At 44.7% G+C, this 142,273-nt stretch overlaps 3 protein-coding genes across 17 annotated transcripts; 1 reads left to right on the top strand and 2 right to left on the bottom strand.

Moving 5' to 3' along the window:
- Nucleotides 1-2,159: 2,159 nt before the first annotated feature.
- On the top strand, nt 2,160-60,209 carry ARHGEF6 (Rac/Cdc42 guanine nucleotide exchange factor 6). 14 transcript variants are annotated; one of them, XM_042851134.2, is made up of 22 exons: nt 2,160-2,464; nt 3,636-3,719; nt 15,372-15,456; nt 21,715-21,842; nt 22,553-22,754; nt 27,064-27,134; nt 28,384-28,478; nt 30,336-30,431; nt 31,974-32,096; nt 34,575-34,713; nt 38,895-38,954; nt 42,177-42,323; nt 43,104-43,190; nt 44,180-44,258; nt 45,391-45,524; nt 46,619-46,756; nt 51,086-51,106; nt 52,657-52,750; nt 54,045-54,134; nt 55,545-55,653; nt 56,465-56,519; nt 57,609-60,209. In XM_042851134.2, exons 1-22 carry the CDS (start codon nt 2,300-2,302, stop codon nt 57,747-57,749), a joined length of 2,343 nt encoding a protein of 780 aa, XP_042707068.2. In that variant the 5' UTR covers nt 2,160-2,299; the 3' UTR covers nt 57,750-60,209. The 14 variants fall into 14 exon arrangements, with proteins under 14 accessions (XP_042707068.2, XP_023955601.2, XP_042707070.2 ...); XM_024099833.3 differs by having other exon boundaries at nt 55,545-55,644; XM_042851136.2 differs by having other exon boundaries at nt 46,631-46,756.
- A 13,375-nt stretch (nt 60,210-73,584) lies between these two features.
- CD40LG (CD40 ligand) lies at nt 73,585-89,631 on the bottom strand. The gene is made up of 5 exons (XM_024099794.3): nt 89,371-89,631; nt 85,865-86,002; nt 81,989-82,034; nt 79,920-79,985; nt 73,585-75,962 (listed from the first exon to the last, which is right to left on the bottom strand). Exons 1-5 carry the CDS (start codon nt 89,524-89,526, stop codon nt 75,592-75,594), a joined length of 777 nt encoding a protein of 258 aa, XP_023955562.1. The 5' UTR covers nt 89,527-89,631; the 3' UTR covers nt 73,585-75,591.
- An 18,300-nt stretch (nt 89,632-107,931) lies between these two features.
- Nucleotides 107,932-125,008, bottom strand: LOC112058710 (pinopsin-like). Of its 2 annotated transcripts, none has more exons than XM_024099793.3 (4): nt 123,482-125,008; nt 120,062-120,393; nt 118,927-119,085; nt 107,932-115,726 (listed from the first exon to the last, which is right to left on the bottom strand). In XM_024099793.3, exons 1-4 carry the CDS (start codon nt 123,858-123,860, stop codon nt 115,511-115,513), a joined length of 1,086 nt encoding a protein of 361 aa, XP_023955561.2. In that variant the 5' UTR covers nt 123,861-125,008; the 3' UTR covers nt 107,932-115,510. The 2 variants fall into 2 exon arrangements, with proteins under 2 accessions (XP_023955561.2, XP_023955559.2); XM_024099791.3 differs by having other exon boundaries at nt 118,849-119,085; nt 123,482-125,007.
- Between the last annotated feature and the right edge of the window lie 17,265 nt (nt 125,009-142,273).

A 142,273-nucleotide genomic window follows, 5' to 3' on the forward strand; every position in this document is an offset into this window, starting at 1 on the left:
TGTGTGCATGTGTTCCCTCTGTGTGCTGCCCCAGCTCTGTGCAGATAGCTGACCCAGCAGACCCGAAGAGATCCCCCCCAATAACCACAGTCTAGTAAGGTACGAAGGCACCTCAGCCAGGTTTATTGCGACCCTGACGCAATTGCAGTTCCCTGCAGATTACTTAGTCTACGTGGCATACTACGAGAAAGTGCCGCTCGGCAATGGACTCAGCTCAGTCAGTGGCGGGACTCTCCACTGCCCCCTCGGCTGGAGAAAGACACCACCCCAGGGGATACATTCTTATACACAGGTACAAACAAGTTACACATCACTACTGACATATTGAGGTGCAACCCCTCTACATAGTAAGGTGCCGCCTCTCACCTTGTGCATGTTGGTTCGATCAAAACAACTCTATCCATCATTTTACCCTTTTGTCCCTGTCATTGGGATGGGTCGGCCTGTTCCATGTTATCTGTGGAATGTTCCGGTATAGTGTATGTTCTGATATCTGGTGTCCAGTACCTTTTAGGTATGTCTCTTTTTGCAGCATCAGCCCTTTCCTTGCCAACTTCTGTGAGCAGGGCCTGCCTCTGGCTCACAGCTTAACTTTGCTTTATGTTAACAAAGTCATGACCATTACTTTAGTTCAGGCCTCATACTGGACCTCTGATACCAAGGTTTATATCTCAGGGCCTCCTCTTACTACACTGGACTGTCTTGTAAATGATCCACACAGCCTATTGTGCCATCATTTCAGTGCCACTGTAGATCCATTTAACTGTTAGTGTTCCAATCTGAGACTAGACTCCCATATTTTCAGAGCTAAACAAGAAAGGAGGTACAAGTTCCACATGCAGAAATGATTGTGCAATTGTGTACCTGCAATTGCTTGGGTAACTGCATGCACATTTTTGCATGTGGACCTTAGTGGTTCAAATCAGATCACACTTTCCCTGAAAATGGCACCTGTAGTAGTAGGCCTCAAACTGCCAATTAGTAATTAAAACTTTATTTTCAAATAAAGCTTATTCCTGCTGAGTGTTTCTCCCCAGCTGAGCTGTCAATTACTGTTTTGAAGAAGATAGCTACAGGTATCCAGATGACCATTTGTAACTGACTTTTCCTTGATGAGCCAGATTCCCTCTGTCATTTTGAACCATGAACTTGTTACTAGATAGGATGTGGGTTCTGGCTCTGCTGGTGCAAGCTCTCAAGGAAACAACTATGAAGAGAACAGAAGAAAGGATAGCTGCCCTGTTCTAAATTACTACAAGGTCCCACGCTAATAGAATGAATGGACTTTACTTTCTCCTAGATCTGTCTCGTGAGTTCTTTATGCACACTGCAGCAGCCAGTTTTTCTTTCTACTTTCCAGAGTAGAGTGGAGTAGTTCATATGTGTTTTAGAATGGTGTGTTCTGAGGAGAACTTGTTGAAAATAGTTTAAACTTTTGTTTCCAGTGGAAAATGTGCTAGCTTCTATGTTGTTTTGTGAAACTTCATGTTCTTATCAATATTTTAATCTAAAATGTTCATTTATCATTTTTTCTGTGCTCAAAATAACTTCAACAGTGATATTTTTAACAAGGGGTGTGTGTGTGGGGGGGGTGGGGACAGAAGAAATCTCACCATGTGGCTAAACTGCCTGAAAAACTCATTTTTAAAAATATTTAAGATTTTGAAAATGGAAAAATTCAATGTGTTCTGTAAACACTATGTAAGATTTGTAAAAATTGACACAAATTAAACAAAATTATTTCAAAATGCTTTATTGATTTTTTCAATTAAATTTCCAAGCTCTTAATTGTTGACTGCAGTCCTGATTCTGTGCACACTTGCAAACACTTAAAACGTATGCATAACTTTACTCACATGTATTGCTATTGACTTCAGTGGGACTGTACACAAGGGTAATTACATCCTTAAGATCTTGCAGGATTGCTCCCCTATATTAGGATAAAGTACTCAGATAAGATACCGATGGGTCTGATATAAATATCTAAACACAGAGAGGATATTCATTTTTATTTACAAGCAACCGTTCAATACAAAAGTTCTACTTACTTTCACCATATTTAAACACAATAATAAAGGACCTGAAACCATTTATACAGCCACAGACTTGTTTCTTCATTTAGAATGAGCAGAGCTTCTGTTTTTTTTAAAAATCACACGTTCAGAGGCTTTCAATGCAGAATTAAAGGTTGTTTCAAACTTTCTGCAGTCACTAAAAGAGGCAGGAAGATGCAATCACGGATGTGGGTTAGAGCTCGTAGCTGCACTAAACTTCTGCAGTGAAGGCAGAATTCTTAACGATGAATCCAGAAGAGCGAATTGTGACATGGCTTATTTCATTAGGAGTTTTAAATTCCCCCAAAAAGATGATAGGTGATCCAGAGCAGTTCCTGAAAGCTTCTCTGAAAGATGGAGTAGTACTTTGCAAATTGGTTAATCGGCTTCTTCCAGGACATGTGGAAAAGGTAATTTCTTAAGTGTATTTTGGTAGTCACTATGGCAGGAGCATCTTGCCACGCTGTGCTGCACGTCTCTCATACTCTGAGAAACCAGAGCACGATATTTTACCAGCAGGCACTGTTTCTAATGACTTTTTTAGAGGAGGGAAGAAAGGAAAGATGTCATCTGTGGTTCAGAGAGACTTCAGTATTTTATCTTGTGTCAGATACTGTATTGTTAGTTGGATATAATAAAATATAAATTTGGATTGTAGCTTTTTAAAAATTCGTAATCTCTTAGAGAAATTTTGTCAGCAACAAGAAACAATCAATCAAAAGCATATTGTTTGCATTTACAATTGGAATTGGCTGAAGTATGCATGCCTGGTGTAAGTCCTGGCATGACTTTCATGCATGCTCTTCTACTTGAAGTAGAAATATTTATTTACTCAACCAGAGGTCATATCTTCAAGTTTTAGATAATGTATCTATGACTTGTAAATATAATGCTTGAATTTTAAAGACAATTCCATAAAGAATGTACTAATATCTTGCTAATCAGGAAAAATAATAAGATAGAGAAGGGACTCATCTAGGAATAAAAGTACCTTTCATCGGTGCCAGTTTGTATTTGGTCTGGCCAATGCAATTGCAATGTTTTGAAGCTGCTAAACCAAATCAGTACATCGTGTTATAGTTTTACTTGGTACGTAGGCAGACAGTTCAAATCAGCAATAAGTAATTGCAAACAGAAAAGCGGAAGGAGCTTGATGGGAGATAGGAAATGGCAACACAGAGGACAGGCTGTCAGTAAAATGATAGAAAAAACAGATTCCTCCCCATCCTATAAAACAGGAGCCTTTAAACAAATAACCTGAGCTAGCTGGATATAGATCTCCATTTATGTATGTAGTGGTGGTTTTGGGCAGTGTACTGGTAAAGGTCAAGCTTCTCAGTATCACTTAGGGCAGTGTCATATGCTGACATTCAAAACAATATGCCGACCATTTAGATTTATGCATCACTTCCTCCAGTGGCTCTTCCTGGTTCAACAGCTTGCCAACCACCCCCATGCCTCCCCCTAAAAAGCTTCCCTAATTCAGAATAAGATGCACATGTCAAATATCCATGCAAACCTGCTGAGCAGAGACTAGCCTGATGGTAATACAATAATCATGTCTGGGTTTTGTTTCTTTAGTATTGTCTGGAGCCCAAAAATGAAGCAGATTGCATCAGTAACATTCAGGAGTTCTTAAAAGGCTGTGCCGCACTTAAAGTGGAGGTAAGTTATTCCACTTATCTCCATTACACCTTTAAAAATTATTATTCTGCTAATCTGTTTCCCTTGTGAATGTTCCTAAATGAGACCATGTAGCAGGAAATTAAGTGGATCATTATTGATAATCTCTTGTTTTAGTAAAATACATGAGTCTGGATTCCTTAATATTCGGGACAGGGATTCAGAGAGATTTTGCAAATGTAAAACGGTGTCTCAGAATTGAACAGACTACCTTTCAAGTCTTTGAGATGAAACTAAATGTTGAAATAGGAACATATACTAAAAATAACATTCTTTCTAGAGAGAGCTGAGCAGTTTGAGCCTGTTGAAGATTTTTTGGTACTAAAGAAAAGTTCATGCAATCCTCAGCCCTGCTTGAATTGGCTTTATGTTGTAGTAATATTAAGGCTACTTTACATTTATCCAAGGTCTTTCCTCACAAAGGGTTGTTGTGTTAATTGTGATAGAATAAATGGTTCCAGGGAGTCAAAGGTATTAGCATGACCCTGTCTCTGCACAACATTAAACGGTTAAATAAGACTTCAGATTTTGAGTACAGAGACCTTGGCCGACTTAATCCCATGGCAAACATACTAGAAAATTCATGCCAAAGTCTAGACATTTATTGATCAGGATACACAGGAGAAAAAAGAATCAGAAGACGACGTTTTAGAATTCAAATTGACTGGTTAACAGAACAAACTTAATCAGAACCTATCTAAATCCCCTTTTCACATAGAGCACACGTTAGTCTTGTTTTGTCAGGCAATCCTTAGTGGGGAAGAAAGTGTTGGAACCTTTCATAAACTTTCACCTACTTTCCAACAGCTAAACTTACCATTGGGGTAGGCTTGATAGACCCCAGTTATTACAACAGGATCCTAAAATGCTTTACAAATATTGGGCCTGATTCTGCAAAACATACTTGTATAGATGTAGCCTTTACTCACACACACAAAGTCAATGAAATCAAAGGAATTACTTACAAAAATATCATCTGTTTAAATGAGTAGGGGTTGCAGAATGGGCCTTTTATATGGTCCCAGTGAGTGCAAGCTGATTCCTGTGCTCAAGCCTAACCCCGATGTGAGTGGAAGGGTGTGCCCACACACAACAGGTTGTGGGATCAGGGCCTAAATGACTGTGCTGATTCTTAAAAATAGAAGTTCAGCTAATTTTGCTGTGTTCTTTCAGATTGGTCATGTGGCATCCCTTGAGTAGATTTAAAACATCCTTTTTTTAAAAAAAGACCCCTCTTATTTCACACAGTTACAATGACATCTTACTATGGAAATTTATTTGAAAATTTGGCATTAACTTCTTTAGAGTGCTAATGATGAGTGTGAGGGAAAAAATACTGTTTTCAAGGGAAATAAGTAGAGCTGGTTGAGAATTTTTTGACACAACTTTGTTTGTCAGAAAATGCTGATTTGTGGAAACATGTCAGTTTAGACCAAACTTTCTTCTGGAAGGCTTTTCGGGTCCAGGATGGAATTTCTGGTCAAAATGAGGGAGAACGAGAGACCCACACCAGAATATCCAAGTGCACTCACCTGGGATGTGGAAGAATTACTCCAAATCAGGCAGAGTAGGCACTTGAACCAGGGTTGCCTACATCCCAGATGAGTGCCCAAATCACTGGACTGGTGGCTAGTCTGTATATTAATTGAAGCACATGGCATTAATAAAAAGCCATTATTTAAACAAACAATTTCTTGGTTTTCACATAATTATCAGAAATACCAGAAACAGTCATACTGTAAAAACAACTCTGAAAACAGGAATTTTGCTTTTCCTTAGCACAAAGCGGGTCAGATACTGCAAAGCCTTACTCACTCAGGTACCGCTGCTGAATTTTACTTATGGAAAGTATTGTCTCTGAGGCCAATAGGAGAATTGGCACTTACTTCAAAAATTGAAAAATGTAAACTAGCACTATAGTTAGTCAAAAAATGGTAATTTAGCAAAAAAAAATCATTTCCCCCATTTTTTCCCAATTTCAATATTATGTCTAAATTGGAAGAATTTCAGCCAGCTGTATTCAGTGGGGAGAGATGGGGAGGGAGATGGAATGAATGAACTTGGTGCGATGTAGGGAGGGTTTGCTCTCCCCAGGGAAAGCTCAGACTCCCTCAGGCATGAGGGAAACAGCAAGCCTAGGATACAAAATACAGAGAAGAGATGGAGAGAAGGAAGAAGAGAGAAATTCAGGTAAGACATTGGGAAAACCTGAGCTTACCTGACTGAAAGGTAGGCTGACTGAAGAGAATTAAAAAGAGGAAGGAAGGAAAGAAAAAAAAAAAAAAGACAGGGTGTTGTATGCCATCTGGTATTACATAATTCACAATAAACTCCCACCTCAACATACCCCAGGCTTGTTCTGAAAGGACCATTTCTAGGGAGCGAGAAGGTATTGGCACATTCCTTATTTTCTCTGTTGGGACTGCTTGGTGTGAATTACACTGGTAGTCTCTTGTGGAGTAACACCTGAACCTAACCTCCATGAACCGGACTCAGACCCAACTGTCCTTCACAGATCACTGGAGAGCCATCGGGTGGTCATGACTTACAGTCACTATTGACTTTATCTGAGTTCAAAAGTGTAAACTCTTTCCCCATCCACCATGATTCAGATGTGAGGCAGGGCTGTGTAACAACCACTTACAGTGGGACCAAAAGATGTGTGATGAGATTGGGTGCAATTTGAGGTGCAGTAGAAAGGACAATTTTTTTTGCATTTTTAGGATGCCATGGCATACAAACAAGGAGAAAGCTCCTGCACAGACTCACCAGATACTATATACTCACATGGTTAAGGACACACTGAAAAGTCCAAACTGGACCAAGTGATAAAAAGTGTCTCATCCCTTTTCCCATCTCCATTCCCTTAAGCAAACCCATCTCCTGAAATACTGTTCCTTTTGAGGTCATCAGCTTCTGCACTTTCTTTCTACCTCATGTCATAACATTTTGTTGGTGACTTCACATCAGTTTCCACAGCAATAGTGACACCACAAGCAAATCAAGGATAAGTTTATTCAGGTGGAGAATCAACAGCAACATCTATTTTTGGTATCTACTATTACCATATTCTTTGAGTTCCTCACAAGCTTTAATGTATTTATCCTCACACCAGCCCTGTGTGAGGGGCAATGCTATTATCCTCATTGTAGGGACAGGGAACTGAGGCCCAGAGACTGAGTGACTTGCCCATGGTCATGCAGGGCATCTGCCATGGAGCAAGGAATTGAATTTGTCTCTCCTGAATCCCAAATTCGCACCCTAGCCACTGGGCCATCCTTCCTCTCCAGTAGATTATTAAAGTTTACCTTCACATGCTTACATGCAACTCCTAGCATGCACACATATGTGAGGGCTGAATTTGACTGGATGTTTGTTTATTTTAACAAGAAGGAGAACTTTATTTAGCAAGGTAAAATGGTTATTGGTGTGAGAAAATAGTTCCTGCAAATGGCTGGATTTCTGAACCAAGCCAGGTACCTGCAAAATTAATCAGATGTTTGGATTAAATAATATAGTCAAGAGTCAATATTTGGATAGTAGAGTATGGAACTTCAATGTTGCAGTTCTGAGCAGTTGGAAATCTGGGCTGCAGGTTCTAAGACCCTGATCCTGTAAACACTTTTGCATGTGCTTAACTTTAAGCATATGAGTTACTCATTGACTTCAGTGGGACTACACATCGTCTTAAAGTAAAACATGTACAGAAGTGTGTAGCAGCATTGGGGCCAAAATTGTTTTTTTATATTAGATCTCATGGCTCATGGAAGTATTGGACTGAGGATGATTTAGTTGGTGTTGGTCCTGCTTTGAGCAGGGGATTGGACTAGATGACCTCCTGAGGTCTCTTCCAATCCTAAGATTCTATGATTTCCTTTCCAAAATGCAGCCAAATACTTTGCTGAAGTGTACTGGGAATTTCACACTTCATGGAAGCAGGGTTGTAATTGAACATATGGACACAAAGAGCCAGGAGGCTTTGAATTTGCTATCTTGTGGCAATGACATTTTATTTTTCAAAATGTCACTTCCTTGATTAAATTGTGACTTTCACAAAGCCCTGCATAGCAATTTGTCTCTATTTTTAAAAAGTTTAGATAAGCTGATGCTTTCATTTTAACTGTTTGTTGACTCTTTGCCTTTGTTCTCTTGATATGGGGCTTTTATTGGATTTTTTCTGCCTCTATCCCACCTGGATATCAGATCCATATTGGTTTCTATCACCTTCTCTTGATATTTTGACAGTTCTGTTGGAAATTACTACTAATTTTTCTTCTTAAGGTATTGTGATAGTGGGAGCCACCAGCCTGTGCTGTTGCATATAGTCTGACAAGTTCTTTTTCCTACCGCAGGAGCACTGTTGTCTGGCTATGGAAAAGCTGCAGTGTTAGTTTGGTGGGTTTCTATTTGAGGAAGCTGTAGCAAGCAGTAGGAGAGCTGGTTCTCTTGGGGTAGAGCTGCTCCCTGGAAACCGTGCGCTGGCGTTTGGGTGGAGAATCCCGAAAGAAAGGCTTCAGAGTTCTGGTTGATTTTGTGACTACCTTTGTTCCAGGACTGATGCATATCGTGTAAATAAAACAAGTTACACTAAGAAAATACTTTGTCTCTATGCCACAGACTTCTCCATCCCCAGAGAAACAACCTGCAAAGCCTTGACATAGGCTACTATTGGGCAGAGGGATGACAATATTTTAGAGGTAGTGATTAAAATAGATGGAAACAGGATGGGTGAGCTCCTACTGCACCCGCCAGAGCGCTTGCCCCGTTCCCCAGCCAGGGCGAAGCGAGGGAGCTCCTTTTACTTTGGCAGAGGGGAAACTGAGTTTCTCCCGTATTTAACCTGTCCCCAGAGCTGCCTTCAGCGCCGGGCTGGTATGAGACGCTGCTACCCGATGCACCGAGCGTTTGGTGAGGCTGCAAGCTGGATACACTCGCTTTGGCGAGAGATGCACTGGGCACTAGGCATCTCCGGGCGCTGAGTGTGCGCCAGCCCGGCTGGGGCTGCAGTGCGGGGGAGCAGCTCTGTGCGCTGGGAATCGCTGGTAGCGCGCCAGGGAAGGGGGCAGCCGCTGCTCGCCCTGGGCCGTGCGCTCCCCGGACCCGGGCGCAGCGTGCGCGCTGGGGGGAGGCGCTCCCTGTCACTTCCCCTTCCTAGCGCCGCGATCCGGCTCCGGGTCAGAGCTAGCAGCCGCCTTCCGCACCCAGCAGCGCCGCCTCCGCCGCGGACAGACCCCGGGGGACCGGGGGCCGCTGTCATGCCCCGGGGGTGGCCACCACGCCGCCCTGCGCCGCGTGGAGACTGAGTGCCCGCTCCTGCCGTGAGTGCCCGCTGCCCCCGCGCCGCTCCCTCCCCAGTCCTGCCCTGGGTGCCCCTAGGCAGCCCCTCCGTGCCCTGCGCTGTCTGCCCGGCCCCCTGTGCTGAGTGCCTGGTGCCCCCTGCCCTGGGCCCTGGTCCCCCCCGCGCCCTTCTGCTGAGCGCCGGCTGCCCCCTCTTCCTCTGCCCCGCAGCTGGTGTCTGGTGCCCGCACTGCTCGGGGCTAGGGCACGGGGGAAGTGTCCCGTCCCCCCATGGAGAGCCCCCTCCCCACAGCAGTCTCCTCTCTGCAGCCCGCAGCACGGCCGCACGTTAATTCAGTGTCCGCCTCCACCACCAAGTCCTCTGCTCGGCGCCTGGCATTGCAAACCCTTCTCTGACCGTCCGTGGCAGCCGGTAAAATAACTCACCACTGGTGCCCCGCTTCCCCCGATGTGCTTAGTGCACGCAGAACTAGGGCAGTCCGTGCCCCGTGCTGACTGAAGCTGCTGTCTACATATTTTAATGTTCGGTGCTATTTACGTTTGGAGAGAGGATGCAACCAAGGCTCAGGGCTCCGGTACAATTGTTTCTGCTCCCCACCAGCCTAAGGCTGGTGGGGAGCAGAAACAATTGTACCGGAGCCCTGAGCTCAGCTCTGGGTGATGGGTAATGGGTGAAATAGGAGGGGGTGGGGTCCGAGCAAACAAGAAATACCAGGGTCCCAAATGTCTCAGGACCGGCACAAGTTGCATGAGACACATTTATGGTGGTCGAGTTGGAAAAAGGGGGATTTGCTCTTTATGGGGAGAAGGTGCCATGCACAAGAGTGGTACAGTGCAGAAGGACTGGCTGGTACCTAGGGTGTTAGGAAAGGTGGAGGTGTGACCAAGGTAGTGCTGCTAAAATTGTGGGACCAGCTATTTTATGCTGTGCAGAATCTTCCTGGAGGAAATTCTCTTCATTAGAGCAAGGACTGGATAGTGCTGATAAAAACATTCCCCACTGTTCTGGCAAATCTCAATTTTGCTGGTTTTCACAGATATAATTTGGTATAATATGCGGATATAATATTTTCACAGATATAGACGTTTGGACCTGTTCCTGCTCTCACTGAAATCCATGGCAAAACTCTCATTCATTTCAGTGGAAGCAGGATTAGGGTCCTAATTGCCAAAAAGGACTGACTGCCTAGTAGTTAGAGCAGCAGGTGGGACTACAGCTGTCTTAGTTCACAAACCTTTGTTCTGTTTTGGTCACATGGGTCTATATCCTTGCTGTCTGTTTCACTTTGAGTTTTGGGCTTGTGCTAACGGTCTGAGTTTTGCTGGTTTCGTGTTAGAACCATGCAAATCTGCCTTCTTTCATCCAAAGCCCTACTTCATTTCCAGTTTGTTAAAAGGGTCTTAACCCTTGGTGAACCTCATTCACATACTGGGTTTATAATAAAACCAGATATTCCAAAACTTTCACACACATCCCTAGGTTTGTTCTCAGTTAGTGACTTGCTAAATATGTTAGGGCCTGATTTTCAGAGGTGCTGAGTACCTACAGCTCTCATAGAATATGAGTGGAATGTCTCTCCCTTCTGCAGACCTTAAGAAATTAAAAATGGCCATTCTGGGTCAGACAATGGCCCGTCTACCTCAGTATCCTGTCACCTGATAGTGCCCAGTGCCAGATGCTTCAGAGGGAATGAACAGAACAAGGCAATTTATCAAGGGATCCATCCCCTGTCATCCAGTCCCAGCTTCTGGCAGTCAGAGGTTTAGGGACACCCAGAGCATGGGATTGTGTCCCTGACCATGTTGGCTAATTGCCACTGATGAGCCTATCCTCCATGAATTTATCTAATTCTTTTTTGAATGCACTTATATATTGGCCTTCACAGCATCCCTTGGCAACATGTTCCACAGGTTGGCTGTGTGTTGTGTGAAGAAGTACTTCCTTCTGTTTGTTTTAAATCTGGTATCTATACATTTCAGTGGGTGACCCCTGGTTCTTGGGTATGTGAAGAGGTAAATAACACTTCATAATTCACTGTCACCACACCATTCATGATTTTGTAGACTCTATCATAACCCCCCCAGTCATCTCTTCTCTCACCTGAACAGTTCTAGTCTCTTTAATCTCTCCTCATATGGAAGCTATTCCATCCCTTAATTATTTTTGTTCCCCTTTTCTGTATATCCTTTCCAATTCTAACATATCTTTTTTAGGTGAAGCGACCAGACCTATACACAGTATTCAAGGTGTGGGTATACCATGGTTTTATATAGTGGCATTATGATATTTACTGTCTTATTACCTATTCCTTTCCTAATGGTTCCTAACAGTCTGTTAGGTTTTTTGACTGCTGCTGCACGTTGAGTGGATGTTTTCAGAGAACTATCCACAATGACTCCAAGATTTCTTTCTTGAATGGTAACAGCTAAGTTAGACTATATCATTTTGATTGCATAGTTGGAATTATGTTTTCCAGTGTACATTACTTTGCATTTATCATCTGAATTTCATCTGCCATTTTGTTGCCCAGTCACCTAGTTTTGTGAGACTCCTTTGTAACTCTTTGCAGTTTGCTTTGAAATAAACTATCTTGAGTAATTTTGTATCATCTGCAAACTTTGTCACCTCACTGTTCACCCCTTTCCCCAGATCATTTATGAGTATGTTGAACAGCACTGATCCCAGTATCGATCCTTGGGGGACTCTGCTATTTACCGCTTTCCATTCTGAGAACTGGCCATTTATTCCTACCTTTGTTTTCTGTATTTTAACCAGTTACTGATCCATTAAAGGACCTTTCCTCTTATCCCATGACTGTCTACTTTGCTTAATAGCCTCACCAGAGGCTATTAAGCATTCTCAAAATTCAAGTACACTATATCCACTGAATCACCCTTGTCCACATGTTTGTTGACCTCCTTAAAAATTAGTGAGGCATGAGTTCCCTTTACAAAAACCATGTTGCCTCTTCCCCAACATATCATGTTCATCTATATGTCTGATCATTCTGTTCTTTACTATAGTTTCAACCAATTTGCCTGGTACTGAAGTTAGACTTATTGGCCTGCAATTGTCAGGATAGCCCTTGGAGCCTTTTTACAAAAATCAGCATTTCATTAGCTCTCTGCCAGTGATGTGATAATAATAAATAATAAATAAATAAATTAATAAATAAATAATAATAAATTAAAGGAGATATCCCATCTCCTAGAACTGGAAGGGACCTTGAAAGGTCATTGAGTCCAGCCCCCTGCCTTCACTAGCAGGACCAAGTACTGATTTTGCCCCAGATCCCCAAGTGGCCCCCTCAAGGATTGAACTCACAACCCTGGGTTTAGCAGGCCAATGCTCAAACCACTGAGCTATCCCTCCCCCCCAGAGGCTGATTTAAATAATAGGTTACATACCACAGTTAGTAGTTCTACAATTTCATATTTGAGTTCCTTCAGAACTCTTGGGTGAATACCATCTGGTCTTGGTGACTTATTACTGTTTAATTTATTTATTTGTTCCAAAACCTCTTCCACTGACACCTCAATCTGAGATAGTTCCCCTCAGATTTGTCACCTAAGAAGAATGGCTCGTGGGAATCTCCCTCACAGTGAAGACTGATGCAAAGAATTCATTTAGCTTCTCTGCAACGGCCTTGTCTTCTTTGATTGCTCCTTTAGCACCTGGATCCACAGGAAAGGATTGCTACTCTTCTAATCTCCCTCCAAGCTCCCACCTCGATCCACTTCCTCTCTCCTCCTTACAGTTGAGGACTGGGAAAGCTGCAATTGATTTTATCCTAATATGATGTCACCAGTGCGGCCACATGTTTCCATAGGAGGAAGCCAGGATCTGTTATTTCTAATGTAGGAAAAACACCATGACTCAGTTTGGGTAAATTGGCGTCAGTCTGTTGACTTCAGTGAAGCTTCACTGATTTACACCAGCTGAGGAGCTGGCCTCTTGTCTTTTACTATCGTAAAGTATTGGTAGAAAGTGCCACACACACTTCTCCTTTTGGATTTGCAGCTCATCTTTAATTAAGAGAACAAAATTAGGGACAGGAGAAACAGAACGAGAAGAGTTTATATCTTACAAGTAAGGGCTTGTCTACACGGAAAATTATTCTGGAATAAGGTATGGAGTGAATTTAAAGTGCAGTAGTTATTTCAGAATAATTCCCTAGGTGGACACTGTTATTTCAGAGAGCTATTCTGGTCAATTTCCCCCATGTAGATAAACCTAAAAGTTGTTTTCTTTCCTTCCATCACCATCCCTTTTGCACATGTGTGCGCGCACACACAGAGGATAAGTCTAATGAAGATGAGCGCACCCATTCATTCTGGGTCTGGAGAGATCACTGCTTTCTTGAAGCATTTTTCTCAATCACTCCTTTAAAAAAAATACTGATGCCACCGTTGCAAGTCTGGGCTTGTTTTCCTTGACTGCTGAAGTGGAAAGAAAAGGACATGACCCAGAAAATGACACAGCAGAGAAAACATAGGCAAACATTGCAATCCCAGAGTTTACTTTCATCTTCAGCTTGGCAGAATGAAGCCGCGTTAATGTGATATCACATACTCTAGTCACTGCCAATGGGGTCACTGTACTCATGAGCTCTTTTAGCCTGGCTTTTGAGGGAGGAACTAATGTTGCTATTTAAAGCTGAAACCCTTGCTCAAGTAGCAACTACTGCAGAAAAACTACTTCAGACACCAGTGGGTTGTGTATGGCCCACTCCTGTGGGAGTCTTACAGAAACAAACCCAAGAATAGATTCAGCACACGCATTAGAAGATCTGCTTAGAGTATCCCCCATATATGTGGAAACTTCCTTCAATCTTACAGAGTTATAGAAGTATCAAAGGGATAAGTCTGGGTAGTTTGGAGTAGTGTCATTTGAAAAGGGAGCTACTAAGTTTAACACACTCTTTCATACAACTCTAAATGGGGAGGCTTCTGCTTCTGCGTATTAGAGTTTTAGCAGGGGTGGTTTTAATACCTCTTCTTGCAGATGATATTTTCCTAGAATGCCTGACTGCAAGGATCCAAGTGGTTATATAGATTTTTAAAACCGAGAACTGCATGTTATTGTCTTCCTCACCTACTGTGTAATGCCTACTGCTCAGATGCTCTGCGATGTGTGTGGCACATACTCCTAGAGAGAGAGAATATAGAAACTTGGATTCGGGGGAGGGCAAAGGCACTTTTTACTTCTGACTTTATTAGGAATTTGGTAAACGTGCATGAGGAACTATACGTAGGAAATGAAAAAGGGCCCCATTAAAGATTAACCCCTCTTTCTGTGAATTTTTTAAGTAATGAATGATCTTGTGCTTCTTTTCACTAAGTACTTTTTAGTGCACCGGGAGAATCTGTCAGTGGATAGTGTCTGACTGGACAGTGGTTAAGGCCTTCCGTGCTCATTGGTTTTGCAGAACTATAGCTCTAGCCCCAGTACAAAGTATACCTCTGAATGAGCAGGTGGTGTCCCCACACAAGGCTTCTTGTACCTCCTCAACACCACTCAAGTGGTTTGAAAGGATTTGCACAGACCCTCTGCACTAAGGTGAATTTCTCCCATATCAAAGAGTGCGACGGTGGCTAGAGTGCTTTGAAAACCCCCAAAGCATCTCATCTGTTATACTGGATCGATGTGTAACAGTGAATGCCACTTACAATGCAGAATTTTATCACCATGGTGATGATGGTTTCTAACAGGCCAGGTCCAGAAGATCACTGAACCCAACAGGTCACTGGCATGAAAATAAAACCCTTCCCATTGATGTATATTTTTGCCACCTGCTAACTGGAGCAATGAATCCTTTTGAATGGAATGTCTTATACACTGGATAGTGAGTGCCTGCTGCCTGGGATAACTGTGAATGTGTACTGCATGCCAGGTGGTAAGTGCAGAACATCCTGGTTTTGGCCCCTTTGCTGTTAAAGTATTTACACTCTCGGGCCCATTAGCTTAGATAACTAAAATGGCAGTGAAATCATTCCTTCCCTCCAAACAAGTGACAAAACTCTGAATGATTTCAAGGGGAGCAAGATCTGACCCTCATGCAACCATCACACAGTTCTTCCTTTCATGTCCATAGCGTCCTGCTCTGAATGGGTACATGAACCTTTTTCCAACATCTGTTGCCAGTTTAACCCCACTAAGCTAAAAGGAAGCTGAACAAATCAACTCCAAAACCTCTTCCTATATTTGAAATGCCACAAAGATGCTTAGGGGTTTTTGACCATTTAATAATCACTGTCGTTGCTTACCAGAGTGGGCCAGTAAGACTGGGATTCTAAAATGTTTCGTGTTAAACTGACACAGTTCCTTTTTTACAGCTCTTTGATGCACGCGATCTGTATGCCGGAGAAAATTTCTCCAAGGTGCTGAGTACCTTAGCAGCTGTAAACAAAGCTACTGAAGGTATGAAAACTTTTATCTTTTTTTTTTTAAATACTACCTCTAAGTATGGTCTGCTATTTTTAGTAACTCATGATTTCTAATTATTGTCAAAAGTCTGGCAGACAGAACTGCCCACCTGGAGCATGTGGTACAGTGGGATTAACATTTGCATTTCTAGTGATTTAGGACTGAAATGTGCTGCCTGAGATATGTATTTTGGGGATTAGAATCTTGTTTACATGGTTCTGGCTGTATAGATGGACCTTCAAGTGCATCAGCATAAATGGGCCTTAATATAAATGAGACTCTAACCCCAACAAATGCAAGCATCGAATTTTAAATGGTAGATTTTAAAGTTTGAACAAAAAAGCAGACCCATACGCATTGGACATTTGTCAAATGTCTAAACACACAGAATTGCCAGACAGTCAGTCCAATGTGTCAGTGACCTTTGCTGTCCCTAGTGTAGGTATGTGAAGTGTGTGTCCCTGATCAGGAATCAGATGCCCACTATGTGCACTGTGCCACTGACAGTACTGTCTGCTCTGGTCAGTGCAGGAGCAGGTCATCCAGGCAAAGCAAATCTGGTTTGTCCCTTCTCCATATTTAGCTGTTCTCTAAAATTTTCCTCATTCTTATTTTCTGTCAAATCAGATATAAAGTGAGAAGGTTCAAAAGCAAACCGCTAAATATCATGAGTGTGGAAACAGTCTTACTTTATCAGGTAGAATTCCCTGCACCCCGTACTGACCGTAGGAAAGAATTACATTCCTGGCACAAAGCAACAGAGGGTCCTGTGGCACCTTTAAGACTAACAGAAGTATTGGGAGCATAAGCTTTCGTGGGTAAGGCTTGCATCTGAAGAAGTGAGGTTTTTACCCACGAAAGCTTATGCTCCCAATACTTCTGTTAGTCTTAAAGGTGCCACAGGACCCGCTGTTGCTTTTTACAGATTCAGACTAACACGGCTACCCCTCTGATTCCTGGCACAGTCTATTCTGGAGGGTGTGAGGGGGTGAGAGGAGCAGGATGCCTTAATGGGTAGGTTTGGCGAGAGATCTGCATTTCACAGATCTGAAAAGAGGTTGGAGGCGGGAAGGTAGTTATGGCCCCAATCTTGCAACTGGATCTGCACAGGCAGACCTCTGTGCCCAGTGGCAGGATTGGGGCCCAGAGAATTCTGCAAGGTTACAAATGGCATACTTTAAAGCCTCTCATATTTCCTTATTATGTTGCAAATTGCATCTTAGGTTATTCACACAGAAAGAATTTTAAAATCCAATTTGCATTTCTCTCAGGGTGGGAAGGGACAATATGCCCACTCTTGCCTAATTAGTTGTGCTGTCAAGTCCTCTTGCACTATTGCAGTGCTGCAGGGGAACACTGACATACAAGGAAGAAACCTTCTCATTAAATTAAATTAAAATGCTATAGAAACATTTTTGCTGAGCTGAGGTTGTATAAAACCACATTTATACAAAACCTAATTTTGGGGCCTGAGTTGACCTGACAATGCCCCTTTAAAAGAGGTCTCCCTTTCCTGAATGATGCTCCTCTTAGAAAAGAAAATACAAGTTCTTACCTCCAGGTCTCCAGCTGATCCACTGCTTCAGCTGGTTAGTCAGCTGTCTGAAAACCCAGGAACAGCAATTCATCCTCAGTGCATCTTCTTAGTGGGCCTATTAAATGAGAAGACCTTATGGGGCCAATTCAGAAGATCCTTGTGGGCCAATGGGATGCTAGTACAAAATGCAGGTCAGTTGGAAGGTACGCAAGGCAAATTTGCATGAAAACAGGATCTTTTGTTTTCAGTTTTCATCTGCTCTGGTGCTTTTCCCCACCTGAACTCAGAATCCTCTCTGATATTGGCTGGTTGGCTTTTGAAATTATTATGACCATCACAAATGAAGATTTATTTCAGCCAAAGGGTGAACTGCAGGACCAGATAAACATTTAAGAAACAAAGATCCTGTTTTCAGCCAGTTGAAACCATCTCTTGTATCCATTAATTCCTTAGTGCCTTTGGATGTACACAACATACATCAAGCAAAATAGTTCCCATATGGCCTCAGCATATGTCCTACATCTCAGAATTGGAAAGGAAGAAAGTCTGATATGGTAGAAGAAATGTTACCAAACATAATGTAATTGGAAAAAGTTCTGTAGTGTCATCAAACTTCATAACAAGTGATGTAATTATAGGGCTAGTGCTATATGCTATGCTCTGGATTGTTGCATTAGCTATTATTATTATTTATTATGAAAATGTAAATAACAAGAGGACTATTTGCCAGCAAACTAGATGTTTTAGGAAAGAAGGTTTCTGCCTAATACATTTGGGAGATCATTCAAGACTATTATAATCTCTGTCTGCTGTATATGTCTCAGGTATTTCCAGAGCGCCAATCCTTACAGTGTTTATGGTCTAATAACAATAGTTTTACATTGATGTAGCACATTTCTGTCCGAAACTATTTACCAACTATTTACATATAGAACATCTGAAATGCATCCACCCCGGGGGGGGGGGGGGAGAGGGAGGGAGCAGAGGGCACCAACTATCTGGAATGCAGTAGGCTGCATAACAGTGAAAATCTATTTTGTCTTGTGAATTTTAGTGCTTTTGCTTTCATGAGCACTGCTTGCTGGGGATAAAGCTGTCTCACTTTCCCTACACATCTGTGCCCATGCAGCTGCAGGGCCAAAGCACTATTGCTGCATTCACCCACTTCGGAAGCTAGTCGCCCCACGAGCCTGCATGAACATGGTAACAGAAGACGTTGTTCATACAGTCGTTGTAAAAGTTGGAGCCTCGCTCTGCTGTGTAATAGTCACTGTCGTGACTTTACCAAAGGGGCCAGTGAAACTGGGATCAGAGGAAGTTTCATGATAAACATCAGTTGAACACGCGCTTTTTCTGTTAAAAGTTAGCGTAGCTTGATGCCTGTGACATTATTAATTGCTCAGAGGGAGAAAACCTTTGGGAAAAGGAAAGAGGTAAAAAGCTATAGTTCTAAAATGTCAAACCATTTGGTGGCTTGGCCCAGTTCCCAGGAAACAGGAGACCTTGTCCCAGAAACCACCGCCACAGATGGCACAGATTGGCTCCCAGGTGTGTGGTCTCACCACAGAGGCCCAGGACTGAGTGGAGCACTGGGATGAAACGCCTCCTCACCCTGGGGTCCCTCCAGTTTGGACTGAGTCATCTTAATGGGACAGCGCAGGGAAGCTTGCCCTGATGCTGCCTGGCTGTCCTGTGGATAACAGAGGTTCCCCTTAGTGGCTGCTCTGAGCACATACTTCCCCACATACTCCATTTCCTCATGCAGAGGACTTTGTGCTCGCTCTCAATGCATTTGCACACCCAGACCAGTGTATATTTGTGAAGCCCACATGCGTGGTGACTTCATGGATGCAGTCGTGCAAGGTAACTCTGATTTTTCATAATAGTGTGTAAAGGTAGAATGCAGGAGCTCTCTGCATTGCATATCAAGTGTTAGGCTTTCATTTTAGGGGAAAAAAGCAGGCTATAATAATATGATCTATCAGGCTGTGATGATATGCCTAAAATAGTATCATCCGGCTCTGAACAGAAAACTCAGCTAGTTTAACCATATTTTGACAACATATGGCGAGCTACACGCAGCACCATTCCATTTTGGAGCAGGCGTAAAGTAGGATGTCAATTTGATGTAACATAAATGATAGGTTTTGCTGCCAAACTGTCAGAGTCAGTTTTACATTTGTCCCTGGATATTTACATACATACAGAACTAGTAATACAAGGAGGTAAAACTTTAAAATCTACAGTAACCAAATAATTTTCTTGATACTGTTGTTCATGACTTGGATAGGTTGAGGAATAGAGACTTGTGGTTTATGTACTCTGTCTTTTCAAAACAAATCATGGGGAAAACCATCTAAAATTGGCCACATGCCAGTCCTGCCAGTTTGCCCACCCTCAGAACACTGAAAACAGCTGAAACAAGTCTGATCAAATGTCAATACGTTTTAGAGAAAAACACCCTGTCTTTGCAAAGTGGGTTTTCATCCTGTTATTGCTACCAACAGTACAATTCAAAGAGCTAAGAATTAGATTTCACTTTGTGTGCATCAGGCAATCCGATTACATGGGGGTGAGGAAAAGGAGTGGTAGAAGGAATTAGTCATGAACATTGCCACAGATAAGGTGGTACGCAATGTAACCACTGTTTGTCGCCATGAGAGAGAGCTCTCCCACCAACAAAAAACTTCCACCCCCAATGAGCAGCGGTAGCTTTGTTAGCAGGAGAGCGTTCCTGCCAACAAAGCGCTGTTCATACCAGTGCATTTTGTCGGCAAAACTTTTATCTTTCAAGGGTATTTTTTTTTAAACACCTCTGAACGACAAAAAGTTTTGTCATTCAGTTGTCAGTGTAGACAAAGCCTTAAATGATCTGGAAAAAGGGGTAAACAGTGAGGCGGCAATATTTGCAGATGATACAAAACTACTCAAGATAGTTCAGTCTCAGGCAGATTGCAAAGAGCTACAAAACTGTGTGACTGGGTAACAAAATGGCAGATGAAATTTAATGTTGATAAACACAAAGTAATGCACATTGGAAAACATAATCCCAACTATACATATACAATGATGGGGTCTAAATTAGCTGTTACCACTCAAGAAAGAGATCTTGGAGTCATGGATAGTTCTCTAAAAACATTCACTCAATGTGCAGCGGCAGTCAAAAAAGCGAACAGAATGTTGGGAATCATTAAGAAAGGGATAGATAATAAGACAGAAAATATCATATTGCCTCTATATAAATCCATGGTATGGCCACATCTTGAATACTGCATGCAGATGTGGTCGCCCCATCTCAAAAAAGATATATTGGAATTGGAAAAGGTTCAGAAAAGGGCAACGAAAATGATTAGGGGTATAGAACGGCTTCCGTCTGAGGAGAGATTAATAAGACTGGGACTTTTCAGCTTGGAAAAGAGATGACAAAGGGCACGGATATGATAGAGGTCTATACAATCATGACACATGTGGGGAAAGTAAATAAGGAAGTGTTATTTACTCCTTCTCATAACACAAGAACTAGAGGTCATCAAATGAAATTAATAGGCAGCAGGTTTAAAACAAAAGGAAGTATTTCTTCACACAACGCACAGTCAACCTGTGGAACTCTTTGCCAGAGATGTTGTGATGATCAAGACTATAACAGGGTTTAAAAAAAGAACTAGATACATTCATGGAGGATAGGTCCATCAATGGCTATTAGCCAGGATGGGCAGGGATGGTGTCCCTAGCCTCTGTTTGCTGGGAATGGCGAGAGGGGATGGATCACTTGATGATTGCCTGTTCTGTTCATTCCCTCTGGGGCCCCTGGCATTTGGCCACTGTTGGAAGACAGGATACTAGGCTAGATGGACCTTTGGTCTGACCCAATATGGCTGTTCTTATGTTATATTTAAACGGAATCAGAGTACCTACAGCAAGCCTTTAAATCCCCTATACTTTACAGCTTCTTGAAATGATAACATCTGCCTTTGCTTCATTTGCAAATGACAGCATGTGAAACTCACATGATTTGATTATTTTTCCGATAACATGGAAACGTGACACAGTAGCAGAGGGTTAATGAGAGCGATAATTTGTTTAAACATGATTTCTGTGCTTGGAAGCATACGAGTGAAAATTCTGTTGTGCAGGGACCGGATAGTTCATGGGATTGATAGTGGTATAAGCAGTTTCTAATACTTATGCCGCTGGTTTAAATGTAGCTCAGGTCTGTAGTGACCAACAGGTTTTTATCACCTGACAAATATTGTAAGTGGCTAGAGTAAAAACAAGTACTGTAAACGTATTGGTCATGAAATATAGCCATAAATACCAGCCACCCACTTATCTCCCACATCTTATGCAGGTGGCATTGAGAATAGAGACCAAGAACTTAATTCCAACACTGCAAGCTCTGTCTGTTGGAACAGAGGAAGAATCTCCACTAGCTGTCTGTAGGAATTTATTTTTCCTGTAGTTTTCTGTCAGTCATTAGAGAATGACATATCATAATCTCTTATCATGCTAAAATATAACACATTTTAAACTATTTACATGGTTAATGGCATTGGTCCAGTCAAAATAAGCACTGCAGCATTCAGCTGTCTGCTCTGAGCCCCTAAATATTTGGGGACTTTATAGTTCTGTGGATTTATTTGTTCTCTTAATTGTGAGGAAATAGACAATTTTGTAAAACACAGATTACATTTCAGTTTATGTTTTTCTTTCAACAGATCAGCCATCAGAAAGGCCATGTTCACGTTTATCATCTCATAGCTCGGCTGCCAGCAGCTCCCAGACTAATTTACACGGAACAACATCTATAACTTCAAGAGTGTTAAGGAGGCAGTCGAAACCTGTGGTACTCTTGATTTAAAATCTAATATCAAGCATAATGGTGACAACCATTCATTGATCTATCATAGAAAGAGGGAGCACATTCTAGTGACTAGAGCAGAGGACTGGGAATCAGAGTTTAAGGCCATGTCTACACTACCCGCCGGATTGGCGGGTAGTAATCGATCTATCGGGGATCGATTTATCGTGTCTCACCTAGACACGATAAATCGATCCCCGAATCGACACCCATACTCCACCTCGGCAGGAGGAGTAAACGGAGTCAACGGGGGAGCCGCGGCGGTCGACTTGCCGCCGTGAGGACGGCCAGGTAAATCGAACTAAGATATTTTGACTTCAGCTATGCAAATAACGTAGCTGAAGTTGCATATCTTAGATCGACACCCCCCCCCCCAGTGTAGACCACCCTGAGTTCTGTTCCCAGCCCTGCAACTGGATTGCTATATGATCCTGAGCAAGTCAAAGGACTTCTCTGAGCTTTAGCATATCTGTCTGCAAAATGAGTATACTATTACTTATCTGCCTCTCATGCCATTGTGAAGGTTAATTATTGCTTATGAGAGACATTAAGATCCTCTGATCGGAAGGTTTTATATAAGGGGGTGATATTATTGCTGTTCTAAAAATGCAAACAATAGTATCCTCATGACCTTAGTATAATTTTGGTTACCCCTTGAATTGGTTTCTAATACTCTTTAATGTTTGTTTCCTTAGGAGATGGTAGAAAATGGTAGTTATCAGTTGGTGGTAAAGGCCAGGTTCAATTTTAAGCAGACCAACGAAGATGAGCTCTCGGTGAATAAAGGAGACATTATTTATGTCACCAGAGTTGAAGAAGGGGGCTGGTGGGAAGGTACATTGAATGGAAAAACAGGCTGGTTCCCCAGTAACTACGTCAAAGAAATCAAGTCTGCCGGTAAGCAAATCTTCAGTGGCTCATTGAATAACAGGATAATGCAGTTTGTCCCCTGACGCCTTTCAGGAATTGCAGTTATTTGTTAAGCACTGTTAGCGTGCTCAGTGCTGTACCAGAAATAGTGACCGGAATAGGGATAGAAGGAGACAGCCCTGTCCTTTGCACGCCTTGCTCTGCAGCTTCTTCCCACCTCAACCCAGCACTCCCGTCTGAAACTGCACAGCCCCAACGGCACAGAGTGGGAGCAGAGTAGCTTCCCTGGCTTTAGAAACAGGAAGAGCATGCTGTGCTGACTCCATGGCATTTGCCTTCAATTTTAAGTGGGGGCCAGTTGGTCTCTCCAGTTTCTAAGCACAGAGCTCGCTTTCTGTTGAGGACCTTTCTATGTGTCTGGTGCATATTTTCCTTTTGATGTAGCCATTCCTGGGAGCAGTATCATGAACACTCACAATTTCAGCGTGGAAGCCAGCAATAACTACATGGCCATAGGGAACGATTCCTTTGTTTATATGTAGCTCTGGCTGATTTCACACAGTATGTTTTATCTAGATGCATCTTCAGCTGCAGGCACCATAAGGGAAGAGAACCGGTCTGATGAAATCTTAACTCCTTTCAGTTTTGCCTTGAATTTCCTGTACATTTTCAGAAATTTAACTTTTCAGAATTATGCAACAATCATGACATCAGAACTCATCGTGGTTAACTGCCCTCTTGTGGTTCCAATTCCATTTAAATAGAGCTCCCCATGTTAGATCTGTTACGCCTTTGGAGCCACTTTGTGATGACGAATGTTGTATTTTTGGAAATACAGTTTTACCTTTTAATTAGTATTGTTTATTACAGCAGGGTCTAGAACCCTAACCAAGATCGGTATATTATTGTACTAGGACGTAGGTATAGTTAGAGACAGTCCCTGCCCTGAAAAGCTTACAATGTAAATAGACAGTGTGTGTATGTGTGTGTGGGGGGGGGGGACGGGACTGAGGCACTGAGCGAGGAAGTGACTTGCCCAAAGTCACCCAGCAGGTCAGTGGCAGAGCTGGAAATAGGTCTCCTTATTCCCATTCCAGTGCCTGGTCCACTAGCCCACACTGCTTCAGTGTATCTATGAGTTTATTTCACTACTGGTGCAAGTAGTGATACATAGAACGCATCGCTTTGATACATGCGGAGTTACAGGCTGCCATATAAACATGGCCATAAGATCAGTCCTTCCGCTATTTCCCTTTATATAAGGAAAACATAACAGGTGCACCCAGACTTTACAGTGGAGCCGTAGGGTCTGTCTCCACTGCAACCCCGCTTTCCCCCAGCAGCAGCGGGTCTCAGAGCCTGGGTCAACTGAGTCGGGCTTGTACAATGGGGCTAACGCTAGAAGTGTAGATGTTCTTGCCTGGGCTCTGAGACCCACCCTCCTGGCTGGGTCTCAGAGCCAGGCTCCAGCTGAGCGGGAACGTCTGCACTGCTGGTTTTAGCTGGGTAGTGTGAGTCACATGAGCCCAAGTCAGTTGACCAAGACTCTGAGACTTGCTGCTGCAGGTTTTTCAAAGAATGAGTCTATAAGGGAAAGCCGGGGGGCGGAGGGCACCCGGGGGAGGGAGGGGCGGGACGATGAAACAAATGTCAGTCACAGAAAAATGAAGGTTTCTTAAAGAAAGAGGAAGGGGCCACGTTGGAGCTTATCTCCCAGTTAGCCCAAGAGTAGCACAACAGCGTTTTGATCTGTAAATCTGTTCGCCTCCAATCCTCCCTCTAGTACCCAGCTGAAGGAGCTCCACAGGGTGCTAGGGATTCACTGACAAAGGCTGCAGGGCAAGAGTAGCAGTAATAAGTAGCCTGTATGCCAGCTCTAGGCCCTGCCCCTCCCCCCCATATCTGGAGGTGGAGATGGACTAGAGACTCCACATAGCTGCTGAACCTGTAACCTCACCCTGCCTCCTGACCCTCCCCCCCATTCCCGCACCCTGGTTCATGTGCTCATGCCAGGAGCCCGTCCAGAGCTGGGCATGCAGAAGGGATTGGTTGTGTTTGTCAAGGGCCTCCAGGGGTATGGAGGAGGGGGCAGGTTTGGGCTGTCAAGCAGGAAGCAGTTACCTGTTCGCCCGGTAACTGCAGACTGGCTTGTGACGTTTGAGTGGAGGTGGGGGGTGGTTTCAGGGAGCTGTTTTCCCCCCCCCCCCCCCTTGTGCGCTGAGTTTTGGAATCTGGTTTCAGCAGATTTTTAAAGAGTGGGGAAAGTTTTCAAAGGTGAGAGTTTAAAGTTAGGCCTTTAGATCCATATTTAGGCACCTGCCTGATCCAACTCTCATTAAGTCAACTGGAGTCTTTCCATTGACTTCAGTGGAGCTGAATCAGACCCTTTGTGGCCAGAATTTTGGAGGTGAGCACAGGCTGTTGCCATGGGTTTTTTCCTATTTTGGGGATAGATGGACCTTGTGCTGGCCCTCTGCACAGGCTTGACAATAGCCCAGTGTGGACAGGCCCAATTTGTATAGAGAGCCAATGAACCAAACTGCAAACCCTGTATAGGATGGAAACCACTTCAACCCAGGGGGGGCAACAGCAGCCCCTGCGCCCTTAGCTCCAGCACCTATGGGCAGGCCCTGTGCCCGCTGTTCTGCTAACATCTTGCAAGGTTGACCCTGTCATGCAGGCACTGCTCGTTGTGCCAGGCTTCATGGAGGGTTTGCAGTCTGCACAGAAGGGGACGGCACTAAAATGGCCTGGGTTCTTCACCTGTGACGTCTGCCAAGCCATGGACTCTGGTATCCCGAGGGGAAAAAGCCAGTACATACATGCACCCCTATCCCCTAAAGCAAGTTAAAGCTCAGAAAGGGCCTGAACCAAAGCCCCCTAGGCCAAGTTAATAGAGGCTGCAGATAAATTTGTTGCAGGTTTATAATTAAAGTCTCTATATAACACGACAGCAGATGTTAGAACACAGACATTAACTCTTTGATTCAGTTACCTTTGCAGCTTGATTGCATCTGCAGAAGAGTGTCACTCTGCCTTTTTTCAGTGCTGCAGTCACATGATGCTATTTGCGCTCGCTCTGTATCCTCAGTATATTTTTGGGGCCATAATGTCTACCGGTGTGGAGTAAAGCATCATCGAGTGCTTTGAGTGATGCACAGGGACCCTCCGTGGAGGAGACAGGAAATGCTGCAAGGGCAATAAATAGAAAATACAACAAGCTGCAGTCTGAAATATGCTCAGTTTATCAATTTCAGCTTCTCCCCTATTTGTGTGACTGTGAGTGTGCTTTGGAGATTGCAAGAAGAGCACACACAGGACAAAATACCACTGTCTATTCTGCCTGGCAACTCTCAAGCTCTTCCTACATGTTCAGAGCTCCCACTAACACCAAAGGGAGCTTGGTACACCAAAGGAATGCAGGAATGAGCCCGTGGGCAGCCCATGTATGGGCGGATTACCTGTACAGATGGAGGAGCAGGGCATACCATCAAACCCGTTCTTCTAGACCGAGGAAACAACGCCCGAAATGGAAACGCCTCCTGGCAATTACCATGAATTGCACAGTCATAATGTGATTTCTTAGGCCCTTAAAGTTAAGAGCAACTAAAGGCAGAGGTATTGTTCTCTTCCTTGTGAACCCACAGCAATTTGTCACTGCATGTTGTTGGCATGGTTAGCTTTTTCTAGGGAAAAGAGCAGTGCAACAGTGACTATGAATGCTTGGGGAGGGGACAGACCAAATAGATAAAAGGGGCTACTGTGAGTCATCTTAGCAAATGGATGTAAGGGAAAGATGTTCTGTAGGTTGAACTTTGAGCCTTTCAGCTTTGGTCTGTTCCTCCCTTAATTTCAGTGAGGATTTTGCCTTTCAAAGGACTGCAGGGTTGGACCTCAACTTGCAACTTCTATTAAGGTGTGTTTAAATAAATCATGAATTAGAGATGGCCCACAGCAAAGCCCAGAAACCCAGAAGTCCCCAGAGTTAGAGTGTATGAAATCTGAATTCTGCGGATTGGCTGAATCAAAATGCCTGCTGCAAAACCCCCCAGCTGTTGCAGGGTTGCCAGTTATTTCAGAAAAAACTTGTAAATACAGTATCATAGACTGGCTGTGTTGCAGTTCTGTCCAGACTTACACAGCTGTCAGTTTCGTGCATGCATTCACTTTGCTTCAGGTTTCATTTAAAAACCCCTGCAATTGGGCTTCTCTTTTTTTTTCTGTGACCTTGTGACTTTTTGCAGTCTGCTGGACAAGATACAGATGTGGATTTTCCTGATAGGATGATGGCAGTTCTGCTTTATAATTTACAGGGTTTTTTGTTGTTTTTGTTCAGATAAACCACTCTCTCCCAAAGCATTAAAAGGACAGGAAAGCCCTCAACTTACAAAGAATTATTATACGGTGGTAAGTTTTAAAGCATTGATCATATGTTTTAATAAGCAGAGCATTATTTTTATCCTCTGGACCAGATCCTCAGCTAATATAAATTGTCACAGCTTCACTGAAGTCCTTGGAGCTAATTTAATTTATGCCAACCGAGGATCTGGCAGTTTGTGTTTAAATTTAACTATTGAGACTTCACCAGTTCAAGATGTCTGCTTGGCTATCGAGAACGACACATATAAGATGCTATAGTATGTGAGAGAGAGAAACTCAAAATAGAGAGCCCAGATAGAAGAGCAAAGATGGAAGTTTAGTAAGTTGCGAGATTGGTATTTAAAAAAAATTTTTTTTGTTCCATTTTATTATTTCTGATGTAAATTATGTATCTTCATATAAGTCAGAAGATAATCGGGTTTGTGATGGAGCAAGGCAAAATTAAACTGAGAGGTAAAATAAGCATTGCCCCATGGCATAAGAGAGAGTTAAAATATCTGCATTTGGACATACAGACTGGATGGCAGAGGTTAAATGCATTTGTCAGTATAGCAAAATATATTTTGTACAAACCAGCTGAAACAGCACATGCCCAGTGCTGAAAACCTGGACTAGGAACAGCCTCATCTGTCTCTAGAGCTTGATCTACAGTAAGAAAGCTGCTGTTCGCTGACAAAGGGTAACTGCAGTGGGTCTTGCTGCACCAGTGCTGAAAAAAGATTAACTGCCAAGGTAGGCAGGCGAGGCGTGAACCAACCATCAAGTGATGACTGAGCCATGGTCTGGGCTGAAACAGTGTTGAACTTAGTCCTGTCTACTCTTGCAGTTAAACTGTTTTGATCTAGCACTAGTCCAGTTGCATGTGATTTGTGTGTAGTTACTGTGCCTGCATGCTTCCCCAGTCAGTATTGGCATAGCCAAATAGCCACTTATGCATGCAAATGGCCTTTTGTGGGGGCAAATACCTAATCTGCCTGTGCATTTACATTATGTTCCAATAGCATAAAAGAGAAGTCAAGAAGGAGCAGCTTCTAAGGTTTATTTTTACTGCTTTCCTGGGACACTCTGCACCTTGTGAGATCAAATCTGTAATTTGAAACCTCATGCCAGTTTTGCACAGTTTGTCTTGCATTAGCATGTTCTTCAGGCATTAATAAGTCAGAGGTGGATTTAAAATATGTTTCCAGGTTGCTCTGTTGTTGGAAGCTGATGTTGTAGTCACGCACTTAGTCATTAGTGCTGAGATCTGTTCTTTGTTCTCTCTCTCTCACTGTAGGTACTGCAAAGTATTCTGGAAACAGAACGTGACTATGCTAAGGAACTACAGGCACTTCTGGGAACTTACTTGAGACCCCTCCAATCCTATGACAAGTAAGACCCAAGTCAGTCTGTGATGACACAACACTTCAAAGCCTTTTCACTTTTGAATATTTAGGGACCGTTTCTGCTCTTTAAAGGTTCTCATGCAAAACCTCAGAATGTCTGTGATCAGGAAAAGAAAGCTTGTGATAGCTTCTGACTCTTCCTTTTCCTGCATTTTTGTGTAGACATCTGATTGTGTGATGGATGGTTAAATATGCAATTTTGATAGATATGATCACTACAGGCTCATACATGGAATTGTTCTCTCACGTGTATTCCCCTCCAATGGGCCTTATTTTGGCTGCTCAACTACAAATGGGACCTCCTAGTCATTTCTTCAGTGGGCATTATTTAGACCAGGCTATGATCTAGGAATTACATTGATTCTGGTTAGTCTGGCTCTTGTTTATTCTGAACTTGCTAACTAGTAAGCATTGCCCCGCTCTCTGTACATTGATCTGCTTGAAGTGTTTTCTTGTTCTCTACACATCATCCTGCAGTTATTGATAGCCAAAGTGATGTACGGACAACTGAGGGTCATTGTCAGGGTCTAGGTGCAGAAATAAGACATAGTCCAAAATGTTTTCCATCACTATCATGAGAAAAGCTGATGTGAATTTCAGATTCTATCTACATCCAATCACAAACTTAGGATTTTATCAAACCTTTGTCTTTCATTTGTCCAAACAATGACATGTAGATATCTCTCGTTGCCTACACATCAAATGGCTCACTGTGCATAAATTATTCCAGTCTCAGTAACCTGTCTCTTAGGCTTACTGCATTGGCTTTATAATCATCTGTCCTAGGTAGCAGCATAAATAGGCACAACATGCATGCTTGGATAATTCCATCTAGTAGAGCCAGCCACCCTCTCTTTAGAAGTTGTGCAGTTGTAACCGCGGCGTAGCGGTATCTCTGGATTCTGATGGTGCATACTGTGAGGAGAACGTAGAACTCCAGTAGGTTACAAACCCAGAGGTCAAACACATAGCCTTTTTCCAGTTTGGAGAGTTCTGAGGGCAGAATCTCAAGCCCTTCATATTTATTAGGGGAACAACGTTTCTGGTTTTTAAGTCACATAGTGTCCAGATTCCCTCAAACCTTTGGAACTATTTGTGTGGATAAATTCAGCAATGGAAAAGTCTCAAGACCCCAGCCTTTCTTCCCCACAGGATGCATGTTGGCCTTCTTAGTCACAGTTCTTATCCTGGGATCCAGGGCACAACACTAGGTGATGTGACTTTCTTGTATTGCTGTAACAATCGTATCTAGAAGTCTGATTTATCACAGAATTGTAGAGAGCACAAAGGGGAGTAAGGCTGAAATGACCGAGGGTGCTGAGATGATGATGGGAAGACTAGCAGGAAGTGCAGGGAGCACAGAGATTGTCATTGTAATTTGTATGCAATAGCTCCTAAATGCTAGGTGCTCTACAAAGTCCATCCCTGGAAGAGGTTACAATCTAAAGCTCCAATCTTGCAACATGAGTCAGGGTTGACCTGCCTATGAATACTATTCTGCGCGTATCTCTGTGTCTACATCCTCCTTCTCTGTCCCCAGAAGAAATCCTGTCTATATCAATGAGGACAATTAAACAGTGTGAGACGATTACGGGATTAAAATACAATTCAGTTAATCCTTGATAGCAAACATCTTCTATAAGGTATTATTTGTGTATCATGAATTTTGGTTTTGTATTTCATTACATTAATTCGTGTTTCTGTTGGAACAAATATTTTAAATCTCCCATATTTTGAACAGGTTATTTGGAGATGTTCTCAGATTTTTTTTTTTAATAAGAGATTTGTTTTGAATCACTCCAAAGTACCTGTCAAGTACTATTCAGTATTTTAATTCTTTCAGGCTAAGCGTGGTGGATATTGCATCTTTACTGGGAAATTTTGAGGAAATATGTTCGTTTCAGCTAACACTGAATCAAGCCTTGGAAGAATGTGCAAAGTAAGCATCTGCCATTGCAATTAAGGGTGATGAGTTACTAACCTGTGGTTAAAAATAATACAAAGGCCTATTTATTAACCTTGCTCCTAGCTACTGTCTGTACATTTGTTTTAATGTAGAAGAAAATAGGAGGGGCTAGAGAAGGCTGTCATCAGTGCTCAGAGGGTAAGAGAAGGTAATAGAAATAGTGACGTGTACCTCTGAGGTGTCTTCTGAACTGCCTTGCTTAGAAACAGAAAGTGAAGACTGGCATTTGCCTTTACGAGACTGATGCCAAGTCCCATTGGAAGTCAGGGGAAACTAGGTGTCTAACTCTCGTAAGCCTTTTTGAACAGTATCAATCTAAATCTTTTCCTTTCATCCCAAGCGAATGTACCATCCCCAGCTATCAATGTGACCAGGGCAGAGCCTGGGCTAGAACTGGGAGAAATGGATAGTTCTGTCTCATCCCTCTTACTGGGGATGGCTGAAAAGAGAAAAAGAAAGATGACTAACGGGATAGGGGTGGGGGGAAGCTGGTCAAAATAGCAGAATCATTTCAGACTCTGGGCTTCCTTTCTCTCTCTCATCTCCTATTCAAGCACTGCACAGAGCTTCTGAGGGAAGGAGCCATGCAGGACAGAGGCTCCTTTGCCCCAAAGCAACAGGCCAGAGATGTCAGAGAGAACACTCACACTTCATTAAGCAGCCACAGCAGAGACCTGAGAGGCACTTCCATGTGTGTCCTCAGCTATGGAGTGTTTGACCAGCTAAAGTTACAGCATCCCAGCTAGAACTCTGAGCTAGAGCGGTCACTGAAGGCTCGACGTGTGTTCTGTCTTAGGGTGGGCTAAGCACTCTACATCAACTAACAGATGTATTGGAGCATAAGCTTTTGTGGGTGTTAGTCTATAAGGTGCCACAGGACTCTTTGTTGCTTTTTACAGATCCAGACTAACACGGCTACCCCTCTGATAATTGACACTCTACATCAATGGCTCTCAACCTTTCCAGACTACTGTGCCCCTTTCAGGAGTCTGATTTGCCTTGCGTACCCCCAAGTTTCACCTCACTTAAAAAACAACTTGCTTACAAAATCAGACATAAAAATACAAAAGTGTCACAGCACACTGTTACTGAAAAATTGCTGACTTTCTCATTTTTACCATATAATTATAAAATAAATTAATTGGACTATAAAGATTGTATTTACATTTCAGTATATAGTATGTAGAGCAGTATAAACAAGCCATTGTCTGTATGAAATTTTAGTTTGTACTGACTTTGCTAGTGCTTTTTATGTAGCCTGTTGTAAAACTAGGGGAAATATCTAGATGAGTTGATGTACCCCCTGGAAGACCTCTGTGTATCCCCATGGGTACGTGTATCCTTGGTTGAGAACCACTGCTCTACATAGCTGAATTTCTACCACAGCTAGCACTGACAGCTGGTTATGAAATACAGTGTGTCCATTTCACTGATGCTTTGTCATGTCTGGGGACCTGGCTCATTAACTCTTGTTTCAATGACATGCTCTGAAGATGTTGCTGCTTCTATTTGCAGGCTTCCCGAGAACCAGCAGAGAGTGGGAGGCTGTTTTATGAACCTGATGCCACAGTTCCGATCTCTGTACCTCACGTATTGCGCTAACCACCCTTCTGCTGTTAACGTGCTAACCCAACACAGGTCAGCAACGGCTTGTGTCGAAAGCGCAAACCATCCGTTTTTTAACAATGCCAAGTCCAGCCAGGGCCTTTGTCTGGGATCTCAACAACAGGGATCCAAAGGCGACATGATTGCACGGAGCCTTTCCAAAGACCCTGTGTGTGCAGAGGAACCTGCCACCATGCAGAGCAACCTGTGCTCACCTGCCTCCCCGGCAAGGACACGCAAGCATCTCACATGATACTGACATGCTGATATCAGGGTCTGATCCTGTGAGGTTCAAACACCTTCAACTTGCATTCACTTACTTGAGGGTGCTCCATACCTCTCGGGATCAGGCCCCAAATAAGGCCTGAAGAGGCTTGAAATGGAGGTTTGCTCAGCAATCCACAAAGAGGCCACGCAGTTCTGTACGTGATTGCACTAATCACGGCAACATTCTCATTCAAGGTGTGACTCCTGGGCAGACACCTGCCTGTGCCTTAGCTTTATACTGTCAACTGAGAACTAAGAGAGTCCTCTGAGCGGACAGGCTACTGCTGTGTTCCCCGCAGTGCTGCTTAGCTCTCCTGCACACAGCTGTGAACGCAGTGACCTCAGCCCAGGGGCTGAGTTCTGGCATTTTTAAAATGGAGGCCTTGAAAATGTTTCTCTTGTAACACATGTGATTGTAATTTAGCCTAATTACAGTCCTGGCTATTGTAAGTGACTCCTTCATTCAGTTCATTAGCCAGAGAATGTTTAAAATGCGCGTCTAACTGATCTGTTTTGGTGAATATGCTGCTACACACAAAATGTGCTCTCCAAAGTGTGACGAGCCAAAGCTGAGCATGTTGTGCATGTTGAGTAGGTACCAAGGCCAAAACAGACCATTGTGATCATCCAGTCTGATCTGGAAAACACAGATCATAGAACTTCCCCAAAATAATTCCTAGAGCAGAGCTTTTAGAAAACCATCCAATCGTGATTTTAAAATGGCCAGTGATGGAGAATCCACCACGACCCTTGGAACAACTTCCAATGTTTAATTAGCCTCACTGGGTAAAATTTACGCTTTATTTTCAGTCTGAATTTTTCTAGCTTCAACTTCCAGCCATTGGATTGTATTAGATTGGATTGTGTCCACTGGGTTGTGTTAGCCCTTTCTCTGCTTGATTGAAGATCCCATTTTTAAGTATTTGTTTCCCATGGAGGTACTTATAGACTGTAATTAAGTCACTCCTCAACCTCTCTTTGTTCAGCTAAATAGACGGAGCTCTTTGAGTCTGTCACTGTAAGGTGCATTTTCTAATCCTTTAATTATTCTTTGGCTCTTCTCTGAACCGTCTCCAATTTAGCAACATTGTTCTTGAAGTGTGGACACAGTCTTCCAGCAGTGGGCACTGGTAACATAGGCCAGGTCTACACTACCCCCCTAATTCGAACTAAGGTACGCAACTTCAGCTACGTGAATAACGTAGCTGAAGTTCGAAGTACCTTAGTTCGAACTTACCTTGGTCCACACTCGGCAGGCAGGCTCCCCCGTCGACTCCGCGGTACTCCTCTCGCCGAGCTGGAGTACTGCAGTCGACGGCGAGCACTTCCGGGTTCGACTTATCGCGTCCAGACTAGACGCGATAAGTCGAACCCAGAAGTTCGATCGCTCGCCGCCAAACTACCGGGTAAGTGTAGCCAAGGCCTTAGTGATCTCTATCAAGTGTGTTCTCTAGAAAGGAAACCCTGCTTACTACTCCCAGCGGGTTGTTCAGGCACCCAGCAGCAAATGGATCCAGGGTGCCCATGCCTCATGCCACAGGAGAGAGGCCTAGCGGTGGTAGGCAGAGCCCTGGCAGTGCTTGGCATGCCAACGCTACAGCAGCTTGTAACAACAGCCCCTACTTGCCATCTAACATGAGCAACTGTCATTACAAATGTATTCTCCGGAACTGTACATTGGGCCTGCGTTGTGTCTGGGTCCTGGCACAGGTATGTGGGGGTGGGGAAAGGGTGCTAGGAGCCCTCTCTCACTCCGGACTCCATGCCAAGGCCAGCTGCAGTGGGTGGGAGCACAGGTACTGCTCCTTCCTAGTGTTCCTGGGGCGCAAGTCACCGTAGAGGAACTTGGTTTCCTACCCCTGCAGAGCTGGCCAGTGCACTAGTGTGGGGAGGTGGTTGCACCTACCCATGGTGGTTGCACCTACCCATGGTGGTTGCACCTACCCATGGTGGTTGCACAGCGTGCACACGCCTGCAGACACACCAGAGTTTTCCAGAGGCATGATTGCCTTCCCCCCCCCCCCCCCGAACTCTCCTTGGGGAGCAGTGGCCTTGATCTGCCAGAACCCCAGCCTGGCCCTTTCTGGCCCACTGTGTTTGCATCAGCTGGCAAATGTAGAAGAAGCTGGATTTCTTTTGCAATGGAGTGTTTCTCAGAACTGGGCCACTGTTATTTGGACAATGAAGGCATTAGTAAAACATGGCCCTTAGAGGCTGGTGAACTTTCCTTGTCTCTGTTTATAGTGATGAACTGGAGAAGTTTATGGAGAACCAGGGCGCGTCCAACCCAGGGATTTTGATCTTAACAACAAGCCTCAGCAAACCCTTCATGAGACTGGATAAGTACGTCACCCTTCTCCAAGAACTGGAGCGGCACATGGAGGTAAATGAAACATAGCGTCTGCCGGGCAGATCATGGGTGGGGTTTTGTGCTGCCAAAAAAACTGCATTGAGAATTGCTTGTACCCGGGGTCCTTCTGTCTACATATTGAGGGGGGCCCCCACTACTGTAGTAACTGAGCACCCCACATGCTTCAACATATTTCTCCTCACATGCCCTTATGAGGTAGGACAGTGCCATCATCCCCAATCTTCCGGCACAGAGGAATTAGAGGCTGGCCCAAGGTCACACAGGAAATTTGTGGCAGAACGAGGAACTAAACTTGGGTCTTCCAAGTCGGAGACTAGCACCCTAACTGCTGGGCCATTCTTACTCTCAGGCCTTATAGCTGTGTCTAATCATGATGCTTAATCAGGTTCAAAGTGCTCTACTGTAACATGGGTCAGCTGAGCAGTGAGGGCAGGGCCCAACTGGGTCACAGCCACTGTGCTGTCACCCACGTAGAGACTTAGAGCGTCAGCTCCCCCTCCTGAAAGCTATAAGCTCTCAGCCACTCATCCTCCAGCACCTTACCCGTGGTGGCCCTGAGCCCTGCCCTCTGGACACTGCAGCAGCAGGAGGGAGATATGAGAGGGCAGGGGGCTCTCGGACACCGTGGCAGTGAGGGCTATGAAAGTAGTGGGTGCCTAGGCTAATGAGACAGGAGGTGAAGAGGTGAGGGCAGCAGATTGGCCAGCACCCTCATTTTGAGCAGGACAGATTTTGACCTCTGTCCTGGGTCCCCATGTTGTGTCCTTGAGGAGCTGGACCAAAATAGATGTTTTATTTGCAATTCTGGTCGGCGGCCACAAGAGGCCACTGCTCCCAGTGTAGCAACCAAAGGCTGCTCTGCTGTTGCGCCGGGCTTCTCCCAGCACAGGTGCACTCATACCAGCGAGGCAGCTGCTCTGCTCAGGCACCAGGAGTATCCATGAACAGACCCTCCCCGTGGCAAGCGAGAACCCTGCAGGCAGCAGGAGCACACAGTGGGGAGAGGGCAATGAGGAAGGAGGGGATACAACCAGGGTGGGGCAGAGGAAGAGTGGAAACGGGGCTAGTGCAGGCAAGGAGGAGCTACCCCGGGAAAACTGCTGAGGTTCAAGCAGAGCTGGTGGCACCAGATGGGGAGCAGGCCCTAGAGGGTGGATGGGAGAGGTGCTCATCCGTTGTGGGGGTGGGGATTTCTGGAGAAGGGTCTGGTGAGGCTCCGGTGTTAGGCCTCTTCCGGACGGTTTGCCCAAGGCAGCTCCCACACAGCTGCTTGTGGAGTTGCTGCTGTCCTGTGTGCTTGCAGCACTGGGTGAATTGGCGAGGAGCTGGGACGCTCTGCGGCAGTCATAGTGGGCCACATGTGCTGAACGCAGGAGGCGGCAGAGAGTCCTGGCACCAGGGCAGGGCTCTGAGAAATGCCCAAAGTAAGCTCAGTTTTGAGGCTTGCTAAATAAGATATTTATATTTTTGGAAAGCTTCTACAGTTCTCCACAAGCTTCCATGTCGCTGGCTTATTCGGAAATTTGGCCCTAGCAAAATGTATCAAATGCTGACAGCAGCAGAGAGGTGAGAGAGGGGAGATCAGGTCGCCTGGTTACGGCACCGGGATAGGATTCAGTCCCAGAGGACACATTTTATCCAGACTTTTTATCCAAAACACAGCTCAGCTCTGGGTGGGCAACTAGAGGCTTGTTCACACCAGGGAAGTGTCCTAAAAATGTCCTACCCTTGTTAACCTAGGTTCAGGTGAGCCGCTGTGTTAAAAATCCTAGTACAGATAATCCATCTGGTTGCTGACGCTGTTTCTGCTCAGGCCAGCTATGTCTGTGTAACGCAGTGGGCTCCCACCTTTTTATTCCCAAGATCACTTTTTGAATTTAAGGGCAATCCAGGATTGCCTCAAGGCTCTGCCCCTTCCCCAAAGCCCCGCCCCATTCACTCCATCCCCCCTCTCTCTGTCACCCACTCTCCCCCACCCTCACTCACTTTCATCAGGCTGGGGAAGGGAGTTGGGGTTTGGGAGGGGGTGCAGGCTCTGAGCTGGGGCTAAGGGGTTCATAGTGTGGGAGGGGGCTCAGGGCTGGGGCAGGGGGTTGGGGTGTAGATGGGAATGCAGGGTGCGGGCTCTGTGAGGGAGTTTGGTTGCGGGGGGGGGCTCCGAGCTGGGGCAGAGTGTTAGGGTGCAGGAGGGGGTAAAGGGTGCTGGCTCTGGGAGGGGGGCTCAGGGCTGAGGTTCAGGGTGCAGGAGGGGGGTATGGGGTGCTGGCTCTGGGAGGGGGCTCAAGGCTGGAGGTTGGGGTGAAGCCTCCCGCTGGGCAGCACTTACCTCCAGCAGCTCCCAGTCTGCAGCTGCTGCTAATGCAGGCTCCCTGCCTACCCTGGCTCCACGCCACTCCCAGAAGGGGCCAACTTGCCCCTGGGGGAGGGGGGCACATGGCTCTGCACGCTGCCCCTCTCTGAAAGCACCGCCCCTGCAGCTCCCATTGACTACAGCTTCCTGCTGCCAGCCAATGGGTGCTGCGGGGGCGGTGCTTGCAGGCAGGAGCAGCGCGTGGAGGGAGACCCCTGTCCCCACAACCCTCGGGGCTGTGGGGCAGTGCTAGCCACTTCCGGGAGCAGGGTAGGGCCTGGACAGGCAGGGAGCCTGTCTTAGCAGCAGACCCACTGTGCCGCCGGAGATTGCGATCGACTGGGAGATCCTCTAGGATTGACCAGTTGGTGAGCACTGGTGTAACCCCTGCTTGCTCGGTGTGGCGCCCTGTCCCCCTCAAGTGACACCTCACCCCGCTAGAGATTGATGAGTCGGCCACAGCCTTAGCTAAGCGACATGTGGCTTTTAGCTTATGCAGTAGAGGTTCATATACTAAGCCTAGAGGTCCCAGGTTCGATCCTGCCTGCTGATGACTGGGGTCTCTCCATGTTACATCTGCTCCAGGGAAAGATCAGCCATGTTTTCTATAGCTGGGCTAAACAGGGCTTGGTCTGGTCTGCACTTTGCACTTCCATTCCTTCCAACACCATCCCAGCTGTGCATGTCAGCAACGGCTAATGTTTCTAGTGTAGGGCCCAGGCTAGAGAGGGAACGGGGAAAAGAGACACTCCCCTACCGCTCTCACTGACTACTGCCCATGCTTCTCTGACTGCATGCCCACAGCGGTTGTGGCCAACACTCTAACCAAGGTGAGAGAAGAGCTGGAGGGTTGGTCAGACACAGATCACCTCTTTGTGTTGGTTTCTAGATTGTGAACATGGTGAGTGGGTTTCTACGTGCCGCACCTTGTATGAGTGTATAAATCAAGGTGATAAGTAAATGTGATAGAAGTGGGAGTGGCTGTATGTTGTGAGCTTAATTTGTGCTGGGGCTTGCCAGGGCTTGCTGCATCAGTTATGAAAGTAAAAAAATTTTGCTTGAGCCCCCAGCACCTATTCGTTTGAGTCCCAGCACCTGTTTTGTTACAAATTAAGCACTGTCCTTGGCCCATCTTCCCATGACTGGCCCAGCTACAATGTCCAGCGACTGGGCTCTGGATTTTGGTTATAAAGAGTGTATAATGTATAGGTCAAATTCTGCCCACTGATCTGTGTGAACTACTCTCGTTGAAGTTGATGGGAATTGTGTGTGTCTGTTCAATATCAGAACGGCCATATGCATACAGTGATGGAGGCAGAGACTAAGGGCAGTGTCCTGCCCTGATCTCTGCCCCTCTAGCCTTCTGTTCTCTGTGTATTTGCAGAGCTCCCACTGACGTTAATGGGAGGCGATGCGGTGGAATATTTCATACGAGAATATGTTTTGTGGACAAGAGAGCAGAACTTTGCCCTATACAATCTGGCACTGGGTTGTAGTTTTCTTTAAAAGCAATGTTTGGTTGAGCTGAAAGGGTATCTATCCTTGATCCCTTTTCTTTTGTTGAACAGTTTTGCATCAGCACTTCACTGAGTTGCTTTATATCACATGAGGATGATGAAGGCAGTAGAAGAGTGAAGGATAGAACTTGGTGGGTCCTTCACCCCACTGGGATGTGCAGTTTCCCGGGCCATACTGCATACTCCCTGTGCTGAATGGCTGCAACCCAGCTCCATATGACCATATAGAATTTCCATGGCTTTTAAACCATGGCAGTAATGGGGGAAATCTGCCTTTCCAAATGCTGCTGCTATTCATAACTAACAAAGATTTCTTCCTTCGCTAGGAGGCACATCCGGATCATGAAGAGGTTTTGAAAGCATTCACATCTTTCAAGTCCCTTGTGGTAGGTGGCGATTCTCAAAATAGAGTGCTCCTTCTCTGTGCTGTGTTTCACAAAGAGTGAGTCAAGCCTGACATTTGCCTCCTCGTGAAAAGGTCTTTTAGAATGGAAAAGACGGGTTATGGAGACACCTTATTTGAAATTTTGCGTGACTTTGCCATCTGGTAGCATGTTCCAACAATTGCATTGTGATCTCTGTAGTGTGTAGTATCTAACTAGATAAAGAAACGTATTTTAAATGTGTGCCACATAAGGAAGCCACGTGTGGGTGGGGAGTTTCCTTTCATCTCTTTCCCCTTTACACCTTTGTCATTTTTGCTACATGTAATTGCACAATTCCTTACTCATTAAAATGAGCTATGAAGGATTAACACAAGTATCTGACTCAACTGCCACTTCTAATAAAGAGATGCATTCTGGGCCTGATCCAGAGCCCGTTGATTTAATTGGGATTCTTTCCACTGGTATCCATGGCCTTGGGATCAGGTCCTTGTATATGATAAACATTTATAATACCATGTGAAATGGCAATACGTAGAGACGCTATTAGTCTACTGTCTCTTTGTGTCTTTGCAAATAACAGTAAAGCAATCAGTAGCAATTCAGTAGTGAACATATTTCAATTAATCATTCCAAATCACTTTAGAACCTTTTTGCAAATGAAAGGAGAAAGAAAACCTTCCACATGGCTGACCGTTTTACTGGGGAAGGTTTCATGCTCAGTTATCAAGGAAGTTCTGTTCTGTGTCTCTTAAGCTACTGAATACCTTTCACTATAACCACTCCAGATGTGGTCCAGCTTCCTTCCTTCCTTAGCAGAGAAGATGCAAGTTTACAATGATTAGTGATGCAGATGAAGAAAGGAGGGAGGAGAAATTTCATAGAAAACAGGAAACAGGGTGTCACGTTCCATTTACTTAGAAGCTCAACAATTTGCATTCATTATAGCAGATAATAGGGGAGTAATTCAGTTATATTAACTTCAAAATGGCTTTAAGCTTTAGAGATGCTAGTAATTTAAGGAGATTTGTACTTGAGCTATTCATGTATTAGGTCCTATTGTTAAACTCTCTGTGGTGCATAAGGTAAGCTAAGCACTTAATTCTGCAAGGGACTCCAGCATCTGCAAATCTCGTGGGCTTCAGTGGGATTTGCTGATGCTCAGCCCATCTCAGGATTGGGCTCTTACTTATCACTGTAGTGTACTTACTATATGTCTGAGGTTAAATGGTCAAAGAGTTAAATTCTACCTTCAGATATGCGTGCATGACTCTCATGGAGTCAGGGATCAGTCAAGCGTATGCTTCCAAGCAGAGTGTGTTGGTTGCACAAAGCTAACGAAAATGCTATTTGTAGCCCCGTCGTAGCAGCAGGGTGATATAATACAGTGGTTTTAGGGATTGCAGAAAACTTTTGTAGGTTTTATGTGGGTTTGCATCTCCTGAACTGCAGGTTCAGCCAATCAGGGTCACAGAAGACCTGCCTTGTGACTTGTACCGCATGACTTTTGGCACAAAGTTTTGCAAACCAAAAGGAAACCACTAAACTCTGGTTCTAAAAATGAGTGCTTCAAGGGTACAGCCAACGGGGGCTCCTCCTTCAGCCACAGTGAAAGGGTCACAGCCCCTGAAGGATTTGTACAAAACTGGCTGAAATCCTGAGTTTGAAATGGAGTAAGAAATAAGAACTTGGCCAGTGTGAGGACTGAGTAAAAATTGAGACAAGGCTCAGCCTTGCAGGATTTTTCCTTCCATCAGAACTTCACCTTATATCAGGTTCCATAAGGAACTGCTTCCACAGCCCCACTGAGTAGTGCATGTGCTTTCGGACAAGATCCTGCAATCCTTGCTCAGTCAGCCCCTCCATTGACTTCACTGGGAATTTTGCCTGTGTACACACTGTATAAAGACTTCAGGAGTTAGGGCCTGATCCAAAGCCTATTGAAGTCAATGAGAGTTTTCCCATTGACTGCAGAGTGCTTCGGACCAAGCCCTTTGCCCTCAGAGAGTGAGATCATGTATGTATAATCACTACTCCTGAACCTAGATACAATTAATGAGACTAAATTTATAATGACTTTGTTAGGTTTTTTTAAATGTAAATTTTTCTGAGCAGCCCCTGCATTTTCTTTTTCATTTGTATCTTGTATAATTATTCCCATGTGGCAACTAAGGCAGCTGGAAAGAAGAGCAACACATTTTGCTCATTGGAGCTGTACAGATTTAGACAGGCTGAGTGTTTGGCCCATTCTGTTGAACTATAACTAGATATTCTGGTTTTAGGTCAACTTAAATGGATTCCTTTTAAGTTATTTTATTCCTCTGTCTACGTACTCAAGATGTGCAAAATTCACAGTTTTTGTTATGCAGTATTTAATAGGAAAATATTTGCTGATCTGGTTCATGCAGTTTTGCACCCCTTCCAATTTAATTTTATTTACAGTTTGGACAAAAATTGCTGTTTTCTCATTAAAAACCTACAAAAATAGAAAGTTCACAATTCCCACTCTGTGGCCATCTTGGCTTAGAAAATGGGTACATTTTTCACTTAGATACAGGGCTGTTTGACAAAAGAACATACACCTCAGTGCCCCTTTATTTTCTCTTTTTCTAATTTTCATTTTTAAAATAACCTCTGACTTCGTAATTCATCAAACTGTTGTGACTTTAATAAACTTAGTACAATACAGCAAATTTCAGATTTCCTGCTTGCCTGAATTCTATTGTATAAAGCTGAGTGATGCTGTTGATTTCTCATTGAGATAATTGGTGGTGGCCTGGTCTCTTCTGGTCTTCCTCTAAGGCCAGATTTTTGATACTTTTTATTAAGGGAAAGTTACAGTAAGCCAGAATCTTTAGAAAGGTTCATGGTGACCCTAAATAAGTAATTTATAATGTAGAATGTTAGGGCCAGATTTTTAAAGGTATTTAGGCACCTAGTTGGATTTTCAAAAGCACCTACACACCTAACACCCATTGAAATCAATGCATTTTAGATATCTAGATGCCTTTGAAAATCCTAAATACCTTTTAAAAATCTGGCCTGTAGAAAGACATTCTCCTTGAAGTGGTCACTCTAATGACTGCAGTTGGTGTTAGCCACTAGACTGATAGGAGCATTGCCAGAAAAACTCTTCTTGGTGGGCCAGAGCAGGTTTGATTCTGACGTTTTCCTGGTCTCATTTTAACAAAACTTTTTTTTTTGTCTGTGATGTCGGCTTTACAGTCACAGTGCCAGGAGCTGAGAAAGAGGAAACAACTTGAATTGCAGATCCTTTCAGAGTCCATTCCAGGATGGGAAGGGGAGGATATCAAAACCATGGGCAATGTAATCTATATGTCACAGGTCATGGTACAGTGTGGGGCAAGTGAGGTAAGGTGTTTAACATGGCAAAAGTCCTTCTCTTCCTCTTAATGCTAAAATGGTAACAAAATTCTCTTTATCATGGTCGTGTTTGTGAAAGATGCTAAGAGCTCTGGCCCCGGCCCAACAAAGCACTTAAGCATCTGTTTAACTTTAAGTTCAGGAGTCAATGGGACTGCTCATATACTTAAAGTTAAGCATGTGCTTAAATGCATCCCTGGATCAGATCCTGAGTGCTCAGCACCGTGGAGGCTCATGCCCTATCTGACTGGCATTTATCTCTCAAACAAAAAGCTATTTTCGTATTGTCAAGTGAACGTGTTCTGTCACCAATCTATATGCACTACTCCTGTTGCTGTTACCAGAAGTTCTGCGGGTAGAATCATGGTAGGTTTTGACCTTTAAGTTTTAAATAAACAAGTGAGACGTGGTACCCTCTAATGCTCTCTCTATATATGTATTAATATATGTGTTATATATTCTACTACATATATATGTGTACGTGGGTGTGTATTATATGAGAGTAATTTCTTACTACAGTAGCTCTTATTGGTTTTGATCAAGTATTTACCTAGTAAGAACATTGGTACTTCTCACTGCCAGCCAAATTAATGCTTGGGAGGATGCATGTATGAATGTCTGTAGTCTCTGAAGGGCTATTAAGTAAAGAAAATAAGTAAATTTTAAATTAATAGACTCAGTTCTGGTCCCATTATGGTCATTGGGAACTAATGTCTCTGAGGAAAATCTTTGTGATGCATTGTAAGATGAATGTATTTTTCACTTTAGGAGAAAGAAGAGAGGTATTTCATGTTGTTTTCCAATGTTCTGCTAATGTTGTCTGCAAGCCCTCGGATGACTGGGTTCATCTATCAGGTAGGCACATTTGATTTGAAGTTGCAAGTATTTGGGCGTAAAGAAGGAAACCAAATGTCTGTAATCAGATCAAATTCCTCTGCTTTCTGAAACTTCTCTGTTGTGGTGCTAACCCCCCCACCGCCAGGAAACTGAGAACTCTAGCTTACCATACATACCAGCATGGGGAGTCGTTAGACAGTTTCCACAAGCGTGAGTGCCCTTGCATTAAAATATCTCACTTTCTTATACTCAGAGAGTTCTGAGCAATTACTGTGGCTGCACAATAAATGCTGACATGGCTTTACCATTCTGAACCCAAATAGAAACTTCAAACTGGGTGTCGGTGGCGTGTACCACCCCCATCTCAATAATGCCTGGTTAAAAGCTTTCATTATGACCTTTTTTTTTAACCAGAGGCTGATAATTTCCATTTTACATAATGCAATGCTCCAGGCAATGCATTTTTTGGGGCTTACTACACTACTGAGTGGTGGAAATCATTCTGTTTTGGCTTTATTCCCCACGAGCTACTGGAGGCATGAAATAATTCCCAAGAAAGGAACAGCCTCATGCTGATTTATCACACTCAAGCACACATGGATACGAGCAATCATGGTAATAGTAAAGGAGTCATGATGGGTATTCTTTGGCTTTGATTTGAGACTGACAGCTCAGTTGTGCAACATGACTTTTCTATAAGAGAGGCTTATGGAAGTTAGTGAAAATGACCTCCTTTGTAAAGCTTTTGAGAGCTATGGGGGAAAAGCACTATGTAAGAGCTAGGTGCTATAATTTATTATAATTAAGTTAGCATGGGAGATTCTTGAATGGACTTGCCCTTGTGTTTGGCCTGCTAAGGACAGGGAAATCTAGATCCACAGACTGAAGGGGAATCTTCTCTGGTTTTCTGAAGCCTTCGATGATTTCTGGTGGTGACTCGTGAGGGAGGCAAATTGTCTAAAAATGATAGATGTAGAGTCTGAATCATTCTCATTTTTTTTTTTTAGGGAAAACTGCCGTTAACAGGAATGACGCTGACAAAATTAGAAGGAACAGAAGGGACCGAGCATGCTTTTGAAATCACAGGTCACTACACTTTGTGCATTTCCTGTCCAGTGGGAGCAGCATCTACTGGATAAGTAGTTCCCAGCTGCTACTACATGAGATGCTTTACACTTTCACTGCTATGAGATGCTATTCTTTTCTTGTCCTTATGCTACAGTGACATCTGAGTTGTGTGTGTCCAGCTCCCTTGATGAACAAGAAGGGGGTCTGCTTTTGATCCATCTGTGTGCAGTTTAATCTGCCATGACTGGGCGTGGGCTGCTTCAGACTCCATTATGGGTTAACAGTAGCTTGTATGCTGAGGAAAGAGGGGAGTGTAGGGTACAGCCAAGGGCTGTTTAAATTGGTACAGTCCTCTAAAAATGTTGGGAACCACTTCCATAATCTACTACCCGTTTATTCACAAGCCACTACTTCTGCGCATTGAGTCAGAGTATCATCAGAGGCGAGCTAGAAATGGAAAGAGATCTGGATCATCCAGTCCATTCCTGACCAATGCAGCATTGTTCCCTGATTGATATTTCCTACTTTCTTGACCATTCTAGTTATAAATGTCTTGTGCTTTGGGGTCCCCGACAGATCATTCTACAGCCCAAAACATTTCACTGCTAGGAAGCTTTTCCTAATAGTCAAACTAAATTTTCCCTTTCATAATTTCATTCCATGACTCCTAGTTAGACCAACCTTGTATCATGGTCAGTACTTTGGCTGCATCATTAGCATTTGAACCCTGTAAATATTTGTAGACTGTTATCACGGCCCCCCTTAGTTACTGCTTAGTGAAGCTACACTTATCTTTTAATAATTCCTCACAAGTTTATCCCTCCAGTACCCTGGTCATTTCTGCTGATCTTCTCTGAACTCCCTCCAGTTTGTCAATATCTCTCCAGCAATGAGGTGCCCTGAATTGAGCACACTATTCCAGATACAGTCATACCAGAGTCACAGAGTGCTTGATCCCCAAAGCCCACTGACCCTAGAAGAAAAACTCCCATTGACTTAGTTGGGCTTTGGAACAGGCGCATATAGAGGGCCTTGTAGCCATATCGCATTGCAAACACAGGAGGTGCTTGTTGTCAGAATGAGTTGGGCTGAATTTCTCCAGTGGATTGATGCCATTTTATAACGAATGTAATTTAACCCTCTAATGCAGGGAACATGATAGAACGAATCACAGTGTCCTGTAACAGCAGCCAGGATTTGCACCAATGGCTCGACCATTTGCAAAGGCTAACCAAAGGGACGTGCAGCACAATATCCAAAACACAGTCCTGGAGCGCTCATTCTGTAAGTATGTTGTACCATTCCAGTCCTTTCTGAATTTATTGGATCTCGATATTGACACTAGGCTTCTTACCTAATGTGACAAAAGCAGATAGTTTTGTGTCTAGCCAGTTTCACAGAATCATAGAAATGTGGGTCTGGAAGGGACCTCGAGAAGTCATTAAGTCCAGTCCCCTCTACTGTGGCAGGACCAAGTAAATCTAGATCATCCTTGACAGAGGTTTGTCCAACTTGTTTTTAAAGCTTCCACAACCTCCCTTGGAAACCTATTCCAGAGCTTAACTAGCCTTGTAGTTAGAAAGTTTTTCCTAATATCTAACCTAAACCTCCCTTGCTGCAGATGAAGCCCATTGCTTCTTGTCCTACCTTCAGTGGAGATGGAGAACCATTGATCACCATCCTCTTTTAACATCCCTTAACATATTGGAAGACTTATCAGGTCCCCCATCAGTCTTCTTTTTTCAAGATTCAATGGTTTTCTAAACCTTTCATCATTTTTGTTGCTCTCCTCTGAACTCTTCCCAGTTTGTCCACATTTTTCCTAAACTGTGGTGCTCAGAATTGGACCCAGTACTCCAGCTGGGGCCTCACCAGTACTGAGTAGAGTGGGACAATTACCTCCTGTGTCTTACATACAACACTCCTGTTAATATACCCCAGAATCATATTCGCCTTTTTTGCAGCTGCACCACATTGGCCACTCCTATTCAGTTTGTGGTCCACTATAACCCCCAGATCCTTTTCGGCAGCACTCCCACCTCGACAGTTACTCCACATTCTGTAGTTGTGCATTTGATTTTTCCTTCCTAAGTGAAGTACTTTGCACTTGTCATTATTGAATTTCATCTTGTTGATTTCAGACCAGTTTATAGAGCTACAGGATTTTTCACATTGAGGTCATGGTTCTGGAGCCTCATCATGCCTGTGACTGTAGAGTTCACACCTAACACTATAGCTAGCTATTCATGTCATTTTTCTAATGTCCCTTGCTATCTTTGTGGTAAGCCATGACCTTACAGTAGTTCGGATGGAGAAAGGTCCTTTTTTCCCTCTCACATATTGTATGTGAAGGCAAACCGCTTTCACAATCTCATCAGGTATTTTCTCAGACTTTTAGTTCTACTGGACAGCTTCGTGGACCACTGGAACCGCCCAAAATCCTTAAACCCTGGACCTTAAGTTGTCTCCGACCTGCTCCTCCGCTCAGACCATCAGCAGCTCTAGGTTACAAAGAGGTAATCTTGGATACATGCAGCGTATTGTGCCTTTCATAGAAATCTTTAATGTTTGTGCAGAGTTGTTTTGCATGATGAGAGTAGAAAGGAGTAGGTTTAATGACCTTTAACCAAGATAGGTGTTAAATTAAAGGGCTGAACAAAATAAAGCCCTGATCTTGCAAACACTTATGCAAATGCTTAACTTTAATCATGTAAGTCCCACCAAGTCAATGGAACTAGTTTTGTGCTTTAAGTTAAGTGCATACCTATTTGCAGGATTGAAGAGTTAATATTTTCCACTGATTCCAGTCCTGCAGTCTTTAGGCAAAACTTCCATTTGAGAGTTTTACGTACATGAGGACCTCAGAACTGGGCTCAACACAGAAAGTTGCGGGAAGGAAACCACCATTAATTTTGATTATATTTCTCCACCCTGTATTTTTGGTGCTAGATCACGGATCCCCTGTCAGTATTATTCCCCTGGGGAAACTCAGTTTCCGGGGCTTAGGTGACACACGGGAAGTCGGTGGGGAAGCCCATAATAGAACCCAGCTCTGATTCTTAGTCCCCTGTTTTAACCACAAGACCATCCTTCCCTCCCTTAGAATAAACTGAGTAATTGTGTAATGTTCCCGGTAGCAGTAGATGACTAAACAGCTGAATCACCAATCGTCCTGGTTACAATAAAAGTGTGAACATTACTGTCTGATGGTCCTAGATGCATCCTAGGCTTGTGTCAGCCACCCTTCTGTTATAACAGCCCCCTCTCAGGGCCTGCAATATTCTGAAACCTGGTGAGCAGGGGGTCTGCGGACTGCAGGAGTGAATTATTTAGGAGGAGGGTTGAGACATCACTGTGGCAGTTGAGATGATTTTTTTAATTAAGGAAATTCAGAAATTTTATTTTGAAAACTAAATTGGGTTTTAAGACCCCTTAATCTTTGCATGCTCTGAGTCCCTAATGTTGACTAAGCAGTTTCATACTTGCATGACAAACTGTTGCCCACTTACTACATTTTAATCTAAGGATGAATCCCTGCTTTGCAATAATAAATGGATTTTTTTTTTAAAAATAGGCCAAAAATGTATAGGTTGACCACTATAACTATTGACACCACAGCCCTTTGAATCTCATTCACAAGTTATTACTGGGTAATTGCAACACAGCACATGTTAGACTATATGTCTAGAAAACAGTTTAAGATTTCTCAAGAAGAGAATTTATTAATGGTGATTCCATAGCCACTCTTGTGTGATAAGAAAATGACCATGTGACTTAGAGTCAAATCCTGGTGTGTGAAGCCTACTGTACAGTGAAAAACTCTCTGCTGAGCATGGGGGCAAGCTGTTATGATCCCCCACACAAAGTGGATGTCAGCAATGCCCTCTTTGCTAAGCAGCGGCGTATTATCACCTAGGCCAACACATTTATAATAGCAGCATTTTTGTAATTGCGGCATCAGTAACATTGCGATTCTACCAATCATAGCGCGTATTGAAACCACCAGTGACGGCGCGACACCATTTAGTAAACATACTCGCGAGAATCCTAAACATTAACATGACCAGAAGGAAGAAATTAAGCGATTCTCAGTTAAAAAAAAAAAAAAAGTTATACAAAAGAAAGAAAGGGAAAATGAAATGATAGCCAAAATGCACAAAATAGATTCCTTTGTTGTATCATTAGTGCCGACAGTGAGACAGAAAAAATAGTTGAAATTAGTAGTGAAGTAAAAAGTGAAAATATTGGTGTTGATATTGAAAATATTGATATTTAATAAGTTCATATGGGGCCCGGGGCAGCAATTATTTCAGGGCCTAGGGGTGGGAAAATCATTAATCCGCCACTGGTGCTAAGGGGCAATGTTCTGGTGGCAGCCCCCAGGCCCCACCCACACAAACCTTAATTTAAAATGTGTAAGTGAAGCTAGTGTTCATGGAGAGATGCCAGGTTGACAATTAAAAGCCACTTATTTAATGTCTACGGACCAGGCCCAGCATGTGTAGTTGATTTGTCTCTCACTGCCCGTATCAGCATGCCTCCCGTGCATTTTGACAGGATTGGATCTAGGAATGAGCCATTCAGCTCAGACCCACTTTACTGAGGTTCCTGGCAGGGTGCTCTTTAGCGCCAGTTGTGAAGAGGAGTCTTGGGAAGTGGACCTCACCTGCTAGGATGTGTATGTGGACCATTCCCGACACCATTTTGTAGCTTAAAGATAAAACTCCTTTTCACAGCTGTTCGCATTTTGCAAATCAGAACCCCAATTCCAAGTAGAACCAAATCTGACATGACTCATCTGGAATGTGCACTAATTGATTGGCCCACTTTGAGCAGGAAGGAAAAATAGTTAATTTTAAACACATAAGGCAACATTCTGATCCTGGTGTTACACCTGTGTAAATTCAGATGAACTCCAACTGGAGCTATGTTCACGCACTAGAAGCCAGAATTAGACTCTGTTTTTAAAGGCATAACATTTCTGTTCACACTAAGTGGCTCAAATGGCTCCAACACAATACATTCTTAATTCACACCTCCCGCAATTACCTGGTGCACAGTAATGGCTTTGAATGAGACCTTTTAAAATTTAGGCTGCACCTCATGGATACAACCATGTAATGGGGATGAGAAATCAGACCAGGTCAGGTTCCTGTTATGAGACATATAAAAGTGATTTTAAAAATCCATTTCTGTAAAGAGAATTTAGAGCTTCAATTGAAAGAAATTCATTATTGTCTTGGGGTGTGTGTGCGGAGTTTGATGGAAAGAGGAGATTTTTAGACATCGACTAAGATTTCAATTGGTTTCTTGTTCGTAGGGCGGAATTTCACAGGTTTGTGTGCTCTTTCTCGTAGCTAGCTGCATTCAGGAAACCCCAGAACTCTGCTTACGCACTGTGTATCAGTGTTGCCATTTCCATGTAAACTGGGTCATTTTTCCTGTTCTGTTTCTAGTCATAATTTGAAATTAGAGAGCCGGTGCCCACCGGTAAATTCTCATGTCCGGATTTGGAGTAATGGGGTGTGACACACATTTCCTAGCTTGAAAAATTACCTGCCTTGCATGACTTGTAAGGTTTCTTTTTACAGAAGCACATTTCTGTGCAAACAGCAACTTCTGTTGGGTCAGAGGGAACCACGTGAGTGCACTTGGAGGAGGAATCTTGCCTCAAAACCCTTATCATATAGGTTCTCTGGATCTTTCCCAGAGACCCCACAAAACCATTTGTAGTAAGAGCTGCTTGTAGGAGCAAATCTGGCCCTCAGTACTTCGGCTATGAAACTTGTCTAACTGCTAGGGAACACCTGACAGCAGGTTATCAGGCCAGGGAGCTACTTTGCTAATCCATCCTAAGGACTAGAATGGTTTCTGTGGCCTTTGCAACCCACACCTAGGGAAGGGAAGAGTAGAGATTCAGTCAACCCCTGTCCACTCCACACTGTCCTCAGAGCAAATGGATACTACAGAAACCCATGGTGCGGGACCCTATTGGATGCAGCGTGTGTGGACACCTCCCTGCAAAATCTCCTGGCATCTTTCTGTCCTCTTCTGCAACAGATCCACAGTGGTTCCACCATGTTAGGAGCCCTGTGTGCCTGCTGAGGAGAGGGCAGGATTTGGGCCATATTGACGATGATTATAGGGGAAACTATTTCTAGTGAAGTAGGAGGAGAATTCTGGTGTATTTCAATGCCTCACACTGTAGCAGTCTCCCATTTAGGAGGACGTTGATCAGGAAAAAAAAAATTTCATTAGGAAAGGGTCCCATTCTTCTTTAGAAAACACAGTTCACAGCACACCAGCGGGCATTGCCACCCTGATACCAAATGTTCCCTCACCCCCATTGACTTGAAGAAAGAGTTACAAATCTGAGCCTCAAGCAACGCCTCTGAGCCTGACCCTACAGCTTCTCCACAAGTCTGGGTGGGTGGGAGTTGTAGATGCAGAGCAGCTGCAGAGGCAGTGTCTTAGCTTGCATATGGAGGTTGGATTTTTTGTGATTTATTGCATTTCTAAGATGTATGGTTATAAGTAGGCAGTATTTACTGACATCCTACTACTCATTGAAGCATGATCACTATTTTGCTGTATTAGGAGTATATGAATGCCTGCTTGCCATGTATTTCACATTTAATTTATTTTTCAACGTTCATAATCTTGCATGAAACCATGCTCTTTTTGGTTCTTTTGCATGTTGATATTGAGGGTGTGACAATCCTTGTAGCACATTAATTGCAACACTAACATTTAAATGTTTTTAGAATTATTGATTAAATGGACTTGGTCAATAAAATCATCGACCACTCACACTCATCTTCTCTTTCTTTACATATTCATTTTAGAGGATGTCTTATATCTTAAAGGTAAGGGTAGATACATCTCTTTGGCTTATTGTAACATAGAATGCTTGTGCTGTGACCTTTATTAAGCAGATCCTTCCTCTCCTGTTTACTTTTCCCTAATTGTGCCTGCTTTTAATAATTTAGAGTATGATTCAATTCTTATTGGTATATAAATTTTGAACAGGCTCACCAAAAATATTTAGGACTGTGACACAAAGGCTGAATTGCATGAAAAACATGACACCCCTGTTATTTGTATAGTTACTAGATCTTTTACCCTTTATATTTATATTACACATAACCTGTCATATACAAATGCTTTCAAAATCAATCAGAATGATTGTGGCTCAACAAAAGAACTAAAAACTTGTTTCTTATCTTTACAATCTTATCAGACACTCTGTGTGTATATGACTATATTTCATACAGATGTGTGTGGGAAGGTGTTTATAATTATACATGCACAGATATAGTGTGTATTGTGACAAAGTTCCTCCTCTATCTTGGTGGGTCCTGCGCTTATTGGCAGATTTTCTTGCCTCAGAGATTCACCATGTGGGTTGGGGAACAGCCCAGAGACCTTCCCCTCTGGAAGAGCCCACAGTCCAGGTCAATTGGGAGGTTTGGGGGGGGAACCCCGGCCCGCCCTCTACTCCAGGCTCCAGCCCAGGGCCCTGTGGACTGCAGCTGTCTATAGTGCCTCCTGTAACCGCTGCATGACAGCTACAACTCCCTGGGCTACTTCCCCATAGCCTCCTCCAAACACCTTCCTTGTTCTCACCACAGGACCTTCCTCCTGGTGTCTGATAACGCTTGTGCTCCTCAGTCCTCCGGCAGCATACCCTCTCACTCTCAGCTTCTTGCTCCTAGCTCCTCCTACTCGCACCACAAACTGAAGTGAGCTCCTTTTTAAAACCAGGTGCCCTGATTAGCCTGCCTTAATTGATTCCAGCAGCTTCTTCTTAATTGGTTCCAGGTGTCCTAATTAGCCTGCCTGCCTTAACTGGTTCTAGCAGGTTCCTGATTACTCCAGTGCAGCCCCTGCTCTGGTCACTCAGGGAACAGAAAACTACTCATCCAGTGACCAGTATATTTGCCCTCTACCAGACTCCTGTACCCCACTGGTCTGGGTCTGTCACAGTATATATATATAAACAAACACTATATTACTTATGATATGTTCTATATTATAAATAAAAATGTAGTCTAGGAATTAACATGTGTACAATTCCATAGAGAATTTTATAACTGACTACAGAAAAGTTGATCATACTGATATTTCTAGTGAATTTATGTGAGTCACTTACCAAAAGATTATATTTCATCTGATTGTGTTTTATTCCCCTGTCATTTCCCTGAGACACATGCACAGTTCCTGTTGCTTTTACTGGGATTTGTGCACACAGACCTAGTGCAGGGAACAGCCTTAACAGCTGTGAAGTTTCCTTAACTTCATAATTGCGTGCAAAGGAGTTTAGTGCATAATGCGATGAACCACATTCAGTCTGAATTGCTCTGCTATTTTAGCTACCTTTGGCTCTTATTTAGAAGGAAAGTCTGTTTCTCTCTAGGATTCCAGCAAGAGTCCAAAGACAATGAAGAAGTTCCTTCCTAAAAGGAAAACGGAGAGAAAAGCATCTGATGAGGAGTTTGTTATTAGAAAAAGTAAGTGTTTCCTTTTCTGTAGGGGAGTTCTGTTTGCAAAGTAATTTACATGAGATTTTAAATGAAAACAGAGCCATTTGTTCAATGCATCATATGTTGCACATAAATAACTAAAGGTACTTTGTTTTTGAGATTTTTTTGAAAGCCTTCCTCATACTCATAAGCTTCCCACTATGCCATGCACAGCTGCCATCTATCTTAGTTTTGTGAAACCCTTGTGGGAATGCTTAGCGTTTATATCACTCTTACCATTGATTTAAGCATCACAAAATCAAGATGAGGTAGGTAGGGATGTTATTATCCTCACCATATAGATAGGGAAACAGGGACCGAGATGATAATCTTCAAAGCAGTTAATGGGTTAAATTGAATTTCAATCTATGAACCGTCACAATAGCTGTGCTCTTCTAGGACAATGCAGATCACAAAGCCCAAGAAGGAAGCCTGTGAGAGCTGGGGACAAAACATTCTTTGTCAAGGGGATCTGGCTATGAAACTAACTCTCAGAGGAGATCAGGCCAGTTCAGTGTCTGCCCATTTTTAAGGAACACTGCAAAACCTACCTCTTCAAAAATGCTTTCCAACATAAGAATAATATTCCCAATGCAGGCTTCTTCTTGTACTGCTAACCCCGCCAACAAAAAATAAATTGATAAAATCTAACTCCCCTTCTTCCCCCCTGCCCCTCCCCCACAAACAAAAAAGTTTTTATCACGCTAATGGAGATCTATTGGAGACTCCATGAAGTCTACTTAGGACATAACTTTTGATTTTTACATTGAAGGGGATCAAATACTGTGATGAAGAGTGGCAGTACAAAACCCTAAAAGAGAGAAGTGACTTGTCCAAGGTCAAAGAGTGAGACAGTGACAGCCAGGATTAGCAATCAGGACCTGGGTCTTAGTTGTACCTCTCTCGAGGATCCTGGCAGTGGGGTTTTAAGCCTGCAGCTTCTTAACAAGTGCACTTATTTCCCCTGCAAGTCCTTCATACCATAGGTAGTAGCTACCTGACTCTTCACAGCACTTGCTATCTAGTATCCCCATCCTTCCTTTAGTCAGACCTCCGCCAAAGGGAGGCACCACTCCACTTAATTGGCCTTCATGTGAAATACAAAGCTCTCCGTCCCTTTGAATTGAGAGTATCACCTCTGCCCCACTCCCAGAGACAATACCATTTGTCATACAAGCACGGCTGTCTCGCCTCGTAAGTGAGTTTGTTGCAAGGATTTTGAAAGAGGAAAAAAAGAAGCCAAAAGATATTGCTTTTAGCCAATATTTGCAATGTTTTGCAGGTACTGCTGCACTAGAAGAGGATGCCCAGATTCTGAAAGTTATTGAGGCCTACTGCACTGGTGCAGGTTTTCAGCAAACTCTCAGTTCAGGTAGACACACAAATATATTACATAATTCACAAGATATCTGAAATGATGATCACCTCTTAGGAAAAAAACAGTGTTGCAACATATGGCAATCAAGCTTGTGCAAAGAAACCGTGGTGTCTGAATCATCAAGATAAGGACATTTCATACATCTAGTGGTTTATTTGCTATTGTTTTTCTTCTGTCACAGAGGATGAGCAAGTAGGAGGTAAGATGGCAGACGCTCTGGGTTGTAGTACACAGCTACTTCGCTAGCACTTGGTAGGAATGATACAAACCTAGTTTGTGCCTGTGGCTGTGAGTAAGAGAAACTGATGCTAATCTCAGGTTGGTAGGTAGCTTCTGAAAGGAAGTTTGAATATTATCTCTTGATCAGCCGCATGTTTAAGAACAAGCTGCTTCATGAGAACCCGAGTATCTAACATTTTCTGAAACTCTGGAACTACAGCTATTTATCAGTGCTGGTGAGAGATCAGAGTCAATTGGTGAACGATCAGATGAGGAAACATTTTTAAATTGGGACCCATGAAACATGTTCCTTCTAATGGTTCCTACCCTAAATAAATACTTTAATTTATAAGCAATCAAATAATTTTAGATTCAGCGAGTGCCTCCAACAACTTGCCATTTACTGCTTTAGCCCCAATTAACTTAAGCACATGCTTAAGTCCATCCTTCTTCAGCAAAGCACTTAAGCACTTGCTAAAGTCCCATTGAAGTCAATAGGATTTAAACACATGCTTGTATTTAAGCATGTGCTTTAGTGCTTTGCTGAATTAGGCCATTGCCCATAATGTACCTTCTTTCAGTATTCCCGATGCTTAGATTGAGAGTGGCCACCGCTGTCATGGGGCTCGCTCAAAAAACAAGTTTTTAAGGTTGCTGACTCCATGTGGGTATTTAACATACTGCAGTGTAGGCATTGTTGGGATCTAGCGGGGACACTTCTGCTCTCATTGTTAGCGGGCTTGGCCTGTCTGGCTCTGCACGTGCTGTTGTAAGTTTTACTCCTGGATGCACACTGCGCAGAAACTAGTGCGTTATCAAGGTTTAAATGGCAAGTTAGCTCAAAGGAGGAATGTTGATCTGGCATTTGAAGAAACCCTCTAAGGCAGGAGACATGTGTAGACAACAGGGATCCCATCCTGCCCGGAGCTTCTGGGTGCTACTGTCATATAAATACTAAATAATGAATGCTAGCAGGCAACACAAGGATTTGGACTTACTCTAAATGGGGGACCCAATTCTGCCTCCAGCAGTTTCTCAATGATCTATCCTCATTGGCTTCACTGGAGGTGTTCCTAATATAGACTAGGGTGAGCCAGTTCACAATTAGGCTTGTTATTTCTAAACGGTGTCAGCTGTTGTGGAAGGTTTCAGTTTTTCTTTTTGTTTGGCACCTCTTGTTTTTAGGTTCTCGCAAAGACTCCATACCCCAGGTCCTGCTGCCCGAGGAAGAGAAAATCATCATAGAGGAAACAAGAAGCAATGGTCAGACTGTCACGGAGGAAAAGTGCGTGAGGCTAGTCAGCTGCTTAGAGGCTTCCCTATTTGCGTGTTTATACTTTAAACTTTATGATAAATTCCAGTGGATTTGGGGTGATACCTTAAAAACCCAGGCCATGTCTTCTCTGGGTAGGTGTCATTGGAAGGCTATAGGTACTCAGGTCAGAACATATCCAGCCGCATCCTTACAGACTATGGCCCTTGACATTCAGTGTGAGTTTCAGGTGGCGAGGAATACAAGATTGATTCCAATTTGTATTTAGCTCCTTTTCTTTTTAAAATTGGAGGCCAGATCCTCAGCTGGCGTAAATCAGCATCATTCCATTGGAGGCGATTCCAGTGTACACCAGCTCAGGGTCTGCACCTGGATTTTTCACTGTGACAACTAAGGGAAATCCTTTTCACAGGTTATTTATTTGTAAAACCGTTACTGCTCCTGCCAAGCCCCGACAGAGTCATTCTTGTGGCCATCCATCCATCCATATTCCATGCATACCGTTCGATATAAATGCCTTGTATGTTTTGTTGTTGAGACCTAGATAAACAATATTTTCTAAATTTTGAAAAGAGACCTACATTTTGATGGCTGTGACGTTTAAATGCTCCTCTGCTAAGACTCCAGAACAAGGTCTTATGGATGGACCCTCGGCACTGAAGTGCTGGCACATACTTAGCTCAAGAAATGTTAATAGTCCTGCTGGAATAAGCAGCCTAAGATAAAATACAAACTGCCAGCACCTCCCCCAACTATTTGTATGCAAATCTCATTCTGATCTTGATTTACTGCACCTCAGCTCTCTTATCTTAATTTTCTGCTTATTTTCTAGAAGTCTGGTAGACACGGTTTATGCACTGAAAGATCAGGTCAAAGAATTGAAGCAGGTAATTAGAGCTTTTCTGCATGTGCTGTCAGTAAGGAGCAGTGATTAAACAGGTGGCCTTGCTCTACCAACATTCTATCAATTAGCTGATCTTTGAGGACTCAGATGCCTTCAAAATTATGGGTCTGATTCTGCAGCTGCCTGACAGGCACACTTCCCATTGACGTCAGCAGGACTTCTATGTGCCAAGTGGCTGCAGGATCCGTGGGGCTCTGTACTTTGTGTTAGTATATGAAGAGAACAGAACAGGTTTAGCCTGTGGCAGCCGTATATTGGCTTTTTAATTGTCCTGCCCTTTAATCTCTATGGTCCGTAGTGTTCCTTTTATAGGATTATGATAAACAGATGTAAAAATTAATCCCCGTAGGGGTAGGAGAGGGAAGCATCCCTCCTCCTCCTGCCCTGTACCCCAGTTTGTGGGGGGAGGGATAGCTCAGTGGTTTGAGCATTGACCTGCTAAACCCAGGGTTGTGAGTTCAATCCTTGAGGGGGCCACTTAGGGATCTGGGGCAAAATCAGTACTTGGTCCTGCTAGTGAAGGCAGGGGGCTGGATTCGATGACCCTTCAGGGTCCCTTCCAGTTCTAGGAGATGGGATATCTCCATATATATTAGTTCTGGATCTTCTTGACATCCCTCCACTACCAGAGGGCCTTGCAGTGCCGGTCCTGGAATGGGATTCCTGCAGGTGGATGCTTATGGCCATGTGAAGTCCCAGTAACTTGGATGTGGACCTGTACAGCAGCACAGCTCTGGCTGACCAGGATCAGGCCCTCACTTTATTCCAAACCACAAGTGACCCGGTCTGTGAATCTTTGGAAACCAGCACTACATTTTGTCAAATGTTCCTGTTTTGGGTGTGTTTGGGTTTGGGGGGCGCTTCCCCCCCACACCATTTTTCAGTGATGATTAAGGCCATGCTACAGCAAAACACTTAAGCACATGCTTAAGTCTGTCTATTACTATTCAGCAAAGCATTAGGCATGCACTTAACATCAACCGCATATTTAAATACTTCGCTCTTTTGAGCCTATAAGGTTTTTGAACTTTGATAAGAATAAATATAGCAGGTTTTTTCTTCCCCCCCACAGGAGAGTAAAAAAATGAAACAATGTTTGGAAGAAGAGCTGAAGTCAAGAAAAGATTTAGAGAAGTTAGTCAGAAGGCTATTGAAGCAAACTGATGAATGTGCCAGGGATGAGACTGGGCGCAAGTCCTCGGTTTTAGCTTGAATTCTGGACGAAGCTGCTGGCAGTTGCGTGTGACCTCAGGCGTTCTTGGGAAGCAGAACTGGATGCTTTGCCTCGTCTTGCTCCTTATTTTATTTTGTTGTGGGGTTTTTTTGTTTGGTTTTTTCGTTACAAAAAAGAAAGTGGTAATGAAAAATAGTTTGTTTCTGTTCCATAAGGATATAATACATACCACAAACAAGTAAATAGTCAACAGCTAAAATGGCCAGCAAGGGGTCTACGATTCACAATTCATCTGCAGCAACTAATACCTCATTGTACCTGCTACTGGAAGCAAATAAGAAGTCTGCAAATGACTGCCACTCAGAAGAGGGGTTTGGCAGTGGTTTCCTATAAAGGAAATGTAAGCACTTTTTATGCTTTCCTTTTTATTCTTTTTAACGTGCCCGGTACTTAATTTATTAAATGGAAATGTTTATTGAGCTGGAGTCAGGTAAAAACCAAAAAGCAACTAGCACTTGTTTTCTGAAAATCAAGGATGGAAGTTTTCCCCTCCAAATATTCCCCCCACCCCTTTTTAGTTGTCTGGAGCAAGCTGGTGCCCTGCAATAGTGTGGTTCTCATGTGGCCTTTATACAGATGAAAATGTGCAATTAACATTTTAAGACATTTTTAATTTAACTCCTTGGAGCAGTAGGATCTTCTTCTGTCATTAGCACATCGGGAAGTCACGTTGGATGAAACTGCCTCTTAGCAGCTAATGGTTAACACAACAGTTAACTTCTCTTTTGCCCAAAGGCCTGTTTCTAATGCATGACCTCTAATACTTAGGTCCTGTTACACTTTCACTTTCTAAACGTCCATGTAGTGAATACGTTTTATATTTTCCCAGTGCTTTTACCTTGCCATCTGTGCTCCCCTCTTATGGAATGCACACTTGGCTTGACAAGGGGTTGCTAGGGTTTTTTCCCCCTACTTAAAACATTTGCAGTTCCTTCACCTTGGTTATGAAAAAAGACAGTGACCACTAATTACTCCGTCCACCCCAAAGGGGCTTTATAATAGGAAAAAATGTTCTGTTGCAATAGGAAAAATATTTACATTTATGCTTTGACAAGAGCTGCAATGATCAATCTCCCTCCTGTATAAGAATTTATACAGTTTTTACAAATTGCTGGCAGAAATACCAGCTCAGTCACAGAACACATAGTGGGTATATATAGACTGTCTGCACATTGCTTTCCATCTGGCTCCGGGCTCCCCTTGTTTTGTTATGGTTGCTTTTTTCCCCTTGCTAGCAATACATCATTCATTTTAGCAGAAGGTCTGGAGTATCCTAACGGTTAAGAATGAATATCAAGGGGCAGCGTCCCAAAGAGATGTAGACACATATCATAGCTCATTACTCTTTAAGTTCTTCATGAAGGAAATATTACAGGGAATAATTATAACCCTCATACTGCAATTAAAGTTCAACCTGAGTGGTGCAAATTGCATTTGGGGATGAGAAGCAATTAGGCTGAAAAGCTGGATTCTAAAAATGGCGGAGCATTTTAAAATGGGTTTTCATTTTATTGTGAGTTTGTTTGGGGTGATTTTGTTTGTTTGATTTAATTTTTTTTTTTTTTTTAATCTTGGGCCTTGTTTGCTCTGGCCAACTTTCACCATCCCTGTCCTTACTTCTCGATGGTAGGTGGTCCCTGAAGCAACCAGCTCTCTGACTCTTCGCACATCAGCAGTAAGTGTGTGAAGCTGAGCTGTACTAAGACCGCTGGCCCCATTGCCTGGGAACTGGGCTTTAACATGCATTCACTTATGAAGGACAGAAGTGTGAAATGTTGGTGTGTGGCTGGGTGTCATGAAGCTGGTTCTCCGACTTCCCTAGTAACATCCCTGTGTTGCTCCTGTCAGAGTAACTTCTCCTCTGCTTTTAGGGGAGCCAGGGTAGGAGAGGCAGTAATCTACCCCATGCCCAGCAGCAGCCCAGCTGTGTCTGCTGTCTCGCTGGCATGCACTTATGCACCCAGGCAACAATTGGCTCATGAACTGTAATCAATAAGTGAACTAAACCAGACTGTGACTTATAGTCCTGGGCAAAAGGTATACTATATCCATCTAGTTAGAGTTTATTTGCACCTATGCTGTGTACATATGCATGTTTATAGGATTTTTGATGTGCTGGAGGATGTGCTAGTACGTTTTTGGAACAGACGCATGTACTGAGCGTAACAAGCCAAAAATAAAATAAAATTAAATAAAGGAAAGGAAGCCATGACAAACTGATAGCAGTGTTGCCATAGTTACTTTGTTTACAGTACTTTGTAAATAGGTTCTGGTTAGTCTGTCTTAAGATGGATGCTCTGTGTCAGCTGCCTTCCACTCGATCTTTCATCATGTAGATTTATTTACTGTTACTACTTATGCAAGGTCAATTTTTCTAATGTTTTTATTTTGAACTATTTTTAAGTGACATTTTCAACAAATAAAGAAGGATAAAAATGGCTTCTTTGCTACATCTGTTGATTTCTTTGTGTCCAGTTCCCCTCTTCCCCGGGATTGGAATCCGCAAAATACAGCACCTGGTCGGTTAGCCTTTCAGTGTCTGTGTCACAGGATAGCTGGTTTCTGTGGATAGACTGAGCCCAGGGCCACTGGACTGGAGCAGGGGAGCCCAATCCAGTTAATTGAAGAGGGCTGGGCTACACCTGGGCCTATAAAGTGCAGCTAGTAGGCAGCTGGTGGGGCAGGACTGAGACCGGCTGAGCCCCAGTCAGCAGAGGTCACGCTAGAGTCAAGCTGACTCCTGTGGTGGGTCTCTGGAGCAAAGGGACCGTTCCAAGATGGGAACGGAGCTGGAGGAGACAAGGTGCTGCCAGGAACTGGAGAGCTAGAGACCCCTGGGAGGGGTGACCTAGCAGCCTGGAGACCAGGTATTGGCTTAACTTTTGTTATAAAAGCATAAAACAAACTTAACAACCTCCTGGACTGGGCCTGGGCATGGAAGCGCACGCGTGGTGACAGGGCAGCAGTGCCCTCCCCCCCAACCGCCGCCCATTGACAGTCTGGCATTTGGCCCAAAGGCCATGCCAAGAACGAGTTGCTATGGCAATACAGAAGTCCATGTAAGGCTAGAGTTTGCAGGCTCAGGGTCCTAACCTATCTAGGATACAGGCTGTTGGCAGGCTCTGGCATCAGTGGATTTTACTGAACATCCTGCCGCGGTGAACTCTGGTGTTCAAAATACTGCCCACAGTCAACCAGATTTATATGGCGAAGGTGAGTTGTGTGGTGATTGCAAGCTGATTCCCTGCTACATCCTCTGCAGCACAGGGAGGGGTGGTGGGCTGGGCTGTTGGGGAGCTGGCCGCTCCCTGAGTCTCTGCCTGACAACAGCCTGCTCAAGCCTATGTCCGCTGGCAATGGTCCCACCCTCCTCCTGTCATGCCCCCTGTGCTGGGACTATAGGGATGTGGGTGGAAGTGCCTGCTCAGCCAGTTCTCTGTCCACCGGGCACTCCTCCAGGCTGGGGGAAATCCCAGCAAGCAGAGGAGTTGAGTCTCTGCTCCATTTGTGCCCCTCATGGATGAGGATATGCTCCTTCACATGCCAGCTTACAGTTCTCAGCTCTGGTCTTTCTCACTGGCTTCTGGCAGTGTAATGATGTCCTGCATGGCCATCTATCTACACTGATATGGCTCCATTACTGTAGTATCTGAGGGTCTCACTATCTTTTAATGTGTTTATCTTCACAACCCTCTGTGAGGCAGAGCAGTGCTATTATCCCCATTGAACAGAAGAGGAACAGAGAGGCTAAGTGACTTGCCCAAGGTGTCACACAAAGGCTGTGGCAAAGCAGGGACTTGTACCCAGGTTTCTCAAATCTCAAATTTCTCAGCCCTGGCATAGATCTGCTGTAATTTACTTGCACAAGCCCTTGCAACATCTACCACTAACCTGTCACTCTCTGAAAAATGAGAAAAGCCCTTCTAGCTAGGTCACGTGAAGACAGCAGTGAAGCTTTGGGTCTCAAAACCTTGCCTGTGCCCCATATTCATTCTTGTAAAGGTTTTCTAACTAGGGTATTTTACAGAGAAGTATCTGTTCTTTCTACTGCATGAGTCACTTGCCTGTTATACAGTATGTTACTTTCTGCCCAGGTGGAGTTTATTGCTTCTCTGGTGATTGAGAGTTGCAACAGGATTTCCGTTATTCTCCCACTTGGACGAAACCTCTAGTACATGCCCATGTTTCTATTACATTTGTAATAGTACATTGTGATTTTAATTAATTCAACCATCCTAAAGGAACTAGTGCTCCCCATACTGGTGTAAATTCAGGCCTAAAGTCAGTGGAGAGCGTGGCTGTGAGGGTAGTTGTGGAAGGGAACAAGTTCTTGCATAGTGTGACAATCAGCGTCCAAACACCCTACTGGTGATGCTTTCATGGGGTGTCCAGAATAGTAAGTCACCTTGTTATCCTTCTGCCTCAGCAGCAAATCTCTCTCTTGCTGGTAAATTGCATCAGCTCCATGTCACTCCAGATTGTTAGCTGGCCCAACAAACTCCTTGGGACTTTGGTAGTCCTTGCCTTGCCTGGCAGGTAACTGTTGGTGCCCCTAGTTCCTGAACCCCGCTGGAAGAGCATTCCTCTGCAGTATCCAGTCCCTCTTGCTGATACCAAGCCTGCTGTCTCCAAAGAGACCGAACGCACACCAGCCTGCTGGCTCAGCAGAGGATGCACACACACATCACTTTTATATAACCGCACTGAGATGAGTTCATAATAAAACTAGTTTATTAATAAAGAACAGAGATTTAAGTGATACCAAGTAGAGATAATAGAAACAGAAAATGATTATAAATAAAACAAAAGTATAACCTGCTTCTAGGGGACTCCTAGCAGGCTCCATGCTCTGTCTAAAGCAGTTTTCTCCCCTACAGTTTCTCTTCAGCGTCACCAATCCACGTAGCAGGGGGAACCCACCGTTCGGAGATGCAAAAAGAGCCGACCTCTGTTCCCTCAGTGATGGATGCCAAAATGTTTTTTTTTCCTTCTCCTTATGTTTCCCAAAACTCATTTTTGTAGCCAGAGACAGGATGACTCCCCCTCCCGCCCCCCCCCTCCCCCCGCAGTTCTTCTCTTCCTCTTGACTCCTATGTAAATGGGGCTTCCAATGTTTTGGTTCCACTCCACAATGCTTAATTCACAGCGCAAACAGGGAGATAGCTGCCTGCCCTCCTGCCTGGGAGAGAGCCTGTTTCTCCCTTTGTTTGGTCACAGACTTTAAAACATAATATCAGTAAGTAGCCAGAATTCCTCATATAGTGCTAAAACATACAGGTCACGCTGATATTAATCACCAGTAAAAGACTTTACTGGATACACTTTTATAGGACAATAATATTGTATGCAATCAGTTGATTCAATTGCTTATCCTTCAGGGTTCAGACCCCTGTTCTCCCCATGCGATGTCTGAACCCTGGTTGTCGCAACTCCCTTGTGAGTTTGAGGCTGGAGCTTTGGCCACCGGCCATGTTTAAAGCTTCACCTCTGCCCTCTCTTTTCTGGACGGGGCATTGATTACTTTGTTCTCCAATCTCACAATTGGTTTGATATCTGAAATGACCATCCTAAATAAGGTGACCATATTTCCCTATGCTAAATACGGGACACCTGGTAAAATTACTCATATTCAAGCGAGTTCAACGGCAATCATATGCAGTACAAATGTTCAAATTAACATCAAATTGACTAAACCTGCGTTAAAAAGAAATACCGCATAGTTGGTTTCTTTTTATTTACTTCCTTATCTTTAAGGCTTTAGGGATCACACAGGGAGGGGTGACACACACACACCTCTACCCCGCACACACACATAGGGAGAGATGACACACACACACTCCTGTACACCTCTCTCACACTGGGGGAGGGGGTGACCAACAGACTCGAACCTCCCTGGCCAGCGCTCTCTGCCCTCCATGCCTGGCTGGGCCCCTGGGACGGACACGCCTCTCCCGGTACCTGGTGCCATGTCTTCCTGAAACAACACGCAGGGTAACATGGCCCCCCGCCAAGATTCAGGAAGATGTGCTACCCGGATTGCAAGAGATTCCTTGCTTCTCATACTCTCTGTGGTTTTGGCCATGTCTAAGACAGCCATATGAACATGGTTCCAGGGCCACTTTGCTCGGACCATGGCAGCTTTGTGCATTTGGGATGGGGGACTCCAACTGGGTCTCTTCTCTCTTTGCACTGGATCTTTCCACCCCTTTCCCTACACTCTGCCTCTAGGACTCTTGGTGGTGCCAGTCTCCTGCCTTGGACTATGGACTCTTCAGTGCCTTGCTCTTTCTACTGGTTCTTTGTACCCTAGGGAACTGTGGCAGCTTGTATGCACATTATGCAATATCCATTCTCAGGAAAACACTGCGTCTGCAGCAGTACTAGGTATCCATCCGCTCCCTCAAGTAGCACATGTTCTGCTCGGTTCCAGCCTCTCCCAAGCCCACTTCTGGCACTGGTATTTCTGCAAGGTTATGGTTGCAGTGGGTTTGAGGGCACAGTTTCTTGATATTCACACGGTTTCCTGCCTGGGTTTGGTGCTTACTCTTCCTCTTTCCTCTGAAGGGACAATCTGCCTAATTCCTATCAAATTCCTACTAGGAAACCCTGCAACTAGACACAGGGGGCCTGAGTCTCCATTGCTGGTCACCCAAATCCTAAACCACAGAATAAGGAGCAGCTTTCCCCCTCTTCAACATCCAGACTTCCCCCAGCAGTTGTGTCACACCCATCTGGGTCATTCAGGCAAATAAAGGGTTCTGTCACCCTGAAGGCACGATACCAGCTCTCTTACCCACCTGAGTCTTCTTTGCTCCTGATGGAGTCCTTCACTCAGACCAGTAAAGGGTTCTGTCACCCCCTTAAAGTGTGAAACCAGATCTCTTACCACTTGGCAGATGGTTCCCAGTAAAGTCCAGAGCTTTACTAGCTGTACCAGTGACTCACTGACCCCAGCAGTCCATTGAGAGCAGGGAAGACCACTGGGAGTGGTGAGACTCTGGCACAGCTGGGAGCCTGCACGCCACTGAGAGAAGGGAAACCGAGGCACAGCTGGATGGGGCTGTGGGCCAAAACTGCTGCGTCAGCACCTCATTGCAGTTCTGAGCAGTAGGTCCCTGATGATGTGGCTTGGGGATGCTGGAAAAGTAAGTAGGTGAGAACATTGCTTTAGACAAAGCTTTGAAGCATGTCATACTTTTGATTTATTTGGAACCATTTTCTGTTTCCATCGTCTCTGCTTGGTAGCACGTAAATCTCTGTTCTTTATTACTAAACTTATTCTTGTTTTATTGTAAATTCACCTCAGTGCTGTGATATTCCACTGAGGTGCCCATCCTCAGCTGAGCCAGCAGACTGGTGTGCGTTCTGTATCTTTGGAGACTTGGTTTTTTCGGAGAGTGGCCAGTGAGACGGGCTGGAAGGAGGAATGCTCTTCCAGTGGGCTGGGAGCTGGGGGAACCCAGGGTTACCTCAAGGCAAAGTTTGGACTGGCAGAGTCCCGAGGAGTTTGTTTGGCTGGCCGGCTGGCTGGGAGCTATCACACAGCGTAGCAGTAGCAAATCACTCTCTTGCTGAGGCAGAAAGGTGACACTGTGACTTACACCTCAGGACTCCCTGAGAAAGTGTCTGAGGCAGAGACAAGCATCTAGTCTTTGATAATGCATGTGGCGCTTGATCTGACGTCAGTGGAAAGACTTCCATTGACTTCAACGGGCTTTGAGTCAGACTCCTGAAATGGAGCTATACTGAACCACGGTAGGGAGGCTGTAAACCGCTCTTTCCTTCAGTGACTCTCTAGTTATAGTAGTGTAACGCTGACAGACCCCGGTCAGCCGTGTGCGGGATCGAACCTGGGACCTGTGGAGCTTAGTGCATGAGCCTCTCCAGCATGAGCTAAAAGCCAACTGGCTGTTAGCTAAGGGTCTCGGTGCCACTAGATGGGACAGAGCAACACACCCAGGAGGTGTGTGGGTTACACTAGCACTAGCGTTTGTTTTAAGGTGAGGAGAAACACATCCGCCTCGCTGTGGAGGCAAATGTTTGAGGCTTGGCTCTGAGGCGCATTGGAAGGGATACTTGGTGCTTAGGCTGGACTGTGTTCAGAACTGCGCAGCGTGAACACAGCTGAGTGCGGGGCGACACTGGTGTTTCCCGGCAACTTTTGCGGTTTTGATATTTGTTTTCATTCTGCTTTGGAACAAACGAGCCCTTTCGAAAGGCTTTGTGAAAATGGGCCTGTGTCAAAATGGTCATTTTCAGCTGGAAACCTGAGCAGTTTGGGAGGCAAAGGGGCCCACCGCTCCCTCCATTCAAGTTCAAGTCTCTGCACTCCCTGATTCAAAGCTGAGTATTTTGTCCCCAAATCACTATGAGAGAGTCTGTCTGTTTCTCTTCCCATTCTTCCCTAAGCAGCTTGGATCATGAGGCCAGATGTCTGGGACCCAATTGTCCCCTCAGCTGCATATGCACAAATCTCAGGAAGTTACTAGCAGAATCTAACCCTTCTAAATGCCTGGTCTTTTGAGACCATCTCCTGTCTGATGCCTCACAATAGTTTAATGTGGTTGTCAAGTCTGACTGAAATGTTAACATCATCTTGTTCCCATGGCAGGGGAAGAAGAATGTGACCACAAAAAAACCAAATTGCAGCAGGATGGGAATTCCCCTCCCCTCCCCCAGGTCATACTCACTGAGCCTGGTTGCCTGTTGCCCTGAACCTTGTGTTGCCACTGACAACAGAGCAAAATGGGTATAAAGCTACCATTCTTTCCCTGTACTCAGCACGGACGAGGCCTCAGCTGGAAGACTATGTCCAGTTCTGGGCACTGCACTTCAGGGAAGATGTGGACAAATTGGGGGAAGTCCAGAAGAGATCAGCAAAAATGATTGAAGATTTAGAAAGCATGATCTATAAGGAGAGATGGAAAAACCTGGGTTCATTAGTTTGGAGAAGAGAAGACTGAGGGGAGACATAGTCTTCAAGTATGAAAAGGTTGTTATAAAGAGGAGGGAGATACATTATTCATTTTAACCACCGAGGACAGGAAGTAATGGGTTCAGGGAAGCAAGGAAGATTTAGATTAGACATTTAGGAAAAACTTCCTAACTGTCAGGGTGGTTAAGCACTGGAATAAATTGCCTAGGGAGGTTGTGGAATCTCCATCAGTGGAGATTTTTAAGAGCAGGTTAGACAAACACCTGTTAGGGATGGTCTAATACCTAGTCCTGCCTCCGTGCAGGGGACTGGACAAGATGACCTCTTGAGGTCCCTTCCAGTCCTGCATTATCTTGATTCTGCTTTGGTAGAGTTTTACACCCACAATGACTGCACAAGGTGTACAGGCATGGAGACTCAGGCCCCCTGTGTCTAGCTGAAGGGCTTCCTAGCAACAGGAATTTGACAGGAATTAGGCAGATTGTCCCTTCAGAAGAAAGAGGAAGAGTAAGCACCAAACCCAGGAGTGTAGGGATAGGGGTGGAAAGATCCAGTGCAAAGAGAGCAGAGACCCAGTTGGAGTCCCCCATCCCGAATGCACAAAGCTGCCATGGTCCGAGCAAAGTGGCCCTGGACCCATGTTCATATGGCTGTCTCAGACATGGCCAAAACCACAGCGAGTATGAGGAGCAAGGAATCTCTTGCAATCCATGTAGCCCAGGGTTTCTCAAACAGGGGTCGCCGCTTGTGTAGGAAAAGCCCCCGGCGGGCCGGTGTGAGCCCCGTCCGCAGGTCCGGCCGATCGCGGCTCCCACTGGCCGTGGATCACCGCTGCAGGCCAATGGGGGCTGCTGGAAGCGGCGCCCAGTAAGTCCCTCGGCCTGCGCTGCTTCCAGCAGCCCCCATTGGCCTGCAGCGGCGATCCGCGGCCAGTGGGAGCCACGATCGGCCGGACCTGCGGACGGGGCTCACACTGGCCCGCCAGGGGCTTTCCCTACACAAACGGCGACCTCTGTTTGAGAAACCCTCATGTAGCCCATCTTCCTGAAGTCGCTGCTGTCTGAGGCTGCATTAACTTCAGGGGCATTTGCCTGGTTAGTGGAGCTGGTTGAAAAAATGTTTGTCAAAACCTTTTTGCAACCAAAAACAGCTTTCTGATTAAATCAACATTTTCACAAGAAAATGTCTATTTTTATCTAAGTTTTAGGTAGTTTTGTTAAAAGATCAAGTTTTTCAACAAAATAAAATAAAAATAAAAAAATCAGTGAAAAATACATTTTCCAACCAGTGCTACTGTTTCCCTCCTTTCCCACGGTTCCCTGCATGCTGTCCACAGGTGTGGCTGTATGACTGTCTTCCACCTGTGCACACCGTTCCCTGTGGGGGGAGATACTGAGACTCAGTGGGGGACATGCATGAGTTCATGTGGAGGCGGAGCTTTCTAGTGGGGTCCTGCAAGCTCAACACTATTCAGCATTTCCCGGATGATCAGGAAGTAACTGCTGATAAAATTTGTGGATGACACAAAGATTGTTAGAGCGGTAAATAAGGATGAGGACAGAGCAGTCCTACAGAGTGATCTAGATTCAAACAAAATACATTTTAATACATTTAGGAACAAGGAACGCAGACCGTACCTACTGAATGGAGGACTGTGTCCTGGAAAACAATGACTCTGAAAAGGATTTAGGGGTCAGAGAATCATAGATATGTAGGACTGGAAGGGACCTCAATAGATCATCAAGTCCAGTCCCTTGCACTGAGGCAGAACCAAGTACACCTAGACCAGGGGTTCTCAAACTGGGGGTCGGGACCCCTCAGGGGGGGTTGTAAGCTGTCAGCCTCCACCCCAAACCCCGCTTTGCCTCCAGCATTTATAATGTTGTTAAATATATTAAAAAATGTTTTTAATTTATAAGGGGGGGTCACACTCAGAGGGTTGCTATGTGAGAGGGGTCACCAGTACAAAAGTTTGAGAACCACTGACCTAGACCATCCCTGACAGGTGTTTGTCCAACCTGTTCTTAAAAAGCTACAGTGATGGGAATTCCACAACCTCCCTAGGACGCCTATTCCAGAACTTAACTACCCTTTTACTTAGAAAGATTTTGCTCCTTTAGTGGGCATGGAGAACAATTGATCACCCTCCTCTTTATAACAGTCCTTAACATATTTGAAGACTATCAGGTTCTCCCTTGGTCGTCTTTTCTCAACACCAAACATGCCCAATTTTTTTAACCTTTCCTCATAGGTCAGGTTTTCTAAATCTTTTATCATGTTTGTTGCTCTCTTCTGGATGCTCTTCAACTTGTCCACATCTTTTCTGAAGCATGGCACCCAGAATTGGACACAGTACTCCAGCTGAGGCCTCTCCAGTGCCCAGTAGATTAGAGCGGTCCAATTATCTCCCATTTCTTACATGTGACACTTCATTTAATACATCCCAAAAAGATAATAGCCTTTTTCACAACTGCACTACATTGCTGACACACATTAAGTTTCAGAGTGGTAGCCGTGTTAGTTTGTATCAGCAAAAACAACGAGGAGTCCTTGTGGCACCTTAGAGACTAACAAATTTATTTGGGCATAAGCTTTTGTGGGCTAAAACCCACTTCATCAGATGCATGGAGGGGAAAATACAGGAGCAGGTATAAATACATGAAAAGATGGGAGTTGTCTTACCAAGTGTGAGGTCAGTCTAACGATGTCCTGCACACAGATCGCTGCCATTAGCCATAAGGGACGTGGCAGGCAGACCAACTTATAGGACAGATCTTTGCTGAGCATACAGAGAGGCCAGCGTTACATGCTGAGAGGCCTGTGCTAGCTAGCAGCCTGGCCCAGATCATGTTGCCAAGGCTCACAAAGGGAAAGAAAAGCGGCACTGCCTTTCAAAACAACTCCACCCCATTTCAGAGGAAGAGGAGTGTGTGTGTGTGTGGGGGGGAGGTATACAAATGCCATTTTTTAGTAGTTCTAGTTTTGCTGCATACAGCATTGTTACATATTAAAAATACTAAAATAATAAATTTGTGCGTACTTACATTATTAAAAAAGCTCATCCTTGCTCTCTCCATTCTCCATGGTCTCTGTTGCCTCAATGTGGTATATGCCTGTGCTGAACCGTTGAAGCATATCCCAGTTTGGAACAAAAAACCAGAACATAGGCTGTGTCAAGTGGACGGGCCAGAAAGTTCACAAACTTGGGTGTGTTTTCTTAAATGAATGGGAGTGGGGATAGGAGGATTCTAATGAAGTGCATATACCTTGATGCCAGTCAATCACCAAAACCACTCTTAGATCCGCTTTTAAACTATAACTTTGTGTTGAAGTCGCCTATTACAAAAAGCCCAAAATAAGGAGTGATTTGGTGTCACTTTGCACCAAATTCCTCCTGAAGCCAGACCCTCCCTCTCCAATTCCACTCCTCATACGACAGCTCTGTCACTACAGTCATGGTGCATTATGGGTAGGTATCCCAGAGTCCCTCACCTCCTTCCCAAACCCACCATCATCCCACTCTCTCTGGTGGAGTTACTGGGGGGAGCTTCACGGCTGACAGGAGTGCAGCAGCAGGACTGCCAGCATGGCGTCAGTGTGCACCTCCCCGACCCCGCCACCTTCTCAGCCACAGGGCCTTGGCCTGGGCATGAGCTATTCTGGCCACGAAGTGAGGCATTCTGACCTTTTGGGGTATTTGAGCCCACTGATTGGACGCCCAGCCTGCTTGCCCACCTCTTGGGGCAGAATAACCAGTCAGAGCTACTGCACGCTGAGCTCGCTGGTGTGCGTGCGCGCGCTCTCTCTCTCCTCAGCAACCTCAGGCTCTACCAGGAGGGGGAGGGGGTGCAAAGAGCCCAGCCACTTAGGGTGGCCCCACCCCCTCCTGTGGGCAACGGGGACAGGATGGTCCCTCTGCCCCTTGCAGCATCGCCTGGGAAGGGGCACTGGGGGGGTGAACAGCCCGTGGAGCAGGGCCCCCCCCAGCCTGGAACCGGGAGGGGACCCCGCTGCAGTCCCTAGGCCTGGAAAGGGGTGTGAAGAACCCAGGAGGAGCAGTGGTGAGGCTGGGGGGCTGAACGTGGGGACGGGGACAGAACTAAGGGTGGGGGGCTGAACTGAGGAGGCTGAACTAAGAGGGGGGCTGGAGGGCTGAACTGAGTGCGGGGCTGAACAGACAGGGCTGAGGAGTCTGAACTGGGGGGGGTTGAGGGGGATGAACTGAGGAGAGTTTAGGGGGGCTGAACTGAGCAGGGGCCTGAACTGAGGGGGGTTGAGGGGGCTGAACGGAGGTGCTGGGCACTGAGGGGGGCTGAACTGAGGGGAGCTGGAGGACTGAACTGAGGAGGGTCTGAACAGACAGGGCTGAGGGGACTGAACTGAGGGGAGTTGGGGGGGGGGCTGACCTGAGGGACGCAGGGGGCTGAACTGAGTGGGGATTGAATAGATGGGGCTGAGGGTGGCTGAACAGACGGGGGTTGAGGGGGCTGAACTGAGGGGGTCAGAGGGGGCTGAGCTGAGGGGTTTGGGGGCTGAACTCAGTGGGGATTGAATAGATGGGGCTGAGGGGGCTGAATTGAGGGGGGTTCAGAGGGGGCTGAGCTGAAGGGCACGGGGGGCTGAATTGAGGGGGGTTCAGAGGGGGCTGAGCTGAGGGGCACGGGGGGCTGAACTCAGTGGGGATTGAATAGATGGGCTGAGGGGGCTTAACGGAGGTGCTGGGCACTGAGGGCGGCTGAACTGATATGGGTAGGAGGACTGGAGGGCTGAACTGAAGGTTTGAGGGGTGGGGGCTGAACTGAGGGGGTGGGAGCTGGGGGGGCAGAATTAATTGCTGGGCAGGGAACAGGCAGATGTGAGGGTAAGAGCTTCTGCAGTAGGGACCAAAATCAGCTTACCCAATAAATTTGGGAGAGTGGACAATAGTGATTGTCACACACACACACACACACACACACACACACACACACGATGGGCCAGGGGAGATCAAAAATCAAAAGACAGACCAAAAAAGGCACAGTAAAATCTTAAAAGAAAAACGCATGATTTTTTTTAATCTGTGGAGGTTGGCAATACAGTACTGATGTCTGTGTGTCCAAATTGCCACTGTGCCGATATACCTCTGCCATTAGGGATTTGTGCCACTCTAAAAAGGGGAATAACTACACCGAAAAACCTGAAGGATATTTTGGTGGTAGATAGACATGAGTTTGCATGCGTGTGTGCCGCCACCGAAAATAGATGAATTCTACTGGTGCAAATCTTGTCTATTCTATTCTATTCTATTCTATTCTATATAGCTTCTTCTACCACACTCATCTCCATGGTATCTGAGTACCTTCAGTGGTGCATTAAACAAAGTGACTAACATCTGTCATGTGTTCTCTCATCCTCTCCCCTCAGAGGTGAATTGTGTGTGCAGTGGAATGGTTTGTTTTGGTAGAGGTTTTTTTTTTGGTTGGTTGCTTTTTAATACACATTACTCTGTCAAAGAAATGCATCTTGCATTTGGAGCAAAAGGTAGTGAGATTTGTAATGGTCCTTCGTTCCTGTGTGCTACAATAACTGGCTGCTCAATGGGGGCGTTACAGTATGATGAGTATGATTATGTATAGGGTAATGGCTAGGAATGTAGAGAACTCTACTTTCAGTAAGTGCTTGAGGAGAGAGTGCACTATATGTGGAGGAAGGATTAAAGCCTGAATGATGCTCTCTCTGTTTTTATGCTTGAACACAGAACACTGGGGGAATTTGTTCCATAGTCTCCCACCAGCCCCCAGGAAAGCTCTGTGTCCCACACAGATGATCCTTACTCTTATTGCCAAGAGTTCCATCGTGCCTGAGCAGAGCAAGTGTCGGCCACTGTCTTCATCCAGGTCTTTAGGCTCTTTTAGATGTCTGGGGCCCAGGCCACGGAGTTCCTTGATCATAGTGCTTTCCCCTGGATCCCTGCCATCTCTTGCAGGTGAGATGGCGGTATCTCATAGTCAACGGTGTTGACTGCTGCAGAGACCTGGTGAAAGCCCCTGCTTCAGGGACAGAAGCCTTGACAAGTTTACTGTTTCCCAGCTGTAGCTGATCTTTGGCCCTGAGATATCTGCTGTCCATTCCCATTGGCTCCTTTAGCGGGGTTTAATTTCTATGACAATGTGAAATGATTTTAAAAACTCCGCAAATTTCCGTTGTGCTAAATATCCCATATTGTTTCTTATTTTAATATTGGTTGTTGAATGCAACAGACACCTCTATGTATTACATGCTGCAGCTGCCTCTTCCCCCCATCACTGCTGCATTGAAGAAATGGGAGTGCAAAGAGTTGCATTCACAGAACAATCTGTGAGAAATAACTGTCCAGTGGTTCTACAGATCCTTGTTCTTTAACTGGCTAATAATGGCTGGCAACCAGCTAGGGTACATATATTTCCATACTACGTAGTTATTGCACAGAGTCAGTATGCAAATAAGATTCCCTAAATCAGTCAGTGTGAAGAGAATTGTATGTAACTGCACTCTGATTGGCTGAGATAATTTCACTTTTCCACTTCCGTCTGATGAAGAGTAACTTTTGCAGGAGGAAGAAGTTATGCAAAAAAAAAAAAGAGCTGAGAGGAAACTTATACGGAAAATACACAAGAAATACATGGATAAAACAAGCACTGGCATATTGTGTATGGCAACCGAGAAAGTCAAAATCCTTGTCTAACTGCAAGAGTACATATAACGTTGAGTGTCATGACTTCAGTTAGGAAAACATATATAGTATCCTGTAGTATAAGTGCTCAGCTGATACAGTGATGGGCAACAGTACAGAACTCTACACTAGACCCCAAATCAGAGTGACAAACTCTGGCATCGTTTTTTAAAAATGCAACCGTGTTAAAAACTGTATAAAATGAAATTTTATTTGTTAATTTATAAATGGTATGTTATTTGTAACACTACAGTATGGAGAATTCTACACCAATTGTTGTAGCGAGATTGCAAATTAGCTCAGTGCTGTGATGTGTAAGCAACACAGCACTTCCTGTTTAGCACTTCAGAACTCAACATTCAATACTGGGGATCCAACATTACTGCACAAACAGTCATATTTATTCCTTGCACACTTTCTATTTTTCAATGCACCTTCCCTTTGTCCATGAATATAATACAGCTTTAATTAAATAAATAATGTTTACACAATGCATCAAACAAAAATATTTCACTGACTCCATTCTCTAATAAAGTTATGCCACCAACACTACATATTAAATTATAGTAAAATTAGACGGGCAGATTCTGAGCGTGCCTCCCATTGATAGCCATAGGTGCAGCATCAGGCCTTAAATCCACAGTCACTGGTATTGGTGTGTTCTGCGTGTAAAGACTACTACTTTCCACCCCAGAGGTGGCTGCATATTGAAGATGGGGGCAAGTGACCATGCTATGCTATATGGGCCAATCTTTCAACCTTTACTCAGGCAAAAATCCTATGTCCCAATCCTGCAACCCTTATACAAGCAATCTTATTTACTTCAACAGAGCTACTCCCATGAGTGAGCACTACTTGAGTGAGTCAGAGTTCCAGGATCAGGACCCTGAAAAGTCTCTTGGCATTTGGGATCTTTGGGTGCAAGGTGCTATGTAACTGTCTTAATTTATTATGGCCCGGATCACCCTCTCACACAGTCCATGGGAGGAAGGTCTGGGGGGAAAAATCTCAGCAAGGACATCCCCATATTACCCATTGTTCACACATGGAAAAGGCTCTGGGGCCTTAGAGGTCCAGTCCCTCTGCACCAGCTATGGCCCTAGTGACCCCAATGGAGCCGCTCTAACAGGACCTACCCTGGCAGTGGTAGCCCCAAAATGCCCAGGGGAGGCTCTACACAATAGATAATACTGCTTGGAGGTGTATCATAGGACTGGACAAGGGAGCCTGCCTGGTCCAGCCTTCTGCTTTCTCATTTCTTCCCCAATGTGGAATAAAGGCCCATGGAATAGGGTTGTCCAGGGGGCCTGGAGAGAAGGGGTCATGGTATGGGGAGGGTGGCTGTGGCTCCCTTCCCTATGGGTGAGGGTTGTTCCATGAGCAGTGTCCCCTTCATTCACAAATCTATGCAGGACAATCTAGGCCTGTGGATGAAATTCACCCTGGGGCAGAGGACTATTTACATCTCACCGAAGCCCTGTTCTGAGGACACGAGTGGCACATGGACCTTGTGCAGGCCCTTCTGCTCCAGAGTGAATTTCATCCCGTGTGAACAAGCCTCAGCAAATATCACATGATTATAAAAGGTACAAGGTTCTGCTGATTGTATATTGTACATATACAGAGATGAAAAGAAGGGAGACTTCAGGTGAAATATAAGACTTAAATGGTAAATATGTGTCATTAGCAGTTACCGCTTAAGGATGGCAATTTGCTGATTGCTTTTTTCCTAGAGAAGATATTTCTGAACCATTAAAGTTTTTCCATTGTTACTTTATAAGCAGATTGAAAAAGAGGTACATATAATCTATCTGACTGGAGTCCCCTGAGAGATACGTAATGTTGTCTGGAAAGAAACACTCATATTATGTTCTACTAAATAAGCATATCCACCCTGTCAGACAAGTGATAGCACACAGGGCATGGGCTTAAATACATATGATACAGATGTGTACAGACATTCCACAATGAGTAAAGGTGAGAACAAAGTGCACACAGTAACAGCTCCAAACTTTGTTCTGTTTCCGTTCTAAGGGCTCATTCTGCCCCCGTTAATAAATAACAAAATATACAGAACTAGATACAAGAAAACTAAAGATGCAGAGGAACATAAATATTGGAAACCAGGATTCACTTTGTTCAACAAAGTTGGGATTGGGCCTCCTGCAGCTCTATTCTTCATAGCAGGTCACTTCTCAATAGAGTTTAAACATACCAAAGTATGTGTTTCCATGATCATAGTTCACTTGAGTCGAATCTGTCACATTAACAAACACCACATCACCTTTCCGGAGTTCAAACACTCCTCCCAGGTGAGTGGATTGTAGGGCACAGTAAACACTGGATGAGCTGTGCGTATCCTGTCCCTTTAATAAGAGCCGATCAGATTCCGATGGTAGGTTCAAATAAATAAACACCGTAAATGGCGCCCCAGGAGCTGTCTTGGTGCAGAAGCTGACCTGGGAGTAGATGTAGTAGAGCCCTTCTTTTTCCACCTTCAATTTCCCTCCTTTGTAGGATATCAGGTTGCTCATAGGGGCGTACCCCGTTTTCTGCCATTGTAAAACTGTGGAGGGAAAAACATCACTTTTGAGTTGAATGAGTCAGAAATCACATTAGGAGAAAAAAATACCATTAGAACATTTCATGTGAATGGAATCAGTCCCACCCCGAGTCTCTCTTGTCTGTTTAGACTGTAAGCTCATTGTGGTAAGGACTGTCTCTCTCCAAGTGTATCTACAGCATGTAGGAAGACAACTGCTCTGTAGCACAGCTTCCCAGTCTCCATCCTGCTCCTGCCCAGACGCTCCTCCTCTGGGGCTGTGAGCGCTGCCCACAGCACAGCCTCCCTCTTCCTGCTCTGGGAGAAAGGGGCTCCTTGTTCCTCATGGCAAGTAGTTTTATCAGTTGTCATCTACAAGCTGATGGGAATTATTAGAGCTGGATTGGGAGCTCTAGGTGGATATTCTGTCACTCCCCTCTGCACTCTAATGGGATCCCAGCACTAGAGTGGCCTTTTGCCCTGCTGTGTTATTTATACACAGGAAGGAAATTGGGTTTTTTTGGTTCTTAACCCACACTGTCCCCTCTGATTGACCTGGTGTGTGGCTTAGCATTTGGCCTTCTTTACACAGCAGAGAAGTAGTCATGGTTATAATATGTTTTGCTGCAAATAATAAACACAAAGAGCCAGATTCTCAGCTGGGGTAAATGGGCATAGCTCTATTGAAGTCAATGCAGCCTTCAGGTGCTCGGGCATTGCCTTTGAAAGGAGTGACTCTGGATTTAGGGCACACAAATAATCCCATTGGAGGTAATGACTGTTCCAGAGCAAGCTGTGTGTTGAGTGACCTACTATAATCCAGTAAAGAGAAGAGAATGAACTCCAGCCTCGGATATGAATATGAAAATAATATCCAGTATCAGCATTTCTAATTACCTCACAAAGAACCCAACCCTGGAGAAACTGAAATACCATTCACTGCAATGGGAGCAGGATGGGTATCTTGTCCTTTAATAGGAAGTTCTGTTAGTGAAGGAATAATCCAGCATGAGATCTATACATGTGTATGTTACTGTCTTGTTTTCTTTTTCCCCGATGGCTGAGTCTAAGCACTGAGTTCCAGCCAATTAGTTCATTTCTGAGTGTTTGTTGGTTTGCATTAGAATAGCAACAGGATTACAGGGAGGTTTTTTGTGATTTTTATCGGATACTAAGGTTTCCCCAAGGTTATGGGTTGAACTATAAAGTGGAATAAAGTCTGTGTGAGTTGTAGCGTCAGAGATGGAAAGAGCAACTGCTGTTTACTGGTAGTTACTCCAGAGTCAATCGAAATGTGCTTAGGTTTAGAGATTTTTACCAGATTATAGGTCTGATCTTGCAGACTCTTACTCAGACACCTTTGCTCTTGCAGGCTGTCTCCTGGGCCAGGATTACTCTAGAAAATTTACCTATTGCTGACAATTAGTGCAGCCGAACCAGTGGTGAAAATGGTATGAATGCAAGTGTAGACAGGACCACAACATATTGAGCAGTTTCAGAAAACTGTTCAAGGTAAATGTAATTGAGATGGTACAGAACGTGGCTCCGTGGTGTCTATACGTTCATTATAGTGACTAAGGATATGTCTATGCTACAGTTAGACACCCGTGGCTGGCCTGTGCCAGCTGTCTCAGGCTCATGAGGCTCCGGCTAAGGGGCTGTTTAATTGCAATAGAGAGGTTCGGGCTCAGGCTACAGCCCGAATTCTGGGACCCTCCCACCTTGCAGGGTCCTAGAGCCTGGCTCCAGCCGGAGCCCAAACGTCTAAACTGCAATTAAACAGCCCCATAGCCTGATCCCTGTGGGCCTGAGTCAGCTAGCACAGGCCAGTCCTGGGTTTTTAATTGCAGTGTGGATATACCCTTTAAAGCCAGTGACTATCAGTGCCTTATCTAATGAGGGCTCCCCTGTTGATATCAAAGGTGGGAAATTTTAGGGGAAATGTGGAGACAGCCTTGAGAAGAGTGAGATGCTTTGCATGAGTAAGGAATACACTCATGACTAAGGGTTTGCAGGAGTAGGCCTTATTTTGCCTATGCCATGGGCTATTTCAGATTCTGCATATGACGAACATTACTCTTCACTTAAACCAGCCCTAACCCTCTCCACTCACAGCTGACCCTGACAATCCCTGGTATGATGCTATTCTGCATTTAGCAGTTTGTCTTGTAAAAATGACCACCAGAAATAACGTTATGAAAAGCGCGCACGCACACACACACACTTTTTCTCTCTCTGCGAAAGGCACTCAATTCCCCAGTCCTTCAAAGTGCGTGACATGCCTACAAGATCAAATGTATTTTAGCCAGGTTTCAGCAGGAGGGTGGTCCATTTGAAAACAATGACATTATTTCCTTTTCTTAAGGAACATCTATTTATTTCTAGGAAACATGATATTTAAAAAAAAAAAACCCCACAGAAAACAACCAGTAATGAAGCAAAAGGAAAAATGTTCATTGCGAGGTTTCGTTTTATGTTGTCACCAAACTCCTGTGCTGGAATTATTGTCTAACTCACTGTAGCCCTTCAATTACACTTCACATAGGACCAAACTGAAACCACCTTATTCAAGTGCATTGTCACAGTGGAGTCCAGTGGGCAGATGCGCATGAGTAAGGCAAGCAGGAGTTAGCCTACACGCAATATCATCATACTCAAGAATAATACTCTACATAGTTACTGCTGAGTTTGATTCCCTGAAGAGTAAAACCCCACACAGAAAATGTGTGCCCAGTGGCAAGAGCAGAGAAATGGGACTCGAGATCTGAGTGCTATTCCTAGCTCTGCCACTGGCCTGCTGGGTGACTTTGGGCAAGTCATGTCACCTCTCTGTCCCTCAGTCCCTCCATCTGTAAAATGAGGATAATGCTACTCCCCTCCTTTATAAAGTGCTTTGAGCGCTATCGAAAAAGCACTACTGAAGAGCTAGATATTATCATAGAATTATAGAAACGGAGGGCTGGAAGGGACCTCAAGAAGTCTTCTAGTCCAGTCCCCTGTGCTGAGGCAGACTAAGTAGACCTAGACCCTCCTGACAGGTGTTTGTTCAACCTGACAGGGATTCCACAACATCCTTTGGAAGCCTATTCCAGAACTTAGGTAACTTTATAGTTAGAAAGTTTTTCCTAGTATCTGACCGAATTCTCCCTTGTTCAGGTTAAGTCCATTACTTATTATCCTACTGTCAATGGACATGGTAGAACGATCAATCACAGTCCTCTTTATAACAACCCTTAACAGATTTGAAGACTATTCTCAGGCCCCCCTCAGTCTTCTTTTCTCAAGGCTAAACATACCCAGTTTTTTTAACCTTTTCTCAGGGGTTAGGCTACCTAAATCTTTTATCATTTTTGTTTTCTCCTCTGGACTCTCTGCAGTTTGTCCACCTCTTTCCTAAAGCATGGCACCCAAAAATTGGACACAATATTTCAGCTGACTAGAATGGGACAATTATCTCCCACATCTTACACACAACACTCCTGTTAATACACCCAGAATATTAGCCTTTTTCACAACTGCATCACATTGTTGACTCATATTCAAGTTGTGACCCACAATAACACCCAGATCCTTTTCAGGATTTGGGTACTACAACTGCCTGGCCAGTTATTCCCCATTTTGTAGTTGTGCATTTAATTTGTCCTTCCAAAGTGAAGTACTTGCACTTGTCTTTATTGAATTTCATCTTGTTGATTTCAGACCATTTGTCAAGATTATTTTGAATTCTAATCCTGTCCTCCAAAATGCTTGGAACGCTGTCATCGGCAAATTTTATATGCATACCCTCCTCTCCATTATCCAAGTCATTAATGAAAACATTGACTAGTACCAGACCCAGGACTGACTCCTGGGGGACTCCACTAGATATGCCCTCCCAATTATTATAATTATTATTATGATTATTTCACCACTTATAAATCCCACTTTCCTTCTCCACCCCTCTGATTTGTGAATAGGGTCTGGCAAAGCTGAGTTCCTTACCTGATACTTTCTTGGTGCTGTTCTTGAACCCCATTAGGTGAGCTGAAATTGGTTGCTGCCTGTCATCTGCAATCAAACAAAGCCAGTGATTTATTCATGTATTTATCCTTATTCATTATCTTAGGCGGTACAGCGACTGCCCTGGACACACTGTGCTGTGTAATAATATTAAAGTACACAAGAGCCAGAATCATCAGGACTGATTTTAAAAAGCTCCAACCCTGACAGAAAACTTCCCTGTCTAATAGAGTTAATGGCCCCGATCTTGCAATGAGCCCGATGGAAGCAGCCCCCCGTGCCCATGCTGAGGCCTGCAGGACCAGGGCCTAAATTAATATTCAGTCACAAGTCTGACCGAACAAAACGTGTACAAATTTCCATGTGTACGAATGCAAATTCAAGCTTTGATGGGCACAGCAAGGTGGGGACTTTCAGCTCAGAGGGCCTTGCTGCTGACCTGAAAGGCACTGACAGCAGAGACATCTCAGTAAACATCAAATGTAAGGTTCAAATGAGGTGACAGACAGTGCATTAAATAACCAGCTCCCAGACCCTGAAGGGCTGGCTGGCACACTGAATTACCAATAGGTTGCTGGTGGGGCACACAGTGTAAAAGTGTTATGCGCTCACAGAAACCAACCTCACCCAGACAGTGGGATGCTGCGTACTGCAGCGACTAACCACTTCAATAAGCCTTACCCTAACACTCTCTGCTTGGGGTGAGAATGAGAAGGGAATGTCTTCACTGCAGAGTTAGCTCAGGCTCGGACTCAAATGTTGCCCCTAACTCCCCTGCCATCCACACACAAAAACCCTTTCACACAAGTTTGCTGGTGCTTTCACCCCGGGTGAGCTGGGCTGGCTGGGGGTGATGGTTAGAGCCTGGGTTCCACTTTCACTAGGACCGGTAATGTGCCCACTTTGCAGAGAGGACACAGGCTAAAATCACTGAATGCTGATCGTCCTCCAATGCCGTCCCATAATTCCCCATGTGCCTAGAAGGACAGACAAATCCTCCCACAATTTACTGGGAAAAAATTATAGAGCGGCTCAATTTACTGCAGTGCCAAGCGTTAGGGGATGTGCCCCCAGTAGTCCTAGTTACACACATGGGTGAGTGTAGCATCAGTGAGGATGCAGTAATACAGGCATAGCTTTGCCGTGTGGCTGCTCACACCTGAGCTAGCCTAACTTGAATGCTCAGACTCAGGTGCTAATCACCTGGGCTAACTCTGCAGTGAAGACATTCCCTTACAGGAGCCCAGTCAAGATGCGACAGATGCACCAACAGGAATCCATCAGGCAGGACTGTAAAAGGCACACCACCAATAAGTATTTACATGCATGCCACCTTGACAATCCTTCTGTAGACGCTGTGCTTCAGTCCTCCCTTTGGTTGCAGGTGTAGAGCCCCATTGACTTCAAAAGGGCTTTCACTTGCTGGCTTTAATTAGCAGCAGGAACTCATTAATTTGTTTGGTACAAACACTAGCCTCACAGAGATGACGGGCATACAATACATAGTAAATAATTGGTAAAATATTTTCCACCTATGTAAATTAAAGGATTAGCATCATGGGGGCACTGGCACAACAGTGCTTCGTTACTGGCTTATACACCAGCAGAGTTAGCAATTCAGCACTTTTTGGTAGCTTTCCTGGCAAGCACTTTCTATTCTTCTGACATCTTATCCTTCTCATGTTCGTAGAGACGTTCTGCTGCCTCATGCTATCATGATATAATAGCACTGAAAGACCCAGATGCTGAGCAAAGGACGCCTCAAATCTTGTTCCAAAATGACACCGTAAAGCTAAAGGATTGCCATAGGTATTAAGATACTGACTCTAGACCTTCTGAAACATCCTAAGGAACAAAACCTGCTGCATGGGAGTGTTGCCATTGACTTCACTGGGAGCAAGATCAGGCTCCAAGCACAGTGCAGGCCATCCCCAGATTGCCTATGTTATCTTTGGTGTTTTCAATGATGCAAAGAAAATTGTCTCTTGACAGACCTAGTTTCCACTTTATTTCATTTAGTAAAAGATTTCCTAGAATATCAAGAAATGTACCTTTTTGCATTTCAAATTTTGCATCATCCTTGCTGACTTCTGGATCCTAAAACCAAAGCATTAAAAAAGGTTATTCAGAGATGTGAAATCACATTTAATTAGCGTTCCAAACACAGCACATCTCATCCTACAATGTATGTGTGATAACCAAAGGTATCAGAATAATACCCTTGGAGTTATCTGTGACCATAACAAGGATATTCATAGTAAAAGCACACCAGCATAACTCAGAACAGAGTTTGACCCTTAATATTTTAGATTTACATGAAACTTATCCTCCTAAAGGATCGCAGGGCCGTACGAAAGGAAAGGCAGCCAATTTGGTGAGATAGGTGGGTAGGACAGATACTGATGGGTGTACAGCACACTGAAAAATGTGGCAGGGTGGGGGAACCAAACCTTTCCTTATGTAAATATCCATACAGAACAAAACAGTTTGACCCTAAAGGTTAATCAGCATTAAACTGCGTGTTATTCCTTTTGTCTGACAGGAGAATGAAGGGCTGCTTACATTTCAAATCAGATGCTTAGAACACTAAGGCATCCCCTACCTACCAGCCTCATCATACTGTAAAAATTCCATGAGTGGAAAACGATTGGAGAATAGATCACCCAATTTTTGTTCTTCTGGCAAACCCCACCCTGACCTTGCATTAGCAGAATCAATGCTAGTACATAAACAAAGCATAGCACTTGGGGGTGGGGGGGACACAATACAGTGCCCCTCCAACACGGATACTCTACAAGTGACATTGGTTATTACTGTTTGGCAAGGTTTGAATAAAAGAAATTGACAGCTCATCATCATCGAGTGTAATCCTCTCTGTTCTCTCTAGTGCCTGAACTACCTTATCAGTGTGTCTGATGTATGGAGAGAAAATAAATATTTGAGAAAGCAGAAAGAAAAATGCCAGTAACTTCCCATTTTCATCAACTGTGTTGTGAGATCTTTTCTTCCCTGCAGTGCAGCCTATTGGAATTCATTTTTATGGTAAGCCGTATTTTTCATTGCTTTGGTACAGCAGATATTTAAGACCTACTACGGACCTCATTTATTCCTGTTCCCCCGCACTGGATTCAAAAGGTGTTAGTGAGGTTACAATTTGGCCCTGAGAGTGCTTTGGCTCTCGGTTCTGGGATACCTATCACCAAAACTTGTGAAAACAGCTCTACTGAGGTCACGCGCAGCAGAGTTTGGACTTTCCATTTGTAGCTCACAAGTTAAAGGGTCTTTGATTTTGGGTTTTATATCATTAAAAGGCTGTGACAGGAAAGGTGTATTTGAAAACACTTAGAAGAATGACTGTACAGGGCAATTCAAAAAGTGTGAGGCTTTCCTAAAAGGCTACAGCACACAGCTGCAATGCTGGACTCCTCCAGCTCATACACACTAGAGGGTATTCAGAACTGATGAGGCTGGTCAGTTTCAGGCATGATTTGCTTTATTAACTAGAGCCTGATTGAAAATGTTCGGAAGGACTCCCATTTGACTTTGATGGGCCCCACCAGAATCCACTTAACGCAGGTAGGAAATGCCAAATTATTATATTTCCTGAACAGAATAAACACTGCTAATGAATTATTCCAAGAGACAGGCAGATTGAGAGCACCTTCCCCTAGTCTGACACCAATTCAGAGTTCCTTAGCTGGTTCTCTTCACCTATTCCATTCACTAGGAAATGCCAGAAGAAACTTACTGACTATACCAAATGGTTCCTAGTTAGTGCCTCGTGAATGAGCTCATAGTTAAGTACCTGAATTTAAAAAAAAAAACATGATGTGTGTCCATGTAGCTGACATCAAACATCTGGAGCCTTGGGCTAGCTTAGATCTGTGCATGGAATTCTCATTAATGGCACTACACTTCCATGTGCAAACCAAGGACTGTGCAACATCAAGCGTCTATGCTGGAGCAGAATTTAGCCTCCGATGTGCTATGCACACTGTTCTCACACATCTCGAATAACCTGCTGCCTTGCTTCTTCATGAATAGCAGACTTTTTTCTAGCTGCCAAACAGTGTGTGCTGCACCTCACCCCCAGTAATCAAAATGAGCACAGTGTCTGGGCTCAGTTCTCAAGCGCTTTGCAACTTGTGTAGTCATTGATACCTATGCAATGTGGGTGTAAAAACACTACCAAAACTCACACTGGTGGCAGCATTTTACACCCACCTTCCAAAGGTGTCAGTAAGGTGCAAGACAGTGGAGAATCAGGCCTTCTGTGTACTGTTTAGCACACAGGGTCAGATCCTATCAGCAGCCCACAAATGGAGCTCCCTGTCCAGTTCTGCATGAAAGCTGGCATCAGAGCAATGTTAATAAATCATAGAATCATAGGACTGGAATGGACCTTAAGAGGTCATCTAATCCAGTCCCTGCACTCATGGTTCTCAAACTAGGGCCGCCGCTTGTTCAGAGAAAGCCCCTGGCGGCCCGGGCCAGTTTGTTTGCCTGCCATGTCCACAGGTTTGGCCCATCGCAGCTCCCACTGGCCACGGTTCGCTGCTCCAGGCCAATGGGGGCTGCGGGAAGCGGCACGGGCCAAGGGATGTGCTGGCCACCCTTCCTGCAGCCGCCATTGGCCTGGAGCGGTGAACCGCCGAACCTGCAGACGTGGCAGGTAAAGAAACCAGCCCGGCCCGCTAGGGGCTTTCCCTGAACAAGCGGAGGCCCTAGTTTGAGAACCACTGATCTAGACCATTCCTGACAAGTGTTTGTTTAACGTGCTTTTAAAAATCTCCAATGATAGAGATTCCACAACCTCCCTAGGCAATTTATTCCAGTGCTTAACCACCCTGACAGTTAGCAAGTTTTTCCTAATATCCAACTTAAACCTCCCTTGCTGCAATTTAAGCCCATTGCTTCTTGTCCTATCCTCAGAGGTTAAGGAGAACAATTTTTCTTGGATACAATAGGAGATCAACTTGCAGGGCGTCATCTCCAACACTCCCACTAAGCCGATGAGAGTTAGGGTGTCAAAGTCCTGAGTGTGGTACTGAGAACACAACCTCTCGTGTACCCTTTTGTAGCTACTGTCTTGTTTGTTAAATAATGGGTGAGATTGTTGTTACATAATGTAACTCATTTTAATGTAAAAGAGAGCAAATATTGTGAAGGGCTTAGAGGACCCAGTATTTTGTCATCTGTATTTTTCATGCTTGGTGGATTGCAAATATTGTTATGGATAATGTTACTCCTGTGTAATAATTACGATGTGTTAAGTGCCACTGGTATACCATGCACCAGGGGTACTGGAACTAGGAGTGCAGGAAGTGCGGCACCACGCCTTGTCTTGAAGTGGTTTCCATCATATACGGGGTTTATAGCTTTGTTCAATGGCTTTCAGCTTCCCCTCTATAAACATTGTTCCAACGCCACTGCCATGCACTATATTTAACATGGAGGAGACATGATCCGAGCCCACACTCTAAACAGACACAGTAACTGAACTCCAACATAACTGAGCCTTTCCTATACCTTTGTCTTCAGTACATGATAAATAATGAAATTTCATTTTATCCCTGTCTGTTAAAAGTTTCATTCAATGCAAATGATCGTCAAACTTTCTAAGACAAACATTCCACTGTCAACTGGGGCAGATTGTGTTTGTACAATCAGGCTCTATAATGTTTGTTTTAGTGGGCCAGATTCTGATCACACTTACATTATAATCATTCTATTTACTTCAATGGAGTTATTCTGAATTTAACTCCAGTTAAAATGGGATTAGAATCTGGTCCAATATGTGGAAGTGTACAAATATTACTTTTTAAATACAGCTTGGCAATAGTGTGTGTGTGTGTGTGTGTGTGTGTACATACATATGGGGCATTGCAAATCTTTATCAGCATCTTATTTAGTTAACAGCATCTTACTTTGACTAGCAGATCCTGGAATCTGTTTATGATCTCCTTACAGTCCAATAATGATGAGCCCGCACCTTCTGGTTTCCGACATTTTTGTATTCTTCGGAGGAACAAATAATCTTCCTGTAAGCTCAACTCCTGTTCCAACTGTCAGTGAGATAATAGAGAGAGGGTAAACAGAATGCTAGAGGCCAAGTGACAAAAGAAAATAAGCTCACTGTGTTCTGAAACAATGTCTCATGAAACAGTAGATCCCTACACCATACCTCAAGGGCCCAATCCTGAAGTCCATACTCAGGCAAAGTTCCCATTAACTTCAATGGGAATTTTGTCCAAGTAACGGCTGTGGGATTGGGCCCCACATCAGACTTCTGTATAAAATGAATAACAGCAATTGAAACTTGCTCTCAGATCTTTTGTATTAATTTTAGGGCTGTCAATGAATCGCAGTTAACTCATGTGATTAACTCAAAAAAATTAATCACGATTAATCGCACTTATAACAATAGAATACCAATTGAAATGTATTAAATATTTTTGGATGTTTTTCTACATTTTCAATATTGATTTCAATTACAATACAGAATACAAAGTGCACAGTGCTCACTTTATATTATTTTTTATTACAAATATATGCACTGTAAAAATGATAAAAGAAATAGTATTTTTCAATTCATCTCATACAAGTACTGAAGTGCTCTCTCTTTATCGTGAAAGTGTAACTTACAAATGCAGTTTTTTTTGGTTACATAACTGCACTCAAAAGCAAAACAGTGTAAAACTTTAGAGCCTACAAGTCCAATCAGTCCTACTTCTTATTCTGCCAATTGTTAAGACAAACAAGTTTGTTTACATTGGTGGGAGATACTGCTGCCTGCTTCTTATTTACAACGTCACCTGAAAGTGAGAGCAGGCATTCACATGGCACTTTTGTAGCGGGCGTTGCAAGGTATTTACATGCCAAATATGCTAAACATTCATATGCCCTGTCATGCTTCGGCCACCATTCCAGAGGACATACTTCCATGATGATGATGATGCTCGTAAAAAAAAATGCATTAATTAAATTTGTGATTGAACTCCTTGGGAGAAGAATTGTATGTCTCCTGCTCTGTTTTACCCGCATTCTGCATATATTTCATGTTATAGCAGTCTCGGATGATGACCCAGCACATGTTTGTTTTAAGAACATTTTCACTGCAGATTTGACAAAACACAAAGAATGTACAGATGTGAGATTTCTAAAAATAGCTACAGCACTTGACCCAAGTGCTGTCCAAAATCTGAAGTGCCATCCAAAATCTGAGAGGGACAAGGTGTGGAGCATGCTTTTAGAAGTCTTAAAAGAGCAACATTCTGATGCAGAAACTACAGAACCCAAACCACCCAAAAAAGAAAATCAACCTTCTGCTGGTGGCATCTGACTCAGATGATGAAAATGAACATGTGTCCGTCCACACTGCTTTGGATCGTTATTAAACAGAACCCATCATCAGCATGAGAGCATGTCCTCTGGAATGGTGGTTGAAGCATGAAGGGACATATGAATCTTTACTGCATCTGGCACATAAAATATCTTGTTCTCACTTTCAGGTGACATTGTAAACAAGAAGCAGGCAGCATTATCTCCTGCAAATTGTAACCAATCTTGTTTGTCTGAGTGATTGGCTGACCAAGAAGTGGATTGAGTGGACTTGTAGACTCTAAAGTTTTACATTGTTTTATTTTTGAATGCAGGGTTTTTTTGTACATAATTCTACATTTGTAAGTTCAACTTTCATGATAAAGAGATTGCACTACAGTACTTATATGAGGCGAATTGAAAAATACAATTTTTGTTTTTTACAGTGCAAATATTTGTAATCAAAAATAAATATAAAGGGAGCACTGTACACTTTGTATTCTCTGTTGTAATTGAAATTAATATATTTGAAAATGTAGTAAACATCCAAAAACATTTAAAATAAATGGTATTCTATTGTTGTTTAACAGCGCGATTAATCGCAATTAATTTTTTTAATCGCTTGACAGCCCTAATTAATTTACATTTTTCCCCTTTTCAAACGGCAGAAGATGAGACTTCATCAGTTGCTCTAGGTATCTGTATGAATCTTGATGAAGAGCTTGATTCTGCCACCCTTACTCCTGTGGAGTAGAACCTTGAATCAGTAAGAAGTCCCACTGAAATCATTGAGGCTGTATTGGGATGGAAGAACACAGACTTGTGTGCCAATACACATTTCGGTGATTGGAACAGACTTCTGCATGGTGGATCCAAATGCAGGGGGAGACTCACTACTCATCGTGAGTAAGGGTGGCAGATTCAGACTCTTTCTATGGTGTATGACTGCATTTCATCCTTTTAGACCAAAACAGTCGATATCATAACTCGGAGAAGAAATATTTTGTTGTAATAACTAGTCATTACATTCATTCAGACAGACTATGATGCTTTGTTTCTCTTGAGTAGTACCGTACTGCACAAGTAGTTCCATTCAAATCAGTGGGACTACTGCATAGTAAGGTACCACTCAAGGTGAGTGCAGAATTTACAAACTGATCCACCGCATGCAAACTAACCCAGTCTTGATCTTCCAAAGTTTTGCCTCTTGTACTTTAACATTTGGAGCCCAGCTCTACATTCCATTATTAGGGATCAGTATTAACTCATTTAAAATTAAGTTATAAATATGCAAAAATGTATATTTTTAATTTCAATGAGAAAATATTGTCTGCATGCCTTTTAAGGAGAATATACTTTATTCTATACCCAATTCGGTAGTTTTACTTCATATATGAAGCACAGCTGGCTCACTTACTGTTTATCATTTCTTTTACTTGACTAAAAATTAGTTTTAGGCAAGCGACTATAAGCATAGCATAGTCTGTCTGCAGTTTGACTAAGAGCAAACTTGAACAGTTTTGAAATTTTGAATTCTTTAAAAAATAGTGAGAAGCATGAAGCAGAATAATTTGGATTATGTTTATTTAAAAAAAAAAAACCCTCTCCTAAAGTGAAACTTACTATAAAATTATCACAGGCAAATATTAAAAAAGCTTTTGAAATCTCTTCCTCTTGCTAGGCATCACTGTAAAGCTCAATACTGCTGAATCTAAAATACTATCACAAAATAAAATATTTCACCTTACTCCCAACAAAGAGCCTAGAATAATTGTCACTGTTCATACCAACCCATCAAATATATCATTCTACTGTCACTGTATTTAAACTGATAAAATAAGCAACTTGGTTTGGTATAATCTACAGTGCCCTTTGCTACGCTATTATCATTTTGTTAATTAAAGGGGAAAACTCTTCATGACAACATATCCTTTTATTAAGTGGAAAATTAAGGCATAAACAAGAAGGTTTACGCTATAAATGCTGCTTCTATGTAAGTACAACTATTTGCATTATTCTGCCTCATTTTCCATTGTTAATTAGTTTTCTTTGAGCTAAATGTAAATCATTGTTAGAACCAATCCATTTAATATGATCGTATTTCTAACCTTACCTTATCCAGCTTCATGTGAAGATATAAGCAAAAAAGTACAGTCCCAATAGTCTGTGCTATAATAAATACAATAAGAAAACACATAAAAATTTTCATGGTGTTAGGTGAGCTGGTACTGATCGGTCGAGGCGTCGTTGGACTATAAGGTTCGTTCATTCTGTGTTCAAGTGGCTGTGGCCTCCCCTTCAAAAGCACGGTGCAGGAGCAGCATGAGAACTGCCTCGCTAGCACACTACTCAAGATAGTTAAGGGACAGAGAGATGTGACAGCCTACACTTCCTGGAAAAAACCCTTCGTAGTGGGTAGGTTTGTTCATTGCCATCTCCCACAACAAAAAGTGACTTGAACTTTCTTCTTTCATTCACTTCCATACTTTTTCCTATTGTTCTATCAGAAGTCAGTTGAATGTTCTTATTCCATGTATTCATACTTGCCTAGCAGTGCTCCAGAAAATAACTTTATTTTTTTCCGACTGAGGACAAACATTTCATGGCTGATGGCTTCAAAGAAATGAGGAAAACAAACAAACAAGCAAAGCTGTTGAATTTCAATGTGGAGAGTAAAAGATTGTGTGTGTTGGTTTTTACTATTTCCCAAAAAGTCTTACTTTAATTTTTGTTTTCCTCAGTGAGGAAAGATGGTTTTGTAATTAAGGACCTAGATAGGACTCAGGAGATGCGAGTTCAGTTCCTGGCTTTATCACAGTCTCCCCCTTTGTGACCATGGGCAAGTTGCGTAATCTCTCTATGCCTGACCTCACCGCATGTGAAAAGGGGGGGTAATAATACTTCTTATGTCTGCTTTGATGGTCTCTCTTTAGGGCAAGGAATGTCTCTTACCATGTGTTTGTACAGCACCTAGCAAAGTGGACTGCCAGGCTTGGCTGGGGTTTTTATGTACGATCATATCAACAGCCATAGTCTTGGGTACTACATCTTCTAGTATCTATTTGCTTGTATAGCCAAGTTTTCAGTAAATCTTCTAAAAGAACAGGAGTCCTTGTGGCACCTTAGAGACTAACAACTTTATTTGAGCATAAGCTTTCGTGGGCTACTGCCCACTTCTTCGGATGCATAGAATGGAACATATAGTGAGGAGATATATACACACATATAGAGAACATGAAAAGGTGGGAGTTGCCCAACCAACTCTAAGAGGCTAATTAATTAAGATGAACTGTTGTCAGCAGGAGAAAAAAAAAACTTTTGTAGTGATAATCAAGATAGCCCATTTAAGACAGTTTGACAAGAAGCTGTGAGGATACTTAACATGGGGGAAATAGATTCAATGTGTAAAAGGTTCAGCCATTCCCAGTCTCTATTTAAGCCTAAATTCATAGTATCTAGTTTGCATATCAATTCAAGTTCAGCAGTTTCTCGTTGGAGTCTGTTTTTGAAGCTTTTCTGTTGCAAAATTGCCACCTTTAAATCTGTTACTGAATGGCCAGAGAGGTCGAAGTGTTCTCCTACTGGTTTTTGAATGTTATGATTCCTGATATCAGATTTGTGTCCACTTATTCTTTTGCGTAGAGACTGTCTGGTTTGGCCAATGTACATGGCAGAGGGGCATTGCTGGCACATGATGGCATATATCACATTGGTCTACCTGCACATCTACCAATGTGATATATGCCTCTCTGGGCTCCCCACCCCTCCCATCACTCCAGGGCCCAGCTGCCTCCCCTCCCCATTGCCCCAAGTTCACTTCTACTGCCTCAAACCCCATGCCCACCCTGCTCCTTGCCTCTTGGCTATGGCGCCCTCCTGACCACAGCACCCTGGGCGGTTGCCCACATCACCCACCCATAAGGTCTGCCCTGTGTGACAGAATGTCCACCCCACACCAGGCCTGAGGGGGATAAATTAGGCCAATTAACCCATAGGCTGCAACTGGAGTAAAGCCCGGGTGTACTAAGGCCTAATTGCTGATGATGTCCAGCTGGTGGAGGACCTGGGCTGGGTTTATAAAGATAGGAAGTTAGCTGCAGAAAGGAGCTGTGGGGGTAGTAGTCTGTAGTCACTCCCTTGGAGAAGGGAGGTGTGTTTGGGGGCTATGGTGCCAACTAGCCTGTGGTTACTCCCTGGGAGGAGGGAGTTTGGGCTGGTAAGCCTAGAGCAGAAGGGAGCCAGAAGGTAGAGCTGGGAAGTAGGAAGGAGTCCAGGAGAAGAGCAACATGGTCTGGGAACATGTAGGCCACCTTTCCTAGAGAATGGGTCCCTGGACTGGAACCCAGAGTAGAGGCTGGGCCCGGGTTCCCCTACCAGCCACTGGAGGAGTGGCACAGTCAGGGCAGTGAAGGGAAGACTGCCATTTTTATAGGGAGGGACTTTGATATCCAGAAGGGATGGATTATAGTGACCTGATTGGAGGGCTGAGTCACGAAGGAGCACCCTGAGTCCCACAGAAAGAGAGACCATGGGGCAAGGAACTCACAGAAATGGGCATCAGAGCTGGAACCAGCTAATCCCCAGAGCAAGCAGTAGGAGGTGCTCCAGTGGTGAGTGGACTCCATGACACTTGCACAATTAGGTAACAATCCTGCTCACCTTGAAGTCAGTGGATGCTTAATAACTGAATTCAATAAGACCAGGTCTTTAAAGAGAGACAGTACATTGGAAATCTGGTCCCAAATATTCAATAATCTGAGGGCCAAATCCTGGAGTTCTTGCTCAGGCAAAACTCTCCAGGCTTTTCCCTGGTATCCCCAAGAAAGTTGGGGGAAGAGGGGTAGTCCCCCCCATCTAGGTATGGAGAAGCGATCCACAAGCATCATCCTTTTACTCCCACTGTCTTGGGAGTGAAAGCATTGATGGGTGACCTCATGCTGTTGCAAACTCACTGGCCATACTCCTCTCCTTCCCCCCTGCCCTGCCCCACCCCAGGGCCTGATGTGGAGAGAGTTGTTATAGAGCAGAGACTCTTGGTATCAAGATCCTTTCCATGACCTTTCTGCAGCTTGACCCATTTAGGGAGCAACCAAAGTGCATGAGTGCTAGCAGCCGGGGGAGTGGGATCGGCACTAATCATGAATAACAAGCCCCTCTATTCATAGAGAGGAAAGTTGGTCTCGTGGTTAATGCACTGGGATGCAGGAAATCTGCTTTCATTTCTTGGCTCTGCCACAGACTCCTTGGGTGACCTTGGACATGTAGATCCAAATGTCACTTCATTTTTCTGAGCCTCACTTCTCCAGCTGTAACAAGGAAATGGTATCCCTTCATTTGTCTGTTTAGACTGGAAGCTCTTCAAGGCAGAGACCGATTCCTAGTATGTGTTTGTACAGTGTCCAGCCCAACAAGGCTGTGGGCTGAGTTGGACCCTCTCAGCACTGCTGTAACAAAATCATGGCAATCCTGTGGGCACTTAAACCATTAGCAATTAGTGGATGGAGTGCTCGGATTGTGTGTGGTAGCTGAAAGTGGATCACACCTTCGCAGAGAGCTAGGTCTGCAGTAGCTGTAATGTGGGATTAGCTGTTTGCAATGTAAATCAAAGGGTTAGGTGTCTTGTTCAGGCAGCAATCAAACCATCATATAAAGTTGTTAAATGTAACAATCTTATCTGATGGGCACATGGCAATTAGAGCCAGATCCTGCTGGAGTCTGAGCGCGAGCTGTGAAGTGCTGAGTGCTGCTCCACTTGCATGGACTGCATTTGGAATGGAGGATGCTCAGTGCCTTGCAGGGGTGCCCAGCCCCTTGCAGAACTGAGCTCGCAGCTTCCTGCAGCTATACACCCACTCTCCAGCATCCTGTCCTGTGTGGTTGTGGAGCTGTTTGCTGCAAATGCAAATGCTGGTAAGCACAAGTACCAGTGCCACCAACTCAGCTTGACCTTGGGCCGGTCACTGAACCTCTGTGTACCTAAATTTAGGATCAGTAAAATGGATGCCCTAATACTGCCTAAGGCTTATCGCCTAGGAATGTAATAGAATAGCAGAGGAAGGCTGGCCAGCCTTATGGTTAAGGTACTAGCTGTGGACTCGGGAGGTCTGCACTCAATTCCTAGCTCCTCCACAGATTCCCTGCATGGCCTCAGGCAAGTCCCTTATCTCGGGGTTCCCCCTTGGTAAAATGAGGATTATTATCCTTCTCTATTTAGATTGTAAGATCTTCAGGGCCGGGACTGTCTCTTACTATACAGACACCTACAGCTCCTGGCAGAACAGTGCTCTGATCTTAGCTTGGGCCTCTCAGCTCCACCATAATACAAAGACCAGCAATCCCGGGCTCATTCACAAAAACCCTTGCTGCAGTGAACTGTTCCAGGTCAAGTTTCTTCTGCACACCTGGAATCCGATTTAAATATCACCTTCGCTTTTCTATAGGACAAAAGTTCCCCCTCCCAGTTAGCCAAACTACAGCCCCTTCTTCATTCAAAAGCCTCTTGAATCACCCCATCCTCTGCCAAGGCCAAAGGAAGCGAGCTTATAATTTAAAAGACGCAAATAAAGAGCGCCCCCTCCTTCCCAAGTTACACTGGGAAACCCAGAGGTGGGGTATCTTGTCTTCGGGCTGTCTTTCTTTTGGACAGCCAGCTCTTTGGGGATGGGACTATTACTATTTTTGCATATTATACATGGATAAGCCCACTGTATGAACCAAATCTTATTGTAGCAGTGCTGACTCACCCCTGCACCGCCTCCTGCTGATCTCTCAGGGAATTAGCTCGATTTCCAGCCCAGAGCACCCTCTGCAGGCCAGTGATCTGCCTTACCACTGGCCCCTGTGTCCCTTCCTGGACTCCGGTGCCCTGTTAGCTGGGGTGCTGCCCCCTGGCAGTAACCCCTCAGTCTTAGGGTCTCCCCTCCCCAGGGAACCCCCACCCACTATCCCTACCTTGCCTCAGTATAAGGCTACTGCCAGTCATTGTCTAGCCCCACACCCTGGGGCAGACTGCAGTATCAGCCACTCATCACTGGCAAGGTTGGGTTTGGACCTGCTGCCTTGGCCTACCCCTGGGCTGCCCTCTGCAATCCCCAGTACCCCTCAGCCTTCTGCTAGGTCACAGCCTGGGGCTTTCCAGGCTGGAGCTCCCCAGCCCTGCTCCATTCAGGTACTCTGTCTCTAGCTCCATGCAGCCAGGCCCAGCTCCCACTATAAACAGAGAGAGACTATTGAGCGCCTCGCTCCCAGCATCTTTATACAGGCCAGCTGGGGCCTGATTGAGGCATGGCCCAGCTGCGGCTGTTTCCCCACTCAGCCTAGGGTTTTCTCTCTGACTCAACCCCAGCCCTTTCCAAGGACTGTCTTTAAACCCCTCAGAGCAGGAGCAAGTAACCATCCTGCTAGAGTTATTTATTATTATTATATGTATTATGGTAGCAATAGAGAGCCTGACACATACCCCATTGAAATCAGTGGAAAGATTCCCGTTGACTTCAATGCGCTTTGGATTTGGCCCATTGGTCCCAACTGAGTTCAAGGCCCCATTTTGCTAGGCATTGTACACACACATTGCGAGTAGCTGGAGACTAGCATTTTGTTCCTGTTAAACTCAAGTTGACTAAGACCTTTGCAAATGCTAAACTAGACACTCAGCAAAGATTTGTGCTAGGACACAAATGTGTGTGCGTGTTCTAGACATGTGCTGAGAGATAGTTGCTGCCCCAAAGAGTTTATACTCTAAATAGCCCCACTGAACCCACTTTCTGTCTGCATTGTCTATCTCCATTTTACAGATGGGGAACTGGGCTCGCAGAGATTAAGTGACTTGGTCACACAGGGAATCTGTGGCAGAGCCTGGAATCAAACGCAGGTCCCTGAGTCCCAGCCCAGTGTCTTTACTACAAGGGCATCCTTGCTCTTTAAGCACATGTGATAATAACCTCAATTTTCCTGACTTCTTCAAAGTTTCTTCTGAATTTAAGACTAGTTTTCAAAGGAACTGTTTAAATGAGAGAAAAAAGTGCTACATTAAGTCGTTACTTAATACTTTCCCCGAATCCTTCAGTGTCAATAATGTGTGAAACCACAGTGAAGCGTTTTATAAAGAACAGCAGCTGAGGTTTTGCACAGATATTCCTAAACCCTGGCTGTCACCTGCAAATGAAACTCATTCAAATCATCTTTTGGATAAGTACCAGCAGCTATTTCACCGAAATGAGCACAGCCTCTGAATAACACCGGAAACTCTTAAAGCCCTTGACATGCACCCTGCAGGGAGGAGATGGTACTTTCTAGAACTTGGCTCAAAAGGCCGAGGATTTCAAAAGTGGTTTAGGGTGGCCTCCATTTTTGGTGCCCAACATGAAACCCTTAAAGGGGTCTGACTTACCAAGGTGGGTATTCAGCACTTTCTGAAACCAGGCCCCTTTCTGGTGTTGCAAGTTGAATACCCAAAATCACTAGTCACTTTTGAAAGTCTTGGCACAAAGTCACTTGAACAATGACTCTATGGGAGAATAGTGCATCTGGGATTCTGGCAGCCATTACCAATGCCCCCCTTGAGAGAGGGAAGGTTGACAACTTCTCTTAAAGAAGTCTGGCCTCTGCTCACTTGAAATTGGCAGTCTGGCCAATCACCATCCTGTATCTCATCTACCTTTTCTGATTAAGATTATTGAAAAGCTGGTGGCCAAGTAACTGAGTGTCTGGCAGCCTGAGGTCTTGAACTGTTGTGGGGCTGAGTACCAACCGGGGCGTGGCACTGAGACTGCTCTGGCTGAGTGAGTAGTGATGCTAGGAGTAGATCTGCTGACTGACTTTGACACCCTTGACCATGAGATGGCGGTGACTCTTTTGTGGACTTCAGTGGGGCTGGGCAAAGCTGCTCTTGGGAGGCTCCATCCTTTTCTGACTGAGCATTCTCAATAGGTGGTTTGTTCCTCCAAACTGAGGGAGCTCTCCTGGGAGTCTCCAAATGGCTCCATCTCGTCACTCCTCTTGATCAATGTGCGTATATGGGGCTGCTGGGAAGGCTAGGGAGGAGAAGGAGGTTGCAGTGGTTTTAGTATGCGGTTAACACCCGGTCCTATAGTTCCATCCCCCTGGACCCTGCCAAAGCGTTCAGTTGCCCAGCCCAATGTTTGATGAGATCAGGGCAGTGGAGGGTATGAGGGAGGTACACCCTGTCCCCACAGGGCCCTTGAGGAGGCAGAAACCCGTGCTGCACGCCTCCCCACCATGCTTGGCAGAAGCAGTCATTCGGCAGTATGGAAGACTTGGTGGATGTAACAGAAGGGCCCTGTGGGTGGTTTAACTGTCTGAGGTGGAAGGGCAGTTGGGAGCACAGAAAGGCTCCAGTGGAGGATATGAAGGGTGGGGGAGGGTTTAGTTTGTGTAGGATTCCCCACGGGAACTGAAATCTGTCGAGCTGAACCCCTCAATGCAGACCTGCAGGGCTTGGGATGGTTTCACGCCCAAACCCCTTTGAACAGAATCCCAGGGCCCAAGTCACAAACCCCCGTCCTGAACCAAAACCAGGCAGGGTTCTCTCACAGCCAGATCACCGCCTGCTGTGTGACAGGATGGGAAAATGTGATCCATCGCTTGGATGCTGAGTGACCTACTTAGGGTATTTCCACTGATCAGCAAATTGTCACAGCTATGGTTAGAGCATTCAGCTTTGTTTACTAAGAAAATATCCGGTAGCCTCCCCTGATGTTCTGGCAAATACTGTAGGGTTGCTGCAGCGCACCACTGAGTACGCTGATGAAAGGTGTGATTTTGTGTTCTCACTAGTGGTTTGCGTCTGGCTAGCTGATATACACCACTTGCCCCCCTGATGCTTTATAGTGTCCTGCATTTAATGAACATGCCACAGCGCAACGTGCTAATCGCAATACAGTGAAAGGGAGGATTTTATTTTGAGTCTCAAAGGCGATTTGGTGCAATGCTGAGGGAGATACAAGGAGTAGAATCTTTTAAGAGGATGTAGATTCAGGGGTATGGAGGGCATTAATATTTTAGCTTCCCCAGTTGTAACTTTTTTATAGCACCTCTCTCTTATTGCCACATGAATTTGAAGGCCCTCAGTTTAACAATATATTTAGAAAACCACGTATCAGCCCCAAGTTTCAAGATGGTCTTTGCAAACAGGGAACAAATATAGCCAGAAAACAGCAAAATGCCTTCAGCATAAAGAGAAATGTTATGTTTGACTCTCCCTAAGTTTAACTATAGAAAGTTATATCTAGTCCACATTAGCACAGGAAGGACACACAGGAGTGATTGTAAAAAGGTCTCAGCCCTGTGTTTTTTAAAAAAAGTATCATTATCATGGCCATGTACAAACCAAGTATTGCACTTGCAAATTGGCATTTGAACGTGGAAATACATAATTGGAGCATGCAGATATAAGAATGTGTAACAACCGTCAGCAAGTTTGAAACCTCTGCCTTCAGTACTGCAGCAGAGACCTCCACCACTTGACCTAAAGTAGTAACTCTGCTAGCTAGCAGCAGTAATAGATTTTTCTCCTCTAGGGAACACCGCACACGCTCTGCCAGTATGGTGCATATGCAGCCCTTTGTACCGTACTATATTTTGGTCCCAGGGTTGGCTCCACATTTCAAAGCAGCCAGGCTGAGTTCTGGAGAAACACTCCATCAGTCATCAAATGGAGTTGCAGAGAGCAACTAAAAAGAACCGTAGAGTGATGTGCTGACACAGCAGCATCACAATACTATGCCCCAATCACTCTGAGGATTTTTGCAACTACGTTTCCCATAATCTTGTCTTCTTCCCTGCCCCTCTTCTCCTCTTCTGACTGCTGCGGGAAGGAAGCTCTCTCTGTTCCTCTTTCCTTCCAACCTTTCTTACTCTGCACCCCATCTGTCTGGAGGGACAGCGACTGCAGTCTGTTTATTCAGTGCTGCTTCCAGGGGCTCAAGTCACAGGGAGCGTGAGGAAGGCCCCCAGATGGTGGCTTGTTCTCCAACCAAGGCCAGGCACAGAAAAGTAGCTCAGGCCACACACTTGGCTTTGATGAGAGCAGAACATGAGCCTCCAAATGCTCATTACATGGCTTTGGTGCCGCTCGCTGAGCTTCTTGATTATAAGACTAAACCCACCACCTTTTCACCAGGAGGGCACCTTTGACTTTCACCCGCTCAAAAGTGATGCTGCATCCCACTGCATCTACGGAGACACAAATAGCATCAGAAACTGCTCACTGAGGCGGCTGTACCTACCACTCCCTGCTTCCTAAAAATAGACCCTGGAAAAGCTCCACGCTGTGGCATTCGCCTTGCCAAAGCCTTGCTGTCTGAGTCATAGGGGAAGAACCCGTCAGGCAGAAGCGCCCCATGAGCTCCCCAAGCAGCACGTGGCCAGCCTTAGTACATGCCGAAAGCCGCTTTCACCAATACAGTTTTCAGAGGCTTGCGCGCATCAAAGCCAAACTGAAATGCGCAAGTGGGGCTCTGCCCTTTTATCTTGTGACAGAAAAGAGTAGGTGTGTGGAAGAGCAAAAGCTGCGGGAGGCCCCCAGCCCTTCTAAGTGCCAACGCCATCTTCCTACAGTGCAACTCTGCAGGGTGGGTGGGGAGGGTCCCAGCATTACGCTGGCACTCCTACTCCGAGGCCTTTCCTGAAATAGATACGTGACAGTGTTTTTTATCTCTGCCGTGTTAACCAGCAAAACAAAAACACACAGAGGACTGAAAGAAGACGCAAGCTGAGTGAGCAATTGCAACAACCTGCCAGAGACTAGGTGTGCCCCTTCTCCACAGTTAGCGGGTCACTCACAATGTACTTAGAGCTGTTTTCTGTTGTGACCCCATCACCTGTACATGGGATTGTCCACACACTGGAAATAACATTCAAAATGCAGGGGCTGCTTAACCCCTGCCTTGTGCTCTGTGTAGTGATTTACACCTGCTGCAAAGTGGGTGTAAAATGCTACCAGGTCAGAATTTTCCACTTGTTTACATGTTGGGAGCATTTTACACCCACTTTGCTCTGGGTTTTCACATGGGTAAGTGATAACACAAGGTGCAGGACAGGGCAGGATCAGGCCCAAATAATTTTGGAAAGGCTCCTTTGCTTACATGGTGGGTGAGACAAAACCAATAAGGGCCCTGTGACAAGTTGGATCACAGAAACCCCTTTGGGACTACCACCTGATGTGCTGAGACTACCTCTGAGCCCATTTTCTCTGGCAGCTTGGGACTTCAGTACCCTGTCTTGTAGATCCAGACACGCTAGCCTGCTGCAAACACAGATCCAAGTCTGAACTATGTCTCCTACAAGCTGCAGACTTAACTGAAAACAGCTTAAGAAGTGCTCCTGTCTCCAGCACCCAGATACCCAGTTCCCAATGGGGTCCAAACCCCGAAAAAATCCATTTTACTCTGTATAAAGCTTATACAGGGTAAACTCATAAATTGTTCGCCCTCTAAAACACTGATAGAGAGATATGCACAGCTGTTTGCTCCCCAAGTTATTAGTTACTTGCTCTGGGTTAATTAATAATAAAATCACTTTTTGAAGTATAACAAGTAGGATTTAAGTGGTTCCAAGTAATAACAGACAGAACAAAGTAAGTTGCCAAACAAAATAAAACAAAAACACGCAAGTCTAAGCCTAATACAGTAGGAAACTAAATGCAGGTAAATCTCACCCTCAGAGATGTTCCAATAAGCTTCTTTCATAGACTAGACTCCTTCCTAATCTGGGTCCAGCAATCACTCACACCCACGTAGTTACTGTCCTTTGTTCCAGTTTCTTTCAGGCATCTTTTTGGGGTGGAGAGGCTATCTCCGGAGCCAGCTGAAGACAAAATGGAAGGGTTTCCAGGACCTTTTATATTCTCTCTTGTCGGTGGAAACCCCTTTGTTCTCCTGTGCAAAATCACAGTAACAAGATGGAGTCTGTAGCCACCTGGGCAAGTCCCACAACTATGAATGATTCAGCTTTTTGCAGGCCCACGCCATTGTTTACATGTTAGTTTGAATGTTCCCAGGAAAGCTCAGATATGGATTGGCAGCTCCTGAAGTCCATTGCTAGTTAAGTACTCCCCATTACTTGAATAACCCCTTCACACGATGTTGACTAAATCTGCCTTATGTGCTTCCTACAGCCAATAATACAAGCATAGAGCCAACGCTCATAACTTCAGATATAAAAATGATACATGCATACAAATAGGATGAATATATTCAGTAGATCATAACCTTTGCAGAGATGTGTTACATGGCATATGTAGCATAAAACATAGTCCAGTTGTCATATTTACATTCATAAGCATATTTCCATAAAACAGTATGGGGTGCAACGTCACACCCTTCTCCTGAACTTACGGCCAGAGACTTGGACACTGTCCATGGTGGAGGCAGTACATGTAAAATCCCTGTTTGTCTCCGGTCACACCCCCTTCCAGTACCTTTAAACCTTATGATGTCATTCATAGGTGTTTTAGCAAAGTTCTGGGTTCCTCGTCCTGGGGTGCCTGAAAACATGTTGGGGTGTAGTATCATTAACAGAATTCAGATAGCAACATTGGTTAAAGTGTAGGAGTCTTGGCATTTAGCCACCAATGCCATGAGGCGGTGTGCCTCAGTTTCCCCCTCCACCCAGCAGCGTAGGCCTGTTATGCTTTTGCTGCTGTGCCAAGCTTCCAGCCCATTTACAGGCATAAGCTGAAAAGCAACATGATTGTGGGACTGTTTTGTCACCATCCCTAGCATGTACAAAAGTTTTTTCCACAAATCAGGTATGTCACACATCTTTAAAGGGTTTACCATTAGTATTAACTCCTTTGTCTTGACCCATAGATGAAGTAGCAAAAGACACAAGATTAACAGCAAATCTACGGCAGACAGGCTTTGGTGACACAATGTAGCTTATTTAGGCCCCATCTTGCAAGGTGCAGAGCAGCCCCCAACTTCTACTGCCTTCAGCTGTCAAGACCAAAACCAGGAACACTCAGGGTGAGTGCAACTCCTGCAGATTCAATGGGAACCTGGACAGACGTCTGTACTGGGCCCAGTCCTATTCAACATATTCATAAATGATCTGGAAAAAGGGTAAACAGTGAGGTGGCAAAATTTTCAGATGATACAAAACTACTCAAGATAGTTAAGTCCCAGGCAGACTGCGAAGAACTACAAAAGGATCTCTCACAACTGGGTGACTGGGCAACAAAATGGCAGATGAAATTCAATGTTGATAAATGCAAAGTAATGCACATTGGAAAACGTAATCCCAACTATACATATAAAATGATGGGGTCTAAATTAACTGTTACCTCTCAAGAAAGAGATCTTGGAGTCATTGTGGATAGTTCTCTGAAAACATCCACTCAATGTGCAGCGGCAGTCAAAAAAGCAAACAGAATGGTGGGAATCATCAAGAAAGGGATAGATAATAAGACAGAAAAGATCATATTGCCTCTATATAAATCCATGGTACGCTCACATCTTAAATACTGCGTGCAGATGTGGTCGCCCCATTTCAAAAAAGATATATTGAAAGTGGAAGAGGTTCAGAAAAGGGCAACAAAAATGATTAGTATCAGAGGGGTAGCTGTGTTAGTCTGAATCTGTAAAAAGCAACAGAGGGTCCTGTGGCACCTTTAAGACTAACAGAAGTATTGGGAGCATAAGCTTTCGTGGGTAAGAACCTCACTTCTTCAGATGCAAGTAGGGGTATGATTAGGGGTATGGAACAGCTTCTGTATGAGGAGAGATTAATAAGACTGGGACTTTTCAGCTTGGAAAAGAGATGACAAAGGGCAGGGATATGATAGAGGTCTATAAAATCATGACTGGTGTGGAGAAAGTAAATAAGGAAATGTTATTTACTCCTTCTCATAACACAAGAACTAGGGGTCACCAAATGAAATTTTAATAGGCAGCAGGTTTAAAACAAACAAAAGGAAGTATTTTTTCACACAATGCACAGTCAACCTGTGAAACTCTTTGCCAGAGGATGTTGTGAAGGCCAAGAATATAACAGGGTTCAAAAAAGAACAATATAAGTTCATGGAGGATAGGTCCATCAATGGTTATTAGCCAGGATGGGCAGGGATGGTGTCCCTAGCCTCTGTTTGCCAGAAGCTGGGAGTGGGCGAGAGGGGATGGATCACTTGATGATTACCGGTTCTGTTCATTCCCTCTGAAGCACTTGGCATTGGTCACTGTCAGTAGACAGGATACTGAGCTAGATGGACCTTTGGTCTGATCCAGTATGGCCGTTCTTATGTTCTTAAATATGACATGTTGAGTACTCCCCATTAAGATCAACATGGGCTTAAATGATTTGCTGGAATAGGACCAGCTGCAGGATGCATTCGATCCATTTCCTGGCCTCCCCCACGAGGTTAATAAATGCTAGCCTTGCTCTGGAAACCATTGCAGAAATATTAATAATGAATTTTCTTCTTCTTAACATGAGGACAGACCCCAGGGGGGGTCAGCAAGGGCATGAGATTAAAGCATGAGATTCTGCTGCTTGAGCTCAGATACTTGCCTGTGTTAGCCAAGGCCATAGGATACTCATCAACCCCTGTGGGTGGGTCAACCATGACTAACTGGGGACAGAGCCACACTGGGTGGGTGTGGGTTACATAAACAGCTGGCACATGTTAAGGAGGAAGGCTGACCTTGGGGTTAAGACATGACACTAGCACTCAGGAGTTTTAGGGTCAGTTCCCTGCACTGGCACCGACTCCCTATGTTCTCCTCCATCTGTAATATGGGGATAATCGTTCCTTTGTGTAGCTCATCAATTTAGAGTGTAAACTCTTCCCTCTTACTGTGTGCAAGTACCTCACCTAATATAACAGGTGAGGTAGGTGCTGCTGTAATATAAAATAATAGTAAGGGAGGAAGGGTGGTGCAGTGCCTAAGATGGCAGCCTTGGACTCAGAAGACCTGCATTTACTTCCCTGCTCCACCATAGACATAGAGCTATACGGTAAGCAAGTCACACAGGCCCAGATCCTCAGTGGTATTTAGGTGCCATAGATTTCAGTGGAAGTGAGGCACCTAAATACCTTTTGAGGATCTGGGCCTTAGTCTCTCATTGCCTCTGTTCTCCATCTGTACAATGGGGCTGATGGCACTTCCCTGCCTTGCAGGGGGTTGTGAGGATGAATACATTAAAGATGCGGAGGTTCTCAGATACTAGGGGGATGGGGGCCAGGTAAGCACATACAACAGACAGAGTAATAAGAACTGGGAAGGGCAATAAAAAGGTCTGTGCAGTGATTGGTTTGCCAGTGGAGAGGCTGCCCCAGAGGGCAGGAGCGCACCCCTGAACAGGACCAGCACTCAGTCTGAGAGAGCTGGTTAACTACGGAGTCAGGAATGGGAGAGGAACTGCACAGAGCAAGGACACCCAGGAAATCTGAGTCTGTGCAACAGGTTGCTCCTAGAAAGCTGTGTCCATCTGAAGGCTATTCTGGCATCTCTGTGATATGAGTTGGCAGTTTCACTCCATCTTCTAGTGGACAGATTTCCATAGAATGAAAATTACCCCCACCATTAGCCACACTTCAGCAGAGTGGCTAAGGACCAGCTGGGCCCTTCATGCCAGAACATCCCTCGGACGTTGGATGGCTCATCCAGGTCAGGGTCCAGGTGTGCCAGCCTGCGGAGGAGCGGATGCTGTTTTGTGAAGAAAGAAATCCACCCAATGATCACTCCAGCACCTTTTCACTTATTATTACTAATATTTACAATGTGCCTGATGGTAGCATCTAGAGGCCCCAGCGGAGATCAGGACCCCCTTCCAGGCACTGGGCGTTCACACAAAAGAGACAGTCTCTGCTTACACTCTAAACAGACAAGGTAAAAAAAGCCTGGTAGTGCTATTGTCCCCGTCGTACTGATGGGGAGCTGAGGCACAGAGATTGTGTCTTCCAGAGGAGTCTGTAACTGAGTCAGGAACAGGTCTCCTGTGTCCCCATCACACACCTAAGGGAATGGCTACTTCACTATGATAAAAAACCTGCTGCACCGAGTCTCAGAGCCGGGGTCAGCTGGCTCAGGACTCAGGCTGAGGGGCTATAAAATTGTAGTGTAGCTGTTCAGGCTCGAGCTGGAACCCGGTCTCCGAGTCTGTCCCTCCCCCCCAGTGGGGCCTCAGATCCCAGCCCGAGCCCCAACGTCAACACTGCCGTTTTATACCCCTGCAGCCTGAGCCCCATGCAACCAAGTCAGCTGACCTGGGCCAGCAATGGCCGGGCTGTAGGTCTTTGATTGCGGTGTAGCCATGCCCTTAGTCGCAAGGCCACCATTCATCTACTTTCCCAAGCATTTTAATCATTTCAAAACTTCTTGTGAAGGGGTTGGGTGACTTTGCACTGAGGGGCGCTCAGACAAACGGCGGTGCATGGGCAGCCTTTCTTCCTGGATCTTGGCCCCTGCTCAGGTTCACGTACAATTATATTTCCATGAACATGAGATATTCCTGAGTTAAAAAATGGAGCTCAGCCCACTAGAAAAGGCGGACAGTCAAGGGTCAGTGCAACTCAGCCCCACAGGCTGAATCTTATAGACCCTGGTCATAAAGATGATGGAAAACCTTCATGTCCAAATAGCTTCTCCATAAAAGCCTCACCACCTGTCTGGGACTTAACATGAGGATTAGTATGGGGGCAGATGGGATCATTGCACTAAAATGGCAATTTGCATGCTGCTGAAATCCCCAGAGAGTGCTCCATTTAGTACCTCAAGCCAAACAGAGAACCCAACCCAAGCATGACCAGAGCCAAAGCTAATGCTCCGGTATCACAGGACCACTTGCAAGACAAGGCTGGGGCACAACAAATATGACTGATACCGTAATACTAGCCCACAACACTGCAGTGTTAGTACTGTAAGCGGTCGTGTTTGTGGCCACTAGTGTAAGGGTTTCTTTATAAGGAGCTGAAGCTCTGAACGCCGCTGCCACTACTATTGCCAGAACTTAATGCCTGCATGCTCTTTCCAGCTCAGCTGGTTTGCCCCAGGCTCTCCTGCAATTCCAGCCTTCATCCCCTCCCACCACCAGCCTTTGGAATGGCAGCCTTCTCAGCCAAAACCAGGCACCAGCCTGAGATTGCAATAACCCTTCATTATCCTTTGCCTTCAGAAAGTGATTCTGCTAGCAGAGCTCCCGTGTAAAGCTGCTAGACTACAAATGTTAAATCGCTAGCAGCATGTCGGATGCCAGCTCAGCTCTGCCACCTGCTGACTTATCATGCACCCATCCATCCATCTCACACTTCGTCACACACTGCTTGCTAAGGAAAGTGGCTGGTGAAAAGAAATTAACGGTGCAGCAAATGTGATGCACCAAGTGACGCTGGGGAAAACTCTAAAGTGGGACGCACCAGTAAATTCATTTTCCAAAGGCTGTCTAACGATGACACTTGGAAGTACACAAGAAAAAGAGTGCTGGCCTCAGGCTAGTTTTAAAACTGCAAACCAGGGGCTCTGTTAAGAGAAGAATAAAATAAAGCTGCATTAACATGCATGCTGTAGCAGGCAAAATCACTTTCTACCACTCAGTCCAGAGGTTAAGTGACGCTTCAAGCACATCTCAAAGTCTGGGCCTGCTCCTGCCCTCACTGACGTCCATGAGAGTTTCCAGTGCTCTGCACTTACGAGGATTTGCCCTTTGGAGCTGAGGCCCAGTCCTGTGAGGCTAAATATAGTGGGAGTTGAGGATTGCTCAGCATACCGCAAGATCAGGCACAATGCACATGTCCCTGGGATGTTGTGGTGGTCTCCCAAGAAAAACATTTTAAAGATCATTCTTTTTGAGAAGGGGTTTGCAGGGATTCCAACATTTTCGCTGTTTAACTTCCCCTAGGGTGACCAGACAGCAAATGTGAAAAATCGGGACAGGGGGTGGGGGGTAATAGGAGCCTATATAAGAAAAAGACCCAAAAATCGGGACTGACCCTATAAAATCAGGACATCTGGTCACCCTAACTTCCCCTCTGCCATCTTCACAGGCCTCTTGAGACAACCACTGGTCTCTCATATTAGCACATAGAGCCCTTCAGCCGCTGACTGTGCCATTCCAAAGGCTGGTGGTGGGAGGGGATGAAGGTGGGAAAGGGAATTGCAGGAGAGCAGCACCGTGCACTCCCCTCCCCAGAATGGGCCACGAGGCTTGTGATCCCTCCTTCCACCAACAAGTGAGAATCTTGGCTGCCTCCCATAAGGCTGCTTAATTATCTGGATAGACTGGAGAACTGTCCCTTGGGGAAGGAAACTCAGCCAGGTTCAATATCTCTCCACCACATTCTAGCTAGGTTGACTAAAGTATTCTTCCGTCAACCTAGCTGCATCTACACTGGGGGTTAGGTCACCATAGTTACAGTGCTCAAAGGTGTGAATCTAAATGTAGATTTATGTAGATCTTTAAATTTTAAGTGTAGACTAGGCCTCAGTCTGCAGAAGGCCTGGAACAATAGCTTTGAGTGGTGTGAACTGCTCCAGTCAGCTCAGCGAGGGGTTAACTCAGGGGCCCCAGGAGGATAATTTAAATGCAGCTTGTTAACTATTTAATTGCTCGTGGAGGAAAGGACAGGGAGGGTCACAGATCTGCACAATTTACTGTGAGTGTTGTCTCCCTGGGAGCAAGCTGGGCAAAACTGTCCAGCCCACACATGGGTGTAAACTAGGGTGACCAGATGTCCCGACTTTATAAGGACAGTTCCGATATTTGGGGCTTTTTCTTATATAGAGGCCTATTACCCCCAACCCCCTGTCCCAGTTTTTCACACTTGCTACCTGGTCACCCTAGCAGCAAGGCAGAGAATGCGGGAGAGCTCTCCTCTCTGCACAACAATGTGGGACTTGGTCACAGTGGCAGCCCTGGGCCCAGGGAGCCGAAGAATTCAGAAGGCTACTTCCCTTGTCCAAAGGGGACAGGGAGAGGGCTGGGCTATGCCTCTGCTCTGCCCTGACTAGTGGAACTGATCCAAAGCCCTTGAAATCATTGGGCCATTGACTTCATGGGGTTATGGATCAGGCTTCATGTTCAGTGTGGAGCTGACACAGCATCCTCTCCAAGGATGGCAGAGCACAGCAGCCACACGCCCCCAAATCCAGTTCTCTTTGCTTAAGAACCGGTTTGGCCCCAACAGCACCTGCTTGCAGGATAAGTAATGTTGCAAAGCAAATGAACACCTTGCCCCAGTGGTAGCAACTCTCTTTAGATGGTGAGAAGGCCTTCAACCACGTGGAGCTGGGGAAGTATCTATTCAACTTTGGAGGCAGCACTGCCTTCTCTGAAGCGAATGGGAGCAGTGAGCAGTGGATTGGCTCGGACCTGGCCCAGAGTTTATTGGTTTCAATGAGATTATCATTTAACCGATTGGCAAGAATTTTAGCGGATGGGATTTTGTCACAGCCCTCTGGTTTACACAGAGGAAGTGGCAAGGACAGGCCCTTGAATCCACATCCTTCTGGCACTAAAACCTTTATTAGGCATATTCAGAGGTGACACTAACCCCAGCTCCCACGGAGTCCAGTGTGCCGCAGCTCCTCCCCTGCAGAGTTACTATGAGGGGAGTTCTACAGCATAGAAAACCAATGCCAGCGGGTGAAGTTCTCCCTATCATGTGAAGTAAATATAAGTCTTAGTTTATAAATAATGAAATACAAAGGAGAAGATGAGGTTAACACTGGATTTACTTTTATTAATATTAAAAAATCAACCAGCATTTGCAGCATTGGAAATAAAAAATAGAGAAAAAAGCTCTCAGTCCTTGTGCTATAAAACCAGCCTGCCACTGCAGGGAGGGCGACATCTCCAAAATTAAGTATCCATCACTGGATCCATTCCACACTTCCAACATTCAAAAGCAAAAGGGCATATGTGTCAAAGAAAGGAACAGCTGGAGACATTTAGAATTACATGGAGTTGTGATAATGACTTTGATACTACAAAGATGAGAAATAATATGTGTTTTCTAACTCAAAACCTGTGTTGTAATGTATACTGATGAACTCTGTGTAATAAACATATTATATACACACACACTCGGTTATATACACACAGGGATTCCTTTTCCCAGTTCTTTTTTTCCCTCTTCTTCTTTACATGTGCAACCTGTAAAAATCCAAGAGTTCTAAACTTAGAGGTGGTTTTTGATTCTGGTCTTTTGTTGACACACCACATTAATCAGGTGGTAAATGTCATAGCTGGCTCCTCCAAACTCCAACCCTGAATGTAGCAAAGGATTTGGTGAGGACTGCTAGAGAAGAGAACTGCATTTCCACATGCTGCCACCAGAATAACTCTTATTCCATTTATATCCTCAGAGCCAGGGGCTGCCTCTCTGATTTCTCTACAGCTGTAACTGATGGGTGCTAGGGCAGTCATGTTACTGGTTTAGTATCTCAGCATGCTGTGTTTCTATAGCCATCGACACCAGTCAGCAGGTGAGGGGCTTTAAGAGACACATCTATTCCTTATTCTAACCAGGAACTGGCCAAGGAAATGGGTTTATGGATCCAGATGAGAGTGAAAAGAGGGTCCAAACTCAAAGCCTAAAATGCATAAGGTGTTTGGGATGTGACTCAGAAGCAAAGCAATGCAGGCTCAGGCTTTTAGGACCTTGTGCTTAATTCCTTGCTCCTGCATAATTCTCCATGGAATTTTGCCAGAACAAGGAAGTCAAGTTTGGTCTAACCTATTTACCCTCTTATTTCCAGCCATCTCTACCAGCTGGTACATTACTGGAGGGTCGGGGAGGGGATGGGGAATGTCCTATGCCAGCGGGTGAATTTCACCCCTATTATATGAAGCAAATATATAAGGCTTAGCCTTAGACAAAGACTCCACCCCTTCCCCATCCATTTGCTGCCAGGGAATGGATGAAAAAGCCAAAACACAAGCACTGAGTTCTTCAGGGTTCCCAGATCTGCTGTGCAAGCAGTCGCCGAACAACCGGGCATGGGGATGAAGATGTCTTTTCTCCCATGCAGCTGGATTAGGTCAACATCTACCCCTTGGGTTCTTTCTGAGGAGACGAGCATGTCACCTACATTCTCACATTTTGGGCTGATCTAAAATATGACTGACTTACTGTAGTCAATGGGAATTTTGCCTGAGTCAAGACTGTAGGCTCGGGGGAGGGATAGCTCAGTGGTTTGAGCATTGGCCTACTAAACCTAGGGTTGTGAGTTCAACCCTTGAGGGGGCCACTTAGGGATCTGGGGTAAAAATCAGTACTTGGTCCTGCTAGTGAAGGCAGGGGGCTGGACTTGATGACCTTTCAAGGTCCCTTCCAGTTCTAGGAGATAGGATTTCTCCATTGATTTTTTTTTTTTTAAATAGACCGTACACTAACATCTGGTGGGCGTTCCTTCACCGCCGGTAATAAGGGCAGATTCTGCTAACAGGCAGGAAGTATATTTACTGATCTGATGGGTGTTGAAAAGTACAGTTAAAAGCAGAGGACACAATGAGGAGGCTAAAGACATGGTAACAGCCCTATCTGCACTAGCCTATTTATGCACAGGCTGTACCACAAATGCAGTATTTTATTAAGGTCTGAACCTCCTTAACAACACCCAGCTCCATCTGGGTCAAAATTACAAGGGTGAAAGGAATAACCCTTTGAATATATCTATCAATAATTTTCTTTTCTTTTTTCCCTACTGGCCTAACATTTCCGGGAGGGGTAGAGAACAGTGTGTTGCCAGACCCACAGCATTTAGAGTTTTGACTCCATTAATTTAAAATGAGTGTTAAAAAAGCATCAAACAATGCCAGAAGGCCCAGAACACAATGCTAAACTATTTACATAACACATCCACACCACGATGCATGTTTCATATGTGGAATTTAGTATTTAGTGCAATTGGACACAGCCATATGTGGGCTATATTGGCAGAGAGAAAGGAGGGTCAGGACAAAACTGGGAGGAAAGATCAAACCAGTATCTTAGATGCCTATATACAAATGCGAGAAGTATGGATAATAAGCAGGAAGAACTGGAAGTGCTAATAAATAAATACAACTATAACATTGTTGGCATCACTGAAACTTGGTGGGATAATACACATGATTGGAATGTTGGTGTGGATGGGTACAGCTTGCTCAGGAAGGATAGACAGGGGGAAAGGGAGGAGGTGTTGCCTTATATATTAAAAATGTACACACTTGGACTGAGGTAGAGATGGACATAGGAGATGGAAGTGTTGAGAGTCTCTGGGTTAGGCTAAAAGGAGTAAAAAACAAGGGTGATGTCATGCTAGGAGTCTACTACAGGCCACCTAACCAGGTGGAAGAGGTGGATGAGGCTTTTTTTAAACAACTAACAAAATCATCCGAAGCTCAAGATTTGGTGGTGATGGGGGACTTCAACTATCCGGATATATGTTGGGAAAATAACACAGCGGGACACAGACTATCCAACAAATTCTTGGACTGCATTGCAGACAACTTTTTATTTCAGAAGGTTGAAAAAGCTACTAGGGGGGAAGCTGTTCTAGACTTGATTTTAACAAATAGGTAGGAAATCGTTGAGAATTTGAAAGTAGAAGGCAGCTTGGGTGAAAGTGATCATGAAATCATAGAGTTTGCAATTCTAAGGAAGGGTCGAAGGGAGAACAGCAAAATAGAAACAATGGATTTCAGGAAGGCAGATTTTGGTAAGCTCAGAGAGCTGATAGGTAAGGTCCCATGGGAATCAAGACTGAGGGGAAAAACAACTGAGGAGAGTTGGCAGTTTTTCAAAGGGACACTATTAAGGGCCCAAAAGCAAGCTATTCCGCTGGTTAGGAAAGATAGAAAATGTGGCAAAAGACCACCTTGGCTTAACCACGAGATCTTGCATGATCTAAAAAATAAAAAGGAGTCATATAAAAAATGGAAACTAGGACAGATTACAAAGGATGAATATAGGCAAACAACACAGGAATACAGGGGCAAGATTAGAAAGGCAAAGGCACAAAATGAGCTCAAACTAGCTACAGGAATAAAGGGAAACAAGAAGACTTTTTATCAATACATTAGAAACAAGAGGAAGACCAAAGACAGGGTAGGCCCACTGCTTAGTGAAGAGGGAGAAACAGTAACAGGAAACTTGGAAATGGCAGAGATGCTTAATGACTTCTTTGTTTCGGTCTTCACTGAGAAGTCTGAAGGAATGCCTAACATAGTGAATGCTAATGGGAAGGGGGTAGGTTTAGCAGATAAAATAAAAAAAGAACAAGTTAAAAATCACTTAGAAAAGTTAGATGCCTGCAAGTCACCAGGGCCTGATGAAATGTATCCTAGAATACTCAAGGAGCTAATAGAGGAGGTATCTGAGCCTCTAGCTATTATCTTTGGAAAATCATAGGAGACTGGAGAGATTCCAGAAGACTGGAAAAGGGCAAATATAGTGCCCATCTATAAAAAAGGAAATAAAAACAACCCAGGAAACTACAGACCAGTTAGTTTAACTTCTGTGCCAGGGAAGATAATGGAGCAAGTAATTAAGGAAATCATCTGCAAACACTTGGAAGGTGGTAAGGTGATAGGGAACAGTCAGCATGGATTTGTAAAGAACAAATCATGTCAAACCAATCTGATAGCTTTCTTCGATAGGATAACAAGTCTTGTGGATAAGGGAGAAGCTGTGGATGTGGTATACCTAGACTTTAGTAAGGCATTTGATACGGTCTTGCATGATATTCTTATCGATAAACTAGGCAAATACAATTTAGATGGGGCTACTATAAGGTGGGTACATAACTGGCTGGATAACCGTACTCAGAGAGTTGTTATTAATGGTTCCCAATCCTGCTGGAAAGGCATAACGAGTGGGGTTCCTCAGGGGTCTGTTTTGGGACCGGCTCTGTTCAATATCTTCATTAACAACTTAGATATTGGCATAGAAAGTATGCTTATTAAGTTTGCAGATGATACCAAACTGGGAGGGATTGCAACTGCTTTGGAGGACAGGGTCATAATTCAAAATGATCTGGACAAATTGGAGAAATGGTTTGAGTTAAACAGGATGAAGTTTAACAAAGACAAATGCAAAGTGCTCCACTTAGGAAGAAAAAATCAGTTTCACACATACAGAATGGGAAGAGACTGTCTAAGAAGGAGTAGGGCAGAAAGGGATCTAGGGGTTATAGTGGACCACAAGCTAAATATGAGTCAACAGTGTGATGCTGTTGCAAAAAAAGCAAACATGATTCTGGGATGTATTAACAGATGTGTTGTGAGCAAGACATGAGAAGTCATTCTTCCGCTTACTCTGCTCTGGTTAGGCCTCAGCTGGAGTATTGTGTCCAGTTCTGGGCACCGCATTTCAGGAAAGATGTGGAGAAATTGGAGAGGGTCCAGAGAAGAGCAACAAGAATGATTAAAGGTCTTGAGAACATGATCTATGAAGGAAGGCTGAAAGAATTGGGTTTGTTTAGTTTGGAAAAGAGAAGACTGAGAGGGGACATGATAGCAGTTTTCAGGTATCTAAAAGGGTGTCATAAGGAGGAGGGAGAAAACTTGTTCACCTTAGCCTCTAAGGATAGAACAAGAAGCAATGGGCTTAAACTGCAGCAAGGGAGGTCTAGGTTCCTAACTGTCAGGATGATTAAACACTGGAATAAATTGCCTAGGGAGGTTATGGAATCTCCATCTCTGGAGATATTTAAGAGTAGGTTAGATAAATGTCTATCAGGGATGGTCTAGACAGTATTTGGTCCTGCCATGCGGGCAGGGGACTGGACTCGATGACCTCTCGAGGTCCCTTCCAGTCCTAGAATCTATGAATTTATGAATCAGCAATAGGATTGCTGTACTCTTTTCTCAGAACCTGCTTGTGGAGAGCAGCAGCAAGACTGCATTTTCTTTGGTTGCTTTCAGTCCCAAAGCTAAGCTGACAGCCCTCCATTGGCCAAGAATTTCTTGTTTAATTAGTACTAAATCATGAGAGAAATGGCACAAGCGTTAATTGCAGCTGGCTCAGGGAAAAGCCATGAGCATCCTGCTCTTAGCAACTGCAATGCCTATGCACTGTCCTGAGGGGTACGAAATAATGTCCCTCGCAGGGCTTGGTGTGCTAGGGTCAGTCTGGGTTATAGAGGGGTTAGGAGCCACACTGGGAATAGGAATAGGACAATGCTGGCTGTGTGTTTGTTACAAGGCGAGATAGCTCGGGCAGACAAAGTGGTGGGGCTAGCTGTCTGGAGGCATGACTGCCCATCCTCAGTGCTGGGGAAGGATAGCTGGTGTTCTGGGGTACCAGGCTGGACCTCTGCTCTACAGGGAGGGAAAGTAGAGTGGGATGGGTGGAGAGGACCCTAGGCGCTAACAGAGGGCAGGAAGCGAGAAGTCCAGCTGGATGAACTCTCCTTCATCTAGGCAAGATTGTACCTTATTCACAAACAGGAATGGGGGAGACAGAAGGACAATGTTACACGTGGAATGGGGAAATCTTTTACCAGAATAGTGAGTGTCTGGGACTTTATATAGCCTTTGCGGTTCTAACAGCAGCCTTGCTATCAGCTGGAATAGACCCTCTACAGTAGCTCACACACACAACTGGAGCCGGGGGAACAATAGTGGAACAAGTATCAGAGGGGTAACCATGTTAGTCTGGATCTGTAAAAAGTGACAAAGAGTCCTGTGGCACCTTATAGACTAACAGACGTATTGGAGCATGAGCTTTCGTGGGTGAATACCCACTTCGTCAGATGTGGGACAGTAATTTATTTAGCACTTCTCCCAAACAAAACTAAATGGGAAGGAAACAATGGCAATTTTAAGCTTATGTGGAATAAAGAGTGAAACTTTTCTGCTGATGTTCACCTTACTCCTGAGTTGGAACATCCTTTACTGCACCCACCTCCAAAAACATACAGGATCAGGTTTGACTGGAGGGCAATGCAAGCAGCCTTGGCATTTAGCGAGTGTCTACATTGGCAAGCCTTTGCTCAAATTTCCCCACCACAGTGACTGCCGCTTCAGCTCCAGCCATTGCAGCCCTAATACAGACTCCAGGTGGCCACAGAGCTACCTGACACAATGCTTTAAATGCCAGCAGCCGCACTGTCTTCTCTAGCACTCTCACTGTTGCTACCACCTGTGGAATTGTGCAGCTGGGAGCAATGGAAGGAAATGTTAGCAGAAAACTTTAGCATAGAGAGAGCCAGAGATGGTTAGCTCCTTAGGGCAGGTACTGTCCTGTATGCACAGGGGCCAAGCACACCATTGGCATTTTGACAATTAAGCTGTGCAAAATAATGCGAGACAAACCATTCTTTATTGTTTCCTAGATTTTAAAGCCAGAAGAGATCAGAGTAGCTTATCATAACACAGGCAATATCAGGCAGACTTCAGATCAGCATATTTCTTGACTGGCAAAGGAGGATACAAACATTAAACCAACAAAACAGCTTTTGAAGCTCTAACACACAAAGCTGGATGGTTCAATTAAGCAATTGGTGTCGTGGAGTCACAGTCATTTTGCTTAAAAACAATTTGCATTTCTGCATCGACACTAAGAATTGTGATTTGAGGGGCTGATAAGCCAGTGCTCGTGCAGCTCCCCATGTTAGGATTTCAAGCCTTGGGGTCTAGCATTTTTGTACATGTTCATGAACAAAATGTTGCTAGGTGAATAGAGACAAAAACACTAGAAATAAAGACAGATGGGGATTTTAGGAGCCTGTTTCTCACTCTGTGACTAGGTAGCATAGATAACACAGGTATTTCTCTCAGTTCACCATGCTGCAGTGTCACTGGCCCAGAAGAGGTATTTCCAGGAAAGATGATTTCAGTGCTAGTGAATCAGAGCTTCTGATGGCAATAACAGGTCATCTACCATTCCAGAAATGATATAGAAAAAACCATTACAGAACAACCATTACTTCAGAATTAAGAGGGTCACAAACATTTTGTTGATGTTTCTAGGTAGAAATGTTTCTTTGCCAGTAATGTTTGTATTACTGGCAAAGCTGAAATCTATTCCAGTAGCTTGCATACATGTGGTATTCTTAAATGTGTAAGATTTAGGGCATGCATGCTGAAGTGTGAAAGGCTGCTAGCTGACAATCTCCAAGCGTGATCTATATTGCATCTTATTCTTCTTGGCAGACATAAACCTAACATCATTGAGTAGTGAAAGTCCTATGGGCCTCGGTGATGTCTTCTATGTTCGTCCTATTGTTCATTTCTATTGGGAATTGGGACATTCTTTCATTGCTGGGCCAACATAGAGGTCGAATGGAGGGTTGTAAAAGCAGCTTTTTGATCTAGACTTTGTAATGAACCACAAGAGTCTTTTGGTTTTTTGAAGAGCATTGAGTGTTATTTTTGATTTGCCTTTCATCCGCTGGCGTTTGAGACAGGGGAATCTCTGTTATCCGGCCAGCTATCTCAAAGTTTTGGCGCTCTTTTGAATTGAGAATGTTTTCAGTACGCTGAGGGAACGGTCCACATTTTACTAAAGTGATAAAACACCTGTAGAACTAAAGAAGAAGAAAAACTGAAAAACTGAAATTCAGGAGAGCGTATGCTAAGAACATAGTCTCGAGCAGCCCCTTAAGGATCACATCACACAAACCTGAGAGAGGAAGAATAAACTTCATATTATTACTAACTCCCTGCACTTTATCCTGTGCATAATAAATCAGAGGAACTGGCCGAGAAGCCTGTTAATGTAACCCACTCGTCAATGTGTGTTACAGGTCCCACTCCATGCGACATCCACAGAGAACACAACTGTGCTACAGCCCCCACTTACATATCCCATCTTTTTAACTCAAGATGTAGAGCCCCATGATTTTAGCTCTGGACGTCCCCAGTTTAATCCCTACTGTCAGCCAATATGAGGGCCATCCCCTTTTTAATCACAGCTTTGCTACCAAATCAGATGACAGAATGTGGACTGTTTCAAAAGCAACCCCCTCCAGGGTGCAGGAGGTGATGGGGTAATGAAGCCGGCTATAAAAGGGAAGGCGGAGTCACTGTGGAGGAGCAGTATACCACCGCACACAATGGAAAACCAAATGCAGACCCCAAGACAATCCACCTCCCTACTAGAATTTTTCAACTTTGCTCATAGATATACAGCTTTAAAGATGGATTTCCCTTTATTTTGATTGATCTTCTGTTCAGACTTCACTATCAAGCTAGAGCTGAGCTCCACATGAAGCACAAGGACAGAATATAGGTTGCTTGTTTTTAGGATCTACTTCCTTCAAAAGGAACTCTTCATAAACATGGACTGAACAGACCCTAATGCATCCCATTCACTAGGCTTCTGACTCTGATGCAAGGGTTGAAGATCCCTTTCAAAAGAATCTCACCCCTCTTTTAACAGCAATCCCCGTGGTCTAGGAAATGTGGCAGGCTTTGGTTGAAGTATTACATATTTGACACAGATAGAGATGATAGCAACAAGAATGGGCCATTTGCTGAAGAAAAAGAAACCCACATACAAAACCACCCAAACCGAACTAAAACTGAAGAGGCCAGTTTACATTAGTAATAGAACCTCATCACTAACACTGAATTTAGGCTACAAGTCAGGATGACAGCTCAGAATTTGGTTGACCCTTGACCAGAACTTTGTTAATGTAATCAAAGAAGGTGCCTAAAGAAAGCCCTGTATGAAAGAGAACCTTGATGTAAGGACAAGAAGAGCCAGGGCTGGGAAACGTCACCATTCCAGAGAAGCACAAGTTACAAATCTATCACCGCCAACTTTTATCACTTTCAGTGTAACTGAACATTCGCCAAAACCCTCATGGCTTTCAATATTCTCATGGAATTGCTCCCTTCTACCTCTCTCTCTTGGTGTTCCCCTACAGCCCATCACATTCATCCCCATGTTAGCCATCTCTCTATTCCCTTCTTTATGATTCTTCCATTCTTTCCTTTCCTCAGATCACTGAGACACTTCCTCTCATGAAACTAAACTTGAATCTTCCTGTTGGTTTTAGCCTCTAATTTACTCTGGGCAATATTCAATACAGTGCATTCTTCCAACCCCACTCACTATAACTAGGATGTCAATATATATCCATGTAAGAGCACTGGGAGCTCAAGGGAAAATAATGCAAATTACCTTTCCTTAGATGGTAAGCTCTTCAGGGCATGGACTGGCCCTTCCTAAAAATTTTCATAGAATCATAGAATATCAGGGTTGAAAGGGACCTCAGGAGGTCATCTAGTCCAACCCCCTACTCAAAGCAGGACCAATCCCCAACTAAATCATCCCAGACAGGGCTTTGTCAAGCCTGACCTTAAAAATCTCTAAGGACGGACATTCCACCACCTCCCTAGGTAATCCATTCCAGTGCTTCACCGCCCTCCTAATGAATTTTTTTTCCCTAATATCCAACCTAAACCTCCCCCACTGCAACTTGAGACCATTATTCCTTGTTCTGTCATCTGCTACCACTGAGAACAGTCTAGATCAGGGGTGGGCAATGTTCGGCACACAACTCGCCAGGGTAAGCACCCTTGCAGCCGGGCCAGTTTTATTTACCTGCTGACGCGGCAGGTTCAGCTGATCGTGGCCCCCACTGGCCGCGGTTTGCCGTCCCGGGCCAATGGGGGCAGCGAGAAGCGGCGCGGGCGAGCGATGTGCTGGCCGTGGCTTCTCGCCGCCCCCATTGGCCTGGGACGGCGAACCGTGGCCAGTGGGGGCCGCAATCGGCCAAACCTGCTGCGTCAGCAGGTAAATAAAACTGGCCCGGCCCGCCAGGGTGCTTACCCTGGTGAGCCGCGTGCCAAACGTTGCCGACCCCTGGTCTAGATCCATCCTCTTTGGAATCCCCTTTCAGGTAGTTGAAAGCAGGATCAGGAAATCAGAAATGTGGCTTATTGCCTCCATTGCAACTCGCACGTCTAACTCGCAGGGCAACTGTGAATCAGGATTAGGGAGCTATAGACAAAGTGGAAATGGGAGGGACCATTCTATGGACCCTCTCCAAAAAAAAACTTAAAATAAGGACAGAAAGCTACTCCCCATCTGTAGTGGGAGAGCAAGTCAGCAACCCAAGGACATTATTAGCCTTCTCTTGGGTTACTTTTATTGACAAGAACTATTTTTTTTAACACCAGAGCACAGTTCAATAAGAAAATGCATTTACTGTGTGTGATGCAGGACAAGGCATATTAGTTACAGATTGTTAATACATAACTGCACTGCATGCATCACTATGAGAAGGGTGATGTCACAAATAGGGGACAAAGGGACTCCAGAACAAGTCACCACTGCAATTACGTCTTATCAAACAGAGCACACACAGAATGGGCACTGGCAGTGCAAGCTACCCCAAAGTGACCCCACCACTGTGCCCTACTTCCTAATGATCCCCTCCAGAGGAGTGAAAAGACGGACTATATGCCAACTCAGCTAAACCTTTGCTATTTTATCTGAAACTCACTTCTAAGGAAGCCCAGCTGTAAGACTGGGTGTTGTAATGGTCCACTAGAAAGGGACTGAGACGCCCCAACTCATTTCAGACAGGTCCCCATACAAAGTTGTTACGTATATTTTAACAATAGTACTTACTGATCGCCAATCTAATATGAAAGAGCAATTGTATTCCAGAATAAATAAACAAAGTGAACTTCTTACCTGTTTGTTCAAGAGCACACAGAGAACAGGATTAACAAATGTGCTAGTCTTCGCCAAAACGGATGGGACAATGCTTACTGTTGGAGTGATTATTCCTGGCTTGCCAAATGTTGCAATCAAAGATACTATCCCATATGGCATCCAACAGAGGAGGTAGCAGGTAACCATGGATACCACCATAAAAAGTATGTGGTGTTCCCTCTTCTGAACAGTTGTCATATTAAACCTAGAAACCTGCTAAAATAAAGTACTGTTTTATGAAACTCAGAAGTGGGGGGTTATTTCAGTCCTAAATTCAACAAGTTTATAGGTGCTGAAGGATTATGTGACACCTGCCAATGATTTTGTCACGTAACTATCCTGATGTTTGCAATGGCACAGCTGTTCTGTCACTAATATTCCTACTCATATGGGCAACATGAAATCTTTTGTATAAAAGAAGTCCGTTTATCTGTGCCATTTTTCCTTATCGCAGGGTGTAACAAGCTGAGAACATACACCTCTAAACTTAGCACAGAATACATGTCAACAGTGACCTCTACTGGAATAGGATAAGCCTGTTTTGATGTACAACAATGCAATCTACTAGGTCCTGTGAACAGCAAGGACCTGAGTCACCCAGAACCCAGGAGCACCTGGATACTGCAGCAAGAAATGTGTTAACTATATAATAATAGTCATTATCCTCACTTTCCATAATCTGGTAGATATTTGTTGCATTCTATACAGTCTTTATTGCTAGTTCTCCAACCTATGCTCCAGAGATACACAGCAGTTTCCCCGGCCAGTTAAACTGGATTTACAGCTGCATTGAGTCTAGGAGCAGATAGTGAATCTAGACCAATAGCTGCAAACCACAACTAAAGTAGATTGAGGCTGACTCAGACCAAGGGCTTTTTGGCGCAGGGATCACCTTTCTATTACATTTATTTACATAAAGGGGCGGGCCATTCCCTGATGGAGCCTCCCAGAACTACCACAATACATGCAGCATTTGGCATCACTCAGTGTCAAAACACCCATTGACTTCAGTGGGAGCTGGATCATAGCTCCCCACATATTGCTTTATGGCAGATTTCATTCCTGATAGGCAGACATGGGTATCACATGTCCTGCAACAGGCAGAACTCTAAGAATATCCCCATTCAGTACAGAGAAAAGAAGAATGCAGTTACAACCATCATATGTTAGAGCAGCGAGAGAAGATACTTACCATTTTGATTGCTCTCACTATTTTCCCATAACAATAGATCATTGTCAGAAGAGGCAATATAAGGCAGAAGATAAAGAGGCATATGATGTAAGAGATATTGTTAGGAGACCTGGAGTGCCACTCTACTGAGCAGGTGGTGCCCGGGCCTTCGGGACCGTAGCTGCTCCAACCAAACAAAGGAGGCAAAGTCCAAAACAAGGAGTAGAACCAAGAGCCTGCAATAAAGAGACAGGATTTCTGGTAGCTGGACACGTTCACTTTCATGCGCCTCCTGAGCACTGTGACATAGCGTTCGTATGAGAGGATGGAAAGGGAAATCAGAGAGACAATGCCTGCAAGGAAAGAGACGGGCTTGGTGTTAGTGAGTCAGAAAGATGAAAGGGGTTATTCCCAGGGAGCCAAGTCCTGCAGTCCTTACTCAGCCATGACTCCCACTGCAAGCACATGTCAACTCTTGCTGACTCTGGCCCTGCAGGATTCACCCCATGAGATTGTCAGTATAGGCTTTTCCAGATTCTCCCACTAGGAGAGAAACAAGCGCGCAGGGTAAGGATAGATGGAAAGTGCACAGTCTCTGACCAGGCAGCCAGTTGAACCCCTTGGGGCCGATCCTGATGCCCTTCCTCTCGTGAGTACTCCCTTCTCAGTGAAGGGAACAGCTGCAGGATCAGGCATTTGAAATGGTCGTGCAATAAGTCTGAGATTTTTAATTTCAAACAAATATCCTGCTGCAACAGCACAAAAAAAGCCAAAAAAACCCCATCAGAATGCCTGCAGTAAAATGCATCTGGATATAACAATATCAGTGCCAAGCTGCTCCTGACAGCACCACTTTCTGCTGATCACTTGTTTATTCCTGTTGACAGACCATGGGGCTGATCCTGCCTCCACAGAGGTCAATGTGAAACTCCCACTGACTACAGACCAGCGGTTCTCAAACTGTGGGTTGGGACCCCAAAGTAGGTCGCTGGCTTAAACTTGCTGGGGTCCGGAGCCAAAGCCCAAGCCCAAGCCCAAGCCCGAGGGCGTCAGCCCTGGGTGGCAGGGCTAAGGTTTCAGGCCCCCTGCCTGGGGCTGAAGCCCTCCAGCCTGGGGCAGTGAGTGGGGCTTTGGCTTTGCCCTGCCCACACCCGGGGTGGTGGGGAGTGGGTGGGCTCAAGCTTCAGTCCCCCCTCCTGGGGTCCTGTAGTAATTTTTGTTGTCAGAAGGTGGTTGCGGTGCAATGAAATTTGAGAACCCCTGCGGTAGACCATCATCTATATTGACCATCTCTGCATTGTTCCCATGTGTTTGTTTTAGCTATAAAATCCCAAATCTGTGTAACTCATAGCTACATTACTGGTCACAGTTATTATATCTTATCTATATGAGGAAATTGACCCAAATAGCTATTGCAGATAGCTCCCATGTGGATACTCTATTCCAGAATAAGTCGTTCTATTCCAGAATAATTGCTTTGCTTTGGAAGCACGCTAATTTTTCTGAAATAAAGTGATTTATTCCAGAATATAGTATCCCCTTGGGGAGCGACCACAAAACAGCCATTCTGGTCTATTTCCCCATGTAAACAAACCCTAAGTAAAGGGGGGGAAACCGTGCTAGCTTTGATACCACTAGGTGGTAGCTGTTAGCAAATGCTGCCATTTTAAATGCAGACCTCTTTCTGTAAGAGAGCTGGGTGGAGAAAAGCAATTCAGTTTCACAGAGGATTTTGATATTTGGTAGATGGCATGGAAGGACTCTTCCAACAGCTGGAGTGAATGTGAAGTATCAGGGAACTAGGTCAAAGGTGAGTGAGTCTGGGTGAAGTGATAAGGGCTAATGGGTGATTGCCTGGAGGAAAGGGGGCTGGAGTGCACAGGAGTGTGAGAGCCATGTGCTGGTCTCCCCTGTAGGCACTTATGCAATACAAATAAATATCAATAATAGTAAGTGTGATTGGCCTGTGAGCCAGTGATAACAGTAAATTACAGGCAGGAGAATCTGGTGCCCGCTTAGCCCTTCAGTTGTGCCCATAATCCATACTGACGTCAACTGACAGGATGAGTAGGCTCCAGTTGTATACATTTAGTCGAGGCGGCCCCAAAACTCCATGATCACCTAAAACTCAGAACATCTATAGATGACGTGTCTAGCAAAGCATTGCCGGGATAAGGGGGGAGGGGATACATGATAGAATTTTTTGTTAAAGCAAAGAGCATTCTTCCTGCTTGTTTCAAGTTCAAAAGGCGCAGGTCTTCAAACTTCCCAGAAACAACTCCTCTTTGAGCAAGACCAGGCATATGCAGTTTCATCCCATAAGGAACTCTACTGGGCAAGTGACAAATGAGCGGAAAGAGAGAGAGGGTTAGCATGATGGAGGTAGGGTTTCACACCTCTGCCACTGAACAATGCTGGAGACGTGCACAGAACTATGGCCTAACATGCAAGGATTTAAAAGAAACCTTTTAGACAATGCAAAAAGAACAGGAGTACTTGTGGCACCTTAGAGATTAACAAATTTATTAGAGCATAAGCTTTCGTGGACTACAGCCCACTTCTTCGGATGCATACAGAGTGGAATAAATATTTATTGCATCCGAAGAAGTGGGCTGTAGTCCACGAAAGCTTATGCTCTAATAAATTTGTTAGTCTCTAAAGTGCCACAAGTACTCCTGTTCTTTTTGCGGATACAGACTAACACGGCTGCTACTGTGAAACCTTTTAGACAATGATGGATTACTAAAACCCATAGCAACCAGACTCTTCTTTGGAAACCAACACACAGGGCACACTCAGCAACACCTGCCTTCGACTTCACCTTCTCCATCCCCAAACCACAGGCAAGCAAGGCAGTTTGTTCTCTGTTATTAATCAGACCCTCCACCAAACACTAGAGTCAACACTTCCACAGTTAGGTACCTTCAGTTTGTCTCCTACACCCATATGTAAAAGAGGCTTGATTTGCAGACGTGCTGAGTACTTACATACTACCCTGAACTTCACAGGAGTTGTGCATGCTGGGCATCTCTGAAAAATCAGCCCAAACTTTTATGTAGGTGCCTAATTATGGATTTAGGAGCCCAAATGTAGACACTCTTGTTTGAAAATCTTGGCCTAGAGAAGACAGAATAAACCAGCACTAGCAAGAGGGCCTAGTTGTCATGTCCTAACAGGACTTTGGCCTTTGGGGCCAGGTTTTCCAGTGGGTGTAAGCACACACCGCCTTCCCTGCCAGTCTGTATATTTCTGCTCCGGCTGCATGCAAGGTGGGGATCCTTACCCCCAGGAACCCGGGGCCTCTGTCCCTGTCAGCGCTACGCTGCCAGCGCCCTCAGCCCCGAGCCCGGGCACTGTCGTGCGGCTCCCCCTGCCCCTGTGGGCTGTGGCAGGGCGGTTTCCTCCCCTAGCTGCGAGGGGGAGCTGGGCAGCCGCACCTACCGAAGAGGGCGTTGGCGAAGCCGTACCACTTGCAGCCGGCCTGGCCCAGGAGCCAGCGGCCCCGCAGGCTGGCGGCCAGGCTGAAGGGGGTCCCGAAGATGCAGACCAGCAGGTCGCTGAGACTGATGTTCAGCAGGATCAGGTTAATGGGGGTCCGGATGGACTCGAACTTCAGGAAGATCAGCAGGACCAGCAGGTTGTTCAGGCAGCCCAGCACCAGGATGATGCCCAGACACACGGCCACCGCGCTGTGCCCCGTGCGCCCCAGGCCCCCCGCCGCCCAGGCCACCAGCGGCCCCTCCAAGCTCAGGTTGCCGGAACCCCCAGCCCAGCTGTGGTTAGTGAGGTTAAGGCTCCGCTCCGCCAGGACCAGCCTCATGTCTGTGGCGCTGCCTGCTCCCCCCTGCGCCCTTTTCCCTTGCGCGGGGGTCTGGTACAGCTGCGCCTTCTTCCCTCAGCGCCCTGCGCCCTTCTCCACTGCGCGGGGGTCTGGTACAGCTGCGCCTTCTTCCCTCAGCGCTCTGCGCCCTTCTCCCTTGCGCGGGGGTCTGGTACTGCTGCGTCCTCTTCCCTCAGCGCCCTGCGCCCTTTTCCCTTGCGCGGGGGTCTGATACAGCTGCGCCTTCTTCCCTCAGCGCCCTGCGCCCTTTTCCCTTGCGCGGGGGTCTGATACAGCTGCGTCCTCTTCCCCTAGCGCCCTGCGCCCATCTTCTCTGCGCCAAGGAAGGCTGCAGCTCACCACCTTGCCCCTTCTAGCCTACAAGGCAGTCAGGTACTGCTGCGCCCTGCGCGCTTCTGCCCAGCGCTGGGCATCTGACACCGCTGCGTCCTTCTCCCTTAGCACACGGCGCGCGTCGCCCAGCCCTTTTCTGCCCTAGGGCCTCAGTCAGAAAGGGTCCCCCGGCCACGCGTCTCCTCCAGCTCCTGGTGGGGAGACTGGACTTCTGCACCTTGCGCGCCTCTCCTCATCGCCTGCAGGGCCGAGATCGCTGCGCCCTTCCTTCTGCCCCAACCCCCCGGGAATGGAGGGGGGGTCCAAGACCTCTGCGCACCTCTCCCCTAGCGCCCAAGGGAAGAAGGGGATGCCCCGCGGCGCGGCGCCCTGCGCGCTTCTGCCTAGCACCCGGCTGAGATAGCAGGAGACCCAGCCCGGAGCTAGCGGGGCTGCGCGGCGGCGGCTGGCTCAGAAGTCCTAGGCGCTGGCTGCTTTATATCTTAGCGGGTGCTCGCTGCTGCCAAGACGCACCGTGGAAGCAGGCGGAGAAACTCCTCGGGGCGGGAATGGGGGCCCCTGTCTCCGGCCAGGGGGAGGCACAGAGCCCCGGCCCCCGGGGCACCCCGCCCTCAGAGAACTCCCCTGTCTCGCGGCAGGGACCTGCCGGGGCTGCCCTGGCGCAGCAGAGGATCTGGAGGGATTTCTCCCACCTCCCTGCGCGCAAGTGTCCATCGCTCCGGCCCCTGGGCTCAGGTGGCCCTCGGCCTCCGCCCTTCCCGGGCTCAAACGTCGGCAAAACAGAATAGCGATGAAAGGAGCCGCAAACACTGGAGCAATCCTGCCTGCTCGGACACATGCGGACTCCAGTCTGCGCTGCCAGGTGCTGGTATGGAGCGAGTGGAGCTTGGAGCCTTCAGCGGGCTTTCGCCGGCGGATGTGGGGTTCCTTGGGCGCTCTCCCCCGGGCGGGCGGGCAGGCGATCCGTGGGGCTTGAGACCCTAGCCTAGGAAATAGTTTCCCTGCCAGAGGGAAAGAGCTTAGCAACTTTACACACTCTGAGTCCAGGGCACTACTCGTGTGTGCAAGGTTATTGAACTGTTTGCACGATTGGGATCTTAACTAGTAACTTGAGCAGATCGGAGCGTGAAATAAACCAGCGCATTTTTGGTGAAATGTAAATTGTAATGTATTCTGGGGTTTCCCTTAGCCTGGAGGTCAGGAAGGTGAACTCAGGGGAAGGTGCCACGTGCGAGTTCTTTGCCCTTCACATGGGGTTTACAGTGGGGTCAGCACTGCCCGGCCAGAGAGATACTTCTCTCTATCCTGTAGGATACTGTATCTGAGGCTACCAGAGCGGTGAAGGAGTAGAGAAAAGGGAATCTGGGTCTGTCTGATTCTCCTCTCCGTTACTCTGGTGTAAATCAGAGGTGATGCCAACCCGTGTAAAACCAGTTTGAGAGCGGAATCAAGGCCACTATTTTTGCATTTGCTTGATTCAGAATTAGGAGCCAAACTTTGCTACACTGGGTTAGCTCCAGTGAAGTCAGCAGAGTTATGTTATGTTTTCACTAGCTTTATCGAGGGCAAAACTCCACTGTAGACTGGGAAGGAAAGATAGCATTAGAGATCAACCAGGGACTGAGGTCAGGGGAGTGCTGAGTGGGGGGAGACAAAGGGAATACATTTTTTTGAACTGTGACTTTCAAAAGTTCTTGCCCGTTTTTTCCTTTACTGGAACCGCGCATAGTATAGAATAGGACACAATATGATTTAAGATTGCAAGTGAGGAAGTGCAGAATGATTTGGGCGGGGTGGGGGGGGGGGGGAATGACAGATTATTCTTTTGAGGCAGACGTGTCCATGTACTCCTAGTTCTGGCTAACTTGAATACATCAGCCCTTGGATGTATTATGAGTGGGTCAATGGGAGTTTTTCCTGTTCATTTTCTAATAGGAGTTGGATCAGGTTCTTTGTAAGGTGCATGCTGGTAAGGGAAAGGCAAACAGACTGTCTACTGGCACAAAGAATGGATCTGATGCTAAATTCCTTTTGCACCCAAAACTCCCATGAATTTGAGAACTTTTGAGTATGCAAGGAATGCAGGATCGAACTCTGTGTTTGCAATCCAAACACTGAGGCATGATGGTACTGTACGAAAACCTAGGATCTGATTATGCAGTCAGTTAAGTTGACTAGAAAGTGTAAAAACAGTGAAAGGGACTAATCTATTTTCCTTGTCCTAGCTGAGAGCGAAAAATAAACAATGAATAGTGAAAAGCGGTTTAAAGTTTTCAAGTTTAATAATCTTCTGAAAGGTGTGATTTGGAACACAATACATGTTAAACTTGACTGTGTCAGTTTAACTATCTACGGTGATTAAATAAGTTCAGATGTTTCAAGCTACAGCTTGGGCAGTGATCCTGCTCGTGCCCTGGGCATGTGCTTGGCTGCACCTGTGAGGAGTTCTGTGCAGGACTGGGGTCTAAGAATGTACTAACATTCATACAGATGATGGGAACCCTAAATATACCCTAATGATCTAGAGTATTTGATCCTGCAGCCTGTATGAACACTGAAATTAATACACCTTGGTGATACCTGTAGTGTTTTATAATGTGTAATTGTCTCATTGGACCTGTTCTTGTAATTGATATTGTTGTTCACTCCAATGAAGCAGTCCCACAGGTGTAAAGTTGCAGGATTGAGTCCAGTAAGGTGATCCTACATCTCCATCTTTCCCTCAGTACCCTCATTTGTAAAGTGGGGGTACCAATGCCTCTCATAGAGGTGTTGCAAGGTTTAATTAGCTCACTGTAAAGCACTTCGAAAATAAGTCTTGCTATTATTACCTCCTGCCATGAGTTTTACTTGTATTACCACTAAACAGAATGTGCCTCTATTAGCGATTTCACTGATGTGGTCCACTGCCTGCCTGATGATCTGGGAAAACTAAGAGCCACTGGAAGAGAAGAAAACACACACATAGACCACAGATCCCTAAAATAAACAAGCTGTCTTGATTTTCTGAAAGAGCATCCCTTCCAAAAGATGGGTCATGTAGCTGGAGCTCGTCCTGTGTCTCTTGAGAGTGACAGGAGCCAGACTGGTTGTATGATGATTAGATGAAGCCAGATTGATTTTAGGAGGTTGTATGTCAGGGCTCATGTCAGTTTCTTAGAATGATCACACACTGAATTCAGTTCTTGGAAAGTCTGCCTGCTTTAAGGTTGTAAGCACTTATAAACATGCCCCCACTCACACTGAGCCAGGCCACCGTTTCACTTCAGCCCGGGGAGGGGCACATTGCATGTTCCCAGTGAGGCTGCCTCAGGGGGAGCAATAGTAGAAAATACACCAGCCCCCAATGTGTGTGGTGTTCAGTTATCCCCAGGAAATGGTCATTGTCAGATCCCTTTATTGCCATTGTCCCAAAGGTGTCTGAGAAGGCTACGCTTTCCTTCCATCATTAAAATGACGATCGCTGTCTGGGAGCTGACCTCTGGGTGACATCCGACGTGTATACTTTTGAAAGCAATGTTTGATCGTTTAGCGATTCTTATTGTAACCCAATTGTACCTGCTGCTTCAAAAGCAAAGCGTTTTGAGAGCAAAGAGATCTTCTCCAGAGAAAAGTACCGAGCAGCAGGTGAATATCTTGCTGTGTTACACCTGTGCAGATCTTAGCTGCAGGCACTTTAATTACAAAAAGCAGTGAGTAAAAGAAACAGATGAGAAGAGCAGGAGGAAAAAAGAAGAATGCCATACATGTGGTTAGACAGATCTGCTTTAGACACTAATCACTTAAACAGAGCCATTACCAATTTGGGGGGGAGAAAGGACAAATAAAGCTCAGGAGTGATGGTGGAGAAAGGCTGGTCTTGTGCCTAAGGTATGTGGCTGTGAGTTAAGAGATTTCCTTCCTGGTTCTGTTACAGACTTTCTGGGTTACTTGCAAGTCACTTCATTGCTGTGGCCCAACATTGTCAGGACAGGACTGTTTGGGAGAGAAACTGCAAGTAGCATTGTGGAGATTCCCTTGCATTGTTCTGTCAGAGAGGGAGGAGGTGGCCTTCTGCAAGAAAGTCACTCCCAGACCTGGCCAGTCCCCACCATCTACAAAACACCAATGTCAGCTCTGGTTATTATTCCATTTGACCTATTGCAGTCTTCCTGCTCCCAACTAGGCCAGTAATCTGCCCCGTTCAGAGACCTGGCATTCCGTTAGTTTGACATTGCTAAGTCCCTTGTTTGTTTTCCCCCCGGTGTTCAAGTTAGTAAATTTAGCAGAGATTTCCTCGGTGTTGTTTGTCACAGATGGGATGGTTTCCACAGCAGAAAGTATCTTCTTTGGTTAATTGGCTCCTGCGATGCTGGGACAGAGAACTCCTCCAGCTGAGGGTTGGTAGGTGCAGCTGCCTGTGTGGTGTCCCTCTGTTTGAAGAAGATCCAATGATGCGAGTGAGAGTGGTAACACCACATTCCACATCTTTGGGGGTTCTGATGGTCTATTTTCTTTCTATTGTTCAGGGTAAAACCTTACGTTGAGGAAGCAGGAGCTCCTGATTCACTCTTGCACTCAGCTCCCTGCTCCAGCCCTGTCCCTGCACTTCAAATGTTAACTGACTTTGTAATCGGTCATTGGTGGCAATGATTTTAAACGTAGTTTGTGTCCACACGCAACCCCATGTGTTTAAAAAACCATGAGAGTGGCTTAAACATTAGGAGACTTTAAATAATACACCTTGGGTTAGGATGATTTGCCTTCTGGTTTTGTACCTCTAGAGTTCACCTTTTCAAGCTTTTCTCCTCAGCTATGAAGGTAAGTAATGCTTTGCTTTAAAAAAAAAAAAAAGCCAGGTTTTTCCATAATAACGTAAGCTCTTAGGGGCAGGGATCTTTTTTTTTTTTTTTGGGTCTGTGTTTGGGCAGTACCTAGCACAATGGGGTCCTGGCCAATGACCAGGACTTCTCGGTGTTACTGCAATACAAATAATTAATAATAATCTAATTCCAGGAGCTGGGGCTTTAAGAAAAACTTATATCTGGAGCCCCTGTGATCAAATCAGGAAAGTGGCGACACTGGGTGCTGATCCTGCTGTGGACTGTGCTCGCGTGCCATCAAGTGGTCAGCTGCAGGTTCAGGACTTTATTAATAACCATAGCCTCAAACCACAGGTCACCCCCTCACAAGGCCAAATGGCTCAGGGGCAGGAGGAGGCATTTAAATTACTTCTAACTCTGTTTTCAAAACTGGCTGGAGTTCAGGTTGACTGTGTTCATTTAGCCTCACCTTTTGGGCTACTTTATTTTGGGTTGCTGTTATGGAGATCTAACAGCAGAGGACTCACAATCTATTGTTTGAAATGGGGAAATGAATGGGGTGGGGGAAGACTCTATCTGTGATATTTTGCTTGGATGTTATCTGTAGTTCTGTCTTTGCACAGCCCTTGCTTATAGTCTCAAAGTGGTGCAAAGCCTACACTGGTACTGAGAGTTAACAGGAGCCTGAGTGCTCAGTCAACCCACCAGCTGGCACTTGGGTGCTAAGCAGGTCGATTAGCAGGTCCACCTGGAAAGGAGTCGGGTTTCCTGAGAGAGTTCAGTGAGGGGAGACCCAGGAGAGGGGAAGTTTGTGTGTGTGCTGTGGCTGGAATGGCAGAAATCAGGAGACTTGGGGAAAAGCCTGAGAAAGCAGAATGAGTTCCTATAGGGCATGACTCTTGGGAGGCACTCCTGGAGTGCTGGTGCTCAGGTGAGGAGCTGCATACGGGGGAGGACTAGCGTTCAAGTCTGGGAGGGATGGAAGTGGTTTGTGGTTATGCTGTTGGTTTGGGGTTTGTTGGAGAACTCCAGGGAGGAATCCTGTGACCCACAGCCCTGAAGGAAAGGTGAAACCTGAGGCCTCAGGGAGCCTGAGATAAACCCTGGTACTCTGTGAGCCCAGGGAGGGGTTGTGTGAAAGACCTGAAGACCGGCTGAGGTAGGAAGAGGATGCAGGGGGCCTGAATAGCCAGATCTTGCCTGTTTATTACAGGGGTTCTGGTCTGGAACTCAGAGAAGAGAGAGGGCCTGGATTCCCCTACCAGCCACTGGAAAAGGTGATGTGAAGACTCTGGAGAGCCTGAGACCTGGTTGGAGGGCTGAGTCATGAGAGAAGCAGACCACTGCAGGGCTGGAGAGACCGCCAGCAGGGGGTGCTAGATGAAGAGAGCCTGCTATGTTATGCCCAGCTATGAGGGGCTGAAACAGTGGTGAGTCCACTTCTCTACAGGCTGTCTCTTTGTATGTGTTTGGAAGGTGTCTATCCTATGCATTGTGTTGTGGGTGTTACTGCAATTCAAATAATCAATTCTGTCTTTTGAAAGAGGCCTCGAGTGACAAATGGAAAACACATTTTTTGTTTATGAAAATAGCTTTTTTCACTAGGCCAAATTAATCTCTGGAGTAAGTGCACTGGCTTCAAACTAGCATTACAGCTTGTGTTTAGGAATTAGTCACACTTTGTCTATGATTACTGATTTGCCTTCACAAGCAATAGGAAGAAGGCCCTTTCGTAGAAAGGGAGAACACACTGTGTGCAGGTTAAGAAGATGAAGTGTGTTATTTAGATCTAATTTGGGAAAGTGGAGCCATTAAACTTAACGTTAACCTTAGATTATAGTTAAGTCAAGTCTTAAAATTCAAATGAAGTCTGACTCCTGGGTGCTGTGCCAAACAAAAACTTGCTGGCTACTTTGTGCTTTTCCTACAAACCGTTTCTTTTCAACATGCATAGGAAAACTGCATAAATGGTACGTGTTGCATTTTTGTACCCTTAAAATCTATAAGCTAGTGTCCAGTTTTGTAACTTGGGCTACCAAATGCTAATTTTATCGCAGGAAACAGAACAAATTCTGTACAATGTGCATGTAATCTTGATCCTGATTGATACCTTATTTGGGCAAACCCAAACAAAAAGAGAACAAACACATTGTAGAGGTTAGTCATCTTGCTTAAAGCACTACTTGAAAGTGTTCCAATACTTCAGTGAAGAGAGTGGTATAAGAACCTGTGTAGACTAGAATGGCTCTTTCCACTGATTGCAAAGACTGGCCCTCTATGTCATTTACTCAGAAATAAATTGCTTTATATTAATACAGTGCTGATATCAAACGAGGCTCAAAGTACTAAAAATCTATGGAAAAAAATGCAATCCTCTACTGAATTATTGTTTAAAATACATTTTATAGTTCAGAAGTGAAGTTGGGACAAACAGCCCTCTGCATAATTACAGTCAGCAATAACTGTTGAGACCTTAGGGGGGAAAAAAAGACTCTTTTGATGCTCTTTGAAAACATGGCACTAATCCAGCATCAATAAAACGGTGCCTGGTAAGTAGAACTACTACAATGTCACCATACATCTGAAATATCGTATTTTCTTTGGTAGTTGCACTAAAGCCAAGAGACCTTAATTAAAATCTGTTTTGTTTTGTTTTTTTTTAAAGTTGAAAGGTCCAGTGAGGGACTAACTCTAATTGTCTACAGTAATTGTTTTTAATTAGCATTTATATTTTTCAATGAAGCAATTTGAATATGTATACAGATGGACCGGCGAAGTATCGGCACAGTGTGCTTGACTTCGGAGAAGTTGTACTTGTGAGAAGAAGAGACCAATGTGTTATTAACCCCTCTGTTATTCCGGGTTAAACCTACCCCATCTTACTATTGCATCCTTGGTATGCTGCTGAGGTTTGTCTCTCATTTGGGCAATTATAGAGAGTTGGGCAGGTCTAGAATATCCATGCCCTGCCCTCCCCCCTTGAAAACAATCAAACAGGAAGTTGGCTTGACTAGTTTACTATGTGTTTGTGATAAAACATTTATGTACCACTTGACAAAAACAGGCCCCCAGATTCCGATGCCACAGTCAGATCCAGGCAGGCTTGGGGGTCTGTTCACATGGCACTGTAGAATGAAGGCCCTAGGTAAGGCCCTATCTATTTTACAGATGTAAAAATCACATCATGGGCAGTGAAATAAGCCCTTCCCTGGAAATCTGATCTCCCCTTGCTGCTAGGAGCACTCCAGCCAGGGGGCTCCTAGCTCCCACTGGGCTGAGAAGGGACACGACTTGTCCATCTCCTGCACAGTTGCTCTGGGGGGGGGGGGAAGCTCAGACTAGGGGCAGCTCCATGTATTTTGCTGCCCCAAGCACAGCAGGCAGGCTGCCTTCGGTGGCACGCCTGTGGGAGGTCCGCTGGTCCTGCGGCTTGGGCGTACCCGCCTCCAAATTACCACCAAAGCCTCGGGACCAGCGGACCTCCTGCAGGCATGCCACTGAAGGCAGCCTGACTGCCGCCCTGGCAGCGACCCAGCAGGGTGCCCCCCTCCGGCTTGCTGGTGCCTGGAGCCGCCCCTGGCTCAGACCCACCTCCCGGAACCTCCTGTGGCTGCAGTAAGCTCCACGGTTGCTGCCTTCAGTGTCTAGCAACAGCCCCCCCCCACACTCCTCTGTTGGGTTGGGACCCCCACTGTTACAACACCATGACATTTCAGATTTAAACATGGATTTGCAAAACTGGAAAATTTCTACGGCCGTAAAATTGACCATAATGGACTGTGAATTTGGTAGGGCCCTAGCCATAGGGCTTTGCAGCAGAGTAGAGGCACCCTCTCATTTATACCAAGGGGCAATCCAGTTCAAAGGCCTCTGCAAATGTTTGGCCAAACTGCCTGTCACCTGGCCAGATAGTACAGTGACAGGTGGTCATATAGGTACCCCGTTACATAGAAACTATGATTTACTGACAATGCAGATAGGCTTGAGTAGCTTGGCTTAGTCTGATCCCAATATCCCCTTAACTCAGAAATAACCATTCATAAGATTTTTGTCTCAAACACTCACCTTTCCTAGCTGTGAGTTTTCAAACACAACTCACCATCACAGCCTGTCCGATTGCCTGTGAGAAAGTACTTCCTGAATAGACTTCAAAACTATCCATGAGTGAAGAGTGGATTTTAAATGGTTTGCAAATAACAACCCACCTGTAGCTACTAACCCAAGTATAATAACTACAGACTCTCTTGAAGTGGTACCCAGTTTATTCTGCTCAAACCATTAGCAAATTGTACCCCAATGCCGCCAAGCAATCGATGTGTTTGGATCCCAGGCATTTGTCTGTAAATGAATAATTTGTCTCTTTGAAATACTTTTGTCTAGACTTAAGATCTCACTACTCAACTGGAATGGCTTGTTCAACACTAGCATGTGGTCTAATTTCCTCTTTGCAATTATTCATAGGTCCCTGCACATGCTCTGTATTAAGAAACTGGGCCCACTTCTCAGTTACAGAAGTGGGGGGAGAAGGCAAAGGTAGCTTCAAGCCATCTTTGTGTTCCTTCTAGTGTGATGCAGACAGGGGCCTGCTCAGCTCTGTGTAAACTAGCACATCCCACTACCCCTATCCTTTGGGCAAAGAATGAGCATGTGTGGAGCTCTGAAATCCCAACACTTCTGAGCACGTTCAGTCCCAACCATAAGACAGTGTAGAAAAATGTAGGAGATTTCTTCAAAGGCACAAACCTAAGTCAGGTGCCCTGACTAAGTACTTAGCTGCCCTATGAAAATCTCCCCCTTAAACACAAGTATTTTATGATTTTGTAGCAAATAAACCTATTTAATGCTCTTCTCTCAATTCTGAGAAAATTCTTCTTGTCCCTTTTCTTAGTATATCCCATGTGCAAACAAGCCCGTTACATTGATCTGAGAGGTAGTGGGGTTGAAAATATGACTGAGGTTAGCAGTCTAGACTTGGCTTACCTGGGGGATTGTAACGGACATGTATTAACCTTTTGATTAACCAAATTCCACATTGTGCTTCAAAGAGCACAGCTTGGTTAAGCACCAGTGTGATGCTTTATAAAGTGCCAGATCTATAATTTTTTCAATTATTAGAACCCCAATGCCCATTACTCAGCCCCTGCAGAATTCTAGTAAACAGGAATACTAATGTTTGTTAGAACAAAGTTATTTTTAGTTTGTCTTTGAATAATCTGGCTCCCTGCATCAGTTCCAGGGGAGACATTTAATGATAATGGATGGACGGATTCAGTGTCTGTCTCTCTCATTAGATGCTCAAAGACTCCACAGGGGTCCGCGTGATGTGAGTACAGTTCTGTTGGCATTGTGTCTGCTCAGCAGTAACGCTCAGGATTCTTATTATACAAACTCTTGACAAAAGAAAGGGAGGCACCTGAACTATTCTTCCTATATAACACATCCCCACAGACCTGTTCTCCCTTTGGAAACAATATGCAAACAAAAGGGACACTGCAATGATAAGAGGGGTGATCCTTAGTAAGTGAAATCCAAGCTTATTAGGGAAGCAGGGCTTTAAAAGAGATCCTGACATCTGTTCCTCAAAGGCCAGCATGCAACATATCCCACTACTGGTTTGGCATGGACCAGGGAGAGAAACCCAGCACACTCCACTGTCCTGGGAGTTTGTTCTAAACGGCATGGTGTTTAGGGTTGGCATAGAACCAATCCTGCGATCAGCAGTGACAGCTTCCCCACAACTGTGCCCACTACTGCTTATGGGGTGCAACTGAGGATTGGGTGCCCAGTGCCTGGTGCACTCATTCATTTAACTAAGAGACCCCAGAGCAGGGGGTAAAGAGCTCTTAGTTACATGTGTTACATAGTGCAGTTTGGATTCCAGCTGCATTAACCAGGTTCAAATTGGGTTACAGAAGATGAGCTTTACTCACAAGGATACATTATTCAAGTGACAAAGGGAAGTGACCAGCTGCATGGGAGATGTTAGGAAATGAGAGGTATCTATCTTTTTGCCAGTGGCACAACAGGTGTTGATGTTTGTATTCCAAGTGCTTGTACTACAGATACAGCTGTCTATACTTGCATGAAACCACCAAGAGCTGTGAGTTTCATGGATTTCTTTTAATATGTTTTTAAAAAAAACAAGTAAATGCATATTACACTGGGGGATGGAAAAAATTAAATGTAAAGAACATTAAGATGGCAAAGTCAAGCAGTCAAAAGTTAGGAAATGTCTAATTTGCCTGGATAGCGAAGGGATGTTGAGACTCTGGTTCCATTTCAGAATGTGGAATGGAGTCTACTTTAGTGCTGGTAAACCTTCAGAGGCTCTCGCTGCAAACTAGAGAGCCCCAACCTACTGGTGGGGAAATGAAGCCACAGCAGAGTAGTTTCTTTGACCAAGGCACCACTGCCATATTTAGCTGACCTTTCCCAAAAAATTCAGCAAGAGGCAGATACCTGGCATGGGAGAACTTCCACCCAGATGGTTAAAGTTTGGCAAAATTATATATGACTGAAAACAGGGTCTTATAATGGAAAGTCTGAGGCAACCTGAGCTATACGCAGAACTACCTGTGCCACCTATACTATAAATAGAGACACGGCTAGAATATAGGATTGGCTTAAACCAGGATGAATGGACGAAGAGAGAGGTCAGCTTCTGTGAGAACTGCTTTTTTTTTTTTTTTTAAGAACAAAAAGCATTGTTAAGCACATCCTCTGAAATAACTTGCTCTTTGAGATCTGCTGTGTAAGCCAATCACGCGGGTAGATTTATCCACATTCCATAGGAGAATTGGAGACCATGACGAGGAGCTTCTTTCCTAAAGTCACATGGCAACTCAGTGAGAGGTCTCCATCTCCCACAACACTGTTCTACAAACTAGACTGTGCTGCCATGTATGGATCAGAGAAAGATGCGATTCAGAAGTCTCCTAGCCCACTGCCAATTGTATCTGAACCCTCTGTTCCTCCAGTTGTGTGTGTGTGTGTGTGAGAGAGAAACTTTAAGATGATCTGCAGCGTTGAGTGACAGCTCTGATAGGAGGACCACGATCAGGTGTCATGAAGATAAGAAATGGCCCAAGAGCTGGAAAGAATTGGGTTGAATAAAGTCTGATGGAAAAGGAGGAAACTTTTTTTTCCACCAGAGATTGTTGTGGCAATGAACTCCATGACTGCTGTAGGATCTCAGGGCAGAACCCTGGGGATTGAATGTAATGTATAATTTGATGAAAAAATAATTAATTAGCTCTCAATACACTTAAAACATGAATATGAAAAGTAAAATTAGGTAATGAGCACTGAACATTGTATAACTAGTCTATACCAATGCATTAACTGACAGTTCTCCAAGCACTAAACGAAGGCTTGTAATAATTGATCCAGGCAGGATTATTTTTGACTCTGCTTGATTACAAGAGATGTACTTTAGACATTTAGTACATCCAGCTTCCCTCCAACAATTCAATTTATTTTTCCATTTGGCAACGTGGCATACTGATGCTATTTTGAGCTCAGTGTATGTAGTTTACAATATATAACATGCATTAAGACTTAGTGTGGAATGATCATGCCCATGGGGTAAAGAGGGAATATGTGGTGATATCTCCCCAGTGCCACCCACTTCAGGTAACAAAATGAGACTGGTGATTCTCCCTCTCCTTTCTTATTTAAGGCACAAGTGCTACAGTAGCACAGCTGGAGTGTAGATTTCAGAGTAGCAGCCGTGTTAGTCTGTATCCGCAAAAAGAACAGGAGTACTTGTGGCACCTTAGAGACTAACAAATTTATTAGAGCATAAGCTTTCGTGGGCTACAGCCCACTTCTTCGGATGCATAGAATGGAACATATATTGAGGAGATATATATACACATACAGAGAGTGTGAAAAGGTGGGAGTTGTCTTACCAACTCTGCGAGGCCAATTAAGTAAGAGGAAAAAACCTTTTGAAGTGATAATCAAGATAGCCTAGTACAGACAGGTTGATAAGAAGTGTGAGAATACTTACATGGGGAGATAGATTCAATGTTTGTAATGGCTCAGCCATTCCCAGTCTCTATTTAAGCCTAAATTGATTGTATCTAATTTGCATATCAATTCAAGCTCAGCAGTTTCTCGTTGGAGTCCGTTTTTGAAGCTTTTTTGTTGTAAAATTGCCACCCGCAGGTCTGTCCACGGATAGTTCCCTCTAAGGTGCGTGCCAACAGAATGAAGGACCACCCACCTAATTAGTGGAGCCATGCAGGCGTGGCTCCACTAATTAGGTGCCTGGACCCATGAGAAGATGCACATGTAAGGTGAGGTGGTGGCCTCGGGGAGGAGTAGCAGATAGATGGGAGGGGGCAGTGGGGTGAAGAGGGGGTGGGGGGAATTTGGGATGTGCAGGGCTGTGGCGGCCAGAGAAAGAGGTGACTCTCCCCATCTCCAGGGCTGTGGCTGCCAGGGAGAGATGGTCCTCCTTCCTAGCCTCAGTTGTGTGGAGAGGGAGAGACATTTTCCCCCCCCGCTCCTAGCCCCAGCTCGGGGGCTGCTGCGGCAGGGGAGAGGGCGCATCCATTGCATTAGAAAGGTAAGATTACTGATATTAAAATGAGTTGTGTTTTTATTTGTAGAACAAAACAAGTTAAGGTGGGGGGGGGGGTTGGGTTTTTTTTGTATATATATAGCACTTTTATCCAAAGCGCTTTACAATAATTAGCTAATGGTACAAACAACATTTGGAAAGATCATTAAGTGGTCCCCCAAGACCCTCAACAGTTTTCAAGTGGTCCACAGAAAAGAAAAGTTTGAGAACCACTGACCTATTCAACTTAAGCTCACAACCGCCATTCCTAGAGACACAAAGTGGGGGAAGTAATATTTATTGGGCCAACTTCTCTTGGTGAGAAGCTTTTGAGTCACCCAGAGCTCTTCTTAAGGTCAAAATCTTCTTAAACTCTCACCAACAGAAGTTGGTCCCATAAACACTATTACCTCTCCCACCTTGTCTTTCTAATGTCCTGGGACTGACATGACTGCAGCAATGCTGCATACAACAGCCATATCGAGCAGCACATTAAAGGATCTCCTGGCAGACACGGCTCCAGTGTATCTGTCTGACAAAGAGGCTCTGTTGGTAGTCCATATGTGGTACAAGAGCCTGACCTGAAATCTACTGTGTATCTGGTGTACGTGGCACTTAATACAGTGACCGAATGGGCTTTCCATAGTTGTAGTAAATCCACCTCCTTGAGAGTTGGTAGCTAATCAATTGATGATTTCTTCTATCAAGCAGCTGTATCTACAGTGGGGTTTGGCTCGATTTATATCGTGCAGGATTTGAAATTTTTCACAGCCCTGAGCTATGTAGCTAGGTTGACCTAAGTTTTGGGATAGACCCGTCCTGAGGAATGAAATAGTTAACAATGCTGACATTTCAAATTACCCCATGCCCAATGAGGGTGTCTATGCTGCACGCTAAGCCAAGGTCTATGGGACGTAGGCTTGTGGACGCAGTGTTTTCAAGCCCTCACTTGAGCATCCACAACACAATGTAAACCTGGGTCTCACAGCCATGATAACAAATCCATGCTGCACTACACAGACCTGTGTCCCTGCTGCAAAATGACAGGGCTGGAACCTGAGTCACAGGGAGACTTGGGCTCTGACCCATCCCCTAGCAGGGTCCCAGGACCCACGTCCTGAACATTTGCTGATGTGAGTCAGCCTGACTTGTGTGTGGGCAGAAGGGAGGTTTGGGCTCAAACCTGAGTCCGAGCCCAGGCTTATGCAGTGTATGCCCTCAGTGAAATGAATGGGGCCATTTACCTCTGAGGATATGTCACTACCAGTTGGATCAGTGGGCAGCGATCGATCCAGCGGGGATCGATTTATCACGTCTAGTCTAGACACAATAAATCAATCCCCGGTGGATCAATCGCCGCCGGCCGGTAGTGAAGACCTACTCTGAGATGTCCCTGCATCTGTTTATACTCGGGTCACACGTTTGAGGTTTTTCTTCACAACCATGAGAGCTAGACACTTGTTAACTTATTCTCCATTAAAAACCTCTTTATAGAAGTGGTGGTATGTGGTACTGGCTATTTCCAAGGCCTGATCTTATTCCTCAATGGGACTTTCTGCAAAATAAAGTACTATCTCATTCTGAAGAAGGATAGTAGAATCTGCAGATTGCACGTATCCAATAGCTGGCATTGTAAAGAGCCTGGGGCATCGTAAATTTCTATTTAAATTAGCTGTATGCATCAGTTGTCATTTCCAGACAGATACAAAGGATATTCAAATTACTATTGAAGCATAAAAATGGCATGTTTATGAAAATGGGGCTATTCCTTTTAAAAACATTTAATTTTGTTAAACAGGGGAGCATTATAATAATAACTTCGTTTCCTAGCTGATTTTTGTAGTTCGGTCAAGCCTACTGCCTGGCTTATAAACAATCCCTCATTTCCTTTTTTAGCTAAAAGTCGTCTGTTCTTGATGGGTTGCGTGTTCAACCATGACAACTACTGGGAGTAGTAATCGGCATTTAAATCTGATACCCCGCACTAAAATAAGGGAAAGGTTAATGGGAATGTGCCTTTTTAACAGGTTACATAAAGTTATTTAAAATAAATCGATGGCAAATCACAGCTTCCTTTTAGTTCACTTTCTTTAATTTAAAAAAAATCAGGCAGCCTGGGGGTGAATTAATCTTAGAAATAGTAATACTCAGCAATAACATACCACTTATTTTCAAAGCACTGTGCGGTCATTTATGACATTGATTATGGGTTTACACTGGTGGTGTAGCCATGTTGATCCCAGAATATTAGTGACAAGGTGGGTGAGATAATATCTTTTATTGGACCAAATTCTAAAGCTTATCTCTTTCACCAACAGAAGTTGGAACAGTAAAAGAAATGACCTCACCCACCTTGTCTCATTTATTACAGATAACTTTTTGACAGTTATACTCTGAAAAGTGACTAAACTTTTAGTCAGGAGTGTCCATCTTTATTGACTCTCTGACACTAAAGCAGATTTGGGCTGTATCTATGCTACGCAGTCTCTGTTGGTATAGGTATGTCACCGTAATCCCCTGACATAGAGGCAGTTCACACTGACAGAAGGAGCTTTTCTCCCAGTGAAGAAACACCACCACCTGAATTATGTTGTTTATGCCGACAAAAGCACTTCTGTCAGCATGGCTGCCTTGACTCCCGGGCTGACTCCTGACTGACATAGCAAAGCCAATATAAGCTTTAAGTGTAGATAAGCCTTAAGCAGCTTGTGTAAAGGATGAATTTCTAAACAGCCAGCCTCAGAAGCTCAGCCTAGTGTCCTGGAGCTGAGGTGATGAGCTAATAAAAAAAAAAAAATCTCCTACCTAGTCACCAGCCACAGCTATAACTAGGCTGCAACCTAAACTGTATCTCTCAAGATAAAGTCCGTGCTGTTGGAGCCTGGCTAACAATTCCATTGGTAATGGATGGGCAGGACTAGGATCCAGCTGGATCTCCCCCTCACCTGTAGCTGGATCAATCTCAGCAGGAGAGAAAAGCAGTAACGCCTGTCTGTCCCTGGACCTGCGTAGGAGGGAACAAAACTTACCCCAAGCCGTATCCCATGCCACATATGTTAGAGCAGCACAGTGAAATAAGAGGTGCTGGGAACTAATGCAGGTAACGCTGTTTGGTAAACGAGCGCAACTTGACATAGTTGGAACCACCTGCTGGGCACTTGGGCTAAGGCCTTGCCTGCACAGGGAAGCTATTGAGAAACAAGGGGGGATATGAGTTTTTTTTTTTTTAATGTGTAGCAGCTATCCTGCACTAACTCCCCATGTGGACATTTCTTTTCACACTGTGGTTTACTGTAATCCACTTCCAAAGTGGATTAAGCCAAACTGGACGAAGGCACTCAGTGTAGAATGAGTGTCCATGTGGGGAGTTAGTGTGCGATAGCTAATCTGGACTATCAAGCCCTTCGTGTTTCCAAAGCACCAAATGACTTTGGGTGCCCAGCTTGAGATACTTTATCAAAGGGGCCTGGTTCTAGACACTCTTTGGTCCAGTGGTTAGGACACAAGTCTTTGGCTTTGGAGATGGGCGTTCCATTCACCATCTGCAAAAGGGAGATGATCGCGCTCCTGTACCTCACAGCGGGGTTACACTAAAGATTGAGGCGCTCAGATGCTATGATAGGGTGAGAAATAGAAGTACTTAAGATGGATGGATGGACCTAGAATTTGTGGCAAAGTACACTGTATCTGAACTCTCAAGCACCCAGTTTGTTCCTCTTTAAATTGCAGTATTTTTGTTGACTTCAGCACATTAGGACCGTGTCAACAAAGCAGATGGATACTGGTTTTAGCAAAACTGTGATCAATAGTGCTTGCTTTCTCTCTGTGCTAGGTTTCTGTGCCATCTAGTGGTGCCTCTAGACATCGTTGACCTGAAAGCTGTTTGATGCGCCTGCTGCTTCTGATCTCGTTTGCCTCCATTTTCCACTGCTGTTCCTCCATTGCTTTCAGTGGAACTAATCCTGATTTACACTGGTGGAAGAGCAGAATTAGGCCCAGAGTTTTACTGCATGAGTGAATTAGCAGTATAAGAGGCTATAATTCTGTGAGCGCTCGCTTGCTTTGTCAAGTGCGTTCTACAGCATAAGAGGCTTTGAGCCAAAATTAAAACAAGTAAGTGCTAGTCGATGTGAAAGAAAGGATTGAAATGTAAATTTCAACACAGGACTAACTGTGCACTAATTTAAAAAATAGGCAGTATGTGGTATTAAGAGGCAATAAATTTGCCAATACAGCCCACTGTCAAAGTTGGTTGCTTTGCTGTAATGGGACACATTTACCCAATAGCATATTCCCCTCCCACTTAAGCTTTCAGCTTGTTTTGCTAGTAATGAGACTCTCTATCTGCAACTACAGCCGGGGACTATTTTTAACACTGTTAACAAGTGATTAGAAGACGAGGTGGAATATCGAACCAGGTTCCAGTCACCCATGAAAATTATCACATCATAACAGCAGGAGTTGGAACATAGTCATCTCACCCATGAAGGAGTCAGAAGTCTGCCTGCCTGTCTACAAATATAAACAAGCAAAAGAAAATTTCAGACTTTTTGGTAATATAGTCTTTTAATTTGATCATTTGGCAAGAGTGTATTGTAGCTTCATATATAGCGATCACCGGGATTACATATGAAACAGTTGTGAATAATTTAACAATTCTTCAACTTGATGCCTTCTAATAGGGCTGGCAG

Source organism: Chrysemys picta, chromosome 9 (genome assembly GCF_011386835.1).
Source record: "Chrysemys picta bellii isolate R12L10 chromosome 9, ASM1138683v2, whole genome shotgun sequence".
Classification (NCBI taxonomy): domain Eukaryota; kingdom Metazoa; phylum Chordata; order Testudines; family Emydidae; genus Chrysemys; species Chrysemys picta.

Coding starts and splice junctions, on each gene's coding strand:
- LOC112058710 (XM_024099791.3), bottom strand. CDS start 123,860: ATGAGGCTGGTCCTGGCGGAGCGGAGCCTTAACCTCACTAACCACAGC. Junction 120,394..123,481: donor CTTCGCCAACGCCCTCTTCG/GTAGGTGCGGCT, acceptor CTTTCCTTGCAG/GCATTGTCTCTCTGATTTCC. Junction 119,086..120,061: donor TAGTGAGAGCAATCAAAATG/GTAAGTATCTTC, acceptor ACTTTATTTTAG/CAGGTTTCTAGGTTTAATAT.
- CD40LG (XM_024099794.3), bottom strand. CDS start 89,526: ATGAACGAACCTTATAGTCCAACGACGCCTCGACCGATCAGTACCAGC. Junction 86,003..89,370: donor TTCACATGAAGCTGGATAAG/GTAAGGTTAGAA, acceptor TCTCACTGACAG/TTGGAACAGGAGTTGAGCTT. Junction 79,986..81,988: donor AAAATTTGAAATGCAAAAAG/GTACATTTCTTG, acceptor GTTTGATTGCAG/ATGACAGGCAGCAACCAATT.
- ARHGEF6 (XM_042851134.2), top strand. CDS start 2,300: ATGAATCCAGAAGAGCGAATTGTGACATGGCTTATTTCATTAGGAGTT. Junction 28,479..30,335: donor CCCCTCCAATCCTATGACAA/GTAAGACCCAAG, acceptor TAATTCTTTCAG/GCTAAGCGTGGTGGATATTG. Junction 51,107..52,656: donor GGATGTCTTATATCTTAAAG/GTAAGGGTAGAT, acceptor GTTTCTCTCTAG/GATTCCAGCAAGAGTCCAAA.